The 144,179-nt window shown below is 42.2% G+C and overlaps 5 protein-coding genes and 1 pseudogene across 7 annotated transcripts in view; 1 reads left to right on the forward strand and 5 right to left on the reverse strand.

The window, feature by feature from the left end:
* Positions 1 to 2,448: 2,448 nt before the first annotated feature.
* LOC311104824 (annexin A5-like) lies at positions 2,449 to 22,414 on the reverse strand. Its single transcript, XM_084146751.1, has 11 exons — positions 22,332 to 22,414; positions 20,775 to 20,869; positions 16,404 to 16,517; positions 10,451 to 10,541; positions 5,824 to 5,903; positions 5,437 to 5,487; positions 4,509 to 4,602; positions 4,190 to 4,285; positions 3,897 to 3,955; positions 3,635 to 3,757; positions 2,449 to 2,517 (listed from the first exon to the last, which is right to left on the reverse strand). Exons 1-11 carry the CDS (start codon positions 22,342 to 22,344, stop codon positions 2,458 to 2,460), a joined length of 876 nt encoding a protein of 291 aa, XP_084002877.1. The 5' UTR covers positions 22,345 to 22,414; the 3' UTR covers positions 2,449 to 2,457.
* An 18,308-nt stretch (positions 22,415 to 40,722) lies between these two features.
* On the reverse strand, positions 40,723 to 45,970 carry LOC311104951 (cyclin-A2-like). 2 transcript variants are annotated; one of them, XM_084146940.1, is made up of 9 exons: positions 45,755 to 45,970; positions 45,350 to 45,605; positions 44,658 to 44,907; positions 44,418 to 44,518; positions 44,088 to 44,311; positions 43,599 to 43,803; positions 43,384 to 43,497; positions 42,398 to 42,531; positions 40,723 to 41,428 (listed from the first exon to the last, which is right to left on the reverse strand). In XM_084146940.1, the coding sequence occupies exons 2-9, from the start codon at positions 45,563 to 45,565 to the stop codon at positions 41,377 to 41,379; spliced, it is 1,296 nt and encodes a 431-aa protein (XP_084003066.1). In that variant the 5' UTR covers positions 45,566 to 45,605; positions 45,755 to 45,970; the 3' UTR covers positions 40,723 to 41,376. The 2 variants fall into 2 exon arrangements, with proteins under 2 accessions (XP_084003066.1, XP_084003067.1); XM_084146941.1 differs by having other exon boundaries at positions 45,685 to 45,955.
* Positions 45,971 to 48,313: 2,343 nt separating this feature from the next.
* LOC311104631 (BBSome complex member BBS7-like) lies at positions 48,314 to 64,558 on the reverse strand (annotated as a pseudogene). The gene is made up of 18 exons: positions 64,523 to 64,558; positions 64,236 to 64,301; positions 63,538 to 63,713; positions 63,248 to 63,434; positions 63,025 to 63,097; positions 61,309 to 61,425; positions 60,951 to 61,081; positions 59,564 to 59,648; positions 59,285 to 59,387; positions 56,674 to 56,866; positions 51,647 to 51,721; positions 51,481 to 51,549; positions 50,387 to 50,526; positions 49,763 to 49,927; positions 49,412 to 49,521; positions 49,142 to 49,245; positions 48,901 to 49,024; positions 48,314 to 48,710 (listed from the first exon to the last, which is right to left on the reverse strand). The product of its transcript is annotated as a BBSome complex member BBS7-like (transcript).
* A 1,287-nt stretch (positions 64,559 to 65,845) lies between these two features.
* On the reverse strand, positions 65,846 to 70,923 carry LOC311104713 (transmembrane protein 33-like). Its single transcript, XM_084146597.1, has 8 exons — positions 70,819 to 70,923; positions 70,091 to 70,162; positions 69,144 to 69,238; positions 68,219 to 68,406; positions 67,777 to 67,844; positions 67,392 to 67,525; positions 67,136 to 67,219; positions 65,846 to 67,021 (listed from the first exon to the last, which is right to left on the reverse strand). Exons 2-8 carry the CDS (start codon positions 70,139 to 70,141, stop codon positions 66,892 to 66,894), a joined length of 750 nt encoding a protein of 249 aa, XP_084002723.1. The 5' UTR covers positions 70,142 to 70,162; positions 70,819 to 70,923; the 3' UTR covers positions 65,846 to 66,891.
* A 54,589-nt stretch (positions 70,924 to 125,512) lies between these two features.
* LOC311104693 (paired mesoderm homeobox protein 2B-like) lies at positions 125,513 to 127,405 on the forward strand (the record flags this gene model as incomplete). The annotated part of the gene is made up of 3 exons (XM_084146573.1): positions 125,513 to 125,753; positions 126,405 to 126,592; positions 126,974 to 127,405. 3 exons carry the CDS (start codon positions 125,513 to 125,515, stop codon positions 127,403 to 127,405), a joined length of 861 nt encoding a protein of 286 aa, XP_084002699.1.
* A 1,384-nt stretch (positions 127,406 to 128,789) lies between these two features.
* LOC311105311 (LIM and calponin homology domains-containing protein 1-like) overlaps positions 128,790 to 144,179 on the reverse strand; it is a 154,183-nt gene continuing 138,793 nt past the window's right edge. The window contains exons 16-26 of the mRNA XM_084147418.1: positions 143,538 to 143,643; positions 142,522 to 142,553; positions 141,595 to 141,717; positions 135,446 to 135,538; positions 134,461 to 134,625; positions 134,031 to 134,128; positions 133,631 to 133,801; positions 132,333 to 132,416; positions 131,800 to 131,908; positions 131,275 to 131,377; positions 128,790 to 131,014 (exon numbers count right to left, since the gene is read on the reverse strand). Of these exons, the coding sequence (XP_084003544.1) occupies positions 130,989 to 131,014; positions 131,275 to 131,377; positions 131,800 to 131,908; positions 132,333 to 132,416; positions 133,631 to 133,801; positions 134,031 to 134,128; positions 134,461 to 134,625; positions 135,446 to 135,538; positions 141,595 to 141,717; positions 142,522 to 142,553; positions 143,538 to 143,643 (1,110 nt within the window). The 3' untranslated portion in view covers positions 128,790 to 130,988. The remainder of the gene's footprint in view (positions 131,015 to 131,274; positions 131,378 to 131,799; positions 131,909 to 132,332; positions 132,417 to 133,630; positions 133,802 to 134,030; positions 134,129 to 134,460; positions 134,626 to 135,445; positions 135,539 to 141,594; positions 141,718 to 142,521; positions 142,554 to 143,537; positions 143,644 to 144,179) is intronic.

The following is a 144,179-nucleotide window of genomic DNA, read 5'->3' on the forward strand; positions in this document are numbered from 1 at the left end:
CTGGTGTCATAATATGAAAGTGTCTGGCAGCCCCTGGTTATGTAATGGTTATTATAGGGTTGTTTCTCCAGGCTAGACCTGAGGCTATTACTGTCTCATTACAAACATTCTCTACTCCTAATTTCTTTTGCCATTTGAAGTGCACTAAAAACTAAAGTCATTAGTTTTTTTATTCACCACCATGAATTAACCCCCGGTTTAATGACAACCAAACCTTCAGAACATGAGAGTATTTTTGTGGTGTGTCTATCTGTTTTGTTAGTATGTGAGAACAACGTGCACATGCTTCGAATAATATAGTTTTTAGCCTATACAGGACCAAACTACAGTAGGCTACATGTTACAACCTAACTACTATGGTAGAAATACGGAGATCCAGTAGGCTTTGTGCGTTTCTGCCATCTAGTGGCAGAATATCAATATCACCAAAGACTCAACAGCCATTTTCACGACTTGTGCACCAAGGACTCGACAGCCAATTAGATATGACATGATGAGTTACTATGTCATGGAGATATACAGTACTCATTCTAGGGCTCTATTCAATCTGGAAAGCTGAAGCGTTACAGATTCCAGGATAGAAATGTAAAGGTAATTTCTGATTGAGCCAACATATTTAAATTTACCGTGGATGCAGTCTCCGCTAAAGCAGGAACATTGCCTTTAAATTTCTATCACGCTATAACGCTGAACTTCCATGATACGGATTGAATAGAGCCCTGAAACCTTGCTCACATTGGCAGTTTGAAGTGACTCAAATCCAATTTCTTTGCATATCTGATTATAATCTGTTCTTTTTCCTGCAATCTGAACAGCCAAAAAGGACATGGAATCAGATATTTCAAGCCACATTTCAAACCACCTTTGTAGGTGGTTGGAAATCAGATAGAAATCAGATTCCTGGCCATGTGACTTGAGTCTAAACAGTCTAATCTGATTTATTTGCCCTCAAGTGGTTTTTAGACTGTTATTGGCATATTTTGTTGCTTGCTAACTACTCTGTTGACAGTTTTGACAAGAACATGTGGTAGCTAACTAGCTTGTTAATTGTTCACAAACAAATTAGTGACTGCTGTGGCTAGCCAAAAATGACTAGTTTTGAAAGTTGGATCATATTATCCTTTGAGGCTTTAAACATGTTCTTACACTATGATTCTGAACATTCAAAGCAACTGGGAAATGTCCATGGCAGGCATTTTTGTCGCCTTAGCTTGCTACATAACTTCTGAGTGATAGGAAGCAGCGCACCACCACCAATCAGCCTACTCCACAGTGCACACACCCGTCGTTATTATGACAACTAGGGTAGGCATGTCAGTAAATGACTTCTGTCTGAACACACAGAAATCCAATTTGGTCACTGGTAACTTGCTGTTTGGACAGTCAGTATTCCAAAATTGATTTGAAAAACAAAACTGATTTAAGCATTAAGGCCTGCAGTGTGAACAAGGCTTTAGAGGCGATTGATATCTTGTATATCTGCCCAAGTGTTCATGCATAGCTAATTGCATATCATTACTTATTGACACTCCTGTTGTAATTCACCACTTCATACGTCATTCATGAGTGAAACATCATAGTAGACATTATCCTTTTAATAATTGAACAGCAACGACCTACAGATGTAGGATATTTATTTGAGTCAGTTTGCTACAGCAGGAAAATAATCCTGCAGCAACAGAACATTTGAATTAATATGTGGATTATAATTTATGTACATTTTTTGTAGGGTTTGATACATTTTTCGTTAGGATAAATCAAGTCTGACATTTTAAAATGGAAATTACAAACTTTAGAAGCCTTTTGAAACCTTGAATACACTAGAAGTTTGTATTTCCTGCTGTGCAGGGAAATTCTCAGCAACAAAAGAGTGATCAAATTAAGATCCTACATCTGTATATTTAACTCCCATAGACACATAAAGGCATTCATCAAGATAGAGTAGGATAGCATGTTGATTTAAGTAACAATAAAGAAGAGAACCCCAAAGTAATTTGATATAGCAATATTATTCTTATTATTCCATGAAATTGGACATGTTTAACAAAACAAAGCATAGTTTAGTTCACATGACCATTAGGCATCACAATTCTGATCTTTTGCCCAATTATTCACAAAACATCTGATCTGATTGGGCAAAATACCAATTAGTGTAAAAAGATTAGAATTGGGCTGCCTGTGTAAACGCAGCCTTAGAGTCAAAGAATGGGCTGATTATTTGAACAATATAGGAAAAAACAGGGCATGCACTGTTGAGTTCAATATGTGTTGAATGTGGGCAATCAAGATACATAGCCAATACAATGAAGTGGTAACTCAAGCCAATCGTCGAACAGAAGCCAATAAAATCTAGTGTTAATTAATTATAATTGACAGACAGAGTATCAAGTGCAGCCCATTGCCACTCCATAACACATCATCATACAGCGCCATCGTTGCACATAATCAAAAAGCGCCTCAGTCATTTCCTCCACAAAGGTAGAGCAGGGCCTTTCCGTAGTCCCCAGCGGTGTCCTCCTGTGAATGAGTAAACAAATAAACACAAATTGGCATTTAAGATACATTCAGCACTACCATACAGACAAGCAGCCTATGGGTTTACATAGACTCAGTTTGTACATTTACATTTTAGTCATTTAGCAGACATTATTTTTTATTTTTTCATACTGGCCCCCCGTGGGAATCGAACCCACAACCCTGGCGTTGCAAACGCCATGCTCTAGCAACTGAGCTACATCCCTGCCGGCCATTCCCTCCCCTACCCTGCACGACGCTGGGCCAATTGTGCGCCGCCCCATGGGTCTCCCGGTCGCAGCCGGCTACGACCGAGCCTGGATTCGAACCAGGATCTCTAGTGGCACAGCTGTGTAAACAACATCCATTGGATGTTGTGTCAAATGTGTTGTACATCAGTTGTATAAATGAGGGGACTGTCATACTGCACATTGTCAACCTGACGCAACTCAGAGCAGGAAGGCTGCTCATTATTACCAAGGCAGAGAGCATGTCATGCTGAGTCATGTGTTGAGAATACTGTAATACTTACAGAGTTGACAGTGTCATAAATAGATGATGTAGGCTGTAGATTGCGAGGTTGGAAATAAGGACACATGACAGGAGGTTGCGTGTATGTACTGGTCCTATCCATTTGGCGTTACACCAGTCTAGTACGCCCTCTGTGATATCTGACATCTCCCATGTTACTGGGGCTGAAACCAGGTATTTTATTCTTCCTATACAGATACGCATTAGCTAAAAACCTAGGAGGATACTCAGGAGAGCAACAGTTTGTCACAGTAGCCAACTCGTTACATTATTTTGGGATCATGTGGCTGGGGCAGGTGGAATAATGGACCTGTTACTCAGGTGACATCACAGTGTATTGGCGTGTGACAAAAATGTATCTAATGACTTTAGTGGCACTGGAGAGGTGGTAGCTGGGTATAGAGGTGGATTATTAGGGTTAGTCGTCTGGGATGAAGGTGAGACTAGTGCACTGTACCTGGTTAGAGGAGAGACTAGTCCACTGTACCTGAATGGTTAGAGGAGAGATTAGCCCATTGTACCAGAATAGATAAAAGGGAGACTAGCCTATTGTACCAGAATGGATAGAGGAGAGACTTGCCCTCTGTACCTGGATGGTGTTGTAGAGCGAGGCCCCATACATCTTCTTAAAGCAGGCTCTGATGTCCAGCATGTCTGTCTCACTTCTGGACACCATGATTCTCATCAGAGTCTGGTCATCAGTGCCAGCACACTAACAAATAAACAATAGACATCACAATTACAAATGCCTAAACCTAACCTACTGAATCCTTTTTGGAGAGATGCGATGGCAATTCAAACGTTCTCGCAAATCCTCCACGGAATGATCGATGACAACACAAAGAGCATACCCTCATAGACCCATTGAGAGACTCTGCAAAGTAGGCTGGGACACTCTTAGCACACTTCACTATGGAAAAGAAAGATGGCATTCCCAAATGATTAATTCATGTTTCAATATACAGCATGTATGCAATATGTACAGTATATAAGTGACTGATAGGGTTTTTAGGTTTGATTTATCAAAATGCAATAGAGAAATCCCATTCTTTAAGCGTGTTATATTTTAGTTTTGTATATTTATAATATATATATATATATTTTACCTTACTGTGTCTTGCTTAACATCATTGTAAAGTCTTACCAACAGCCAGCATTAAGTTCTCCAGGTTTCCAGTAGTCTCGCCCTCAATGCTGCCCTCAATATCATTGCCAGACAGCTTCTTGTAGGCGTCAAACACTTACAATGAAAAACAACAAAATACAAATAAGAATGTGATGTTATTTGATGTTACAATAAAAGTGCAGAACGCAATTCTGTTTTTATGATTGAACAAAATGGCCATAATCACTCAATTATACAGTGGAAATAAAAAACCTAGAATCCCAGAGCTGACAAAAGAGCAAGCACTAAAAGCTAAAGCCTGCCCTTGGGAGGAATTTTAACACACACACACACACACCTAGGCGAAGGTGTTCATGGCTCCTGTTGCCCAGGATGTTGATGAATTTCTCCTCATCTGTGCCAACCTTCCCCTCGCCAGCAGCAAACAGTTCCTGAAACACACACACACACACACACACACACACACACAAACACACAAATATACGTACTCCATTGATAACAGTTTATCACACTGAGCAATGTTATTATGTGGTATGTGTTTGCCTCAGATCCTGGCATTGGTGTTCAGAATATCTTATGTTATCAACTGTTTATAACAACCACTATTAGTTGCAGTGGAACACAGTAACACAGAGTTACAATGTTTGATCAATGATCCAATAAGAAATGTAAATGTTTTAGAGCCGGTCACTGAATTTCACTGAATATGATAAGGCATGGTCAATGGAGTGGATGAAAAAAGGCAAAATGAACCTTCAGGGGACCTATATTATACATGCATGTGTAATTATTAAATGTACTGTAGCCTACAATATTTATCCAAGTATGAAAACTCAAAACCTACAACAACAAAGAAATAGCTTTGAAGACATGGAATTTTCCTTTCCAGTTAGCAAATGTCCTAAATAAATGTTTCATGTCGATCATTTATCAGAGAGGACTCTGATACTGCCTTGAAGCTTGCTTTGTCCTTCAGGCCTATGCTAATGGTTTGAAGCCATATCCTAAGCATTTTAACATTTGAGCACTTAAGACTAAATGTAATTATGTCTTGGCTATAGCATATCACTTAGCGATCATCCATTTTTGTCATTTAGCAGACGCTCTTATCCAGAGCGACTTACAGTTAGTGAGTGCATACATCTTCATACTGGCCCCCCGTGGGAAACGAACCCACGACCCTGGCGTTGCAAGCGCCATGCTCTACCAACTGAGCTACAGGGGACTGTTAAAAGGGAGACTAGCCACCCATAGGGTTACGTTACCTTTGCGTCTTTCTCAATCCTGTCTTCCTCCACCCCTTCAGCTCTGCTCCCCTACACAAAGAAAACAGAGGAGCAAAGGGGAAGAAAAAAGAACAGAGGAAAGGGAGACGGTATGTGCGTCATGGGAGAAGAGAGATGTCTACCCTTTCGTGACCTCAATTTGCTGAGTGTCTCCCAACCTGGAAACCTGGTCGGTTAGGTTACCAAGACCAATAAACCACCTGAGGACAATGATATACAGTATGCGCCACTCCCTCCTCCTTCCTCACTCTATGCCCACCTTTCCTTAACCACTCATGACTTTATAATGACATCACCAAAGCACTCTCATTATCAGAAGGAAATATCTCTCTCATCCCTTTCTGTCATCCTTCTCCCTTCGTTTACCTGCAGAAGGATCACTAGAAGCTTTTGGAAGGGGCCTGAAGTGTCACCGGTGATATCTTTCTCCAGCTTGCCACCGCACTCTGAGAAAGATGAGAAGAGAGAGAAGGGAAGATCAGAAGATTGCTTACACTTATCTCTGACAATAGTCGCTAATGGCAGAAATCGACCCAGATTGGACGTGCTCTGTTTAGCCGAAGGTCTCCGCCAGGGGGATTTGATTAGCAGGGTAACAGATGGATCAGGCTTCTCCAGTGTCCATCTCAGATGGCCAGTGTGGCTCTCGTCCTTGGCCTATTGGGCCAGTAGCCTGGTTCCAGAACTGTTTGAGCTGTGACAATGGTGTGATAATGACCATAGGAGTTAGCAAGGCAGCACCCTTACAAAAAAGAAAAAAACACGTGGTTTTCGGACAGGTCATGTGGTTTTCGGACACGTGTGTTCACATGTTTTTTTCACATGTTTTCTGTAAAAAATAAAAAATAAATATTATTATTGAAAGAGTCCCTCATGTGAATTTGTGTTTCACACGTTTATTTTTCACATCTTCCAGCTACATCTGGTCTCCCATCCAAGTACCGACCAGGACCGACCCTGCTAAGCTTCAGAGGCAAACCAGCAGTGGGATGCAGGGTGTAATGTTGCTGGAATGTACGTGCCAAAACTTGCAACTGGAAAAAAGGCAGTGAAAGCAAAGGCCAGGGTAACATTACCAAAGATAGGGAAAATTGCAGGAAAGAGGGAGGAGGCGTTTTATTGAATTGCATTATCATAAATTATATTTTACTGAAAACTTTTTTTTTGCGTACATTTACAATTCATTTAAAGAGTTTCATTCCAAAATGGTATATATCCTTTTTCAGAAATGTTGGTATATTAGCTTTTATGTTTAAAGAAAGTAAGAAATGTGTGTTTTTTCACTATCTAATCATGGCATGGGGTTGTTCAATGACAGACAAGTATTTGTTTAAAATCTATCACTTGATGGTTTCATTTTAGAGACAAATAGTCATATTTTTTTTGGCAAAATGCTATATATCAGCCTCACTCAGAGAAATAAGTAGTACTGCTAGGTTTTACACAGTAATAATATATATCAGCCTCACTCAGAGAATAAGTAGTACTGCTAGGTTTTACACAGTAATAATATATATCAGCCTCACTCAGAGAATAAGTAGTACTGCTAGGTTTTACACAGTCAAATGTAACAAATAACTACATTTTAATAAAGAACTGTACAAGTGATTCATTTGTGACATCAATATTTACAAAATATTTTTACAAAAATCTTCAATACAGTAATATGAGATGTATATGTAAAACATTTACATACATTTTATTTTTGTAATTTAGCAGATGCTCTTCTCCAGAGCGACTTACAGTAAGTGTATTCATCTTAACCCCCTAGAGTCATGTCCAAGCTCCGCTGAAATGTAATTAGCATAATAAAAAATCCCCATCAAAACCCTTCTGTTTAACCCTCCCGTTGTCCTAGGGTCAAAATGACCCGCCACTGTGTTGAATCAACTTTATTTAATTTGTATGTTTTTGGGATCATTTGTGAGAAGGAGGCAGTGAGACTTTAAAGAAAGTATCACTGCCTCCTTCTCACAAATGATCCAAAAAATATAAAAATTAAATAAAGTTGGTTCAACACAGTGGCGGGTCATTTTGACCCTAGGACAACGGGAGGGTTAAGCTCGAGATCAGTGGCAACCCCTCATTCAGGGCAGGTGGGGCTCTGTTTTGAGCCCCACCTGTTGTCTGTTTTGCATGTTATTTTGGCATTAATACGTGTCACATTTCAGTTTGCAAACAATGTAAAACAAAAATGTATTGAGTTAATAAAGCCGCATACAAACATGGTCTCTTATTTGCTTTCTTGAAAAGCAGGTGTTTCAGCCTAGCTCACTGCTTCTTGTGGTGGAGGGGCAGCCAGCGGAAAATACAGAGCATAGGGGTTGGTAATCTTCTCTAGTTGCGCCGTGATTGGCTCAGTGTTCTGTAACTCATGGAGACACTACGTCACCACAAAATCTACAGGGAGAGCTTGAAAGTTCAAGCTCCCTTGGGTGCCCATCCAATAATTTTTTTTTTTATGAACATCGTAAAGGGTGAGCCAGATGCAGAGTTCAGCCAACTCTGTCTTACATGGTAGCACCTTTAGTTCCAAGACAATAATGGATTTTTGGAATTGTAAAGTTGTGGAACATACCATATATCCAGGGGCGCAATTTGGGTTTTGAAGTGTGGGGGACATAACTCATCCTCACATTTTTGGGGGCAGCTAAAGCTAATTTCCTGCATTTCTACACAATCTAATATGACCCATGGCCCTTCTAGCCATCTATATTTAGAACAACAAAAAGTAAGCAAAAATGTCCACAGACATCAAGCTAGGTAAGAGATCCTTATTAAATATATTTAAGTGATTGATAAGACTGAACTATATTTTTGTTCAGTGTAATTCATATCATAGGCCTAATAGTACTGTAGAGCTCTTTTTACTTGCACACAATATAGCTGGGTCACCCCGTCCTACACCTAGGGGTCCACGACCCTGCAGCGCCCCAACCCAACACACCCCACTCAGCTTTAGGATCTTAGTGAAACATTCATTATTGGTTTCAGGTGTGTTAGGCCAAGGCCAGAGTGACAACCAACAGTACGGCAGACCCCCAGGGCCAGGACTGACCAGCCCAGCAGCTACGGATTGCATAAATAGGTATCTCCCCTGATGTGGGCATTTTTTCAATAGACTGCTTTTGTCCTACAGTATTCCATATAAGGCATCCATACCTTATGAAAGTTGCACAGTATACCCTTAATCTAGTAATAAATCAAATCTAGTGATACATAACTTTAAATTTCTTCCATCCATTGTGGGAGGATGACCAACCTTCCAATTAATGGCACTCCATTTCTTAGCCGCTATAAATCCTAGGTTACACAGTTTCTTCTGATAACAGTCACCAGTATCAACATTTCCAAGGAAACAAAAACAGGAAGAAGGGAGAATCTGTAGACATGCTGAGATAAAAGAACATACATATTGCCAGAATTCAGCCAGTCTTCACAAGATCATTACACCTCCAGCAGCAGAATACATTTTCTGAGTGCATGATATTCAGTTTCACTGTCATATAGTACGTTCTATGGATGGTCTTAAACTACAGTAATTTATGTCTGAGATTATATGAACATGACTGGGCATTTAACATATCTGTATCCAATCATCATCATCAATAGTGTCGCCCAGGTCTTCCTCACATTTTTGTTTTAGATGTTTTGTGTCATCGGGAAAAGCCACTATCAACCCTTGATACAGTTTGGAAATCAACTTTAGAGGTTTGTCAGACTGCCTTAAAATAGTTTCAATCTTTGAAGCTTCTTGCTTGTCCAGTGTTTGCTGCACAGAGAGAATAAAGTGTTGTATCTGCAAAAGTTCACCTCTGCACTGTCACAGACTGGCTTCCCTGGCTGCCTGACCCTGATGAGACACCTGTCACTATCTGATCCTGCTTAGATGAGGCATGACAAAGAATTACCTTGGCGTACATTTACACATTATATTATCCATGGATAGAATCAATGGTTCAATAATTGAAATTACCATTATTCCCAGATCCCAGACTGTAGCCTACCCATCAACTCAAGATGGAACTTTGTATCAATTTACTGATTGTTATAATATACTGCAAAATTCACCTGAGCTCCGTAGACTTGTCTTCCCTAGCTGTCTGACTGTGCAGGGACACCTGTCACCATCTGATCCTGCTAAAACATGATGAGCATAGCGTTGTGTACTGACTCTGCACCATGACGGTGAAGCCTGTAGAGCTGTTTATACCATGTCAGTGTGAAAATTAGGGAATTAGCTAGGGAAACTGACAGATCAATAACGTTACATTGCTATACTGACTAATAAAAACTCACATTGCGCTGAAAAAAACATAAGAATATCGGTCTTCAATCGTTTGGCAGCTGGTTTCATCATTTGGTTCAGGTCTAGTGTGGTTGAGGCAAAAATAATAGCTAAAGTTAGTGATCTAGCTAGCTAGCTAACGTTATCTAGCTAGCTCCCCCACCCCCCTGTCCCCCCGTCCCCAGTGATCTAGCTAGTTCCCCCCCGCCCCCAGTGAAAGTTGCGCCCCTGCATATATCTATGGCATTGGTTTTGTAGTGCCCTATCCCTCCTACAAACATCATACATGCCACATATCTATGATTTCGGCTTTGTTTAGCCTTGTCCATCATACAGTGATCCACTGATCCACCTGTTCCCCAATACAGTGCTTGATGTTGGGAGCACAGAACTACCATTGGGTTACATTAGTGGTCAACAATGCATGGTAATGCTGTCTGTCCTAGACCAAGGTCACAGAGCTCTCCTTCCTCCTTCAATGCTGTTGGTTGAAAGCAAGGTATCAGACACTGCTTTCATAGCCCAGAGAGAGAAACTTCTAGAATAAGAATGGAACAGACAGACATTCAGATTCAAAGCAATGTTCCACAATATGTGGACGACCGGTGGCCATATTGCATTCTGGGAGACAATCTGTCTCCGCTTTAGCTTTAGCCAATTTGTCCAATTTATCAAAGTTTTGTCATGACACATTCAACCTCTCACCTTTCTTGTAGACTTTGACGATGTCTTTAATCTGGGCGCAGGTCCTGGATGCTAGGATCTCAATCAGCACGTCGTCATCAGTCCCCGCCCCCTGGGGAAGAACAGTCAGAGACCCTCAGAAAAGGCCACTCAATACTCAATAACTGGCTGGCCATTATGTAACAACCAGCTAGCAAGCACTTTTATTTAATTCAGTATATGTGGACATGGTACAGTATGCATTATTACAAAAGAAAAGCCTGTATATGATATAAACTTCTCCACTTGCTTAATTTTCCTGCACTTCAGTGCCTTCAGAAAGTATTCAAACTCCTTGAATATTTCCAAATGTTGCTGTTAAAGCCTGAATTTAAAATGGATTACATTTAGATTTTTTTTCACTGGCCTACACACAATACCTCATAATGTTGAAATGGAATTATGTTTTTCAATTTTTTTTACAAATTATTTAAAAATGAAAAGCTGAAATGCGTTGAGTCAATAAGTATTCAACCCCTTTGTTATGGCAAGCCTAAACAAGTTCAGGAGTAAAAATGTGCTTAACAAGTCACATAATAAGTTGCATGGACTCATTATGTGTGCAATAATAGTGTTTAACATTATTTTGTCATTACTACTTCATCTCTGTACTCCACACAATTATCTGTACGGTCCCTCAGTCGGGCAGTGAATTTCAAAGACAGATTCAACCACAAAGACCAGGGAGGTTTTCCAATGCCTCGCATAGAAGGGCACCTACTGGTAGATGGGTAAAAAAAAAAAAAAAAGCAGCCATTGAATATCAGTTTCAGCATGGTGAAGTTATTAATTACACTTTGGATGTTGTATCAATGCACCCAGTCACTACAAAGATACAGGCGTCCTTCCTAACTCAGTTGCCGGAGAGGAAGGAAACCACTCAGAGATTTCATCCTGAGGCCAACGGTTACTTTAAAACAGTTACAGAGTTGAATGGCTGTGATAGGTGAAAACTGAGGATGGATCAACAACATTGTAGTTACTCCACAATATTAACCGAATTAACAGAGTGAAAAGAAGGAAGCCTGTAAAGAATAAAAATATTCAAAAAAATACATCCAAGGCACCAAAGCAATACTGAAAAAAATGTGGCAAAGCAATTAACTTTTTGTCCAATATAACACATTACTGAGTACCACTCTCCATATTTTCAAGCATAGTGGTGGCTGCATCATGTTATGGGTATGCTTGTAATCATTAAGGACTGGGACATTTTTCAGGATCAAACATAAATGAAATGGAGCTAAGCACAGACAAAATCCTACAGGAAAACCTGGTTCAGTCTGCTTTCCACCAGACTCTGGGAGATGAATTCACCTTTCAGCAAGACAATGACCTAAAACACAAGGCCAACACTGGAGTTGCTTACCAAGAAGACAGTGAATGTTCCTGAGTTGCCAAGTTACAGTTTAGACTTAAATCTACTTGAAAATCTATGGCAAGTCCTGAAAATGGTTATCTAGCAATGCTCAACAACCAATTTGACAGAGCTTGAAGAATTTTGAAAAACATAATAGGCATATGTTGCGCAATCAAGGTATGGAAAGCTCCTAGAGACTTACCCAGAAAGACTCACAGCTGTAATCACTGCCAAAGGTGCTACTACAAAAGATTGAATCAGGGTGTGTAAATACTTACAGTGAGGGAAAAAAGTATTTGATCCCCTGCTGATTTTGTACGTTTGCCCACTGACAAAGAAATGATCAGTCTATAATTTTAATGGTAGGTTTATTTGAACAGTGAGAGACAGAATAACAACAAAAAAATCCAGAAAAACGCATGTCAAAAATGTTATAAATTGATTTGCATTTTAATGAGGGAAATAAGTATTTGACCCCCTCTCAATCAGAAAGATTTCTGGCTCCCAGGTGTCTTTTATACAGGTAACGAGCTGAGATTAGAAGCACACTTAAAGGGAGTGTTCCTAATCTCTGCTTGTTACCTGTATAAAAGACACCTGTCCACAGAAGCAATCAATCAATCAGATTCCAAACTCTCCACCATGGCCAAGACCAAAGAGCTCTCCAAGGATGTCAGGGACAAGATTGTAGACCTACACAAGGCTGGAATGGGCTACAAGACCATCGCCAAGCAGCTTGGTGAGAAGGTGACAACAGTTGGTGCGATTATTCGCAAATGGAAGAAACACAAAATAACTGTCAGTCTCCCTCGGACTGGGGCTCCATGCAAGATCTCACCTCGTGGAGTTGCAATGATCATGAGAACGGTGAGGAATCAGCCCAGAACTACACGGGAGGATCTTGTCAATGATCTCAAGGCAGCTGGGAACATAGTCACCAAGAAAACAATTGGTAACACACTATGCCGTGAAGGACTGAAATCCTGCAGCGCCCGCAAGGTCCCCTTGCTCAAGAAAGCACATATACAGGGCCGTCTGAAGTTTGCCAATGAACATCTGAATGATTCAGAGGAGAACTGGGTGAAAGTGTTGTGGTCAGATGAGACCAAAATTGAGCTCTTTGGCATCAACTCAACTCGCCGTGTTTGGAGGAGGAGGAATGCTGCCTATGACCCCAAGAACACCATCCCCACCGTCAAACATGGAGGTGGAAACATTATGCTTTGGGGGTGTTTTTCTGCTAAGGGGACAGGACAACTTCACCGCATCAAAGGGACGATGGACGGGGCCATGTACCGTCAAATCTTGGGTGAGAACCTCCTTCCCTCAGCCAGGGCATTGAAAATGGGTCGTGGATGGGTATTCCAGCATGACAATGACCCAAAACACACGGCCATGCCAACAAAGGAGTGGCTCAAGAAGAAGCACCTTAAGGTCCTGGAGTGGCCTAGCCAGTCTCCAGACCTTAATCCCATAGAAAATCTGTGGAGGGAGCTGAAGGTTTGAGTTGCCAAACGTCAGCCTCGAAACCTTAATGACTTGGAGAAGATCTGCAAAGAGGAGTGGAACAAAATCCCTCCTGAGATGTGTGCAAATCAGGTGGCCAACTACAAGAAACGTCTGACCTCTGTGATTGCCAACAAGGGTTTTGCCACCAAGTACTAAGTCATGTTTTGCAGAGGGGTCAAATACTTATTTCCCTCATTAAAATGCAAATCAATTAATAACATTTTTGACATGCATTTTTCTGGATTTTCTTGTTGTTATTCTGTCTCTCACTGTTCAAATAAACCTACCATTAAAATTATAGACTGATCATGTCTTTGTCAGTGGGCAAACGTACAAAATCAGCAGGGGATCAAATACTTTTTTCCCTCACTGTATGTAAATGAGATACTTCTGTATATCATTTTCAATAAATATGTAACAAAAATCTAAAAACATGTTTCACTTTGTCATCATGTGGTATTGTGTGTAGATGGGTGAGACTTTTATTTATTTAATCAATTTTGAATTCAGTCTGTAACACAACAAAATATGGAATAAGTCAAGGGGTATGAATACTTTCTAAAGGCAAAGTATATACTGAACAATATATATATATATATATATATATATATATATATATATATATATAAAAATGTTGGTCCCATGTTTCATGAGCTGAGATAAAAGAATCCAGAAGTTTTCCATATGCACAAAAAGCTTATTTCTCTCAAATTGTGTGCACAAATGTGTTTACATCCCTGTTAGTGAGCATTTATTCTTTGCCAAGATAATCCATCCACCTGACAGGTGTGGCATATCAAGAAGCTGATTAAACAGCATGATCATTACACAGGTGCACCTTGTGCTTGGGACAATAAAAAGCCTTCTAAAATGTGCAGTTTTGTCACACAACACAATGCCACAGATGTATCAAGTTTTGAGGGAGCATGCAATTGGCATGCTGACTGCAGGAATGTCCACCAGAGCTGTTGCCAGAGAATCTAATGTTAATTTCTCTACCATCGTTTTAGAGAATTTGTCAGTACGTCCAACTGGCCTCACAACCACAGACCACGTGTAACCACACTAGTCCAGGACCTCCACATCTGGCTTCTTCACCTGCAGAATGGTCTGAGACTAGCCACCCGGACAGCTGATGAAACTGTGAGTTTGCGCAACCAAATAATTTCTGCACAAACTGTCAGAAACTGTCTCAGGGAAGCTCCTCTGCGTGCTCGTCATCCTCACCAGGGTCTTGACCTGACTGCAGTTCGGCGTCGTAACCGACTTCGTAACCGACCTTCGATGGCCACTGGAGAAGTGTGCTCTTCACGGAGGAATCCCGGTTTTAACTGTTCCGGGCTGATGACAGTTGTGTGGGCAGTTTGCTGATGTTTTTTCAATGGCAATTTGAATGCACAGAGACTGTGACGAGATCCTGAGGCCCATTGTCGTGCCATTCATCCGCCACCATCACCTCATGATAATGCACAGCCCCATGTTGCAAGGATCTGTACACAATTCCTGGAAGCTGAAAATGTCCCAATTCTTTCATGGCCTGCATTCTCACATACTCATGTTTGGGATGCTCTGGATCGACATGTACAACATCGTGTTCCATTTCCCGCCAATATCCAGCAACTTCGCACAGACATTGAAGAGGAGTTGGACAACATTCCACAGGCCAGAATCAACAGCCTGATCAACTCTATGCGAAGGAGATGTGTCGCACTGCATGAGGCAAATGGTGGTCACATCAGATACTGACTGGTTTTCTGATCCACATGCCTACGTTTTTTTTCTCAGTTATCTGTGACCAACAGATGCATATCTTTATTCCCAGTCATCTGAAATCCATAGATTAGGGCCTAATTAATTTATTTCAATTGACTGAGTTCCTTATATGAACTGTAACTCAGTAAAATCTTTGAAATTGTTGCACGTTGCGTTCATATTTTTGTTCAGTGCTGTGTGTGTGTGTGTGTGTGTGTGTGTGTGTGTGTGTGTGTGTGTGTGTGTGTGTGTGTGTGTGAGTGTGTGTGTGTGTGGGTGTGTGTGTTTTTTAACAATCAGTATTTTCTGACCCATATCACCTACACAGTCGCCATGCAAGATTCAAACATCTCTGACTGGCCATGCTCCAATCAACTGAGCCATCAGAGCCACCACTAACATGAGAAACAGTGAGCCAGCTCAGGAAAGTGTAAGGCAAGCAATAGGAGGGTAATATCATAATAGAATATGTGAACCAGAATTATCAAAGAAGGATGGTGACCTTACAAAACCATCCCTTATGTTGCTCTGAGCGAACCACAAACATACACGTACATGATCCATTTATAATTAATTTCTGTGCTTTTCCCCTACCTCTGCAACGTATTATATTGGTAATTATATGGGTGCAATGTATGGATATAAATATTCATGTAATACCTACACCTGATATGTGCAAAGCTGATGCCACACAAACCAACTTAGACAGTGTGTTTGAAAGCCTCCCTTTAGTGTGTATTGATACCTTGTACTTCCTGATTTACTGAGGTGCATCACGGGAGAACATTCACTGTGCATCATCACTACCATGGTAAGTCTCGTGAGTCACTTACAATTGAGACAGTAAACTTAACCCCTGACCCTGCCAAAGCTTAGAAGTACCACAGTATTCAATGACAATTTGGACAAACCCAACAAGGCTACACGGAAGGTGAAAAACATGGCCACACATATTGTGGGACACCTTCATTACTGTAGCCTATAATGGACTGGCTTTCTGCAAGGAAATAAGAAAAGACTTCAGGAGAGCTAGAAGGTTTAAGACCATTAACTGCTGGCACATGTTAACATTCACTTGAAATAATCATAGCCACATGACCAATATCCTGCACATACCTGATGGTAAAAATACCATACAATTTGTCATTATGCATAGAGAAAAGTAAGTCTGTTCTACACAAAATTACACCGCCGCACTTTACCTTGAACTGTACTTTACCTTCATTCTACATGTAGTTGCATGTCTGACTGCACAATACATGACTTATTCTTGGAGCCATAACCAAACATAGACTATACATTGTTGTACTTTACCTTGAGTGCTTTGTGGAGTTGGGAGGCGTCATAGGAAATGGGAGGCGTCAACAACGCCACAACGAGCGTCTCGAACAAGCCTCCCAGCTCCGACTTTAAAGCACTGACAAGATCCTATGGAAAAATAAAGTCAATATTAAGATAACTTAGACAATAGAAGAAGTGTTTCCGTTAGACTTCTCTTTTTAATAAGAAATATCTAAACAAATAGAGCCAAAATTGCTTACTCAATCGATACATTTGAATTATTCACAAGATCCTGAGAAGAAAAAAAATCTTTGAACAATGGAAAAAGTGTTTGCTCTGGACCTTTACATTTGTATATCTAGGATGTCACACCCTGGCTCTGGGACTCTATATGTTGAGCCAGGGTGTGTTTATTCTATGTATTGTATTTCTGTGTTGGCCAGAGTGGTTCCCAATCAGAGGCAACGAGTGTCAGCTGTTGCTGGTTGTCTCTGATTGGGAGCCATATTTATAGAGGCTGTTTTCCCACAATAGTTGTGGGATCTTGTTCCAGTTGGTTTGTTCCTTTTGGTCTGTACCGTAGGACTGCACGTATCATTTGTTGTTTTGGTTATTGTTTGTATTATCACTAACGATAAATAAACATGTTCGTTCATCACGCTGCGCCTTGGTCTACTCCGTCTAACGATCGTGACAGAAGATCCCACCATACCAGGACCAAGCAGCGTGTCCAGGAGCAGGCAGCCTGGACATGGGAGGAAGCGCCGGGAAAGGAGCTGGAGAGGTTGGCGATGGCCCAGGTGGGCAAATCGTGGTCCTGGGAGGACATGCTCGGGGGCAAAGGGCCATGGGCTAAGATTAAGGCCCTGGCGAGAGAGGAGCAACGGCGTCAACAGTGTCGTCGTCGGACGGACGAGAGGCAACCCCAGAAAATGTTTAGGGGGGGCACACGGCATGGGCGACTGGGCAGCAGGAGGCTGCCACAGGGCGAAATGGGAGACGAGGAGAGAAGGCCACCGGGTTACGGGAGCCATTGGTGAGAGGAGGGAGGGAAGTTGTAGAGGCACGGCGAGAGGTACTGAGGTGTATTGCCAGTCCGGTCCGGCCCGTTCCTGATCCCCGTTTAAGGCCAGTGGTGTGTGTACCCAGTGGTGTGTGTACCCAGTTCGAACCAAGCCTACGGTGTGCGTCGCCAGCCCGGCCCGGCCTGTTCCTGCTCCTCGCACCAAGTCTACGGTGTGCGTCGCCAGCCCGGCCTGTTCCTGCCACTCGCACCAAGCCTACGGTGTGCGTCGCCAGCCCGGTCCGGCCTGTTCCTGCTCCTCGCACCAAGCCTACGGTGTGCGTCGCCAGCCCGGTCTGGCCCGTTGCTGCTCCACGCACCAAGCCAGGGGTGCGCATCGTCAGCCCGGTCCGGCCCGTTCCTGCTCCACGCACCAAGCCAGGGGTGCGAGTCGTCAGCCCGGTCCGGCCCGTTCCTGCTCCACGCACCAAGCCAGGGGTGCGAGTCGTCAGCCCGGTCCGGCCCGTTCCTGCTCCACGCACCAAGCCAGGGGTGCGAGTCGTCAGCCCGGTCCGGCCCGTTCCTGCTCCACGCACCAAGCCAGGGGTACGCATCGTCAGCCCGGTCCGGCCCGTTCCTGCTCCACGCACCAAGCCAGGGGTGTGCGTCGTCAGTCCGGCACAACCCGTGCCTGGGTCACCGGTGCCTGGTCAGGTACCGGTCAGCTGCTCCACACCAGGACCTGAAGCTATCCGCTCCTACGATGTCCAGTTCAGCTCAAGCCAGCGGGGCCAGACCGGACCAGGGGCGCTACGGGGGGATTATTGGAGGGTGGTGGTCTAGCCCGGAGCCGGAACCGCCTCCGAGGAGGAATGCCCACCCAGCCCTCCCCTGGTTTGTTTATGTTCAGGCGCGGTCGCAGTCCGCGCCTTTAGGGGGGGGTACTGTCACACCCTGGCTCTGGGACTCTATATGTTGAGCCAGGGTGTGTTTATTCTATGTATTGTATTTCTGTGTTGGCCAGAGTGGTTCCCAATCAGAGGCAACGAGTGTCAGCTGTTGCTTGTTGTCTCTGATTGGGAGCCATATTTATAGAGGCTGTTTTCCCACAATAGTTGTGGGATCTTGTTCCAGTTGGTTTGTTCCTTTTGGTCTGTACCGTAGGACTGCACGTATCGTTTGTTGTTTTGGTTATTGTTTGTATTATCACTAACGATAAATAAACATGTTCGTTCATCACGCTGCGCCTTGGTCTACTCCGTCTAACGATCGTGACATAGGATTACAGAGCCAAAATCATTACCTTGATTAATACAGTTACATGATTAACAATTTTCATTATTAATATTCTGAAAACTTTGACAATGGAGGAAGTGTTTGTTTGGAGAAGAGCTCAATCAATACATTTGAATGATTAACGGGTGTTTTGATAACTTGTGCGCATAGAATTGTAAGCCAACGTTTGGTTTATGAGAGAGAGTTCAATTTATTAGTGTTGACTCCAAAATACATCAGTTGAGTCACCCCTAAGACGTGTACTGGAGAGAGAGGCACCCTGATAACTAAATGTATTATTGACTTTCCTCTTATGATAAGGCATCAGCCACCAGACATTTCAATACATTACTCACAGAAGTGTATGTCTGGAATTTATTTTATTAGCTGTTTATTATAGATTTGGGAGAAAAAAAGTGTACTGATCTGAACAGGCAGGGGATAGAGAGAGAGAGAGAGAGAGAGAGAGAGAGAGAGAGAGAGGGAGAGAGGGAGAGAAAGGGAGGGAGAGGGGGAAAATTAATAAAGAACAACATGAAAGGGAGATTGAAAAGGAGAAAGAAGAGGGGGAGGAGGGAGGTGTAGGGAGGGAGAGATTGTGGGTGGTGGGTGGGTAGGTGGGTGGCAGATAGAGAAACTTATGGCATGCGTGGGTGTATAATATTTCAGAACCCTCATGAGGGCCTACTGTATATTGTAGGTATTGGACAGATGCTATTCATCATGGATAAGTCACAAACCTCTCCCAGCCCCTGTGCTGCTAGCTACGTGACATCTGCGCAATTGCAATACCGTCATGCCAATCTGCCCGTACTAATAAACCCCAAATCTGAGAGTAACAGTAAAGCAATTTGGCAGTACGTGGATGGATATTCTCTACTCTTTTTTTTTTTTTTTTTTTTTTTTTGGGTGGGGGGGGGTAGATCAATTTAATATTGCAGATAGATTGTAACTTCCATCAATGTAATTGTCTGTATCACTTCCAATCCCCCATGTTTTTTATACATATATTCCCCTTTATTACTTTCCAACCCCGCCACCCTTTCCCTACTTGGGGTAAACAGTTTTTTAGTAACAGTAGAACATATAGTGTACTGTAACTGCCCTTACAAAAAACACATAACGTGAAAAATTTCACATGCAAAAAAAAACCAATGTTGCAATTTTCAGGAGTCAGATACATGTGGTTCTCAGTTTCACGTGTGTTTTTTCACGTTTATTTCCCACCACTTCCAGCTACATCTGGTCTTCCATCCAGGGACCGACCAGGACTGGCCCTGCTAAGCTTCAGAGGCAAACCAGCAGTGGGATACAGGGTGCTATGTTGCTGGAAAAACTTGTGCCAAAACTTGCAACTGGAACAAAGGCAGCGAAAGCAAAGGCCATGGTAACATAACCAAAGATAGAGAAAATAGCAGGAAAGAGGGAGGTGTTTAATTTAATTGCGTTATTATATATATTTTTAACGTAAAATTTTTTTTGCATCAATTTACAAAAAATATCCTGTCCACTGTTCCACGAATGTCCTGCAAAATAATTTCCTTGTCCTGCATTGGGCTCTTTAGATGTGGTCACCCTTATTCCACCGATGGAAACATTGCTACTGCAACATGCTAACACCATCTTTTCACATGTGAGGAGAATAACTTTATTTCAACCCCACATGGGAATCTGCAATTCCACAAGTGAAAGTGAGATTTTCACTGGTTTTTTTACATGTGAAACAGCAAATGTGTTTTCACATGTGCATGTTTTTCACATGTTAAACTGCATATCTGATTTTCAGGTGACATTTTTAACATGTGAAACTGCAAATTTCACATGTGAAAAGGTGGTGTTAACATGTGAACTCTAAATGTAATACATGTGAAAATATGGTGTCAAGTGTTACATTTAAACTCAACATGTGAAAACAGCTATTTCAAATGTGAAAATGTGATTTCACATGTGAAATTGCAAATTTTAGATTTTTTTTTTTTTGTAAGGGTGTTCGCCCTAATTGTTTTCCAGTAAGTAACCCTAAGGTAGACCAGCTTGTTTTGGCTGATGAATGACGAGGTTGGTGACATGATCTGTAGGCATCAATCAGACTATACGTGTCGCCTGTCATCAGCTTCCTGTCTCACCTTTCCGTGGGCCTTCTTGTACGCCGCCTTAATTTCCTGCCGTTGATTGTTGCTGCGCGATGTCAGGAGCATAAGAATGGTGTCCTCATCGGTGCCTGTCAAACATGATGACAAACATACAGGAATTGATCTTAAATCAGTGACATGAGAACATGCCTTGATAATTAATTGCAGAACTCATTAAAACAAGGCCACCCCTAACAGTTTGGAATAACTCTAGTTAGTTACCACATTGTCCATTACATTGGTGTAGTGTACCAAGTAAGGAAGTTAAGTTTGCGTTTTCAACGATAAAGGGATGATTCACCCAAAAATGTAAGTTTGTCAGTGATTTCAATGCCCCAAAAATTGGTCTAATGTCGAGCTGAGTCCATTTTCCATAAAGAGAGTGTGGTTTAAATGGCAACAACATGGTGTTCTGTGTCAAACTTGGCCAAACTCTATGTGGCTCGGACCACGCTATATGTATTCAAGAAAATCTACAGACCTCAATTAGATTGGCACCATGTAATCCCATCTAGAGGATGAACTCCCCTTTAATAAGCAGTAGATCAACATATACGCCTATTCTTACCAGGGAAATGATGAGACAAATGGACTAATGCACAAACAATCCATACCAATACCTTTAAAAAGCATCAATACCTCTGCGGTAAAACATTGAAGTACAGCAAAACAATTAATACCAGGGCTGAGACAAGCCACAGCATTTCTTGCGCAACGTTGAAACAGATTTGTTATCCGTACTTAATTATGCCATAAAGCAGGTCCCAGCTTATAATGTGATCTGGTTCAAAGCAGAGTTCAGATTGATTATGAGATCCAATGATAAATCAAGCTATAATTCAAAGATATGCCTCCATTTTACGATCATCTTCCCCTTTCCTTCCTCTTTACAACGCTGTGTCTTTTGGGTACAAGGCCATCAAATGCATCACAACACTGGGACAATTGGTTTATGTACTGCTGCGATGAATTCCAGGTCATTTGAGTGGGAAACAAAGTTCAAAGGTCAAATAGGCAAAACTAATCCAAATAAAAATCAATTTTTTTCTCCATATCATGTTGGAGCTGAACACTGCCTTCGAAGCTCTAGAATATAGATTAGCAACCCTCACTTAAGATGGATAGAGTAAGAAGTTCCATAAAAACATGCCATTACAGTGGCATTATGCCAGGGGAATTGCAGGGGAATAAAGTATTTTATGAGATATTTAAGTACAGGTAGTTATAGTACAAGCCTGCACACCAAGCTAATGCAGTTTTTCTAAGCAAACATTTTTTAATTAAGAAGTAAATACTCTGTAAATACCACTTGTTACTGGTTTATTACAGTGTAATTACATATTTTGCAGTTTCTCTGATAGAGTTTATATCTGGTCATATGTGGCTTAGTTGGTAAGAGTGTAGAGCTAGAAACGGCAGGTTTATGAGTTCAATTGCCGCTGGGGCCACATACTAAAATGTATGCCCTCACAGTACTGTAAATCACTTTAAAAAGTGTCTGCTAAATTGCATATATTATTATATGTATAACTTTAAGTGCATCTAACTCACCTATGCCTTTCATGGCCTTGTGCAGGAGCTCAGCATCCTGCTTGGCATTGAAGTTGACAAAGTCTTTCACACTGCCTCTGTAGGAAGCCTGTGGGAAAGAAATAACAACTGATTAGCAGAAGGAACAGAATACATACTTTACATTGCCTGCATTTCCTGAATATGTGTTGTTGTGGGACCGACATGGGAGAAAATGTTTTGCACAATCAAACTATAATCTAGCAAGCATGTTTGGTTGCAGAGCCGAAAGCTTAGCATCAGAAGGGGGATAATAGTGGGATATTGTGCAGCTGTGTGTCTCAATAGACACGTTGTAATACTTTATTTTGTCCCTTCCAGATGGTTAGGCTACTGTAATCTAGTCTGTGTTAATCTACATATATGTTAGCTATCAATGCTAACTCAGAAGTAAACACATACAAGCTCATATTGATAGGCCTAGCCTGTGTCATGTAGAGTCATAATTCTCTCAATTGTACTTGGTTTCCATCTCTGAGGAAAATATAATTTGCTTTGTTGTGCATCTCTTTGTCTACTTAGCAAGATTTACTGGTTTGTGCTGATCGAAAACACACACAAATTGAATCGACTGAATGTCCGATTCTGCTACATATTGCGATTGCTGCTGGTTAGCTATGTTTAGCTAATGGTTGACATGTTAGCCATTGTCTGTTGGTGAGGCATTATGAGTCAAATTAAAGGCTATCAGCACAAGGTATTCAATTCTTCTACTATGTTTAATCATTAAAGATATTGATATAAGGGAGCGACTAGAATTACAAGACCAGGGGTGAATAAATACAGTGGGTGAGGGGTGAAGACTACATCAGTGGCGGTTGGTGACTTAAAATTTGAGGAGGATGATGGATTCATTTTATTTTGAACAACAACAGAAAAATGGAATGACAATCTTGATTTGATCTACAGTACATTCAAGTTCACATGGTTCAGAATAACCTCAAAAAGGTTGGAGAAAGGATTCATTAAATTAAATTAGTAGAATTACCAGAAGGAGGCAACAACTTGACTGACTACCACACACCTAAGTTAAAAAAAGATATTTTAATGCTGAGTGAATGAACATTAAAGGCTAGTGTCTTAGCTTTTTCATTAACAATTAAAGATGTCTTCTGTTTTCCCGCAGGCATTGAAGTAATAATGCAAAGAGACACAGGCAATCTGTACAAACAGTAATCAACTAATGCAAATAGGACTATGGGACAATCCACTGTTAGATTGATGGCATTTGGCTGTATTTACTCAATGGTTGAAACCCATTGCGAGTCACACCAACCAAAAGAGACCATGCATGTCTGTCTGTCTGTCTTTCTATTTCAAGTTTCCAACGCAGAGTGATTGGAGTCCTCTTAGATTTATGTGTGGGGATTACAAGTGCGGACTGAGGATGGACATTGCTACGCTGAGCTAGAGTCTACCTGACTACCTCAGGGATATTCAAGTCAGGTCTCCCCCAATGAAACCCTATTCTAGGTGGGTGGGCTTAGACCCACGCTATCCCTGTTACCATCCTTACGGTAATACAACACTATGCAAATGACCCACCATTATGAGGAAATGGTGCATGGAAGTCGACCTCTGACTGTCTTTTTAATAATCTAATCAAATTGTTAGAAATATTCATAACAAGCTGAAGAAGCGACTGGAATTACAATCAAATCAAAGAAATGAACCAGATTCAATTAGTTTCAATAAGTTAGTGCTTGATGCCACAGCAGGGGAGCTGTTTGCTGTCATATTGCACTTTTAATGAGTACATCTCCATAGTGAGTGAACAACTTGAAGTTTCAAATGAATACGTGGAAATGAGATGTTCTTAATTGGTAATAATACAGTTGTTATGTTATTAGCGTTTTCTTCAATACATTATGTACTGAAGAAAACTGGCCAAAAGTGGCAATCATTGGATAATGATCCCAAGTCAACCAGAACTGGTGCGGTCCATTTCACTGCTGTATTTGCAATGCTTTGAACTAACACAGCAGTAAACAAACAAAAACACTTACCATTAGATAGAACTTGTTGACGAGACAAAGTAGAATTGATCAAATCTGAAAAAGCAATTTTATAAGCATTACATAAGCTGGTATATCATCATTTACAATGGCACTGAGAGTCACGCTTCTAAGAGCATCAATTTACAACAACAAATGGTCTTCAAATTTTTTAGAAAAACATGGAAATTCATAAGTTAAATTAATTGAGCGTAGGATATCAAATACACAAAAGTTTTTTTTTATATTAAATGCACTAATGATCTTCTGTCTTGTCTCAGATAAGTCACAAAAACACTGCAGTATAAACCATATGAATATTAACAAAAACGAAAAGGTGTCTTACCAAAGGTGTCTTGTTTTTGACCTCTAAGAATGGAAAGTGCAGTAAAGATACAGTAGGCTATGAACATGTTATGGGTATTGACACTCCTCTACTCCATGCCTCTTAACGCTCACTAAGCGCACGACAACAACAGTGTGGGGAAGGCCTAACTGAACTACTCCACTGTCCAAATAAAGTATCCTATTTCAGCAGCTGTCAATGAAACGGGGGATCATGACCTAATGCATTCTGGTGTTTTTACAATGTAGTATACATATGATACATTTACCACACTAACACACGACCAAGAGAGACAGTAAGAGAGACTGTTGTAACAATGGACAGTGAGGGATCCAATAAAGATCTTTTACATTTCAGCTTAGAATTTCCCTAAATAGGGTATAATTTATAAATGTCCCTACTATCCCATTCCAGCCTTATTCATGATTATCCGTAATCATGGTAGCATCCACATTAATGTAGAAGTGTTCAGAAAGATATTATATTATTTTTTACAATAAAAGTGACTCCAAAATGACACAATAAGTGAATTTGGCCAAATACTTATGATACCTTCAAATGGGAGACTATATACATAAAGTGCATTCATTTCTAAACGGTAAAACAGATACCGGTATGTATGAAAATACCCTCAAATAAAAGGGGACATTCTGTAATGTCGCCTCATTTAATTTTTTTTTATCTCAAATCCAAAATGCTGGAGTACAGAGCCAAATCAAAAGTTTTAGCTTCACTGTCTAAATACATTCGTAGGGGAGTGTACCTAAAACAACTTATCAACCACTTCCCTGACTTGATAGATATAGGTTAAGTTTAGATCTGTATAAGCAAACCAGAACTCAGTCAGATACATATGAAATACTTTGAAATACTTGAGATGCAGTTCCCGGTACAATGAAATAGTAATACAACGCAATAATACAACAATTGAATACATACAACCAAAAGTGTAAACTCTAAGCTAAATCAAGAGCGGCACACCTTAAATATTTTCTAGGATTTGAAAGTGACATCCCAGCATGTATTTAGCCCAGATCTGACGCAAACATGACTCATACATATTTTTTGTTTGCGAGATGGAGGAATGTTGAACAAGTCAATGTTATGTGGGGCCACAATAGGCAGTCTTCCCAATAGTTTCACTCGACAACTTCATTCAAATCACATTTTATTTGTCACATACACGTATTTAGCAGATGTTATTGCAGGTGTAGCGAAATGCTTGTGCTTCTAGCTCCGACAGTGCAGTAATATCTAACAAGTAATATCTAACAATTTCACAACATATACCCAATACACACAAATCTAAGTAAGGAATGGAATTAAGAACATATACATATATATACAAAGTGTGGAATCAATGCAACCTACCCAGAGCAAATGTGCAGATCTTTGTTTTTTTAAGTTTCACCTTGATCTTTGCTCCTGTCACATTGTATTTGGACAGACAGAGCAAGTCAAGGTTACAATAGATCTCACCATTCTTCATACTGAGTCGGACTTTCATGTTCTATGTTTAGAGTTTTTTAAAGCTTACAAACACAAACAGTAGCCCATGCCTCCTCTTCACCAGCTTCCCTTATCTTCACTCAACTCTGAAAGTAGCATGTTGAGTTGTGGGAGAGGCTGAGTGAGTAGTCTGTGGTAGACGGGATGAGATCGTTGATAGGAGTGAGATCAGCAGATCACAACAACAACAAGGTGTATGTGTCCTATCTCTCCCATATCACCCTTCCTGTCCTGCACACAGCCTTAATTAAAGTGAGCACTTGCGAGGAGACAGGAGCCCAGGTAAGCATCGTCTCTTGTCGAGTTACGGTATACAGATCTCGGTTTCATCTTAGGGGTTTTGGAGTTGAGTCAAGGCTAAACAAGCAAAGATACCAACACATACCAACAACAATATACAGTGAGAATCTTACACACCAAAGACTTGACCCCATCTTCAACCGCCAGCCTGACTGTATGATAAAAACTGTGGTAAGACTTTATAATAACTTTAATGACTTTAACTTTAATAACTTTATAACATGAATAAGCATAAATAAAGTATTTACAGATAGTCTATGATACATACTATTATCACATATTTAATTACTTATAAAGCATTCATAAGCATTATAAGTGGTACAGTTCATAAGCATTTATGACATTTCTTTCAATATATAATGCATTTATAATTGCTTATTTATTTAAGTTATTAGGTATGAAGTGTAACCTAGGTCTTTCTGTGATGGACTTGTCTCCCTAGGGTGCCACATTTAGGCCTAAGAGTGCAGTGCTATGTATCCTCCTTCCTCTCGAGAATACTGCCACCAGTTGTTGGAGTTTGAAGTTTGCACAGAGTTCACCCTTCTGCAGCAGCAGCTTTTCTTCCTCACTCTTGGTTTCAACAGCTAGTCGATATGGAGGGATTATTATTAAAATCTCCACCTCAGTTGGGACAGAATGATATACGTCCAACTGGACAGCTCACTTTCCAAGTGCTGATAAATGGACAATAAATTACATTCATAAATCGAGGCGTCAGTTTCGGGTTCCTCCCGCTGCTTATTTGGTCCCATTCTCCTATACTCTAAGGAGGTGGCTGATAAAATAGAGAGGGATACATTTCCACGGATATTGAGAGCTCTTTGAGATATTGAGAGGACTGTCTGGGAGTGCTTCTCAAATCAGATCATGAGATTTGGTTGGGTTGAAGTGACTTCCTTCAATACTTTTTGTCACCTTGGGATAAATTGCAGTGTGAGGTTCTAGACGTGGATGATTTAAAAATATATGCCTGTTTCTCAGGTTCTGAACTCACAGTGAAACCCAAGTGTTTATTATTAAGCTACTATGACCTCAGACTATGCAGGCCTGAGAATCAATACAACATCTAAAGGGGCTAACATATTTTCTATTCATAATAATAAAAAATATTTATTTTATGTAAATGAAGAGTCATCACATTATGGATGGTATAAAGCTTATAGAAATAAGTATTAAATAACTATAATTAATACATTATTTAATTCATTAATCCATTAATCCATTCACTTCAATAACACATTAATTAATTGTTGGAGAGTTTACATGAATCACCCTCCTCAGAGGTGTTGACAGGGGCAGAATCCATTATGATAACGTAGGCCCCGAGGCCATGGTGATCACCAGGGAGAGACAAGATAGGAGGTGTAGACTTGCTAAAGGTCATATGTTGGTTTATTGAGCCCTGCAGATTACCAAGTGGTGACAGATGACATTAGTCAACCACTGAACACCTCCGCCCACCAAAATAAAGAATAGAAAAATAGTATGATGCTGCGTGTTTGGCTCACACACCATCAGCCGGTGACATTGATGAATCATGATTCTACAGAACATACTGTAGTACCCAACAGGTCACATAATGAATTCTCATCATAGCCACGTGTCCCTATGCCCAGCTTGAGTTCTTATCTCTGATTTTGTGTGGCTTGTTAGTGAAGTGGATGGACCCACTGTTACCAAGGAATTTGAACTGTTCAAATTCCTTAATTGCTACGATGTTTTACGTCAAAAGGTTTGGGCCTCTGTGGTTAGTTTAGGCACATCATAGTTAAAGTAAACCCACTTGGGTTGTGTATGTGATACGCAAGGTAGTATAAAGGACAGTTTTTATTGTCAAGGTTGTCGCTAAGTCTCAGTGCAACAGATTAGCAGTTCAGCACATAGTAACACATCCTTGACCTTATTAAACAAAGCTTTGTTGGTGAAAACGTGACGCTTTTGTCTTGTTTATTTATCTGAGACAATTTTTTGGACAAAAAATACTGCCATAATATTTTTGTAATTCAGAGAATAATTTTTGCCTGTCAATGCCACATGAGTTTATTTTTGCTGAGGTAAACTGAAGACAAAATCTGAATCGAAATCGAAATGTACAATGTCACAAATGAGGCTACAGTGCCGTGAAAAAGTATTTGCCCCTTTCTGATTCAGTGTTTGGTTTTTGCCAGGCATAATGGGACCCATGTCATCCAAAAAGTAGACTCAAGTTTGCCAAAAAGCACCTGAAAGCACCTGGATGATCGTCAAGACTCCTGAAAGAATGTTCTATGGACAGATTAGTCAAAAGTAGACCCGAAAACCAAACACTGCATTCCACAGTAAGAACCTCATACCAACAGTCAAGCATGTTGGTGGTAATGTGATGGTTTGGGGATGCTTTGCAGCCTGAGGACCTGGACGACTTGCCATCATTGAAGGAACCATTAATTCTGCTCTGTATCAGATAATTCTACAGGAGAATGTCAGGCCATCCATCTGTGAGCTTAAGCTGAAGCACAGCTAGGTCATGCAGTAAGACAATGATCCAAAACACACAACCAAGTCTACATCAGAATGGCTGAAAAGCAACACATTTAGGAAGCTGTGAGTGTGTATGTGTGCACAGGTGTGTGTACGTGTATGACACATCATTTTTCTGTGTCATACACAATAACCCACAAATATCGCTGAGTTAAAGCAGTTCTGCATGGAAGAGTGGGGCAAAATTCCTCCACAGCGATGTGAGAGACTGATCAACAACCACAGGAAGCGTTTGGTTGCAGTCATTGCAGCTAAAGGTGACACAACCAGTTATTGAGTGTAATGGGGCAATTACTTTTTCACACAGGGGCATTGGGTGTTGCATAAATTCATTTAGTAGTTTCCTGCAGTCAAATGACCAAATCACCTTCTAGTGGCCTCATGGGTGGAATGTTATTAATATTTTTCATAATTAATCAACATCATTTTAAAAAACTGGCTGAAAATCTGGTGTTTCTATGTCGAATGATTTTGTTATATTTCAGTGCTCTGTGATGTATATAAAGTGTAATATTGGGATGCAAACTCAAAATTGAACACATTTCAACTCTATATCTGACATGGTGTCTTCTTTTTTGTAAGCCCATAACCATGTGTGTGAGGTATATTCTTTTGTTTGAAAGTAGATTTGTTTAAGACTACCAAGAAACACTGTGACCCTGATTTAGCCCACTGCAGTAAAAGTTTAAATAAATGAAATAAGTACCACATTTTGGTGTTATTTGTTGACTCAGGTTCCCTTCATCTAATATTAGGTTTTAGTTGAAGATCTGATAACATTAGTGTAAAAAATATGCAAAAATAGAGAAAATCAGAAAGGGACAAATACTTTTTCACGCCACTGTATAACGGAGCCAAGTCAAGGATGCATTTTGTTGTTGTTGTGAGCTACTTGAACGGTGGATTCAGCCATTGAAGATTCATTAACCTCTCACCTTCAAGCTGAGGACATCATTGATTAGCTCTAGTCCTTCATTGAAAAGCAACAACTCTTCCCATTCATCACAACGCAGTGAACACACACACCTCTACCCTGACACCCCCATGGACATGTACAAGGCTGAAATCAAGAGCTACTGAATTACATGTTCTGGGGAAACATAGAAACGCTTACCTTCTCAAGCACATTCTGAAGTATGGACGTGACGTCAAATAGACAAATCTAATTCGGACAGAATGTTCATGGATGAAAAAATGGTGTCATCATACAGTTACACACACACACCTTCCTAATCAGGCAAAACACAGGGCATCTGAACAGGATGGGTTAGATTAGAAAGTTACATATATCCATGACCAAGGCAGTGCTACATTAAAGATATTACCCTTTTCCCAGAGGGACTCATTCAGTTATTGGTTTGACATGGATGTGGGGTAGATTTAACTAAACAAATGGCCAAGCTCCCTTCAGATGTTTCATTGGAGACATTTCCTCAATACTCTCCAACCAAATAACCATTGAGATGAGAGGAGTGCAAATTGCCATCCTGAATGCATTGCTTTAATCAGCATATCAAAATGTAGATTGGATCTTGCATGTGTTTTTCTCTCGGCAAGGCTGATTTTTTAAAGTGACTGTGAAAATGTATTCGAAAGATTAATAGAAGAAGTAGGTTAATATGGGTGGTGTGTTTATGTGCAGTATAAATTGCATGAAAATATCATCAATAACTAATACTGAGAGAGACTCCTACTCTGTTGTGGCCAATCAATACTATAATAAGTTACACTGCATACTGGCATAGATTGATTTGATACAACTTCAACATGCCTAGAAAAGAGAAAATAAACTTAAAGGGATAGTTCACCCAAATCATTAAATCACATATTTGTTCCCTTACTCTGTAACCAGGTTTGACAGCAATCCATGCATTGGTTTAGTTTCCCAGGTTCTGTTTCCAAATTTGTTGCACAAATCCCATCCAAGTCCTGGTACCGATTTTATACTTTTTTGGGCATCATGTCCAAATAATCTGAAAGTACTGTATCTCAAATTTGGGAATCTCAACAAAGTCACTTATAGATGATTATAGATGAAAAAATGCTAATATCGGTTCCATGACTTGAATGGGATTTGTGCTAAAAATAAAACCAAACCATGCATTGCCGTCACACCTTGTCCAAAGACTGATTACAGAGTAAGGAAACCAATGTGTCATTTTGTAATTTGGGTGATATCCCTTTAATATCAGAGTATATTCTCAGCAAATCTTACATTGTATGCACTCCTCAGAAAATATCTACTGATACAATGGTGAATACATTGTTATGTACAATTTTAGGCACAATACATATATGGAAATAAGATGCAATACGTGGATAAAACAAGGATTGCCGAGTCACGGTCTCTGTCAATCACAACTAATCAGTCCAAAGCACTGCTGTGGTCTCTATGATCCATTACTCAATTGAGTGGAAAATAAGCAGTTTATAGCAGGTCATAGGCATGTTATATGCTCCATAGTGTATAGCTCCAGTCAGTCAACAAGCTGTGAGGCAGTCCAATAAACTTCTGAAGAGGGCTTTATGTTAAGTATTCTACAAACCATGAGGACCAGTACATTCAAACAGATTTATAGAGAAAACAGTCTTTCCTTTCCACAAGCTGTGAGGGATAGTCCAACACGCTTTCAAAAAATACTATCTTTCCTTATGACAAGGTCTACAGCAGGGTTCCCCAATAGGCGGGCCACGGGCCAAATTCAGGCCGCAGGTGATTTTATTTGGCCCTCCAAGTTTTCTGAGCAAAAAATAAATACATATTGCACTATTATTAATCATTTTCGTTCTTGGACATAAAATACTGTAAAATCACCAGGAAATTATGTCAAAGTGATTTTAATTGAGGAAATCTGTTCCCAAATATTCCCATGCATAAATAGACTATGTGATCATATCCAGGTTTGAAATGATTCTGTTTTTGTCAAATACTATATCTGTTTGGAATTCTTGATCTTGAAAATACAGTCTTTCCGTCGAACAAGCTGCGAGGCAAAGTTCAACATCCTTTCAGAAAAAACAGCCTTTCCTTACAACAAGGTATTTTACATTTACATCTACATCATTTAGATGGCACAGTCCAATACAAGTCTAGAGAAGACAGTCTTTCCTTCCAAAAAGATGGAGACACAGTCCAACAAAGTCAGCACACTCGTATTCTTCCTTTACAGGACATAGTTTCCTCTCTGACCATGGCGAGGGTCCCTCAGAGAGCGCCCGGCCTGCAGACTAGACCCCACTGAGTTCCTCAGCTGCTGGAGGAGCATCCAGAGCAGCAGCCCCAGCAGCAGCAACAGCAACAGCAACAGCCCCAGGTACACACTCAGGTTCCAGCCCCAGCCCAAGGCTACGGGCAACGAGGTGGACGCCACCAAGAACCTCCTCGGCGAAGGCATGGGTCAGCTCTGGAGTCCCCCCTGGACGCGTTCTTGGTCTTTTAACGTTTGGACCGGTGCTGAGGTGTGGTCATGGTTGTCATTTTAGAATGGTAGATCCTTGGGGCTGGTTGGCTTGGTCATTTTCTTTCCCTCCATGGTTTTGTTTTTCCTCAGATATTCCATGTGTCCTCCTGTTGAGTTGTGTCGTCATCGTTATCTGGAGAAGAAGCAAGGGAGAGGCGGTCCATGGTGTAGACTTGTGCTCTCGTCAAGACATACTGGGGAAATGTGTGGTAAGCTTTCTGTTGCTGGGCTCCGTGCTCTCTTCTGCTGTCAGCGCTCGCCGTACATAGCCAGACTCCCAATTTATCACCGGGAGTCGTACACCGTACACACAAAGAGAGCGAGAAGCCCCTCTCACTGCCATTGGCTACCTCTGCCTACAATCACAGGCATAGAATCAAATCATAGGCGAGCTGAGAACAGAAAACAACAATATGTTGTTTAATCATCATTATGTTGTCTTTGGAGGTAGAGTTTGATTAAAATGACTCATACACAATGACACATACACATTGCTGGAGAAAATATACAGACATGTTGTGTTTACATTGTTTAACTAAATTGTGAGAAGACATTTTTTTACATGATCAGTCTGCTTCTTTTATCTCATGAAACAATGTATTATGTAGCCTAGATGTATGTGTGGCATACATTCACATCTTCAGGATTAGAGGAAACATTATTTGTTGCCTTTGTGGAGAACTGCCATTCCTTTCTTCAGAGTTAATGTATAACATTTTTTGAAGTGTCAATCATATCATCTCCCTCTAAGGTTGTATCTATTTGTAAGCAGCTTTCATCCATTTAGATGGGACACTCAGCTTTGAATGGTGGCTTTCAAATCAAAACAGAGCCAGATGCCAACCATAATAATACAACATTTTGATGAGACAATATGCATTTATGTCACAGATGCCTAGATCTGTTATGTTTTTCAAACTTAGGGATGTGGTTTGAATGCAAGCATGTTCATAATAGGTGAATTTGGAATAAGTGGGACACTTTCTGAATTTCCATCTTCTGTAACGTCTTTCGACATCTATCCAACATATTAGCCCAACACATAATACATTTCTGAAATCCTCAAGATGTTTCCCAATCACACAAAAGGGACAAGTGTTGATATCATTTTCACAGGAGGCATGACATACCCATGTGTACACTGAACCAAAATATTTTTTTCAGTTCGCATTTAGTAAACTGGTACAGCAGGTTAGATAAACTGGGATAGTCCTAATTGTACCCCAATGACAAGTCAATTCAATGCTGTGTGATTTAGGAAACATCTTGAGGATTTCAGAAATGTATCATGTGTTGGGCTAATATGTTGGATAGATGTTGAAAGAGGTTACAGAAGACGGAAATGGAAAAAGTGTCCAGCTTTTTCTGAATTCACCCGGGTGGGATATCATATGAACTGGGACTGCTTAATCCCGATGTGTTTATTTCTTTGTCTGACAAGTGAAATCAAAAATATTTTTACTAAGCCCTTGCAGACAAACCACATGTAAATGTGCATACTATGTACTGGTACATCAAAATAAATGAAAAACAGTTGCCAATATGTTTCAATTTTGTAATTGTCATTTTTGTTGTTGTTACGCTTTACCAACCATAGCTAGCTGAAGTAGGACAGCATGGAGTAGCTAAAGTGGGACGGTCTTATAGGCTTTTCCAATGGTGCCAGCTGATTCAAATTTTCAAAGCATGATGATTAGTTGATTAATTGAATCAGCTGTGTAGTGCAAGGGCAAAAACCAAAACGTGCACCCCTTGGGGTCCCGAGGACCAAGTTTGGGAAACCCTGAATTAAGGTGTGGCGGAGGTGTGTCTAAAGATGTATCTCTCCCCCCCAATAGAAATAACACCATTCTCCATGCACTGTAACTTACAAATTGATAAGAGCTAGGTAAATGATTAAGCCGTTTGGATAAGGGGATTGTAAATATAACGACAATTGTTTATATCCATTTGACCTTATGATCGCTGGAGACAAATGTGAAACCAATCACATGGCACCAAACTGAAGAATATCAACATATCACCTTTTCAATAGTGAAGTTTATGAAATGCTGGCCTTATAACTTGCAGATATGAAATATGGAGACCCAAGTTATAGGCTTCTGTAGCCATGTGCAAATGACAGTATAGCCTACCAAGTTGATTTATGGTTTCTAGAATGTTTTAATTATATTATATTCACTCTATTTTTTACAATTTGTTTAATGTTAGATATTAGCCACTATCGGTAACCACCGTCAGTTATACCAACATACATTTATAATTTTCACTTCAGTCTTAGTTTCCTTACATTTTGCATCATTCCATTATATCGTTAGTTTACCTTTCTTTCCTCTGTCACATTTGTGTGGTTGTTCTGAGGATCGCTAGCAATAGTGGATCATATTCGGCTAAAGTATTACAAGTTGTGCAACAATTTGGAACATGTAAACTATTTGAATCATTATGGAACGCAGACCATACGTAGCAGTTTAAACCTGGAGCAAGGTTTACGACAACTTGACCATTGTCATCACAGTTCCATTATTAGTGAGGATTATTAGGGTAGATTTATAGAACTACTGGTCAACCCCATTGTACACTTCTCACCTTCCAATATTTAATGGATAGAACAATTGAATATGGAAACTTTCAGGTCGAATCAAACCACTACTTTTGATTCAACAATATATTTCATGTGTAAAGGCTCTCCAAACTTTTTTTTTTAATGCAAATACTTTCCTAACCCTAAATAATATACAAGATCAGAGTATTTTCTTAATCTACCAATTGGTGCTGAAAAGGGGATGAACATGCATGTATTTACATGGCTTTCCTTCATTGATCCCTAATATTCTGAACAGTTCTCTCTAATAAAAAATAAAAGTACACCAAATTTAAAGGGATGATTTTAGATAAACGTACTGAAAATCCTATTGAATGAAAACTCCTTGAGAAATTCTGTTGGCCAGCAAGTGGGATGATTTTCAGCGGTTGAATTCAATTTAATCAGCACACACAAGGGAACCACACCTGCAGAGCCCATTACGCACCTGCATAAGTTACATCTGAATACCAACTACTGAGAAGTGTGTAGGAAAGGTGTACATTCAAAAACATCCTGTGGCGTACTGCATTAGCATCGAATAGCTCCCGCGATATGCAACTTTTCAGGGAAGTTAGGAACCAATATACACAAGCAGTTAGGAAAGAAATTTGCATCCTGTAGCACTAACTCCAAAAGGTTTTGGGACACTGTAAAGTCCATGGAGAATAAGAGCACCTCCTCCCAGCTGCCCACTGCACTGAGGCTAGGAAACACTATCACCACCGATAAATCTACAATAATCGAGAATTTCAACAAGCATTTTGCTACGGCTGGCAATGCTTTCCACCTGGCTACCACTACCCCGGCCACCAGCTCTGCATCCTCCGCTGCAACTCTTAAACACTAGTAAAACTAAATGCATGCTCTTCAATCGAACGCTGCTGGCACCCGCCCACCCGACTAGAATCACTACTCTCGACGGGTCTGACCTAGAGTATGTGGACAACTACAAATACATAGGTGTCTGGTTAGACTGTAAACTCCCCTTCCAGACTCACATTAAGCATCTCCAATCCAAAGTGAAATCTAGAATCGGCTTCCTATTTCGCAACAAAGCCTCCTTCACTCATGCTGCCAAACATGCCCTCGTAAAACTGACTATCCTACCGATCCTTGACTTCGGCAATGTCATTTACAAAATAGCCTCCAACACTCTACTCTGCAAATTGGATGTAGTCTATCACAGTGCCATCCGTTTTGGCACCAAAGCCCCATATACTACCCACCACTGTGACCTGTACGCTCTTGTTGGCTGGTCCTCACTACATATTAGTCGCCAAACCCACTGGCTCCAGGCCATCTATAAATCACTGCTAGGCAAATCTCTGCCTTATATTAGCTCATTGGTCACCATAGCAACACCCACCCGTAGTATGCGCTCCAGTAGGTATATCTCACTGGTCATCCCCAAAGCAAACACCTCCTTTGGCCGCCATGCCTTCCAATTCTCTGCTGCCAATGACTGGAACAAACTGCAAAAATCTCTGAAGCTGGAGACTCTTATCTCCCTCACTAACTTTAAGCATCAGTTGTCAGAGCACCTTACCGATCACTGCACCTGTACACAGCCCTTCTGAAATTAGCCCACTCAACTACCTCATCCCCATATTGTTATTATTTTGCTCATTTGCACCCCATTATCTCTATTTGCACATCAATTCTTGCACATCTATCATTCCAGTGTTAATACTAATTGTAATTATTTTGCACTATGGCCTATTTATTGCCTTACCTCCATAACTTGCTACATTTGCCCACACTGTATATACAGTATATTTTCTGTGGTATTTTTGACTTTGTTTTGTTTTACCCCATATGTAACTCTGTGTTGTTGTTTTTATCGCACTGCTTTGCTTTATCTTGGCCAGGTCGCAGTTGTAAATGAGAACGTGTTTTCAACTGGCTTACCTGGTTAAATAAAGGTTAAATAAATACATTTTAAAAATGTCCCTAGATCTGAATCGGGTCCTAATGCAATTGGGAGCAGTAGTGCTCTGCTGCCACCAAGAGGCCAAAACAAGACATGGCATTCGGACAGATTTTACTGATGCCACACACAAATTGTGATTTGGAACTTTCACACTTCACAAATTAGAAGATCTGGGGCGCGAAATGGGTGGCCTCGGTCCGATTCCATTCCTACCGTGGTGCGGCTCGCTGCAGGTGAGAACGCAGTCCGGACCAAACACAGGAAAAGACCCTGAAGCTCGCAGTATTATTGGCAAGTGGCTGGTTTGGCCACATATTCGCAGTCGAAACTTGTTTCCCTTTTTTGCAGTTCACGCTAAGCACAAAGGCATCGTCACCTGTCGCAAACCAAGTGCATTGCGTCTGGTCTCTGGCTGAGAAGTTGCTTTTGCTCTGTCATTTGGTCCCTCTTTCTTTAGATCCTTGACAGTTCGCCACCATAAACTGCTGAGATATGCAGGCAATAACCAGCAAGACGGTTAAATTGGTAAGGCGCGTCATGTCCCACTAAAATATCTGCAAAAATGTCATGTTTATTAGTACAGTACAAATCCCTCTCATTCAAATAATTGGTACTGTAGCCTATCACAACAGCATGTAGATGAGATTTAGGGAGGATTATGGTATATAATATTTAACATCCTAAATCAACTCACCTGTGGATTTGGGAAAATGGAAATGGTTAAATCCCGTTGTGACACCTGGCATTCGTAGAGTACCGACACACCCACCACACCTAGCTACAACGTGGAACATAGGCCAACACGCGCACAAACAGCTTGTCAGTATTTATTTGGTGGTATCTTGTCACAAGTTTTTGTCCTTAAATAGGCATGTACAAAAAATATGATAGTCTATTGACGTTTAAAACCTGCATACTGAAAATAAACATTTGATTACCCCTAAAAATCATTTCAGGACTTCTCTACAGGTTATAGTATACGCACTCCTAAACTGGTCTAGTAAAAGTGAAGTGAGCAACGCATTGATGGCAGCAATCATTGAAAAAATATATACACTGCTCAAAAAAATAAAGGGAACACTTAAACAACACATCCTAGATCTGAATGAATGAAATAATCTTATTAAATACTTTTTTATTTACATAGTTGAATGTGCTGACAACAAAATCACACAAAAATTATCAATGGAAATCAAATGTATCAACCCATGGAGGTCTGGATTTGGAGTCACCCTCAAAATTAAAGTGGAAAACCACACTACAGGCTGATCCAACTTTGATGTAGTGTCCTTAAAACAAGTCAAAATGAGGCTCAGTAGTGTGTGTGACCTCCCTACAACGCCTGGGCATGATCCTGATGAGGTGGCGGATGGTCTCCTGAGGGATCTCCTCCCAGACCTGGACTAAAGCATCCGCCAACTCCTGGACAGTCTGTGGTGCAACATGGCGTTGGTGGATGGAGCGAGACATGATGTCCCAGATGTGCTCAATTGGATTCAGGTCTGGGGAACGGGCGGGCCAGTCCATAGCATCAATGCCTTCCTCTTGCAGGAACTGCTGACACACTCCAGCCACATGAGGTCTAGCATTGTCTTGCATTAGGAGGAACCCAGGGCCAACCGCACCAGCATATGGTCTCACAAGGGGTCTGAGGATCTCATCTCGGTACCTAATGGCAGTCAGGCTACCTCTGGCGAGCACATGGAGGGCTGTGAGGCCCCCCAAATAAATGCCACCATGACTGACCCACCGCCAAACCGGGCATGCTGGAGGATGTTGCAGGCAGCAGAATGTTCTCCACGGCGTCTCCAGACTCTGTCACGTCTGTCACATGTGCTCAGTGTGAACCTGCTTTCATCTGTGAAGAGCACAGGGCGCCAGTCGCGAATTTGCCAATCTTGGTGTTCTCTGGCAAATGCCAAACGTCCTGCACGGTGTTGGGCTGTAAGCACAACCCCCACCTGTGGACGTCAGGCCCTCATACCACCCTCATGGAGTCTGTTTCTGACCGTTTGAGCAGACACATGCACATTTGTGGCCTGCTGGAGGTCATTTTGCAGGGCTCTGGCAGTGCTCCTCCTTGCACAAAGGCGGAGGTAGCGGTCCTGCTGCTGGGTTGTTGCCCTCCTACGGCCTTCTCCACGTCTCCTGATGTACTGGCCTGTCTCCTGGTAGCGCCTCCATGCTCTGGACACTACGCTGACAGACACAGCAAACCTTCTTGCCACAGCTCGCATTGATGTGCCATCCTGGATGAGCTGCACTACTTGTGTGGGTTGTAGACTCCGTCTCATGCTACCACTAGAGTGAAAGCACCGCCAGCATTCAAAAGTGACCAAAACATCAGCCAGGAAGCATAGGAACTGAGAAGTGGTCTGTGGTCACCACCTGCAGAACCACTTCTTTATTGGGGGCGTCTTGCTAATTGCCTATAATTTCCACCTGTTGTGTATTCCATTTGCACAACAGCATGTGCAATTTATTGTCAATCAGTGTTGCTTCCTAAGTGGACAGTTCGATTTCACAGAAGTGTGATTGACTTGGAGTTACATTGTGTTGTTTAAGTGTTCCCTTTATTTTTTTGAGCAGTGTATTTTAAAGAAATTGATACAACAGCATCACTTATTGGGGAAAAGAGACAGGGCAACTCTAAAAGGGTAGTATAGAGCCCCACAGTTGAGGTGACAACCATTAAACGTAGCAGTCACAGGAAAGTGGTTCCAATCGTTTTTCCACCATTCATTTTTCCCCAGAGGGGATTGTAGAAACACTTAAGGGCCGTTCCATGTAGGCTTACCCTGAAGTGACATGTAAGTCTCTCGGACAAGGTGACTTATCAATATATTCGGTTCTATTTACTCAGATTCGAAAATACTAATTAGCATCAAAATAGACATGACTACAAATCCCTGCAAGTCATCTCTAGCTGACACCTTTGCTGACTGGTATTGTGTCAATTTAAAACTTGCATAAGACAGTTCAAAGAATTGTTAACTTAAATGTAGATCGTTACTACAGGGTCTTACCTTTTCGTCGATTCGGATCTTGTCCAGATCATGGCATTTGTAGTTCTTTATGGTAGCCACATTAACATTTCCGGGGGGATAGAATTCAGACGATTATATTTGATGAAAGTCACCTTGTCCTAGAGATATTTACACGGTTATCAAAATGCCACGCGAAACACAGCCCTCAAGTGTTTCTAAAACCCCCTATGGGAAAAATAAATGTTGGAAAAACGATTGGAACCATTTCCCTGTGACTGCTAGGTTTTATGACTCATACTGGGCTACTGAATATAGCCCAGTCACATCACCAATTGCGCCGTTCTCCCGCGTGTTGTTGAAAGACCAAGCCAAAAGTAGTTTGACGTTTGGGACACAAGTCTTGCTTCTTGGTAAGACTGATTTAACGCGAGAATGTAAACACACAACTTGTATGAAAGCTGTTTGTTTAGGCATTTGGCAATGTGAAACCAACCGGAACAAAATGTAGAAAAAAATCCAAATCCAACTGATTCTATAGCTCAGAACTGTATGAAGACACCTGAAATTCAAAATATTTAGTGTTTAACAGTCACATGTACAGGGTTGCAGGTGTGAGTGCAAGGTACAGTGAAACATCTTTGGCTTCGAGCTCCAACATGCAGAACTAAATGAAATAAAACAATGAAAATGGCAATAAAAACAATAGAACTAGAAGCAGTAATAACAGAGGGTCTTTGCGGGAATGGAATTTATTTACAAGAGATATTTTACAGCGCAGATGATGCCTTGATTGATAACCAGTGAACTCCCAACAAGACACATACCTTTGAATGAGGCAAGTGATTTAAAAACGGCAGACTGTCCTGCAGAATGTTGAGCCAAACTAGACTTAAGCTTCCAACCTTGGCTAGAATACATTTGTGAAAAAATAATAATTCAGTACAGCCCATAGAAAATGTCAAGTAGTCATAGAAAACCCAAACACGGTTAGTCTGGGGAAAGATTTGTCAGGAAATATTCACAAGTGTGTCTATTAGTTTCAGTGGGGAAAATATAAGCTGCAGTTTTATTACAAGAATGCAGACAGTGAAAGATGCATCTTTACAGCTTTTTAGCAGTTAAAAACCACATTTGTCTAGTGAGAACAGACAAACATGACATTGCTTGATTAACATTACAAAGCTCAGGGTTGCGTCAAGCATAAAACAATCCTACAGGATTGTACATATAAAAAAACTCACTAAATTGAGCCCACATCCGCAAAAGATTGATGCCATGGGTTCAGTTACACATTTTGGCAAGATGTCTCGTGTAGTAAAAAAATTAATGTGCGGAGAAAACACCCCCAATTAGAACAGTTCTCAGCATTGGTGAGCAAAGGAAAGAAAAATCAATTCAATGACAGTTTCTCTGGGGGCTCGATGAGAGAGACCTCTTGGTACCTAGACAGCAAGAAACACAATATGGTTAAAAAAAAAAAAAAAATCATTCAGACCCACCAATTCATGTTCAATCTAATAGAAATCTATAAAATTACTATATGAACAAGTAGTTCCCCTTAAAATGAAATGTCCAGTAAGCTTACACACATGGTTATTTTATACTGAACGAAAATATAAAACGCAACATGTAAAGTGTTGGACCCATGTTTCATGAGCTGAAATAAAAGATTACAGAAATTTACACTATGCACAAATTTGTTTACATCCCTGTTAGTAAGCATTTCTCCTTTGCCAAGATAATCCAGCCACTTGACAGGTGTGGCATATCTAGAAGCTGATTAAACAGCACAATCATTACACAGGTGTACCTTGTGCTGGGGACAAAAGGTCACTAAAAAGGTGCAGTTGTCACAACACAATGCCACAAATGTCTCAAGTTGAGGGAGCGTACAATTGGCATGCTGACTGCAGGGATGTCCACCAGAGCTGTTGCCAGAGAACTGAATGTTAATTTCTCTACCATAAACCACCTCCAATGTCATTTTAGAGAATTTGGCAGTACATCCAACCGGCCTCACGGCTGCAGACAGTTGATGAAACTGAGGAGTATTATTCTGTCTGTAATAAACTATTTTGTGGGGGAAAACTCATTCTGATTGGCTGGGCCTGGCTACCCAGTGAGTGTAATGGCTGTGCCCCTGCCCAGTAATGTGAATTCCATAGATTGGGGCATAATGAATTTATTTCAATTGTCCGATTTCCTTATACAAACTGTAACTCTGTAAAGTCGTTGAAATTGTTGCATTTATATTTTAGTTCAGTATAGATTAGCGGCACAAATTAATGGATTGGATACCAATGGAATGTTTACATTGGCAAATATACAAAGTGGATTACAGTGACCACTAGTCATTAATGAACTACTTTCAGATAAGAACATTTAGAAATCCATCTGTATGGTTCACTTACTTTGCGCCCTTGTACTTCTCCCTCACTGATTGCTGTGCATGCGTAGCAGCGTTGAGATACATTTGGTGCAGATCCTCTACGCAAAGCATCAGGTCTTCTAAAGAGTAGCCAGTCACCTCTGCCAGAGACTTGGACTAAAATAAAACAGAAAAAAATAAAATTATAATGTCACTGCAAAGTTATTTGTTTTAGGGCAAAGATATCAGTTGTCATTTGAGTTGTGATCAATTGCAATCTTTTATTCCACACAGGCTAGCGGTCTCTTCAGGGTATGACAATCTCACGCTACAGCTGTATAAGGAACATTTTAGGTTTAAACTTTAAGTGTTGAAAAAAAAAAAAACCTGAAGATCAAATGCAAGCAAGAGATTGCGAGTCAGGGAGGAGCCTGATGATCAAGAAAGTTAGAAACACATGGGTGGGTGATTCCGTGTATACCCCTGTTGTCAGTAAGCAAACCTGTCAACTAGGGAATAGCCTACTTTTCAAACATGATTCTTAGAAAAGCATTTAATATGGAACAGACTTTAGTGACAGTTGGAAATCACATTTTCTATGTGCCAAGATCAGGTATAGAATTTCATTTAATAAGGCCACTTGACCTTCAGTGACACCCAATTGGCCAAGGCATTATTGGCCCATCAATGTCATATATTAACATTAAAACAGCAAGTGAGACAAAAAAAAAAGCCTTTACTGTGAAGACTTGCATACATACACACGAGGAGAAAGAAAAACGTTACTTGTGTTAATGTTTCTCTCCCAAAGTAATCAAAACAGACAGTGAGAGCCAGTGGCAGATATTCTGCAGGGAGAGAGTTCCTGTCCGCACCAGCTACCAAATCCTGGCCTACGGCACCGAGGCCAAGACCTGTTTAAGACGCTACATTCTGTTGCCCTATTTTGAATGGGGCATAACGGCCAAACCAGAAGGTCAAGGAAACTCCTACCCTGGTAGAACGCTTACTGCGGCATTGCAAACTTACCCATGAGCCTCCTGTTATTGTGTGGTTTGCCAAAACTAAGGCGGCCGCAGCAGTCTGAGAGGGGAGGTACTTCAGGAAAGGGTCTGAGTCTACTAGACTGAGCTCCCCTAGGAACTAAGACAAAGTTTGTCAAAGAATTATAAAATATCTATAAAACCACAATTTCAACTTAAATTACAAAATGTGAACGCCACAACAACGTGTGCTCTACTCACCATCGACAAGCTCTCCACCTTGCTGCCGACAGGCTGGGTGAGAAAGTACTGAGTGAGAAACTGGTTGATGGTAGGAGAGGCCAGATCAAAGGAGAGCACTTTCAGCACCAGATGCTCCATTCGCAACACTTGCTTCTTCGTGTAGGTGTCGTCCGTGATGTAAACAAACTCTGCGACCTCCGGGGGGTAGATCTCTTCAAATTTCCTGCATTTGAAGGAAAACCAGTGTGATTAAAGCAAATCGCTTAGATTGGCACTATCAATTAAAAAGGAGTTCATCTCTAGGGTTGACACTTTCAGTTAAAGGGATAGCTCCTGCCAAAATTAAAGTGTCAGATGTTGGTGCCAATCTTTTCCATTCATTTGGGACAGAGGCCTAATACATCTAGTGGGCTTTACACAACAGATAGCAAAGACTGTTTACTCAGCACACCTTCGAGCACACAAAAAGGATGGCTATGTTGGGGGGGGGGGGTCTACAACACTTACGACGCCAACAACATTGCAGCGGTCCCAACCAACTGCAGCTTCCCCCGCAGGACTGACATGGAAGACAGGAAACGGTCGATGTAGTTCACTGCAAGGTAGAGCGTCTCGTTCTGGAGCTTGTACTCCTCTCCAACCTCCACCAGCCAGTCAACGAGGATGGCCCGCATGCTGTTGGTGATGTCTGGCTGCTTTTTCATGTAGCCTGCTTTTGGTCTGGATTTAACCTAAGGACAAGAGTGCATAAGGACAATGAGTCTTCACAACACTGTAGTTACAGTTCAGTTATTTGTGTGAACTGAAAAAATGAATTGCGCACGCCAGTTTGCTCACCTCCATTTCTCTTAGATGCGTGTGTATTTCTGAAGCATACTCCGTTGCCGCGTTCACTGGCTTCTCGTCACCTTCAATAACTGACATATCCATGGGAGAATCTGTATAGAGCAAAATCATTTGAAAACGTTTGACTTTCGAATCCATATGAGACGACACCATGTTCATATCAGAGTATTGAAAGGGTAAATAAATCGGGGCTAAATAAATAGATAGATGAAGTCCAGCTGGATTACTCACCGTCAAAACTAACATTCATGTTAGACACACATGTTGCTGTTATGTCAAGAGAGGCGAGAGGCTGCCTTAGAAGGGTAACTGTTGGGTTCAGTTTCAGGGAGGAAATCTCTGTGGAGGGCTTGGCCTTGAGGGACACCGGTTTCTTGGAGCAGGCATCATCAGGCTCATCCACATGAATCTGGAAAGCAGGCTGCTTGCTGCCCAGCTTCTCTGAATAACTTTTAGGTATTTCATTTTCGCAGGACAGCACCTGAAATGAGGACAGAATTTCAAATATTTCAGTGCTCATGGTTTCGACAATGAGTTAGCCATTTCATGTAAATTAATCATTTTAATATGGGAAGAATTAGGTTTGAGAATGCAAGTTGGCCATCCCAACTAGCACAAGAGATTGACAGTATAAAATGGCGGACTAACGTTACTTGGAAGGGAACCTACCCAACTATCAGACATTAAAAAATTAGACAAAAATACATTCAGTAAAATGGAGATGAAATTCTAAATTATCAAAATAAACTGCGCTTGGTCGTGAATTTAAAAAAAATGTATCCTAAGGTTAGCAAAGGTTAGCAAATTACCTAGCCACCAGGCTTAATCTGCATGCTACTGCTATGTTAGCAAGGTTAGCTAGCTAGGCAACAAGTCTAAGTATATGGTGTTGGCTGGCTAGTGGCTAGTTGGAAGTTACCAACCTGTTTTGTGCCGCGCAGAGTTTGAGGTTTGCTGCGTTTGTTGTTTTGCAAGGCTCCCAGGACAGTTCTCTGTGGTGCTTTGGGGACAATGTTCTCCTGGTTGTCCACCCGGTTTTTGAGTGTACCCCTCTGTCCGGACAGCATATTTTCCTGGTTTTGGTATTCTGGCAGTGGAACATCAACCGCGCTTCCGTGTCCTTGGTTTGATCCTGACATGTTGTCCTCCGTTCCTGGCTCACTAACGTCAAACAAGTCACTGCAGAAACGTGCAATTTGTTACACAAAATTAAAACAGAACCTTGATGGTAAATAAATAAAATATAAACTGGACTTACAAATGAAAGCACAACTAGAGGCTAGCTAGTTATCGCACAAGTCTGACGTGTTGAGATGACAACAACGTACCGTTAGCAAAAGTCGGAGCTTCAAATTTAAAACCCTATCTGGAACGTTGATGCACCAAAATCCTCTGCATGAAAACCCGACATTAGCTGGCCATGCTGTTTGACAAAATGTTATACATTAACCGATCGCCCAATCTGCTAACTAAATAAAATCCCGTTTCTCAGAGCATGCAGCTAGATATATGTTACTTTTTCTCAGTTCAAGTAGCCCGCGACTATTGAAACGGCCAATCAGAGCCGAAGGAGAAAGTACGTCACGAAGCTACGGCGGCTGATAGAACTCAGATTCAATGTGTCCGCGAATGCACAGCCGTTGAGATTTCGGTGTACACTTTTGTTGTCAGGCGGGACAAACTGAACATGAATATTCAAAGCTCGATTTTTTATAATTTTAATTAATATAATATCGTAAAAACAATTATGATCTCTCTGAGAGCATCTCAAAGTATTGTTACACTCACTTATGTTATACACAGAGTAGACAACCCACGACAAATAAACATTTTACATTTTAGTCATTTAGCAGACGCTCTTATCCAGAGCATACATTATTATTATTTTTATTTTTTTCATACTGGCCCCCCGTGGGAAACGAACCCACAACCCTGGCGTTGCAAACGCCATGCTCTACGAAGCCGGCCATTCCCTCCCCTACCCTGGACGACGCTGGGCCAATTGTGCGCCGCCCCATGGGTCTACGACAGAGCCTGGATTCGAACCAGGATCTCTAGTGGCACAGCTAGCACTGCGCCACTCGGGAGGTGTAAACCACAAATTATTTAATATTTGATATATTGAAATACTCTATAAAAAAAAAAAGTATATAATATATATATATATAACCTTAAATCGTAGCTTTTTAACTAGCTCATCTGTATGTTTTTTAAACATTACATCTTTGTCAATCCAAATACCCAAATATTTATAGGCGGGAACCCGATCGATGGGAGAACCATCCAATGAATAAATATGTAGTCCATCTGAATTTTTTTTGTGAGAATTAGAGAACATTTATTTTGTCTTGCCCGCATTAAGTACAAGTTTTAAACCAACCTGGGCTTTCCGTAAGGTAACAAGGTCAGCTTGCAGCTCTAACATAGCCTGGTCAACAGTTGGGGCTTTGGAATAAATATCAGTGTTGTCTGCATACAGATGAATATTACAATATTACAGAGAGACCAATATTATTTATATAAATAGTAAAAGAGAACAGGTCTCATTACCGACCCCTGCGGTACACATACATACATACATACATACATACAGTGCCTTCGGAAAGTATTCAGACCCCTTGACTTTTTTAACATTTTGTTACGTTACAACTTTATTCTAAAATTGATTAAATCGTTTTTTCCCTCCTAATCAATCTACACAGAATACCCCAAAATTACATTTACATTACATTTTAGTCATTTAGCAGACGCTCTTATCCAGAGCGACTTACAGTTAATGAGTGCAAACCATTTTTCATACTGGCCCCCCGTGGGAAACGAACCCACAACCCTGGCGTTGCAAGCGCCATGCTCTACCAACAGGAATCAGGACTAATAAAGCCAATGCAACAGCCTGCTTTACAAATGGTGGGCCTAGCACATGGATGGGCATTCATACAATTCTATTGTAGGCTGATGTGGTTGGCTACACCCCAGTAAGAACGAGCAGACATCTTTTTTTGTGTGTGTGTTTTACAAACGGTAGGCTTACCACATGGATGGGCATTCATAAAATTAAATTTCAGGCAACACTGCAGACTACACCTCAGGAAGCACGGGCCGATGCCTTTTGGACTTCTTTTTTTTGGTGCAGTCCGGACTGGCCTTGATTTCCACATCCACGGACATTGGTTTTTCGTCCGGTCCAAATCTGAACCAAATTCAAATTTTGTCTGGTCTGGACCAGCCTTGATTTGGCCCTAACATAGACATCTATAAATTATGTATTTTCAACTTATATTCAAACCAAAAATGAGCCTGATTTCAACATCAGGAAAATACATATTTTCAAGGTCTGGAAAATACGTATTTCCAACTTTCATTCAGAACCAAAAATGAGCATGATTTCGACATCCGGAAAATACGGATTTTTCAACGTCTTGGAAAATATGTACACTAGCCTTTAAAGTCCTCCAGAAGATAGTGGATCCGTCAAGACAGGTATATAGCGACCACTAGCGGCTGGCTGGATAACAACATACTGCAAACTCCGATAACTCACTGCAGAGATTGACCAAACATCACTTGCTGCATTTGTTATTAGAATCAAACTTGTGAACAAAATTAAAATGATCCGACGATCTGTTTGGCCTCTCAATCAAGTTCACACCATTTTCGTCCCAGCTCTAGGTCACTTGTCGAACAAGAATTAACAAGGGGCGTGGAATCTGAACCCCTCTATTTGATCCACCTTAGAAATCTAAAATGTTTTAGCTACAATGCAAACAGTTACAAAACGTGGAATAATTTACCATTTTAGAATAAGGCTGTAACGTAAAAAAATGTGGAAAAAGTCAAGGGGTCTGAATACTTTCCGAAGGCACTTGAATAGAAATAGAAATGTAACTGTCAAACATGAACAATTATATTTTCATGTGCAAACCTATAAAAGAGAACATACAACAGACTATATAGCTAGGCCAACAGAATATAGGCCTTTAGGCATTCAGATGTTGTTGACAATTGACATAAATAATTCATAATATGTACAATAATTGATTCTAGTATCTTACAAAAAACAAACAAAGCTGAAACGTAAACTCTATATACAGAACAAAAGCTATTACAAATTAGGTGTCAAAGTTTGTGTCCTCTTTGCTCTAATTTGATATTATGCCTCATTGAAGAAATTCATCAAAGAATCCAAATCGTAGTTATCCAAAATTTCCAGCAGCAATGACACCTTTGTCTTCACATTCTGTCCTTTGAATTTGAATTTGTCGATGAAGAGGTCAGTTACCATACCTGGGGAAACAGAAGCAAAAACACACGTTACTGTGATTGTCGTTTTGCATAACCATATTGTCACATTCATTTTGCACCCAGGAGATGTAGGATCCCTGGCAAGCTAGGCTAATGTGATGGCTGATGTTTTATTTTGATTTTTATTCTTGTGAAACGAGAATGTTACAGCAACAACTGTGCAATGAGATACCATAAAGTCTTTCTAGGTGAGCTGGTTGCTTCTTGTATTCCTCTAGCAGATAGGCAGACTCGTCTAGAATGTTACGATATTCAGGAATAAGGAAGTCCGTATTCCCCTCGTGAACCTGAAGATCCTACAAAACACACACATACACACAGAAAGAGAGCGATATGTGAGCAAGGGTTGCAATATTCAAGAAGTTTCAGTAATTTAAATAAAATCAGTTTGCAACACTGGTAGGCCTACTTGCTTTTAATGCGTCAATCAGCTGAACCTTTTTGGCCAAGAGCAGCTGATACTCAAGCTTCGGATGAATCATCTTGAGTGTGTGACCCAATGAAACGTCATTGATATCTGAAAATTAGAGCCGCAAATACAATTGTGCGACTGTCTACATTGGCCTGGATAGAGATTATTTTTTTATGAACAGAAAACAGTTTCACTCCTGCAGCGTAAATAACTAACTAGTAGCCTAAAGATACAGATAATAATAATGTACTGTAACTAGCTAAAGACCTACCATAAGAAATGTTGAGATTGTTTTTTCTTTTGGTGGCTTCTTTGGAGAGGACGTCCTTCAGTATGGAGATGGTGGAAATGTTGTCAGACTTGAAGTGGCCTTCCCCTTTACTAAAATGACAAAAGGGGGAGAACAAAACCAATATTGAATGTGTCTTAATTCAATCTCCCTAAAGTACAAGTCAAAGTGAATGGCAAAAATTATGTGAGGTGCCCTTGATTTCAGCTTGAGTTTGCACTTTTGGGATTATTCCATTAGTTACATTGTACAGGGACAAACTAAACCAAGCACACTGATTGACGCATCTGCCTGAGGGGTTAAATAAAGATTGTATTGAATTGAATTCCGAACCAGTATGTGGCTTCCAGCTGCGTGCCAAGGAAAGTGTTCTGGAAGTAGAAGGTGATATTCTCCCCTGCTGGAGTCTTCTCTGGGACCTCTGGCAAGCAGAAGACTACCCAGGAGTGGATCTCTGCAAAGCTGAATTGGCCAACCAGACTCAAAGTGTTCATGGGTCTGTATGGGGTGAGATGGAGAGATAGTGAAAGACGAGAGAAAAAGAGTGAGATTGAGTCAAACACCGTCTTTCTTTCAGTAGACTATAACCATATAGGACAGTCTTAGTCAACATCCGGCACCAGTGGCTGGGAGGTTGCTGACTGCTCTGCATGCCATAGATGTTGTCCCCTTGAGCATTATAAGTCTGCTCCAGACTGACCCTTTGCCACAACCCCTCGGGGTGTGTATGTGTCTCGGGGGGGGGGGGGGGGGGTTGGATAAAAAGCAAAAATACACATTTTCATACTCTGAAAAAAAAATGGACCGTTCTTATTTTTCTTCTTTTATTGCTGTCGTAAGTAACGTAAGCCAAAAAAGTGTTATTGACAGGCCAATAGAATCCCACTGCTGCACAGCCCAGTCAGGTTTTGGCAGACAACGTCTTTGTAATTACTAGTGCTTCATCCTTCTTCTTACCTGTCCTGGTCAATGGTGTGAGTTCTCTGGTGAAGGGACAGGGGTTTGATGAGGTACTGGTGTACCTGGCAGGTCTTGGGCTGCAGGCGTGGCGTGATGTAGGCCTGCAGGGTGCCATACTGGCCCTCAATGAACCTCACCTAGAGAAGGGAGAAGATGACGTGACATAGAAGTCATAAGAACACATAGCAGCGTTTCCCTTAGCATTGCTGAGTCGGGTGGGGCCAGACGGGAACTTGGACCTAGCTCTGTTGCCCCCCTGGAGAAGAGAGTGTTACTTTTGGGTCGTTCCACAAAAAGTGCCTTTTGCATCCCTTTAATATTTTAAGTAGACATTGTGCACCAATATAGAATTTTAAAAGCCTGATATATTAAATGAAGTGCCTTTTAATATAGACCACATGGAGAATTAAATAAATCTGATTTTTACTATGAAAAAATACTTGCTAAAGTGCCAAAGTTCAGCATTATGACATGTCCCTCCGGGCACCCTCTGTGATTCTAGGAAGATTTTAACCTACTTAACCCCAAGTTTTCACCAGTCATTTCTGAAGATTATTATTTATTTTAATTATTCATTTTAAGGTCAACTCTGTTACGTGAAGTAAAAGTTTATTTAATTTTTTAGAAACATTGAAAATCGAATAGTCAAATCATAGCGTAAAAGCAGGTGAGCTGGTTCTTCTCTTTTTGGCATAACACGTCAACCCTGTTACCCATACATAGACAGGCTAGAAATGTTAAAAATAATAATATATATTGTGAAGCTTGAAATTCAATTGCCACTCCCTGTTGCACACAACAAGCTTCCATTCCCTTGTCACTAGGGGATTTATGGCTGATTTAAGATAAAATCGTCAACTCTGTTATGGTCAACCCTGTTACTTTATTTAGCAATTAATATGCACTTATTATAGTCTTTTTTTTTTTTACCTCTTCAGATGGGAAAACGTGTTTTTTTATTAAGTTGAACGTGCTCTTTATGACCAAAAAAAATACAATGGTGAAATCCCAAAAATATTTGACCAAGTTTACACTCCTCCAGATCAAAAATTATGAATTTACTTTAAAACACACTCTTAAAAATCTCTCACCTTCAGCTCAAGCCGTGTAGTATTTGCTTGGCATCTGTACATAGCGAGGAGAAAATTGCCATTTAGCTTCTGAAACAGATAGCATAATTAGTGCTTTGAGGAATCTAAAGCATTAGTTTCTCAATAATCGTATTTGTATGCTCTCTGTAATAGGATTGAATCTCACCTCTGAATCACATTAGCTGAAACTCACGACAGCAGAGTTCTTGTCGACATCCAGCAGATCAATTGGTACGTCACTCTGTAAAGAAAACAATCGTACTGTTATGACTATAACTACTGTTCCCTGAAGGAGGGAACGAGGTATAACATACTATGGGGAGTCAATGACCAATCCTATTCACCTGAACAAACTGAAATCACACCCAACGGGCCAATGGATACCGAGCCTACCCTCGGAAGCCCCGCCTTCCTGGCTATAAAACTGGGGCTTGCATCCATTTCCTCAATTCAGTACCGCTCTTCAGCGAGGCCAAACTCCCTGACAGAGCGGGGCCAAAATATGTAATACCTCATTCCATCCTTCAGGGAACATTAGTTATATTCATAACTGTACGTACCCTTTCAGTCAGTCACTCAGTATAACATACTATGGGGACCAGAGTATGTGAGCGGAGCGAGGAGCGGCAAGTGCCCAATTTGACTGGAGCGCGGAGCGAGTTTCCTAAAGGCTGGAGTGTCGGCCCGCTCCAATTTCACTCCAGTAGCACTCCAAGTAGTGCTCACTTCACGAGCTCAGGGCATGCCCGGCCCAACATGTATTTGTAGTCTACTTGTGTGATGCTATAGCCCCTTGCTTTAGCTACTGTCATGGAGTTCACTAAATATCTTCATAAGGAAACTGATAAAACCCACAGGTGCAAAATCAAAGTGACTTAGAAAGATGAGGAGGACCAAGAGCAAGAGAGGGAGTGCGGTGATGCATTGTCCACAACTAAAGAATCATTGTGGAATCTGAAAAGAGTGTCTTTTGTATTTAATTCTAAGTAAGTCACAGCCTATGTGCGCAATTTATAGACTATAATGATTTAATACAATGAAATGTTGTTTAAATGCTGAGTGCTTAGTGTGTCGCACTCGCAAATGCTTCACAATGTATTTCTTTGTAGGCTAAAGCCTTGAAATAATTGATACTATAAGTAATACTATATCCTAAATAATTAATTTTCATTCCTGCTTAGGTTACTTGTCTGGCTCCTGACCTATTTAGAGTCTTTATATGCTGTTTAATACGACATGTAGCCTATTTGAAATTATGAGCGCTTCTTACAGTCACCTTTTCATGTTGTTTATTGAAATACTTTTCATTCAAATAATATGGTTTGGTTTCAATACTTCAAAACCAAATGGTAGGTCCAGGTAGTCACAAAAATAGATGGGTGTTGGTTAAATTGTGATTTTAATGAATGGAGCGAATTTGGAGCGGCAGTTTTTTTTCCTGTGAGCAAGGAGCGTTTTTTAGCGGAGCGGTTGGAAAGCACTTGGAGCGCCGGAGCGTGAGTGATGAGCGTGATTTCCGACCACTTAACTCCGCTCACATACTCTGATGGGGACATACAATCACGCTCCAAGCCGGCTCAAAGAGTACCAAACTAGGAGGCCCACGGCAGCCTAAGCACACACGTTCCACCAGCTCCAAAAAGGCGTTAATGAAGCCACCTTTCCCCCAAATACTTACCCGAGAAGCCTGAACTGTCAGAGCCCCATATAGGGAACCAGAATCTGCTGCAACTTGGCTGTGAGCACTGACCCTGCAGCCCAAGTCCCTAGAACCCAAAAACAATACTTACCTTGAGAGCCTGAAATGTCAGAACTCGTACAAGGAACTGCAAGTCCAAAACAACAGAACATTTGTTGTGACTTGGTAAAACGCACACGCAGGCTGCATAGCATCGACAAGAGTCGTTGAACCACGGCAGCCCAAGGTTGAAACCCACAGGAAACCTGCAGTAATTGTGTACTCACGCGGTGCCACATCAGCCCAAGGCTCAAACCCACAGGGAACTGTGGTAACCCTGATAAATGCGCACTCTGTTCGCTGCCGCACATCAAGGCAGCCCAAGGCTCAAACGCAGAGCAAAACTGTGGTACCAGGACAAAATGCTGCCTAACATCGACCACGGTGGCCCAAGTCCATAGACCCTACCGGTTCCAAAAAGGCTCACATCGAGACCTGAGGAGTCTGGAATGCCAGAACTCACACAAGGAACCGCAAGTCCAAAACAACAGGGCACCTGCTGTGACTTGATAATGTGCATTCGCGTGCCGTCTCACCGACGATGATCTCCTGGAACCAGGGTTGTCTGGGCCAACGGGGAACCACCAAAATCAACAAAAAACCATCCTGACGGACCCTCTCCACGGTGGTCTGAATCAGGTCCACCGGAGGAACGCATTGAGCAGGGTCCGAGGCCACTGAAACGCCAAAGCTTTTTCTTTCGACGCGTATGATCTATGTCGGCCCTGTTGAACCGGTCCCATATCTGGGCCACCATCGAGGGGTGCAGTCTCCATTCCATAGAGATAGGACCCCCCCCTGAAAAGTAGATCCGCACCCACGGTGAGAGATTTGGGAAGATACGTCACCCTGAGCGACAGGTAATGCACACTGCCCCATATGAGCAGATAACGGGCCAGGTTCAGGAGAGAGTCCCTCCCTGCCTGAGAGAGTTTCCCTCACTCAGAAACAGAAACAGACACATCAACAGAAGTCCCAGAGGCATCACAGCTATCATAGAGGCCATCAGACCCAATAACCGCAGGAGCAAGCTAAAAGGCACCGAGTGCCCCAGCAGAAACCGTGCCAGACAGAGCTGGAATGCGACCCTCCTCTGTTGGGACAAAAACGTATGATTCAGAACCGTCCAGAACGAGACCCAGAAACAGAATGCGCTGAGCCGGAATCAAACAACTTTTCTTGTTATTCACTACGAACCCCAGAGACTGAATATGGGAAACCAGCGTGGCAGTGTGGAGCTCCACCTATTTCCTAGACTCCGCTACGACCAGTTAATCGTCCAGATAGCCTTGCCAATACCCTGATCCCCTGGCACCGCACCGGTGCCAAAGCCGCCTCCACCACCATAGAAAAGGTGTGGGCGATAGGGAGATGAGGAGGATGTATAGTGCATTAAAATATGCATCCTCCAGATCTATGGACGTGAACCAACTGCAATGGCCGGCGAAGTGTGAGTATTTTTAACTTTCAACCTTGAGGTGCCTTGTTTAAACCTTGTTTAAAACACGCAAGTCCAGGAGCGACGCAACGTTTCATCGCTCTTGGGAACTAACAAGTACCGGCTGTACCAACCGCTCTGTACTTCTGACACGGGGACTGCCCGAACTGCCTGCTTTTGAAGGACAGAGGAAATTTCCTCTCTCAAGACAGGCGCTAGGACCTCGGGGACCATTGACTTAATTACGCCACGAAAAGGAGGACACCGCACAGCGAACTGCAGACCGTACCCCCTTGTCACCGTCCTCATCACCACCCATGGTGAACCTGCAAATGCCCGCCTCTGGACGGAGCACATTGCCAGTCTCACATACATTATCTCCTGAAGGGGCAGAGCGCCACCCTGAGGAATGGGATAATATATTTTCATATCCACCACTTTTGACAGTCTGAAAGTGGGGAAGGAAATGTGCATTCTGATACCGGGCCCACACCGGGTTCGGGGACCTCTGCAACCGGTAACTTGCACCCATTGACCGAGCCACTTGGGAGCACTGCTGCCACAGTAAATGCTTGGGGAGGAGTGCCCAGAGCCAAACAACCTTGTTGCCGAAACTGGCTCATCCAAATACATCCGCCTGTCCCTCTCAGGAATCCTGAGAACCGGCGCTGTTTATTCAGAAGCACCGTGCTAGGGTTAGCCCCCTTGTAAGCATCTGGAGCTAAGTAAATCTTTAAAACAGGGGTAAGCGATGCTTCACCGCTGCAGCGACATGAGGTAAATACACTACATGACAGCACCAGACCATTATTCCTCCTCCTTTGGCACTATGCATTCGGGCAGGTAGCGTTCTCCTGGCATCCGCCAAACCCAGATTCGTCTGCCAGATGGTGAGCGTAATTAATCAAATCAAATTTAAATTTGTCACATACACGTGTTTAGCAGATGTTATTGCGGGTGTAGCGAAATGTTTGTGCTTCACTCCAGAGAATGCGTTTCCACTCCTCCAGAGTCCAATGGCGGCAAGGTTTACACCCCTCCAGCCGACGCTTGGCATTGCGCATGGTGATCTTAGGCTTGTGTGCGGCTGCTCAGCCATGGAAACCCATTTCATGAAGCTCCCTGCAAACAGTTCTTGTGCTGAAGTTGCTTCCAGAGGCAATTTGGAACTTGGTGTGTTGCAACCGAGGACTTCAACACTCGGTGGTCCCGTTCTGTGAGCTTGTGTGACCTACCACTTCGCGGCTGAGCTGTTGTTGCTCCTAAACATTTCCACTTCACAATAACAGTACTTACAGGCAGCTCTAGCAGGGCAGAAATTTGAAGAACTGACTTGTTGGAAAGGTGGCATCCTATGAGCACGGTCGGAGATTCAAACTTGGCTGGTTAGCCTTTTTGAACTTACTTCTTACCACTGGCCACCTTACTCAAGAAAGGAAGCACTGGCTCCACAAGCAGAGCAGAAAGTAGTGGGGTTTTATCAAACACAAATCCTACCCAAGTAAGGAAGCATTAGCTGGACAAGCAGAACAGAAAGTAGTTCGATTTTAGCAAACACAAAAACCGATACCAAGCCCCAAAACATCTAGGGGGACGAGTACTCTCTCCCCACTAACAGACACCTAAGTTGGATCAGAATCTCGGAGCCTTCGTGTGCTTGAAAAGTTTGTATATTGCGTGACACACGTTCTTCCTTCAGGCAAGCTGAAGAGCAAAGGAAATGGATCAGAGCCCCGGTATTGTAGCCAGTAGAGGCGGGGCTTCTGAGGGCGGACTCGGCATCCGTTGGGTGTGGTTTTAGTTTGCTTCAGGTGAATAGGATTGGTCGTTGACTCCCCATAGTATGTTATAACGAGTGACCGACTAAAATGGAACCTAACATTACAATCCATTACATAAAAGTCGTGGTCACATAGCCGTATCATTAGTAGATCTCTCTCATTAAAAAAAACGCTCAAATCTCTCTTTCTTGTTCAATACACCACATAAAAAATACAGTTTAGTCAATTTCTTTCACCTGCAGCAGCAGATTGTCAATGGCCGTCTGCACTTCCAAAGTGAGGCTGTAGCTGGCGTCATCCTGACACAGGGTGAACTTGTCGTTGACGTTGAACACGGGCATGGCAGAGATGGCCGTACTGGACTGGGAGGTCTGCTGGTACTTCTCACGGCCCTGAAGGACCTTCATCTGCAGTTGGTCTAGCTCTGCCCTGAGGGTGACATGTGCTGTGTGTTCATAGTGGGAGAATTACAACAGACAGTAAGCAGGTTTCCATTGACCCAGGTTTATTTGACAAAGGCAATGTGACAACAAACAACACTGCGACATGTGAAATGGAAACGGCAGATATAGGAGACATTTTCTAACATTTTTATCCGTTCGACGGGTGGATTTTTATTTTGTCTAACTTTCTTTATTACGACAAATGACGATGGAAACTGTGTTTCTCGAATAAAATGATGATTGGCAAATACTTGAAGGTACACGGAGCACGTGAATTCATCACGTAACTATAAGCTCCACTCTGGTTAGAATGTCTATTGCTCCACTCCACACTGAATTCTAAATGCCTACTGCTTGCAAGTACAATTTCTTAACTATAAAAACAATGTTTCTTTGCAGGAAAAGGATTGTCCTGACATTCAAGAATGCTTGAATTGCTTCGCCTTACTTTTCTGGCTGGCTGGCAAGTTTCACCATCCAATTATTTCGGATCTACAGAAGTGCAAGTTTCACCATGGCACAGGCCGTGGCGATACGTTGGCACATGAGAATTATTGCATTCTATCCACGCTGGCTTTCGCGGGCTACCTGAGACATGAAACTAGTCCGTGCATCAATACAAGTATATCATAAAATACGGTATACCGCCCAGCCCTAATGAGAATTATTAGAAAATGGCCCACTATTAGTCAATTCTTGCATTCTAACCATGCTGGCTTTCATGGGCTACCTGAGACATGAAACAGATAGGTGGACAGGCATACAGGCTGTCGCCAATTTATTAATGTGCAATTTACCTAAATGGGTAATGGACAAACTCGACCAATACAGTTTTATTCGACACTGTAGATTTTTTGTGACGTCATTACCTCCAGTGGTTTTTATTGGCACAAGATAGTTAAATGGAAACGCACCCTAGCAGGCAATTGTCGCATCTATTTTCTATGCAAACTCCCTAAATGTCGACAACAACAAAAAAATTCACTGGACAGGTTCATGGAAACATACACTACATGACCAAAAGTATGCGGACACCTGCTCGTCGAACATCTTATTACAAAATCATGGGCATTAATATGGGGTTGGTCCCCCCTTTGCTGCAATAACAGCCTCCACTATTCTGGGAAGGCTTTCCACTAGATGCTGGAACATTGCTGTGGGGACTTGCTTCCATTCAGCCACAATAGCATTAGTGAGGTCAGGCCTGGCTCGCAGTCAGCATTCCAATTCATCCCAAAGGTTTTCGATGGGGTTGAGGTCAGGGCTCTGTGCAGGCCAGTCAAGTTCTTCCACACCGATCTCGACAAACCATTTCTGTATGGACCTCGCTCTGTGCACGGAGGCATTGTTATGCTGAAACAGGAAAGGGCCGTCCCCAAACTGTTGCCACGAAGTTAGAAGCACAGAATTGTCCAGAATGACATTGTATGCTGTAGCGTTAAGATTTCCCTTCACTGGAACTAAGGAGCTTAGCCCAAACCATGAAAAACAGCCTCAGACCATTATTCCTTCTCCACCAAACTTTACAGCTGGCACTATGCATTGGCGCAGGTAGCGTTCCTCTGGCATCCGCCAAACCCAGATTCATCCGTCGGACTGCCAGATGGTGAAGCGTGATTCATCACTCCAGAGAACGCGTTTCCACTGCTCCAGAGTCCAATGGCGGTGATCTAAAAAAAAAAAAATCTTTACACCACTTCAGCCGATGCTTGGCATTGCACATGGTGATCTTAGGCTTGTGTGTGACTGCTCGGCCATGGAAACCCATTTCATGAAGCTCCCAACGAACAGTTATTGTGCTGACGTTGCTTCCAGAGGCAGGTTGGAACTCGGTAGTGAGTGTTGCAACTGAGGACAGACGATTTTTACGCGCTACACGCTTCAGCGCTTGGTGGTCCCGTTCTGTGAGCTTGTGTGGCCTACCACTTCGCGGCTGAGCCGTTGTTGCGACTAGACGTTTCCACTTCACAATAACAGCACTTACAGTTGACTGGGGCAGCTCTAGCAGGGCAGAAATGTAATGAACTGACTTGTTGGAAAGGTGGCATCTTATGACGGTGCCACGTTGAAAGTCACTGAGCTCTTCATTACGGGCCATTCTACTGCCAATGTTTGTCTATGGAGATTGCATGTCTGTGTTCTTGATTTTATACACCTGTCAGCAACGGGTGTGCCTAAAATCCACTAATTTGTGGGGGGTCCACATACTTTTGTATATATAGTGTAGCTACTATCTGTCCTCATAATTAAGTTAGCTACCTCTAACGTTTGCAAAATACAGGACTCCTATCTTTGTTTTGTACTAAACTACCACTTTTTCTGTTGAATTAGCCTTGCCAACACTGAGTTTTGCTTACAAAGTTCCATTGATATCGATTGCAAATGCAGGTGACAACAAGTATACCTGAGAGCTGCCACTTTGTTCTGGGTCTCCCGACTCATTTTGACTTCCTCTCCAGGGCCTGCCTCTGCCTGCTGGGGCTCTGTAGTTAGCCCTGTCACCCACCCTGGACACACACATATTGCCATTTCAAGTCGCTCACAACATTGTATCTGTATCTCCTAGAGATCACTTATTGGGAGCAGCAAACAGTCAGCGGACATCACTTTATTCTCGCTCTAGTGGTTCTTCTTTTTGTATAGCTTATGCATAACACACTATTTTCTTTCGTTGATAGCTCACCTGTATACGTGGCTGTCAGAACCTCGTCATAAGACTCCTTCCCAACACAGCCACCCTGAATAGAGTTGACGCTCTCCGACAACACCTGGTGGACAAGTTAGTATCACAAAGACATGGATTTCAACAATATTCTTTAAACTTTAGGATAAAAAGTTTGTTATTTCTCAGGAAGTTTGTCATTTCATGTAGGAACCAATGAGGTGCAGGAACCAATGGGGGTGGGGGGCGTTCATGCAGGAACCATTGGGATGCTCATGGGGGGGGGGGGGGGGGGGGGTGGCGGCACAGGTCCTAATCCAGGCACTTGTCATCTCCCGTCTGGATTACTGCAACTCGCTGTTGGCTGGGCTCCCTGCCTGTGCCATTAAACCCCTACAACTCATCCAGAACGCTGCAGCCCGTCTGGTGTTCAACCTTCCCAAGTTCTCTCACGTCACCCCGCTCCTCCGCACACTCCACTGGCTTCCAGTTGAAGCTCGCATCTGCTACAAGACCATGGTGCTTGCCTATGGAGCTGTGAGGGGAACGGCACCTCCTTACCTTCAGGCTCTGATCAGTCCCTACACCCAAACGAGGACATTGCGTTCTTCCACCTCTGGCCTGCTGGTCCCCCCTACCTCTGCGGAAGCACAGTTCCCGCTCAGCCCAGTCAAAACTGTTCGCTGCTCTGGCACCCCAATGGTGGAACAAGCTCCCTCACAACGCCAGGACAGCGGAGTCACTGACCACCTTCCGGAGACACTTGAAACCCTACCTCTTTAAGGAATACCTGGGATAGTATAAAAGTAATCCTTCTACTAACGTGAATTCAACGTGAACTCAACTAAACATTTCACCATGTCATTGGATTTAGGTTAAAAGTTGGATAAAAAAATATGAAATGCCCTTACATTGATGACTTTTTGCAAATCCAATCAGTTTTTCACGTTGATTCAACGTCATCACATAGATTTTTTGGGTTGAAATGATGTGGAAACAAAGTTGATTCAACCAGTTTTTTCCCAGTGGGATGGGTGAAGTAGGCAAGCATATTTTTTGGCATCAGAATGGCCTAATTCTCACTTGAAACATCGTTTTTGTGTTTAATAGACTAAATTACACATTCTGTTAACATTGGACTCCAGAGTGATATGTTCTTGTAATTTGTACTCCATGTCATTTCAGATTTTGATTTACTGTATCACAAAGTAGTTTGATGTAGTGAATTACTTTTTCAAAGTAAACTATAGTCTTCTAAATGGTAGCTTTAGTGTAGCTTAACTTCTTCCAGTGTGAAGTAAATTGGTAGCTTGGTAAATAATATTTTCAGAATAGCTTCCCCAACACTGGTGGTTGGACACCCTAGGATATAAGATATAGGACAGGAAAAAAATAATAGTGGACTCACATGCTCAAAGCGCAACGAGAGCTCGTCGGAGCTGTCAATGGCATAGACCTCCATTGTCCCATCGTCCCTGCCAACCAGGATGTCTTTCACCCCATCACCCAGGATATCAAACGTGTCGATGCACAAAACACCTATAGGCAACAACCACAGAAAAAGAAAATGGGAATAAGCTCAATGAATGGAATAATGCTAGCTATATCATTGAATGATGACCAACATGGTAAATCAATGTAAATAACATTCTTATAATATAAGATGACAATACGTGTGCTAATTGCGTTTAAGTGCATAGATACTCTTGAGTCTCTGACAGATAAAACATATACTAGCTAGTATAGTTTCTTTAACAGTTCCGTACCTCCTTTCTTTTTGTCATTATCAATCTCCCATTTAGAAGAGGAAGAGGAATCAGTTATCCTAATCAGTCCCAGTTTTCCATCCACAGTTCCATAGAGAATGTCTTCGCCATTAGTCCCTAAAGCAGACAGTGTGGTAGAAGTAGTGCCTTCAGAAAGTATTCACAACCCTTGACTTTTTTCACATTTTGTTGTGTTACAAGTTGGGGTTAAAATTGATTTAATTGTCTTTTTTTTGTCAACGATCTACACAAAATAGTCTAACATTTGTAAAAAAATAAGTGTATGAAAAATAAAACACTCATATCTTGATTAAGTATTCAACCCCCTGAGTCAATACATGTTAAAATCACCTTTGGAAGCGATTACAGCTGTAAGTCTTTCTGGGTAAGTCTAAGAGCTTTGCACACCTGGATTGTACATTTATTTAAATTCTTCAAGCTCTGTCAAGTTGGTAGTGGATCATTGCTAGACAGCCATTTTCAAGTCTTGCCATACATTCTTAAGCCGATATAAGTCAAAACTGTAACTCAGCCACATTCAATGTCGTCTTGGTAAACTCCAGTGCGTATTTGGCCTTGTGTTTTAGGTTATTCTCCTGCTAAAAGATGAATTTGTCTCCCAGTGTCTGTTGGAAAGCAGACTAAACCTGTGCTTAGCTCTATTCTGTTTCATTTCATCCTAAATAAACTCCCTGGTCCATGCCGATGACAAGCATACCCATAACATGATGCAACCACCACCATGCTTGAAAATATGAAGTGTTACTCAGTGATGTGTTGTGTTGGATTTGCCCCAAACATAACACTTTGTATTCAGGACTTAAAGTTAATTTCGTTGACACATTTTTTGCAGTTTTATTTTTATTTGCCTTATTGCAAACATGATGCATGTTTTGGAATATTTTTATTCTGTACAGGCTTCCTTCTTTTCACTCTGTCATTTAGGTTAGTATTGTGCAGTAACTACAATGTTGTTGATGTATCCTCAGTTTTCAGTTATCACAGCCATTAAACTCTGTAACTGTTTTAAAGTCACTATTGGCCTCATGGTGAAATCCCTGAGCCGTTTCCTTCCTCTCTGGCAACTGAGTTAGGAAGGACGCCTGTATCTCTGTAGTGACTGAGTGTATTGATACACCATCCAAAGTGTAATTAATAACTTCACCATGCCCAAAGGGACATTCAATGTCTGCTTTTTAAATGTTTTACCCATCTACCATTAGGTGTCCTACTTTGCGAGGCATTGGAAAACTTCCCTGGTCTTTGTGGTTGAATCTGTGTTTGAAATTCACTATTCGACTGAGGGACCTTACAGATAATTGTATGTGTGGGGTACAGAGACGAGGTAGTCATTCAAAAATCATGTTAAACACTATCATTGTACACAGAGCGAGTCCATACAACTTATTATGTGACATGTTAAGCAACTTTTTACTCGTGAATTTATTTAGGCTTGCCATAACAAAGGGGTTGAATACTTATTGACTCAAGACATTTCAGCTTTTCATTTCTAAAAACATAATTCCACTTTGACATTATGGGGTTTTGTGTGTAGGCCAGTGACAAAAAAAATCTAAATGTAATCAATTTTAAATTCAGGCTGTAACCAACAAAATGTGGAAAAAGTCAAGGGGTGTGAATACTTTCTGAAGGCACTGTAAGTACAGGGATGTGTGAAATTGACATTTGAGTTCAGTATAAGAATTTTGTACTTGCCTCCATCTCTATTGTACAGCTCCAAAACTGAGGGAGGACCAGGGACTTCAATATCATACAAAAGCTCAGATCCCTATGGGCAAGAAAACACAAACTCTTTGAAGTACTTATATTCTCATACTGCAGTACTCATACACAATTTCCATTCACCCATTAGAAAACATGCATTGGATTGTATGGAAATGATTTAAATGATAAATAGACAGTGTGGTAAAATCTTCACCTGCAACACTCTGAGAACTCTGTCTTGACATGCCAACACAGGGACAACGCGGCCCAAGTTCTCAGCAGACAAACACACAATGTCATTGATTTTGTCTCCAGACAGGTAGTAGTCTTGGTCCTTGCAGTCACAGTAGTGGTTGTAGATGTAACTCGCACACACAAAAAGGTCTGCTCCTGAAACGTGCCTGCAAAACACATTGAAGGCATTTTTTTTTTTAAACAAACATGTGTAGAGAGCCTGGAACCGAGGCAAGGTAACCTATTTCACATCAAAAAGTTAAGACTCACATGGCATTAATGCTTTCTGTAAGGTTGGCCTCAAAGGACAGGAACTGTTTGCCTTTCTTGGTGTATCCCTTCACTTCCGAGCCAGCACACACAAAGATCTTCTCCTGCGGGGTTCCAAGAGCCCCACCCAGGTCCAGCCTGGTTATCTTCTGCCCTGGCAAGGTCTTGAACACAGGCTAGAAAAGATAACCACAATCAACATTCATAAAATGGAACTTTATTTATTTATTACACAACGGAAACGTGTATTTTTGAGGACACGGTACCCATCCCACCGAACAGCACATGGTCAGCTGCAGAGCAGTTTCCCTGGAGCAGGTTAGGGGGACCATGGCAGTAGGCATTCATATGAAGTCCTTGAAAGTGGTTGTCCTCTCCTAGCCTAGGTGCCAGTCCGGTTCTGCTTTAGCCAACAATGATGAATGAGTTGGCTAAAAACAGACTGGAACCCAGGCTAGTATTTCAATGATGTTGACTGTGTAAGACCCAATACATACCACAGCTTCTCCTTTTTTCATCCCAAAACAAGTTACCACACCATCATGATCAGCAACAGCAACCTGTAACACGCAAAATGAAATGTGTAACTCAATAATTGGGGCATTGTTCAGAGCCAGATTTACAAAAGCATATATTCCAAACCAACCACAAGGCTATTTATGGGTCACTTCTAATTATGTACATGAACATTACAGTACCTTTTGGGTTGCTTTGCGTCCCAAGGCAGGGAGGAGCCTCATGGTTTTCTGAGATGTCACACCAACCTGTGACGATGAACGTGACAGCCAGAGTAAATCAGTATCACAATTCATCGACAGTTACTAAAGACAAAGTTGGCTGAGTAAAAAAAAAAAAGCAGTCCTTTTCCCATTCAGGCTACTATGTATTTAGCCATAACATTAGTGACATGATCAGTGCCAGGGGTCAAAATGTAGGAAAAAGCTATATAGCTAAATTATCTAGTTACTGTTGCTAACTCAGTTACCTGCAGATAATCAACTCGATTGAGGCTGATCTCCATGATGTTCTCTTGGCTTGATGCGAGTATTTGCTCATCAGAAATTGGTGTACAATTCAATTGATTAGCTACTGTAGCTAGGTCAATTATCCAAAGAAGCTGGGTTTCTGTCCAGTAACGTTAACCGTTAAGAACAAGCTATTTCCGACCGGGTTACAGATATCTAAATCAACGTTAGCTAGCTAATAAAGATAGCTGTCTAGCTAACATCCGAGTTTAGCAAAGAGCATTTTGTCAGAATGTGATTATCAAAAACAGTACAGCTCTATGGGATTCTCCTGTAGTAGGGATTAGCCTAGAGGTGCGTTCGTAAATTCACTCTGGTTACTACTCCGTTTTCAGGGATCTCTCGCGTCCGTCTGAGTGTGCCAAAGCGCAGAATAATTGAATTTACGAACGCTCAACACCCGTTGCATATGGCTGGTGTCAGTAAACGTCGGTAAAAAAGCTTCATTAAATTGTTGCCAGCAGCACAGTTACAGCCACCAACGCTCAGTTACAGTCACCAACGCTCTGGACAACATGAAAACAGCCTAACCAGCTCTGCTAGGGCGACTAAAATGGTCAGAGTGAGGTGTTCTATCATTTGTGTCTGGAAGCAGCTAGCCAACGTTAGCCAGTTAGCTTGGGTGCTTGACTGCCGTTGAGAGGTCAGAACGCTCCGATCAACCTACTCCTCGGCCAGAACGTCCAGTGTGCGCTCTGAACGCTCTGAATTTACGCACGCGCACTCTGGCACTCCAGATTGAATTTACGAACACACCCCTAGTTGGCTAATTTAGTTGGTTTGCTAACGCTGTAACGCGGTAGCTACTCGAAATCCACGTGACAACGTTACACACTCACTGACCAGTATCATGAATATATTCCATATAGTTGGCACATCGTTGTTTGAGTTAGCTAAACGTCTGCTAGTTTATCGACATTTTAGTAGAACATTCACGTTGTCAAGATAGCATCTGATTCTTCTGTGATCACACTGGACCCGTTACCATGGACAACGATGTCGTTTGAAGAAGCTTCAAGATCATTGGGTGATGTCTCGGTGCGATTCAACGTAGATTCTGATTGGTATAGCGGGGTCCAGTATTTTTTTTTGTCTTCCTCCATAGTAGCTACGTTAAAAACAACTACGTAATAATTCCATGCGGAAGCGTTCGAAGATTAACAAATTCATGTGACCAGCGCCGTTGCTAATTAGGATCCCAAACCAACATTGAAAAATCACTGATGCTAATTGATACAAATCATGTTTATATTAGTGAATATGGAGGTTGTCATTCAACAAGGTAATTTTTCTTATTTTATTGATTTAAGATAATGGATAAATATATTCCAGATCTACACAAACATGGTTTCTCTACAAGTAAATAATAAATACATTTAACATGGCAATGTGGGCATGCAGTGAACCGGAAAACGAGGGGTATTAGCCACAAATCAGTTGAATTGAAGACATTTTAAATTAGAAAACCTATCCAAAATGCAACTATACACTTGCATTTGAAGCCAGCCTACTCCTTCCCATTTACTGAGTACCATGTGCTTTGTGCACAGACTGAGGAACTGCTGGTAGAGTGAAACTGATTCATTTTTAGCATAAATCCTTTGACTGCATGTCTTTGTACCATTCAAGTCTTCAAAAGTACAGCAGATATTCCACTTTCTCATTTCAGTGCCATGTAACACCATGTAGTGAGTTACATGGCATAGATCACATTTCAATTTCAAAGAGTAAAAATGTGTTAAGACAATCATAACAGATGCTTTCAGCGTAAGAAAATGTATAAAATGGAATTGGTGGATGTAGAAATCCCAGAGCAACTGACATCTCATCTCGCCTTTAAAAAGCACAATATGATTAATAAAAAAAGAAAGATTGCAACTATGTATAGTACAATTTAAATTAAATATCTAATCTCAGAAGTTAATCTTTTTTTGCAAGAGAACAAGTATTTTGTCATGAATAAATAAATCATACAGGACAGACCAAAGACAATTACCATCATAAGGTCAATCCTTAGAAGTAGAACACAGATAGTCAGCTGGTGTTCTTCCCAAAGAGAGAGAAAAGGGGGTGGAGGAGGGGGAGTGAGTGTCCAGCTGCTCCATAAAGCCATTTCAAAAACAAAATCGGGGGATTTTCAGTGCATCGCAGGCAGAGCCTCAGCCTCCGCTCTAGCATATGAACAGAGCAGCAGGAACACAGACCTGACATGTAACATTAAAAAGTATTTTTTTCTCTCTCAAAGTTGTTGCTCGTCAGTCCCTCAAGTTGACATGCCGCCACACCCCTTGCAGTACAAACTATGGTTGTGGGGGGACAGAAAGTGAGGTCACACTGCAGTGGGGGCCAGGCGACTCATAAAGGCGATACTGTTGAGGCACATCTTTCTGAAGAAGGCCGGGCAGGCGGGCTTCATGATGAAATGCTCCAGCAGAATCCGAAGCTCTGAGAACAGGGTGCTGGGAGGGGTGGAAATTATGGTTTGAGAAATGCAATTAGCCATATTTGCTATTGTACAATGATCCAACATATTGAAATTACTACACCTACAGAAGTCAATTGAGGCTACTTACCGGCAATATGGGTTTCTCCTTGAGGTGTAGCGGAGAGTTAGAAACCTGTAGTAAATGAAAGGCTGCAGCAAGCTTCCCTGGCCACTGTAAACAACAAAAACCAAGAGTAAATCAAGTGACTGGGTGGGGGGTGGGGGGGACAAACTATGAATTCTCATCTCAGTGCATACTGGTATTGTAAGAGAATCTAAAAGGAAAAACCCTTATCAGACTTCAGTCTAAGGTACCATTAAAATGTGCACAGAAATAGACATACCTGAATAGCATGAATACAGTGGCTGGCATGAGGAAGATCTCGTTGCAGGCGATGAACTTCAGGATGTTCTGCTGGTTGGCTGTGAGCTTGTTGAGGAAGTTCCTCACAAAGGGCAGGCTATTAGGGCCCATTGCCTACAAGGGGAATTATACACATCAGGATGACCAAATAATGAAAGAGCACCTTATGAATGAGCATAAATTAGCAAAATTACTGTATTTTACCTAGCCAACACTCATAAAAGGGTATTTTATGATTTGGATGGTGACAATGACCATCCAAATCACAAAATACCCTTTTTCGAGTGCTGGCTATGCTTTACCCAACTGGCTTTTGATGGCTTCACTAACGTTTAAATGTTTTGGAATCAAAAGAGGATACTTACATCCAGAACCTTCTTTGTGTAGGTGGTTGCATGAAGCAACGAGAAGAGGAAGACTGGGAATATGCTCACTGTAGACAGCGGTTAAGGGGCAAAACAGCAGTAAAGATGGACAACACAAAACAAACATTGAAGGGCAGCTTCAAAGTGTTTTCAAGCAATGCCTTCTTGTTAATAGGTAAATAGGTTTTTTGTAGGTTTGCATAACTGAAACCATGACCCCAACCATTACAAAAACCTTCCTGCATTACAATTAGCATTCTCCCCAAACCAGTTTGGTGGTGATATACCAAGCTTTAGCTTTATCAGACACCCTTATGACAGAACAACCAAGGCATGGTGATATTAGCCTGACATGACAACGACCCTAGGATTTGGCTATACAACACAAACAGATCTGGGACCAGGCTATGGTGATAGCCTTTATGTATGGTTGAGAGGATACTTGTGATGGGGTTAGAGTTGACCAGGATGAGGGAGTACAGCAGGTAGTGACAGCTGTCCTCTTGGAGTGCCTGGGCTAGGAAGGCTCTGCTGAGCTGGAAGTGGGGGAGCCGCTGGTGTAGTCGCAGCGCACTGGTGAGGGCGTTGGCCAGCAGCGCACGCTGGTAGAAATTGGCAGCCGCCTGGGGTCTGGAAAATGTAAATAAATGCATTACTCTGAGGGGAACTCAGACTGGTTAATTACATTTTGGAGTATATCGAAATGGTGTAACAATTTGGACCACAATATGCTATGAAAGTGAATATGTGGTGGCATCAGGTGAACATTCAAGACATTAATTTGATAATGCCATCACTAAAATATTGTTAATTTCGCAGTTCTGCATTGGTTGTCTGTGTCAGATATTGTTGCTATATGCACATCCAGAAAAATATTATCCCTGGTGCTGGAACTGAGTAAACATTAACAATAATGTAAAACCCAAACTGCAGTAGAAAACCAAACGACCAGTCCCTATCCTAGCATATTGCTTTCGTAAATAGCTAATGTAGATCAGGGCTCTCCAACCCTGGTCCTGGAGAGCTACCATCCTGTAGGTTTTCGCTTCAACCCTAATCTAGCTCACCTGAATCTCATAATTAGCTGGTTGATAAGCTGAGTCAGGTTCATTACATTTTAGTCATTTAGCAGACGCTCTTATCCAGAGTGACTTACAGTTAGTGAGTGCATACATTTTCATACTGGCCCCCCTGTGGGAATCGAACCCACAACCCTGGCGTTGCAAGCGCTATGCTCTACCGACTGAGCTACACGGGGCTCGTTACAACTGGGTTTGGACTGAACACCTGCAGGACTGTAGCTCTCCAGGAACAGGGTTGAGAGCCCTGATATAGACAAAGTGAAAAATCTGAGCATTGACCCTTACCCTAAGAGTGGTAGAATGAACATTATTGAGCAATAGATGGTGAAGAGCCGTGAGAGCCACATTGCTGTCTCTAGTTTGTTCGCCAACATGAATTGCTGTGAAAAAAAAAAATTAGTACATTCAAGTTCATGAGGTTAGAAAAACTTGACAAAATATATTTTAGAGTCAACATCCACAGGCCTATATTGTATCATTGAGCACTATCCAAATGATCTGCAATACGCCAAAATGTGAGACCAAAAAAAACTAATGTCTACCTTACTGCAAGGATGCAATTACCTACACAAAAATGTTTTCCCTGCCTACTTGCATTGCACTACAAATTTGGGGCTCCACACTTTTGCATGTTTTTGTAATGCAACTTCGCAGGACAGCCGATTAGTGTAGATAAGTGTCCTTGTGTTGAGTACTTGCACAATGTAAAAAATAGGCTTTACGCTGGGTTTATACTCCAAACGTTCATTGTAACATTTACATTTACATTTTAGTCATTTAGCAGACGCTCTTATCCAGAGCGACTTACAGTTAGTGAATACATATTTTTTTTTATACTGGCTCCCCGTGGGAATCGAACCCACAACCCTGGTGTTGCAAACGCCATGCTCTATCAACTGAGCTACATCCCTGCCGGCCATTCCCTCCCCTACCCTGGACGACACTGGGCCAATTGTGCGCCGCCCATGAGTCTCCCGGTCACGGCCGGCTGCGACAGAGCCTGGATTCGACCCAGGATCTCTAGTGGCACAGTTAGCACTGTGATGCAGTGCCTTAGACCACTGCGCCACTCAGGAGACAGGTAACATCACTGGAGAGTGCGTAAAGTTACAACCTACGTTATGCAGTGAAATGTGTGGTGAAGTCACAGAGCTTCTCCACTATGGAGTATACATCCTGCCTAACAAGTACAATCTATGATCTTGATGAAGTAGAAGTGCATGATTACTCACCACTGGCCCTAATTGAGGGGGAGGGGCACTTGTTTGCTCTGTGTCAGCCATCTTCTTGACTCTCGTTTACCCCTGAAGAGAGACGGAAACACAAAAACCGTTTAATGAATAACTTATAGCACCCGGACATAGAAAGCCCACTTGACTCTCAAGAAATGGCAAGAATGAAAATGCTGATTAGCTTATACACCCACGTTCATGAGTTGATTTTGATATGCGGAGTGCAGACAAAACAACTAGCTAAAACGTTTAAACTGATTCAAACTAACGTTACCCAACTAGTTAGATGACTGTCAGTCAGGGCATCAATATTTTTGGCTCAGCTGTAGCTTTGTCAGAACATAGGCGCTATCCAACTAGCTTAGCTAGCTACTAGACAGCAATTATTAGCCACACAAACGTGAGACAGATCCAGGGAGTGATAACTAGCAAACTAGTTCGGAAAGCACATTTGTTGGCTTTATATAATGAGTTAATTGAGAAAACGTTAGCAATGGCGAATCCCGGTAAATGAATTAGCTAGCCTAATGTACACTAGCTAGCTAACGTAGAACTGCCTCCACACTCTAGAATGTTCTGACGCTTGTTAGCTAGCTCAGTTCTGGCTAAACTAGCTGACAAGCATGTAATGTACTGTTAGCTACCTTAAATATTCTCTGCGTGGACTGTCTGACTTCAATGTAGCTAACACGAATAATTAGGTTTAGGCTATATTTTCCGAAAATTACCTGAAACTGTCGAGATCAACGTCAGATATGCAGTTTCACCAATGACTCTGTTATTTTGTTGGCTACTTTCGCTAGCTATTCAGCAATATTCTTCTTCTTCGGTGGTGTTTATCGGCGGTTGGCAGTCAACGTTATGGTGCATTACCGCCACCATACTGTACTGGAGTGTGGGCCGCCTTCTTCTTCTTCTTCTTCTTCTTCTTCTTCTTCAATGAGGTTTAACGGCGGTTGGCATCCAATTTGTTGCATTACCGCCTCCTACTAGACTGGAGTTCAACTCCCTTATCGTTCCTTGAAAAATAAAATAAACCAAAGCAAAGAAATATCCTACCATAAATACGCCATTTAGCAGACACTTTTATCCAAAGCAACTTACAGTCATGTGTGCATACATTTTTGCGTATGGGTGGTCCCGGGGATCGAACCCACTACCCTGCCGTTACAAGCGCCATGCTTTACCAATTGAGCTACAGAGGACCATCTAACACTACACTCACACCTTCAACACTACAACTAATAATTAACCCCACCCTTCTCCACTGTTTAAATACACTCACTCCTACCTCATGCCCTCAACCTGAATTGATGGGACATCACCACTTAACACTCCCTGTAACTCTTCTGCTGTCAAGTCTCGCACACCCAAATATCTCTCTACAGCTGCCACCACCACCTCAATTTTCATCGATTTGCGTTCCATCCCTGCAGTACAATTAGTAACCATTGCTATAAACGCTAAAAATCCAATCTTGCTGACCATATATAACTTTTTGGTTTATCCCTATGTACTGGTACATCTCTACTACTCACACCATTTCTCTCAGGATCCCTCCCCCTTGACCCATCTTCCTCTACTTTCTTCACTGCCTCCGCATATGACAACTTATTCTCTACTCTTACCCTGGATACCTCAACCTGCTTCTCTCGCACTGGACATGTCTGATCCCCAGCCCCATGGCCACCCCTACAATTAGCACACACCACCACTTTCCCCACTGCTTCACACTACTTTGTCTCATGCCCTTCTGCACACTTCTCACACCTTGGTATCTCCCTCCTACACACTGCTGCCACATGCCCATAAGTTTGACACCTGTAACATCTTAAGGTATTCGGCACATATGCTCGCACTGGGTAACTTATATATCCTAACCTCACTTTCTCCGGCAAAGACTAAACTTCAAAACTCAAAAGAACAGACAATGACTCTCACCACCCTGTTTACATCGCACCAAACGACGAGCATCACACACACCGGGAATCATCTCCTTCAGTTGGTCAACTTTTACATTCACTGCTACTCCAGTAATCACTCCTCTCAATGGCACCCTTTTCTTAAGAGCGAAACAATTCACAATTCTTTCCCCCATTTGTTTAACTCTGAGCGCCTTCTCCCTCTGCCCAACAGAAACACAAACAATTATCACTAGACCACTTCTGGTTACCCTCACCGATTCCAATTTACCCAACACTCTTTTCACCCATCTTGAAACCACAATTGGATCAGCCAAAAGGCAAGGATCCATTTTTTCCACAAACTTCAAGCCTACGGCCACAGACTCATCTTTATCCTGACCCGCTGTGCAATCCTCGGGCTCCGAGTACTTCACCACACTTTCCACATCCGAGACATCACCCTCATTCACTTCCATTTCTGCTCCTGTCTTCAGCTCACTTTGCTTACATTTCCAACCACTCTTCATTTTTAACTGACTCAAACTCACAATCTTCCTCCATCTCTCTCTTAGACCTCTGCCTCTCTTTTCCCCTCCATTCCTCCTAATTCATCCAAGTATACGTCTCCTTATGATAATACTGCATTTCTCCAAACCTATATCTGTTTCTTGCCTTCTCTAAGGACTCAATTTTCCCCCTCCTTTCCCTTCCAGCATCTATTCTATCATCAGCCTTGACCTCTTCATTGCTCTCCTCTTCTGATCCGCTGTCCACCTCTCCTGATTCACCATCGTCTTCCGATCCGTTATCCTCACTATCATCGGGACTTACTCCCTTTCCAACTGCTCGTCTTTTCGCTGAAGACGCCATGCTCCTTCAATCCATCACACAGGACTAGAGTGTGGGCCAGAGAAGGGGAGAAACTAAATCCAACCTGCCAGCACCGTTTCTCTTTAAAAAAGATAACAAAATATTTGCGAATATTGTATCTAATGACGTTCTACTCAGTATACTCTTTAAACTCATTTAATCTATCCCCTTCTCCTTCATACTGGATCTCAGCCTTTCTCTTTCCCTCTCATACTGCCCAGACAGTATCAGTACATGCCCTATTGTCTCTATTTCCTGTCAATAGTCACAATTTCCTATTGGATGCTTTCCTATCACATTTTGTCTTATGCAACCGGCTGTGTCCCACCCTTAATCTTGTAAAAATAGCCTACTCTCTTCTGTGTCTTCCTGCCGTCCTCCCTGACTTTCCTCTGTACTTGGAATAGATGCTTGCCCTTAATGTCTCTATTCCACTGATCCTGTCATCTCTGCACCACCACTGTCCATATCAGGCTGTTTGCCTCTGCCTTGCTCATTGAAACTACAACATCTGCATCCCCACTACTAAGTGCTTGTTTAGCCAGTACATTAGCTGCCTCGTTCCTATCCGCCCCCACATGGGCTGGGAACCAAGTAAACTTGGTATGTATACCCATCTGTCTAACCCTGCCATGGGTTTGTAGTACGTCATAAAGCAGGTCTTGTCTGCTACGTGAGCTAAAGGACTGCAGACTCATCAACACTGCACGTGAATCAGAGCAAATAACTACTCTGTCTGGCTTGACTTCCTCCACCCACTGCAAGGCCGACAGTATGGCCATCAGCTCCGCCATATATACAGCCAGATGATCTGTAATACGTTTCCTGACTGCCACCCCACATTCCTGCAGTACAAATGCTGACCCAGTACGTCCTGTCCTTGGATCTTTTGGACCATCTGTGTAAATGGCCACAAAATCCGGATATACAGTACAGTATCCAGACGTCTATTAAACAAACCAGATGGATCAACACCCTCCCTATCTTTCCGTAGTCTCTCCAACACTTCTAGATCAACTACTGGAGGTGGGAGTAGCCATGGTGGGATCACAGGAATAACTACCATTGGGCTAAACTCCCTTCCATATAGTCCCATCTCCCTCGCCTGGGTATTACCCACCCACCCAAAGCTTGTGTTCTGTTCTCCCAGCATGCCTGTATTACCCACCCACCCAGCATTACCCACCCACCCAAAGCTCATGTTCCCAGCATGCCTGTAAAATCCCTTTCGCAGGATGAGACACTCCATGTCCCTGTAAATTGACCCAATAATTAATTGCCAGCTGCTGTCTCCTAACCTGCAATGGCATATCCCCCATCTCCACCTGTAGTGCAGCCACTGGGGAGGTCCGAAAAGCCCCACTACATATTCTGAGTCTTTGCCCCTGTATGATATCTAGCCTTTCCAGTGAGGTCCGGGCTGACGAACCATACGCTATACTGCCAGTCTATTACAGATCGGATCAATGCAACATACATGGTCCTCAATGAGGAATGCCCAGCCCCCCACTCCTTCCCTGTCAGACAGCACATCACATTTAGCACCTTTTTACATTTTCCCACCACTCCCTCAATGTGTTCTGCCCAGGTCAGTCTAGAGTCAAAGTACACCCCAAGGAACCTGAAGGCCCCCACCCTCTCCAGGTTTCTCCCATATAACCTCAAGCGTACTTCATCTCCCACCTTCCTCCTGGTAAAGAACACTGTCTGAGTTTTCTCTACAGAGAACCTGAATACCCACATTAATGCCCACCTCATCAATTGCTTCCTGTCCCTTCCTGACTATAGCGATTTGCGTCATTCCCACATTGAAGTTACATTTATCAGCTGACCTTGGCTTGCACCAGAAAGGGGAAAATATATTGCGATATTTGTAGACGTGACCAAAAATGTAATTCAAATCATCCCTGTTTTATTTTATTATCTGAAACTAGCTAGGTACATTTCAAGTATGGCTTATTTTATGTTGTCCTAGCAAGATTTCTGAGTCAAACATTCATCTTACTGGAATTATTTTATTGTAAATATACAGAAGCCTACAGATCTAGGCCTACTTCAGTCAAGATTCAATGTTTAAACTTAATTGGTATTGTGTAAATACACTGGAAATTCTCCCAATAAAAGATATGGCATCTAATGAGTCCAAGTTCTCACATGTGCAGTAGGCTAGGAAAAGGCTACAGGGGGAATCTGCATGATGGTTCCTTGCATTGCATCATGTCCATACGGGGATGCTAACAAGGGATTTATTACAGTGTTGTAGCTCAAATGACTTTGATCTATTAATCATAGATTTGTGGTACATGGCATATGTAACAGTACTTTAAACAGAATCCACTTTTTTAGAAGTGTCAAGCCAGCCAACATTCATCTGGAGGCCAACCTGAATCCCATTAAATTGGGCCAGTACTCCTTTATATTACACACACACACACACACACACACACACACACACACACACACACACACACACACACACACACACACACACACACACACACACACACACACACACACACATTAAACACACACACACACACACACACACACACACACAGGTTATTATAGTAAACAAAAACTGAAACAAAAACTAATCATGAAAAAACTATTCTGTAAACTGAAATAAAATAATTAAAGGACCAATTCAGCCATTTTTATCTCAATATCAAATATTTTCTAGGTAACAATCAAGTACCTTACTGTGATTGTTTTCAATTCAAATGGTCAAAAAGGAACTAAAATAGCTTCTTAGCAAAGTGCAATTTCTCAAGCTAGAATTTTGCTAGGACTGTCTTGGAGTGGTCTGAGTAGGGAGTAACTAGCTGTTATTGGTAGAGATATTTGGAACTCTCTTTCTTATTGGTCTATTAACACATTACCCGCATGGTGATGTCACAAGACAGGCCAAAACTCAATCCCAACAAAACAGGCAGAAATTTCAGGCGGTCTTTTCAAACAGCTCTTACACTAAAAGGGCATCATCATTTTCACAATTTCACAGTTACTCCAACCTCATAGTGTGGAAATATATATAAAACACAGGAAAATCATGTTTTTGACTGCACTGGGCCTTTAACAACCCTGTTTGAAAAACGAAAACTATACTGACACTATAATCTTTGACTCCAAAACTAACTAAAATAAAATGAAAACCATCATGAATTTCAGTACCTTGCAAAAGTATTCATCCCCCTTGCCGTTTTTTCCTATTTTGTTGCATTACAACTTGTAATTTAAATGAATTTTTATTTGGATTTCATGTAATGGACATACACAAAATAGTCCAAATTGGTGAAGGGAAATGAAAAATATAACTTGTTTCATAAAATTCAAAAAAATAATAACGGAAAAGTGGTGCGTGCATATATATTCACCCCCTTTGCTATGAAGCCTCTAAATAAGATCTGGTGCAACCAATTACCTTCAGAAGTCACATAATTAGTTAAATAAAGTCCACCTGTGCGCAATCTAAGTGTCACATGATCTCAGTATATATACACCTGTTCTGAAAGGCCCCAGAGTCTGCAACACCACTTAGCAAGGGGCACCACCAAGCAAGCGGCACCATGAAGACCAGGGAGCTCTCCAAACAGGTCAGGGACAAAGTTGTGGAGAAGTACAGATCAAGGTTGGGTTATGAAAAAATATCCGAAACTTTGAACATCCCACGGAGCACCATTAAATCCTTTATTAAAAAATTGAAAGAATATGGCACCACAACAAACCTGCCAAGAGAGGGCCGCCCACCAAAACTCACGGACCAGGCAAAGAGGGCATTAAACAGAGAGGCAACAAAGAGACCAAAGATAACCCTGAAGGAGCTGCAAATCTCCACAGCGGAGATTGGAGTATCTGTCCATAGGATCACTTTAAGCCATACACTCCACAGAGCTGGGCTTTATGGAAGAGTGGCCAGAAAAAAGCCATTGATTAAAGACAAAAATAAGCAAACACGTTTGGTGTTCACCAAAAGGCATGTGGGAGACTCCCCAAACATATGGAAGAAGGAACTCTGGTCAGATAAGACTCAAATTGAGCTTTTTGGCCATCAAGGAAAACGCTATGTCTGGCGCAAACCCAACACCTCTCATCACCCCATTGGCAGGGACTGTGAAACTGGTCAGATTTGAAGGAATGATGGATGGCGCTAAATATAGGGAAATTCTTGAGGGAAACCTGTTTCATTCTTCCAGAGATTTGAGACTGGGACGATGGTTCACCTTCTAGCAGGACAATGACCCTAAGCATACTGCTAAAGCAACACTCAAGTGGTTTAAGGGGAAACATTTAAATGTCGTGGAATGGCATAGTCAAAGCCCAGACCTCAATCCAATTGACAATCTGTGGTATGACTTAAAGATTACTGTACACCAGCGGAACCCATCCAACTTGAAGGAGCTGGAGCAGTTTTGCCTTGAAGAATGGGCAAAAATCCCAGTGGCTAGATGTGCCAAGCTTATAGAGACATACCCCAAGAAACTTGCAGCTGTAATTGCTGCAAAAGGTGGCTCTACAAAGTATTGACTTTGTGGGGGGTGAATAGTTATGCACGCTCAAGTTTTTTTTTTTTTGTTGTCTTATTTCTTGTTTGTTTCACAAAAAATCTTCAAGGTGGTAGGCATGTTGTGTAAATCAAATGATACAAACCTTCAAAAATCTATTTTAATTCCAGGTTGTAAGGCAACAAAATAGGAAAAATGCCAAGGGGGGTGAATACTTTCGCAAGCCACTGTATGTTCAATAGGGTTTTCAATGGGGTTTTCAAGCTTTTTGGGACTTTTCAAGCTACTGAATCTGGTGGGTAAATGTTACTAGGAGATTGCGATGTTTCAAATAAGCCTAGTTTTGCATTACAAAACTCCATTCACAACAGTATTCAATTGGTAAGAGACAGACATTCAGTCAATACTAGGAATAGAATGTCCACCAGCTATGTCTTACCCCGACAGCGAAGAGAAATACTGCCCTACAAAGACAAAACGCAGTAACTACGCCAACAGTGAAACTGAGAAAAATGGCCTGTCTGGTGACAAGTTATTTTGCTAGCCAGCCAAATATGTTATAATAATAATATAATATGCCATTTAGCAGACGCTTTTATCCAAAGCGACTTACAGTCATGCGTGCATACATTATTTATTTTTTTGTGTATGGGTGGTCCCGGGGATCGAACCCACTACCGTGGCGTTACAAGCGCCGTGCTCTACCAGCTGAGCTACAGAGGACCACGTGTTGTACCTACCATGTTGTAGGTAGATAAGTGATAATAAGTGGTAATGCACTGATGTATCATCTTATTAGAAAGTAAATGTTATGAATATAATCCATGACCATTGCAAGTCTATATGAGCATCAGTGGAGGCTGGTGGGAGGAGCTAGGGGAGGACGGGCTCATAGCTGCGGTAAAGAGGTCAATTGAACTCGACCAAACAATGGAATTGCCATGGAAACGTGTGGGGGAAAGTGCCATGGGGGAAAGATCCCGAGTCGCCTCATTATACCCCAGCAAAATTAGCCTCCATTTAGGCTATTGTTTATATGTGTAAAAATCGGAGTATAATGCTTGTATGGATGTCAACCCCAACACATGTTTATGGCATCTTTACCAATCAACTGCATTACAGTTAAAAATTACTTGGACTACCCAAGTGCCATTACAGTGAGCCGATCCTCCTATAACTCCTCCCACCAGCCTCATCTGATGAGCATACATGACAATGATGATAATGAATGTCAGAGTGGACTAAGGCACACAGATCAAGGGCTACCCAGTTTCATGAGTTTAGGTTCCTAAAAGGCTAAATGTACCTCAATGCTGCCCTCTATTTAATAAATGGTACTTGGAGGGCTGGCTGTGATGTCTAGCTGCAATTACCATTTATTTAATTTATATTTAGTATAGAGTAATCTGGACATTTGATTTTATGATGCAGGATAATAATATCAATACATAGGCTAACATGTCTAATAAATGCACATTGTAACTAGGTTTGACCTAAGGTTTGACTATTTAGGCCTGTTGACACAATTGGAAAGTTTGAGACCATCTTCACAACGGATGGAGATGAGAGCCACAGTGATAACAATTTCAATGTGATTGCCTCTCCCAGCGTTTGAAAAGCTGTTGTGGAGGAATGGAGGTGTTTGAAATCTGTTGTAAATGCAATCAAGTGCTGGGATGAGATATGTGACATCAAGAGTGTAGGCTGGTTGAAATGACAGATATGTAGGTATAATATGCACTGACTGCAGCGGATATTTGTGATAACGAGAAGCTGGATGGGTTTTAGAACAGCAAGAATCACTTGGAAAGCATCAGAGACCATTGTCAAAACAGTCATCAAGTGACTGTGGCCCAGGCAAGAGCTGGAGATTGGTTTCAGCACCATGGACAGCACCGTGCCCTTTGCCGCATGCTTTGAATCAGCTTTTTGTATGTTTCGATGTGCCTGTAAATGAGGCCATGTGAGGGTTGTATTTACAGAAAATGTGTGTTTTGTTATGGTTTCACTAGATGGCGCGCTCAGCCCTTCTGTTGTGTCCATTGCCCCTCTGCTGTGTGGGGTTGACTGTCACTGTGTGTGTCAGCTAATTAGTTTAGGCTAAAATGCTGTATTTGATGCCAACATGTTTTTAAATAATCTACTGTACTGACACGAAATATATGTTTGAAGATGATTGACAAGAGGGTCATATAGCCTAATGATGAGATTGTGGTAGATACCATTAGAAAATATAGGCAGTGCAATGCTGAATCTAATTATTTATTTGTAAAACCTAATTAGGCATTAAAAAAGGTTAACGCCAGCGCCTGAAACCGTTTTTGTTTAATAATCCCATTACTGACGGCTCATCGTGTATAAAATGGTGCAGGACACTAAGTTTCCACTTGTTTAAGTGAATCTCTGAGAAATGGTCGAGACAAAACACCACATTTGACAAGATCTGAGATTGGAAAGCAGGACATCGTCACAGTAAGTAGGCTATAGCATGTGTTATTTTTGCCCTTTACTTCTATAGCCCATTTTTGTGTTTCTGTTATTTAAAAAATCTGAATCTACACGAAATGTCGTAGTTTTATAGCTGAGGCTATAAAATAGCGTGTTTTATTGGTGGAATCGCTGCATAACCTATGGGATACGCATCGAACTATGACATGTATGTCGTTTTCTTTTCACGAATGGAAGATTATATTGCTGCATGATTTTTTTTAAAGATTATTCTCGGAGGAATCGCAATATACGGCAACATCAATATGAGCACTGCGGTGCATAATATTTATCTTGCGTCAGGTCCTCAAGGACCCTATATCATTAAACCCCTGTCATTATAGGATGTAGCCTAACTTAGAGTGAACTCATGCGTTGCGAAATGTAAATGTAGAAAAATCGTCTATATAGGCCTAGGCATTCTGTGGGAAAGAAAGGATTTATTCCTGCTTTAAGCAGTTTAGGCTTAGCCTAATGCATTGTTGATGCTTAAATTTGAGATCAGGATTTCGTTTAAAAAGCCCTCTCTTTTTTCGATTCACTACAATGTAAAAGTGCAGGAGAAGAAATGCTCCATAAACTCGTGAAAGCGTGAGACGCACCTGTGCACGGTCTGTCAAGTTCTAATACGAAAACGCACTCGACTAAAATGTGGAGGGTGCAAATGTTATAGGGCTAAATATTTGTGTCGTAAAATCATGTAGGCTTTTTGGTGACTCCTATTTTTATATCTATTTTATTTAGTCTACAATTGGCTATTTTCAATAACGACTATACAACAGAATTCGTTCAGCAACCCACTTTTTTCTGCTGTCGAATCGCTACCACCTATGAAAAAAAATATCAGCATTTTCGCAAAAACAAAGCAATTGCCAGGGTAACCTTTCAACCCGCACTTTAACTTTTTACACCTTTAACCTTTTCCTATTTCAAAACGGATCAATCAACGAGGGCCATACGTTTTCTGTTGAAGCTGCGTCGAGAAATAGAACAAAACATGCGCGCGATTGACAGGGTATAGTGGAAAAAAAAGACTGCTAAAGGGAAAGGGCTACCTCAAAAGGAATGCAGTTGTAATCGGCAAAAATAGGTCCGTATTCTTTCCACAGCTGTATCGGACCAAAACAAACAGGGTGTAGAATGGGCTGAAACCAACGAAAATTGGCACAAGCGAGGAAGGCGTGTAAAAAGGCTTGGTTTGGTGGAAGGAGGAAAAGAGGGATGAGGTTGAATCTATAGTCCGTTCAGACCTTATATTCGCTCTGTTAATGGTGGCTCAAACAGCCTATTCAATTCATGCTTTTATTTAGAATAGTAGACTTTCAGAATTGCATAGAAATATAAAACAAATATACAATAATGCAATAAATGCTGATTTCTGATTGTAGCCTGTAAACAATTGACAGCTTTTGTAGCGGCAGCCAATGTGATTTGTTTGCATGGTCAAGCAGACAAAAAGGTCATTATAAACATGCAATAATAAAATGTAGAAAACATAAGGTGGTGGATGCGGGTGCAAACCCGCTGACCAGTGAACAGGCTACAAATGATGGGTTATGTAGGCTAATATCTTGTTCCTTATGCATGACTTGATAGCCAGACTATTTCCATTGAATAAATGCTTAATTTAGAAAAGCCTTTTTATTTTGGGGAGGTACTGTATCTTTGTTTCTTAGCTGAATGGCCTGGACCCGGTTTCCCAAAAGCATATTAAGGCTAAGTTCATAGTTAGAACCTTCGTAGGAGTATCGTTAAATCTCTAAGCGGTTTCCCAAAACTATCTTTCCTGAAGTTGCACTTGAAAATGCTCGTTATTTACCGACTGCCTCAGACCACTCGTAGAACAGCTAAGTGCGTCGTTAGATGCGTTTTTTCCCTACCGCGTCCCTTTATACACAGAAAATCTCTGCTAAACAAAGAATCAAGATGTTTATCTGTCTCTGTGACCGCTGATAACTTCACAGTGAAGTTGCCAATGTCTTTGCAATTGTTACAAACAAGTGATGGATAAAAATATGCTTCAAATGAAAACCGAGATGCCTGCATTAAAATATAAATAGTCTACATACAGTAAAGGCTACGTAGGCCTATATATTTCAATGATATTGAAATCAATTCCATGTTCATTCAATTGAGTTTTATTTTGCTATCTGGCTACTGTCTGTAATTTTTGCCTCAGTTGGCTATATTTCATGATGTGTAGCCTAACATGTGCGCAATGATGTGCCAAATCTTTATTTAGTGCATTATTATAAGGGTAAGCATTAGAATAAGCCGCCTCAATATTTGCAGCCATAGGTGATAATATCTCTCTAGGAGCTGATCTCTCGTCAGTATTGTGGAATTATTCTAATGTTAAGGTAAGATTTGAGTGGAGAAGGCTGATCCGAGAGCAGCGCCTTTCTTTCGATTCTATCAGTATCTACACATGCCTCAACGAAGCGCTTAGCGAAAGTTCTCTCTGTGTGGTGTTTTGGGAAACGCATGTTACATCTTCGGCCATTGTAGGAAAGATGCATCTTTAAAACACCCGTAAGCCTAAATTCCATCGCTATCGGGAAACTGGGCCCTGGAATTCATCGGGAAACTGGGCCCTGGAATTGATCGGATAAGGGCCTCGTTTCCCAGTTACGATGTAACTAAGCATTACAATGATTGTATCAGATGCATCTTTATTTATGCAGCCAGGTCAAGTCAGTATTTGACGTCCATTCATGTCTGAGGACATCGGGAGATGTGGAAACCGGCCACTAGGGGCAACATTGAGCATTGCTACCTTCAAGTAGGCTAGGTTTAGCCTCTGATTCCAAAATTCGAATCCAGCAATATAAAGTTGTTTTTGATATTTTTGTTTTAAGGCTATTCCAGACCTTAACCCTTGCCTTAACCGTTCGGATTTAATGCCTAAACTTAAGAATTTAGACTTTTTGCCTGACCTTAACCCTAACCTTAACAATTCTGATTTAATGCCTAAACTTAACGTTAAATACTTCGATATTTGACATTTGAAACAACTTCGAAATTTGACATTTGAGAAGCATGGATGACTGTCTAAGTCTGATGTGAGACTGTGAGAGCTAGTAGATGTATGAGCCAACTTTTTAAGAGTGTTTCCCAAACAAGCACGTAGAGAGAATGTTCGCTAAGTGTGTTGTTAGACCATGTGTTCCCTACTGTTAGGATCGAAAGAAAAGCAGCGCTGCTCTCGGATCAGCTTTCTCCATTCAAATCTTACCTTAACATGAGAATGATTCCACAATAGCCTACCAACAGATCAGCTCCTACACTTAGAATAAAGGGATCTTTGGGGTTATATATAGATCATTTTGGTTCTTTGGTCGAGATTAAAGAACCCTTTACCAAAAAGGTTATATATAGGCTACTGTACTACAGTCGTGGTCAAAAGTTTTGAGAATGACACAAATATTAATTTTCACAAAGTCTGCTGCCTCAGTTTTTATGATGGCAATTTGCATATACTCCAGAATATCATGAAGAGTGATCAGATGAATTGCAATTAATGAAAATGAACTTAATCCCCCCAAAAAACATTTCCACTGCATTTCAGCCCTGCCACAAAAGGACCAGCTGACATCATGTCAGTGATTCTCTTGTTAACACAGGTGAGAGTGTTGACGAGGACAAGGCTGGAGATTACTCTGTCATGCTGATTGAGTTAGAATAACAGACTGGAAGCTTTAAAAGGAGGGTGGTGCTTGAAATCATTTTTCTTCCTCTGTTAACCATGGTTACCTGCAAGGAAACACATGTCGTCATCATTGCTTTGCACAAAAAGGGCTTCACAGGCAAGGATATTGCTGCTAGTAAGATTGCACTTAAATCAACCATTTATCGGATCATCAGGAACTTCAAGGAGAGAGGTTCAATTGTTGTGAAAAAGGCTTCAGGGCGCCCAAGAAAGTCCAGCAAGCGCCAGGACCGTCTCCTAAAGTTGATTCAGCTGCGGGATCGGGGCACCACCAGTGCAGAGCTTGCTCAGGAATGGCAGCAGGCAGGTGTGAGTGCATCTGCACGCACAGTGAGGCGAACACTTTTGGAGGATTGCCTGGTGTCAAGAAGGGCAGCGAGGAAGCCACTTCTCTCCAGGAAAAACATCACGGACAGACTGATATTTACATTTTAATCACTTAGCAGACGCTCTGAACCAGAGCGACTCACAGGAGCAATTAGGGTTAAGTGCCTTGCTCAAGGGCACATCGACAGATTTTTCACCTAGTCAGCTCGGGGATTAGAACCAGCAACCTTTCGGTTACTGGCACAATGCTCTTAACCACTAACCTTCCCAAGCTACCCTGCAAAAGGTATAGGGATTGGACTGCTGAGGACTGGGTTAAAGTCATTTTCTCTGATGAATCCCCTTTCCGATTGTTTGGGGCATTCGGACTGGCACAATGCTCTTAACCACTAAGCTACCCAAGCTACCCTGCAAAAGGTACAGGGATTGGACTGCTGAGGACTGGGGTAAAGTCATTTTCTCTGATGAATCCTCTTTCCGATTGTTTGGGGCATCCGGAAAACACCTTGTCCGGAGAAGACAAGGTGAGCGCTACCATCAGTCCTGTGTCATGCCAACAGTAAAGCATCCTGAGACCAATTCATGTGTGGGGTTGCTTCTCAGCAAAGGGAGTGGGCTCACTCACAATTTTGCCTAAGAACACAGCCATAAATAAAGAATGGTACCAACACATCCTCAGAGAGCAACTTCTCCCAACCATCCAACAACAGTTTGGTGACGAACAATGCCTTTTCCAGCATGATGGAGCACCTTGCCATAAGGCAAAAGTGATAACTAAGTGGCTCAGGGAACAAAACATCGACATTTTGGGTCAATGGCCAGGAAACTCTCCAGACCTTAATCCAATTGAGAACTTGTGGTCAATCCTCAAGAGGCGGGTGGACAAACAAAAACCCACAAATTCTGACAAACTCCAAGCATTGATTATGCAAGAATGGGCTGCCATCAGTCAGGATGTGGCCCAGAAGTTAATTGATAGCATGCCAGGGTGGATTGCAGAGGTCTTGAAAAAGAAGGGTCAACACTGCAAATATTGACTCTTTGCATAAACGTAATGTAATTGTCAATAAAAGTATTTGACACTTATGGAATGCTTGTAATTATACTTCAGTATACCATAGTAACATCTGACAAAAATATCGAAAAACACTGAAGCAGCAAACTTTGTGAAGACCAATACTTGTGTCATTCTCAAAACTTTTGACCACGACTATATACCCAGTGAAGGCAAAGAACCTTGAGGGTTCTATCCCTACCCCAGAATGTAATGGGGATTGTAGAAAACAACAGCTAGCCTAACAAAAGCTAACCCAGTCACATCAAACTCTGAAATGACAGCTAACATGCCCTTTTAATTTGTTTCAGCAATTTAGCGTTGACATTTATATCCATATTAATGATGCTGCTGCATTATTTCGCCTGGTCAGAAAAATGGCTAGCTGACTTCCGACACCGTTAGCTATCTATGGGCAGGGGGAAGATCACATTCATATTTTGCAACATTGTGCTAGCTAGAAGCAGGAGGAAATAATGTGTTTCATAAAAGCATACTCTTAGATAAAAAAAAGGGGTTCTATATAGAACCTTTGGTCAATTCAAAATTGTACTGCCATTCCGATTCAAAAAACAACTGCCATTCTAGCATGACTAAGCAGGAGGAGTGTGGTTGAACCAACTTGCAAGTAGTGTACCAATAAGCAAGTTATTTTTCAATGTATTAAGGTAAGCAAAGTTGATTATTTAATTAAAATATATGAAGGCAAAGTCATATGATAAACTACAGGCTAGATAAATAAAGTTGAAACATTATTAGAATTTGAGCACGTTTGTAAGCTAGCTAGCTACAGTACTTAGCTAGCTAACTTGGCTTTAAACAGAAAAAGCTAGGCTAGGACTTACTTTAATCTGCCACTTTACAAGATAACCAGCTAATGTTAACTCTTTCAAATAAACATAATTTTTTATTATGGGATATGCCAAATGGAGCTACAGACCCAGCCTGACGAAGGAAATTTGCTAATTGTTACTTTTATTTCTTTATTTTAGTGTGGAGTCAATTGAGGGGACTATGTTTCATGAAGCCGTTAGAAGACTGTTGCTGACTGAGAGGAGGTAGACCTATGCATACATTATTTATAATAAATTATGTATAATAAGTCTTGGTGATTCAATAGCCTAGTTAAGCATTACATTACTTTTAACACACTATGTTTTTCTCAGTCTGGCAGTAACCCAGAACTATTAGATGCAGAGGATCTCTCTTTCGGCTGCTGCTGACAACAACTGCATGTACGCTGTTCTTCTACATCATAATAATGATATGTATGCATAGAATTTGGTCTTCATTTTGGTAGATGAACTCATGCTTATTTCTGAAGATTAACTCATGTTTTTGCTCATATTTTTGTATCCTCTGGAACCAGTCAGGCAATAACCCATACTGTACTGGCAGTAGTTAATCTGGGCCAGGTGCTGGAACAAAACGGGCGGAATTGATCTGACAACTTGAGGGCTGCTGGGTTCACATCCTCAAAACATTCCCCTACCTTTGGGCCCCTGAGCGAAGCCCTTAACCCCACAGCATTCTCTCCATCCAGGGGTGCTGCACTGCAGCATGATAGGTCACAAAGGACCTATCATGGTCCAAACACACCAACACAGTCGTGAAGAGGGCACGACAACACCTCTTCCCCCTCAGGAGGCTGAAAAGATTTGTTATACAGCTGCACCATTGAGAGCATCTTGACTGCTTAGTATGTCAACTGCTCAGCATCCGACCTCAAGGCGCTACAGAGGGTAATGCATACGGCCCAGTACATCACTGGGGCTGAACTCCCTGCCATCCAGGACCTCTATACCAGGCGGTGTCAGAGGAAGGCCCTAAAAATTGTCAAAGACTCCAGCCACCCAAGTCATAGACTGTTCTCTCTTCTACTGCACGGCAAGAGGTATAGGAGCGCCAAGTCTGGGACCAAAAGGCTCCTGAACATCTTCTACCCCTAAGCCATAAGACTGCTGAACAGTTAATCAAATGGCTACCCTGACTATTTACATTGACCCCCTTTATTATAGATTTTCAAATACATTTTTTTGCACTGACTCTCTTTCACTGGCTCTATGGCTGAACGACGACATGGACAACATACAGCTGACGGGATATACGCTACATCGGCAGGATAGAACGGCTGACTCCGGTAAGACAAGGTGTGGCGGTCTGTGTACAACAGCTGGTGCACAAAATCAAATACTAAGGAAGTCTCTAGGTTTTGCTCGCCTGAGGTAGAGTATCTTATGATAAGCTGTAGACCACACTATTTACCAAGAGAGTTTTCATCTATATTTTTCATAGCTGTCTATTTACCACCACAAACCAATGCTGGCATTACGATTGCACACAATGAGCTGTATAAGGCCATAAGTAAACAGGAAAACGCTCATCCAGAGGCAGCGCTCCTAGTGGCCGGGGACTTTAATGCAGGGAAACTTAAATCCGTTCTATCTAATTTCTACCAGCATGTTAAATGTGGAACCAGAGGAAAAAAAACTCTAGACCACCTTTACTCCACACACAAAGACGCATACAAAGCTCTCCCCCGCCCTCCATTTGGCAAATCTGACCATAACTCTATCCTCCTGATTCCTGCTTATAAGCAAAAACTAAAACAGGAAGCACCAGTGACTCGGTTAATAAAAAAGTGGTCAGATGACGCAGATGCTAAGCTACAGGACTGTTTTGCTAGCAAAGACTGGAACATGTTCCGGGATTCTTCAGATAGCATTGAGGAGTACACCACATCAGTCACTGGCTTCATCAATAAGTGCATCGATGACGTCGTCCGTACGTACATACCCCAACCAGAAGTCATGGATTACAGGCAACATCCGCACTGAGCTATAAGGTAGAGGTGCCGCTTTCAAGGAGCGGGACTCTAACCCGGACGCTTATAAGACATCCCGCTATGCCCTCCGACGAACCATCAAACAGGCAAAGAGTCAATACAGGACTAAGATTACAGGACTAACGTGGAAAAAAATACAACAAAATACAGCTAGCTCTCTCTCCCTCTTGCTTCTCCTTCATTTTTTAAGAAATTAATTTGTTCAAAACTGTTCAACTATTTTCTTTCTCTCTCTTTGTCTCAATTACTCACCACATGTTATGCACTGCAGTGCTAGCTAGCTGTAGCTTATGCTTTCAGTACTAGATTAATTATCTGATCCTTTGATTGGGTGGACAACATGTCAGTTCATGCTGCAAGAGCTCTGATAGGTTGGAGGACCTCCTCCGGAAGTTGTAATAATTACTGTGTAAGTCTATGGAAGGGGGTGAGAACCATGAGCCTCCTAGGTTTTGTATTGAAGTCATAGTACCCAGAGGAGGACGGACACTAGCTGTCCTCCAGCTACACCATGGTGCTACCCTACAGAGTGCTGTTGAGGCTACTGTAGACCTTCATTACAAAACAGTGTGTTTTAATAAATGTTTTAGTGACGTGAATATATTTTGTATAATTGTATCTAAAAAGGATAACTTTTTTTAATGTTTCACTATTTAAATTTTTCTGAAATTAACTGAGGAGGATGGTCTTCCTCTTCGTCCTCTGAGGACCTCCACTGTTGAAAACGGAGCAGAAGACACATTTTTGTTGTTCTCTGTAACTAATGGACAAAGTTGTATTGCATTGTATTGTATTGTATTGTAAAGAAGTCAGCCAGAGTTGACATGGGCCATCATTCAAACAAAGAAATGCCTCCCTGGCAACCAGTGCATATTTCCAAACTATGTTTGCATATAATGACAATAACTTCTACAAACTATGCTGGTATTATTTTGTCCATTATTTAATTGTTTATTAAATTATATTCTTAGCAACAAAAAAAAGACAATTTAATAGCAGTATCCATAATTCACAAATGGCACCATGCAGGGTTCTATGTCGAACCATTTTGGTTCAGTAAAGAATAACCTCTAGGGTTCTGATCAAAGAACCCTATAAAATGGTTCTATATAGAACGTTTAGGGGTTCCATATATGAAGCAAGCGATAGAACCCCTTTTGATCCTTTAAGGAAACTTTTTTTCTTTGAGTGTAGAGATCACAGATTGGGCACATCATTGCGCACATGTTGTCACACATCATGAAACACATTGAGGCAAAAACGTAGACAAAAATGACAGACTGTGGCTTTGTCGAAAAATAGAACTCAATTGATTGAACATGAAATTGATTTCAATATGATTTAAATAGCCTTTATATGCCTATGTAGCCTATGTATATTTTAATGCAGTCGTCTCGGTTTCATGTGAAGCATCATTTTATCCTTCACTTATTTGTAACAATTGCAAATACTTTGGCAACTTTTGTTTTTGTAGTCAACTTCGATCTGAAGTTATCAGCAGTCACAGTCAGACCGATAGCCTAAACAGTGATTCTATGTTAAGCGGAGATTTTCTGTGAATAAAGTGACAAGGAAGGGCAAAAAAGCATCTAACGATGCATTCGTAGCGTTAAGATAATCTTTAAAACCATCTTACCATGTATCTTTAGTAGCCAATCTGTTTCCCAATAATGCGCAATGATGTGCCCAATGTGTTTTAGTACATTATTATTGGGTAAGCATAATAAGCCGCCTCAATATTTGTAGCCATATGTGGCAATATCTCTCTAGGAGCTGATCCATCGTCAGTATTGTGGAATAATTATAATGTTAAGGTAAGATTTGAGTGGAGGAGGCTGATCCGAGAGCAGAGTTGCTTTTTTCTCTCTCGATCCTATCAGTATCAACACATGTAACGACCATAGGTTAACGACGCACATAGCGAACGTTCTCTCTACGTGCATGTTTAAAAAGTTGGCTTAAAAAGTTGGGTTGTAAATAAGGATGCAACTGGTACGATAATCGTAATGCTTAAGTTACATTGCAACCAGGAAACGAGGCCCTGGGCTGTCACCACAAATCGTCTGGGCGCACTGGGTTGCTCGACTATTATGTCACTAGACATGTCCCGCTAGCTTATAGGCCTCCTTTTGGTTGAATATGATAGTATTACTCAAATGGTTAGAGGAAGATTACCCAATTTAAGGCTTATTTGATGTATTCGTTGTGCAGTGGCCAAGGCCTGCTGATAGGCCACTTTTGTTCGTTTGGTGATGATGGTATGGGTAGACGGAAGGCTACCATAATCCCCATAGTTCTTATGATGTTTATGAACTAAATTGTGTGTAGGCCTATTGTAGGTCATTTTAAACAGAGAACACTTTCACTGTAGAAGACATGAACAAGTTCTGTTGGCATACAAATTAAAAGTAGTGTGTGACATTCTTGAAAAACGAATCCTTCGTTTGGATCGGATCGCCAATCTAATGGTAAGGCCTAAAAGATGGGGACCTATCTGTAGACCTATTTTGGTGTTGACATTTGGGGCAACCAGATATGGCGTAGCTTAATAACGTCGAGTTAATACATTAATAATTGATCATATTTAAACAACTGCCTAGGCCTGCATAGTATTGGTCTAACTGCCCCGTGGAGAGCACAATGTCAAGATCAAAGCGCTATCTATATTGCTTTATCAAACACAATCAGAAAATGAATTAATGAAGCGCCACGCAATAGAGCAAGCACATCGTTGGGATATAATGGATGGCTTTAAAATTTGACGTTATTATTTCCCGTCATTTCAGGAAACAAATTGAACATTTATTGCATATATATTAAAAATTAAACAGTCGTCGCGCGAGGCTGATGTCTCTTTTATTGAGGCGCACTGAAAGGTGAGGTCTCAGTGGATCAATTTCTCTGGCCTGTTACTCCCGCAAGAGAATGTTTGGAAAATGATTTGGAACCGCTAAATTGTTTCAGATTTTACAGATAGTAGGCCTAATTGTGTGGCACCCTACCATTATCTTGCCCCCTGCTTTCTCCATCATGTTGTCCTTGCTTTTACGCATTTCAATTTAGCTATTTTTCAGATGCCATTTTGCTCCTCTTCTAAAGTGAAAATGGAACATAAAAGTTGTGAGTTCTGTGGGTTAGGCTAGATTTCTAATCCGTTGCAAAAATCTACTTAATACACTGGGTTTGGTTTCACAAACATAACCATTAAGCAGTCACAATGCTTTTATTGTGCACTTGATCCTAAAAAAGAGCCATGTCTTAGCTGCAGGATCCCAGACTCAACATGCAAAGAGGCCTCGTCTTTGTCTCGCAATGACGAGATGAATGTCCCGTGTCACGCAGATGATTAGTTTGCACTATTAAATTGTCAAAAAGGAAGGATTTCCCTAATAATGCCTTTTCGTCGAAGAATTATGGAATTCAGAGTTGTTGGCGACTGTCGTGGGACCTAGTGTGTGTTAGGAAGGGTGAGGGCGGCCAACCGCTGAGAAACGGGCGAAGGTCAGATGAAGTTCTCAGCAGTAATGGTCACTCACTGTTCAGTGTGTGGTATCTTCTAAGGAGGAGGCACAAGTGGCGCCACTTGTTGTAATTTAAGACTGGATTGGGACTTGATGTTGTCTGCTATATGTAAATGTCATTTTTTATCATTCACCCCATAATGTTTACAGATGGTGAAGGACCGTTATTCCCAAATGTGCCAATTTTTGTGACATTTTTATTTCTCATAATGTATCAACTAGGTTGATGATGTATTTCAGTGCACAGCACTATTCCAGCATGAAGGCCTGACATATCATTGCTCATTAACACATAGCTCGTTAACTGAATTGTGTAAGTTTAGCTTTCTTTTTGCATATAGCTTATTACGTTTCATAACATTTTTTTATCAGCCAGTGCACTTTTTGGCATGCCCAACTTCTACGTGCTTAAAAAATTTCCACCCTCAGTGGAATTGGCTGTCTCCAATTGGCCTCGACGCAAAAAGATACGCAGTTTTTCTCCATGACAGGACCGCCCTGGCCTACAGGGAACCCCCTTCTATTTCACCCAACTTCTAAACTAGTGACAACGTTTTGTGTTAAATGTTAACAACTTGGCCTAATCCATTTTATCGCCAACAACAAATCTATGTTGACTCGGAACACTCGCCCCCTTTGTGCCCATTGTGCGCATGCCCTTACTTGAAGATGTATGTATTTTTGATATTTAATTCCTTCTGTCATCAAGAATGCTCTCTTGTTGACTTTTCTTGACCCGCCGACCCGTTCCCTAAACTTTCCCATATTTAACTGGGGATCTTTCCCCCCTCGCTCTCTATTTTGCAGTCGTTGGGACTTCTTTGGCTCCACAGTTGAATATTGTGTGTCCCCCCATTGTTGGCATGTGCTGTTTGCACTGTTCTTGAACTTCAGTGTGCCCTCACCAGGCGACGCTGCCGTGTCCCCATCCTGTACTTTGAACTCTGGATATTCCTCAAAATAAATGCCTTGTAGACTACAAGCCTCCCTCTGACTGCCCAGCTTGCTAATTAGTTAAACAAACGCTTGTACTAATGATTCGGCAGGCCTGGCGAGCTTTTGGGATTGTGTTCTAACTCTGGACTTTGCATGTCCTGCTGGAAACTTGGCCCCTCTGACCCGACCTACAACGGCGCTGTTGAAACGGCTGGACCGCCCTGTCCGAAGTCCATCCCCCCACGGGCCAAAGGGCACAGTCGGTGGCTCAGAATGGCACAGCCAGCTGCTAGCGGTGACACCGGCCACAAAGGCTCGCGGTGAGCAATCGTTCTATGGGATGTCAGTATTGTGACAGTGTTGGCCTGAAATTTGTTTACTTGTCTCTCATGGAAACAAACACAGTTTCATGTTTGATTTTAAGCCTTTTAAGCATTTTTATTGCTATTCCAGCATTTCCCTCTCTTGCGGCTAAAATGGTCTGTTACGCTTTGTAATTTGTGGCCTATCCAGTTATTTCTGCAATGCTTGGCCATTTGACCGGACTGTGTGCTCCAAGGAGGTCCAGACAGAAATGTATACTAATTGCAGGGACTGTACACTGCTAGCTGACCAGCTTGCACATAACGTTCTGAGAACCATATGTTTCTTAGAGCGTGGTTGTCCTGTGGTTATTTTGCATACAACCTTCCCACAACGTTCTGGGAATGGTGCAGGATAGTTGCTAGGCTTTGGAACATTCTCAGCACATTTAAGGATCTTGACAAAAAAACGTTATTTTCTTGGAATAAAAAAACGTTGTTTTCTTGATATTTCATTACTTTAACAAAACCTTTCCTAAAAGTTCAAACATGGTTACATTTCATTTTCATTTTGGTAATTAATGTTCTAGGAAGTTTATCCAACTGGTTTGACATTGGGAATGTTTTCAAATAATATACTCAAAATAACATATCATTTCCATTCTCCAAGCTTTATTAAAACATCCAAGAAAAACTTTCAAGAAACCAGAGGAAAATGTTCTCAGAACCTCCCTGCAACCTAAAAATAAATGTTCCCAGAACAGGCAACGTTTTCACTTCTGTTCTCAGAACCTTTAAAAAATGTTTTGTTTAAATGGTCAGGAAATGTATGGCTTTGTTCCCACAACCAATTTGAAAACAAAAACATAAGTTCCCACAACTTCCAAAGAACCAAATGTGCTAGCTGGGTGGTGGAGCGCCTCAGGCAACCAGAGGACCTGCTTGTCACCGGCTAATTGACAAGGGCTTGTCTGTCTTTAGGAGCAGCTGGTCCTAAGCACTGGCACACAAACGCAATCTTGACACGGCCTCCTTTCGCCTGAAGGAGTTTTGAGGGAGAAGGCAGTTAAAGGGTGATTTATTGATCCCTTTGGGTGTCGCGGTATTAAGTAAAATATTTCCGCGGGTGATGAGGCCACGCGCTCCTGGTATTAATAATAGAACGTGGAAATTAGGCAGGTGACATTTCTAGTGACATTATGTATCAAGCTAAACAAGACAAGCAGAAGGGAAAACAAGCAAGTACAAGTAGGCCTCTATCAAAAATCTATATGGTACTTTATTTGATTTATTTTAATTATATGCCGAGGAAACAAATCCATGTGTCACAAATCTACAGTAGGGTATGTCAGGGTTTCCCTAACTCGGCCCAGTCTCCCGTGCACGTTTTGGTTTTTGCCCTAGCACTACACAGCTGATTCAAATAACCAACTCATTATCAAGCTTTTGCTATTTGAATCAACTGTGTAGTGCTAGGGCAAAAACCAAAACGTGCACCCAGGGGAGCCCTAGGACCGAGTTTGGGAAACCCTAGGCTACTTGATAGTCAAATAATAATCGTTTTATATAGAACACATGCAACTTACCATTTTATTATTGGATCAATTGGAGACATAAGGGCACTCATGCATGCAAACAAACGACTTTCATATTCAGTAAAATAATCTATTCTTTAAATTCTTTATATCTTATTCCTATGCAAGCCTATATGTTTGAATGAGTCAAGAGAAAACCAAAGCTAGCATTGTTTTCGAGTGAAGTGGAAAAGGTTTTCTGCAACTTTCCCACTGCCTGCAAAGAAACGCTGCTTTTCTATTCCTTTTGAACTGAAATCGCTATTTTTTCTCGCGTATTCTCCCGACGCTCCCCATTTGTGCGGAACAATGACAACAGTGGAGCACCCCTTCGGTGCGCCACAGTTGGGGATCTCTTGCATTGTTTTAGACATCTTTAGATTTCATCAATCAAAATGACTGCAGTTTTCCATAAAAATGCTGAATTTGGGTCTGGGTTTGAGAGAACTAGGTAGAAAATACGAAGCTGTCCCTCTTGATGATAAATGGCCAACCTTTGATTGAACAAATAGAGAAACACGAGCCCAAGTCTTTAGGCCTACTAAGAAAAAGCTAAAGATTGGGGACTTTTGTTTTGTTGAACTTTAAGATTATAGGCCTACTGAAGCAAAATGACCTAACACAAACGTTTATTTATTTATTTTATGTTATTTATATTTATTTAAACCTAAAATGCAAGAATGATTTAGTCTTGGTTGCAGATTGTGACAAGCACATCACTAGACTAGAGAATGGTGTCATGTGCGTTTATGAATGGTTATACAGCGCATTCGGAAAGTATTCAGACCCGTTGACTTTTTCCACATTTTGTTACGATACAGCCTTATTCTAAAATTGATTAAATTATTATTTTTCCTAATCTACACACAATACCCCATAATGACAAAGCAAAAACAGGTTTTTAGAATTTTAGCAAATGTATTAAAAATAAAAAATAAACATATAAATAACTATTCAGACCCTTTGCTATGAGACTCGAAATTGAGCTCAGGTGCATCCTGTTTCCATTGATCATACTTGAGATGTTTATACAATTTGATTGGAGTCCACCTGTGGTAAATTCAATTGATTGAACATGATTTGGAAAGGCACACACCTATCTATATAAGGTCCCACAGTTGACAGTGTATGTCAGAGCAAAAACCAAGCCATGAGGTCGAAGGAATTGTCCGTAGAGTTCCGAGACAGGATTGTGTCGAGGCACAGATCTGGGGAAGGGTACCAAAAAATGTTTGCAACATTGAATTTCCCCGAGAACACAGTGGCCTCCATCATTCTTAAATGGAAGAACTTTGGAACCACCAAGACTCTTCCTAGAGCTGGCCGCCCAGCCAAACTGAGGAATCAGGGGAGAAGGGCCTTGGTCAGGGAGGTGACCAAGAACCTGATGGTCACCCTGACAGAGCTCCAGAGTTCTACTGTGGATATGGGAGAACCTTCCAGAAAGACAACCATCTCTGCAGCACTCCACCAATCAGGCCTTAATGGTAGAGTGGCCAGATGGATGCCACTCCTCAGTAAAAGGCACATGACAGCCCGCTTGAAGTTTGCCAAAAGGCACCTAAAGGACTCTCAGACCATGAGAAACAAGATTCTCTGGTCTGATGAAACCAAGATTGAACTCTTTGGCCTGAATGCCAAGCATCATGTCTAGAGGAAACCTGGCACCATCCCTACGGTGAAGCATGTTGGTGGCAACATCATGCTGTGGGGATGTTTTAAGCAGCAGGGACTGGGAGACTAGTTAGGATCGAGGGAAAGATGAACGGAGGAAAGTACAGAGAGATCCATGTTGAAAACCTGTTCCAGAGCGCACTGGGGTGAAGGTTCACCTTCCAACAGGACAACGATCCTAAGCACACATCCAAGACAACACAGGAGTGGCTTCAGGACAAGTCTTTGAATGTCCTTGAATGACCCAAGCCACTGTTACCTATCTCCGCAAAAGTGAAACCAAACACTCAACTGGCATTGGGCTAGGCGGGGTTTCACATCTGGTTAAGTTAAAGGGTTAAGGTTTGGTATAGGGTTAAAATAGGGTTCAGTTTAGGAATTAATTCAGAGTGGTTAAGTTAAGGGTTAAGGTCTGGGAAAGGCTTAAAACAGAAAAACAAAAAACATTTACCTATCACTGGAATTGAACATGCAATGGAGTGTGGCTTTTACTCGGCTCACTGTTGCCCCTAGTGTCCGGTTTTGAAGGCAATTCTAGACGTTCCTGGGACCTTGATGGAGGTCTAACTTTGTCTTCAAACTAGAGCGATCTTCAATGTTTTGAAGATCACTAACATTCCCATCACTATTGTGCTGCTAGAGCAAATTAGCCAGGAAACAGATAGAGAGAAACATCTCATTTTGCAATTACGAATTAGGTTTAGATTCAATCAGCATTAACCGGCGATAGCCGACACATGCATAGCTAATGTTTTGACTGTGTCAGAGGTGTAACTGTGTTGGAGCTATCAAATTGGTGAGTAGCTGTTCTTGTGATCCTTGTCACAAAGCCACACCCGTCCCTCTCGCCTTACGAGGTTCAGAACGAGAAAGTCTGTAGGCCTAGGCTATATAGAAATAATGACGGTCAAATTTAAAATCATTGAACAAAATAATGAGGATCTCTATCATCCTAATCGAGGTGTAGATTACATCTCAGTGTTCGAATTTGTAAACAAGGCTACATGGGATTTCTCTTAATTCGACTCTGTGCAGGCAATGCCAATGTCCACTTTAGGTATAGGCTAATGCCAGGAGCAGCTTGTGGATTTGACAGCTCTAAGGTATTTCCATCTCTGACACCGTCAAAACAACCGCTATGCGGGTGTCAGTTACTAAGGATCTGATAGAATCTAGCCCTTAATCTCAGACAAACGTCTCTCTAAGGTATTCCCCACTTATTTCCTTTATTGTTGCAAGCTAATTATCTCAGATTGACATGTTAGCTCCGCCTCAGGTCACAAGGTCATTGTTTCCACGATATCGTATCGGTTATAGAAAAACAAATTGCCCAAAACAATGGAGACTTGACTCAAGCTTGTCGAGGAGCTTGAATAATTTTTTAATTTCGGCGCTTGGCTAAGGCAGGCCAGCCGCGGTATTTCCTGCGTTGAGGTCTGCATTGGCTGCTAATAGAGATCTAACTGATGGCTGAAGTCCCGTTTCCGTGCTCCCCTCCTTTTATTGCGCCCCTGGCGTCTGCTGTAAAATATAACTATAATCGCATTAGGTTATTCCACCGGGGAGGAGAGAGTGAGAGTTTACGGCTGAAGGGGAGGAAAAAAATCTTTATTAAAAAAGTTAAGCACGGAGTAAAATTCGACATACTGTTGAGGCATGATGAAAAATGGGGAAAGTGATACCACCGACAGACCTTAGCCTATATGAGACATTTTATCCATAAATAACCTTTCTTGATTTAGCTTTACACAAAATGATATAGCATAGACACAGTATGGTCTCTATCTGTCAATGGTCCATCTATTATTTAAGAAAGTCATTATTTTCAAACAGAAATGATCATTATTCATATCATAACTACTATCACTATGATCAGGAATACATAGGGGCCAACATTATATGACAGATATATTCACAACATTATGATTAAACGAAATGCAATAGCCCAACCCTTGTTAATCATTGCATTGTCATGTCATGCACTCTATGGCACTCAAACCCACCAGAAATTAGAATGGCTGGCTGAGAAACACACCAACAGACTGATTCTCTCTCTCTCTCTCTCTCTCTCTCTCTCTCTCTCTCTCTCTCTCTCTCTCTCTCTCTCTCTCTCTCTCTCTCTCTCTCTCTCTCTCTCTCTCTCTCTCTCTCTCCTATAGAGTTTCCTGGAAGGGTGCTGCAGTGCATTGGAGGCCTGTCTCCGCTCTGATAGCAGCCCTGGAGCCCAGATGATTGATGAAGGCGAGGGCAAGGCCGAGCGCTGGCAGCATAAAGCCCCATAGACGCCTCAATAAAGCCTGGCTAGTGAAGGGCCTGGGCCCGCTCAATAGCCACCGCCTACGAGGATTCAGGCAAGCAAGCGCAGAGGGGAAGGTGCTCTGTTGTTCCCTAATCCATTTAGCCATTGAGCCACCAGCCGTCTGAGGCTGGATAATAAGTGCAGCGACGAATGTATGAGGAGGGTGAAAATAGCAGGGAATGGAGGGCTGGAGAGGGCCCACAAGAGGGGAAGATATAAGGAGATGCGTACAGTTCACACACAACTGATATAAGAATAGAGGGAGAGGGAGATGGAGAAATATGCTGATGATCTCTCAACTTCCTCAAGGGTAGAAGGTAAGGGAAGAGTCAGCCATAATGGGTTGGTGGATGAGGGAATAATGGTTGGTTAGTGTACATTTGTTTCATTTGTCGATTTGCACATCAAATCAAATCAAATCAAATTTTATTGGCCAGATGCGCCGAATACAACAGGTGCAGACATTACAGTGAAATGCTTACTTACAGCCCTTAACCAACAGTGCATTTATTTTTAATAAAAAAGTAGAATAAAACAAAAAAGTGTTGAGAAAAAAAGAGCAGAAGTAAAATAAAATAACAGTAGGGAGGCTATATATACAGGGGGACATATCGGACAGTGCAGGTGTTTTGTATTTGCTGGAGAATGCAACACTTATATTCTTTATCTTAACATTAACAACTGAAATTATAATCTATCCAAAAAGTGATATACTCCTCAGGCAATATACTGTAGAAAACGAAGAGATAAAACAAGATAACATCTTGGGCAATACTTATCATCCATGTCTATAAGAATCCCAAACAGGCACCAGCTAATCAAAAGGCCTTCATAAAAGTGCCACACTTGCACCAAGCAACAGGAGACCGATTGGTCAGCCATTGACCCCTGCTCCACTGAAGCTTGGGGAATCCCTGTCATGCTGAAAAAGCATTAGTCCCATTGGTCCATCACAGTGGCCATCCAGACCTCATGGAGGCCATACTAACCCCAGTGCACCGCATCCCTCAAAGGCACAATTAGGCTGCAATCATCTCCTACCAAGCCAGCTTTTCACTGACCCCAGGCCCACTGCAGCTACACGGTACCCTGCAGCACGGCCTGGTTGGAGATGGACGGATGAGAAGGAGGGAGGGAGGAATGAAGGGGGGAGGGAGGAGGGAGGGTGATGGGGCCTGTGCCCTGTGGCTCCAGTCTGCCCTATGACACTTACTCCGAGTAGGTCTCAGATGGGTGGGAGTAGAGTTAGTAGAATGGACATTCCCATTCAAAGCAATGTCTCATGATAGCGGAACTATCTGGATGTTCTATTTCTGTGTCACACCTGAGCTCTCCACTGATCCCTCTACCTCAGCCACTCAAACCAATGCAATTAAATCTGAAATTAAAGGGGTAGTTCAAACCAAAATCAACGTTTCTAAGATAATGCTAATGTTTCCCAGTCATTTAGAATTGATGCCCACAGATTTCTCCTAATGAATGTATTATGTATGTAGAACCATACATCTGGTATGTTCTAATCAATTTGTTTATACTGTATCTTAGAGAGGATGGCATTTTGAAGAGAGGATGGAAAACATAATTTGTTGTCTCTGTAATAACTACAAATATATGTAGCCTAATAAAGCACATTTTCTTATAAACGGTGTTGTTTTTCTGTCATCATCATCAGCAGCATAGCTAACACAAAATGGCAGACCAAACCATGTTAAAGCAGCCATTCAAGATGTGTGTTAACATTCCAACAGGTTGATGAAACCATAAAAATCAAGTGTGTCTCTGTTCATTTGTGATTAGTGAAGAAGGGGTGGATTCACGGGGTCCCTGTAACTTAATTCCGCCTCGGGTTGTAATTGTTTAATTGGAGTGATTATTTAGCAATAGGTGAATCTGTCACCCTCTTGCTCATATTGCCAATCAACTGATAAGATGATGGATTTACATTTGGATTTGGTTCTCGATGATCGAATCAAATAATCAATAATCATATTTAACCCCAATGAATAAGAGTATATCATAAGAGTAGGTATTTATCATGATCTAATAGAGGTATTAGGACAGTAAAATCACTAGCTTAAATGGAGTGTGATTGTAAGTTGAATATTTAAAGGCCTACACTCCTGTGTCTTAGTGTTAAAACATTATCATATAGAAGAGCATAGGGTAACAATATACAAATCTAAATGTTTGACAATACTATTTTATTATATTTTCATACAATCAAAACAAACATGAATATCACATCATTACACAAGTACAGCATATAGCATAACAAACAAATATTAGATCACAGAGGTGGGCATTGGTCAAAGGATTACAACTTTATATCATAATTGCGTATGTAGGCCTATATGTTTTGTTTGGGTGTGTTGGCGGGAGTTACTGAAAGGCCAGCGAAGATTCCAGCCACCGTCACAGGCCACATGAGGAAACATTGGCATGGGAGGCAGAGAATAATCAAGAGCTAATCGGATTCCCAGGTTTGATAATGGAGGCCAGGCTAATTTCGAAGAATTCCAGGCAAATATTTGCAAATGAAAAAGGATTGCTCCTGACATAATGGCACGGTGCGAGGCAGCCTCTAATGAGGTGTAATTTGTTCCACTCAAGGCTCAGGTTCATCGCAGAGAATACCCATTATTCCTTTGGCTCTCTCGTTCTCTCCACCTCTTGCACTCATCAGCTCCTTCTTTCTTTTCTATAGGAGGAAAAGGAAGGGGGGGGGGGGGGGTGTTGGGGTGTGTGTGTGTGTTTTTCATAAGTGTGTGGCTGTGTTCTTACTTGAGAGAGAAGGGGCAGATGAGGAGATAACGATTGGGATACGTAGCAAAGTTCAGATTTGTCTGTCTGTGTGAGAGAGGTTTGGAAGTCATTGCTACTGTGCTAAATCAGCTATGATCCTTTGTGTTCTGTAAAATGTTAATGCTTTCATCTGTTTGCAATATAGAAAGTAACATAAAGGCCTGCCCACATGAGCATCCATGCACAACTAGTCGCTCTGAGATCCAAGAACAACCACTTGTCTCTATGGGTGGAATAAACCCCCCTCTCTCCTTCTCCTCTCCAAACCACCTCCCACCTCCCTCCTCCCAACACAGCCACTGGCCTGGCCCCGGGATTCCTGACAACTTCCATAAATTATTGGATATTTTAATATTTCAAATTTCATCTGCATTCATGCGGCGCGGCCCGGGCCGAGGGGAGCATCGGTCCGGCTGCCATCAGTGAAGGAGAACAGGGCCCCTCGGTAGCGTAGCGGCTCTGCTCTGCGACCGGCTGCCTGGCTCAGCCGCACCAGAGACCCCAGCTAATTGAATTGTATCCCCTGATTAGATTATCCTTGCGGCAGCTTGCTGCCAATCTGAAGTATGGGTGCCTTCTATCCTACTTAACCCTTCTGCCCCCCACCCGCTGCTGCTGCTCTGCTGCTGCAGGCACACACAGCAGCACAGGCAGAGTGCCCAATATATTCAGGAGCCATCAAAGTTGGGCAGTTTTGTTATTTTTCTTTTGCGTTGTCTTTCCCTGTAAAAGTGGCCATCTTTCACCGCCTGGTCCCCACCGTTTGTTTACCCTCCCTACCTCCTCGCCAAACAGCTACTCCTTGCACACTGGAATCAAATTACTAAGTTTGTTTTCAGTCCCCCTTTTTTGGGGATGGTTAATGTGTTGCCTGCTATTTTGGGAATGGGCTTTAAGGGGTGTAGTTGTAAGATGTGTTGCCATATCGCCATTTGAGGCTAATGTGGGGTTTAATATATTGGCATAAGCTAATTTTGTTAATATACACATAAAAGGTGCAATGTTTAGTGATATAATGTTGTTAAAGGGATCAATATTGATCATATTTCTGCCCTTGAGTTAACCCAAAATACACACATAAGCAATATTTAAAAGGGTGGCAGGTAGCTGTCACGGTTCAGACAGACGACCAGAGGACCACAATTGCGTCACACCAGAAAGTTTATTAAACTTAAGGGAAAAGGGAAGTAGGGAGTGAATGAAGGCTCCAGGGGTAACAGGGATCCCGTCCAATGTGCTGGGTCTGTGCCCCCCCCAGTGGCAGCGATGCGTCCTATGAAGCCGGTGGTGGGTGGTCCAGAAGTCCTGGGGGGGGGAGACACAGACACAACAGGGCGGAATGAAACAAGGCAGCAGTACAGTTCAAGGGAAATCCAAAATACGTAGTAGCAAGGCAGAAGGCTGGTCAGAGTTACCGGGATTGAAGAGTAGTCAGGAGTCGTAATGGCAGAAGCAGGTCTGGATCTCCTGAGGCAGAAGAGTATCCAAAAAACAGGCAGGTCCGGGGTCACAAAACCAGGGTGAGCCAGAAGCGCGAGCAAACAGGTTCCGGGTGTGAGCTTTGCAGACGATCTGACACCGGAGAGCTGAAAGACAGGGCCTTAAATACTGGGAGAGGTAGTGGGTAATGCAGCGCAGCTGGCAGAGTAATTAGAGCAGAGCAGAGCAGGGACAGGTGGAGCTAGTTAGGCTGAGTAGAGAGAGTGGTGAGCAGAGTGGAAGAAAATTAAGGTGGTAACCCGGTGGAGTGAGAGGCCCATGACAGAACCCCCCCCCCAAGGGACGGCCCCAGAAGTCCCAAGAGCAACACCACGCCGGGCGGGAGGAGGGGAGCCGGAGGAGGGCTAGAACTCCTCCGAACGGTCCGAGTGAACGTCCTCATCCTCGGAGGAAGCCGGAGGGCCGTGGTCGGGAGATGGGACAGGTCCCGAGACAGGATCAGGCACAGGACAGGAAGCCGAGCGGGCAGGACGGTTAGGGACCCCTCTGGGGCGGCCCCTACGGATTGCAGGTTGATCAGGATGCCGTTGGTGGAAAGCGGTGATGAGAGTCCTATCCACAATCCGACTAGCTGGCACCCAGGTCCTTTCCTCAGGTCCATAGCCCTCCCAGTCAATGAGGTACTGGAGACCCCTACCCCTCCGTCTGGACCGAAGCAGGCGGCGGACGGTGTAAACCAGACCACCATCGACGAGCCGTGGAGGAGGAGGACCAGGCGCAGCAGGGACCAGCGGACTCTCATGGATGGGCTTAATCTTAGACACATGGAAAGTGGGGTGCACCCTCAGGGAATTAGGCAGTTGGAGCCGGACAGCAGTTGGGCTAATCACTCTTATGATAGGGAATGGGCCAATGAACCGAGGTGCCAGCTTCTGCGACTCCACCCTGAGTGGCAGGTTCTTCGATGACAACCACACCCTTTGACCAACATGGTAGGTGGGAGCAGGAATTCTCCGACGGTTGGCCCCGGTAGTGTAGCTGGCAACGGATCTGAGGAGTGTGGCTCGGGCTTGTGACCAGGTGCGGCGACATCGACGGGCAAAAGCAAGTGCAGATGGGCAAGTAACCTCCTCTTCCTGGCTGGCAAATAGAGGAGGCTGGTATCCATAAACACATTGGAAAGGGGACATACCGATGGCAGAGCAGGTCAGAGAATTGTGTGCGTACTCCACCCATGTCAATTGCTGCGACCAGGAGTGGGGGTTGCGTGAAGTCATGCATCGCAGTGCCTTCTCGAGCTCCTGATTAGCCCGCTCTGACTGCCCATTGGATTGGGGATGGAATCCGGAAGTCAGACTGACTGTGGCTCCCAGCAGGTGACAGAACTCCTTCCAAAAAGCGGAGGAGAATTGTGGACCACGGTCAGAAACTACATCCTTTGGCAGTCCGTGGATCCGGAAGACGTGTTCCAGGACCACCTGGGCGGTCTCCTTGGCGGTTGGGAGCTTGGGGAGGGGAATGAAGTGTGCCATCTTGCTGAAACGGTCAACGATGGTGAGAATGACGGTCATGCCCCTTGAAGGGGGCAGCCCCGTGACAAAGTCAAGGGCGATGTGAGACCAGGGACGTCTGGGCACAGGCAGGGGCTGCAGCAATCCGGCTGGGGGCTGGCAGGACGACTTGTGTTGGTTGCAGATGGGGCAGGCTTGGACGAATTCCCGTACATCCTTCCTCAGAGAGGGCCACCAGAACCTCTGGGCGAGCAGGTTGTAAGTGCGGGTGGAGCCAGGGTGACAAGCTAGGCGGGAGTCATGTCCCCACTGAACGACCTGGGACCTCAGGTCTTCGGGGACAAAAAGGCGGTCAGCTGGGCAAGTGCTGGGACCTGGCTGGTTACGGAGAGCCTCCAGCACCTGTTCCTCAACAGCCCAGGTCAGAGCTGCAACGATGCAGGGACTTGGCAGAATCGACACAGGGTCCTTGGAGGGGGTGTCATCCTTCTGGAATTGACGGGAGAGGGCGTCTGGCTTGGTGTTGCGTGATCCAGGCCGGTATGACAGAGTGAAATTAAACCTGGTGAAGAACAGGGCCCAGCGGGACTGCCTGGAGTTCAACCGTTTGGCCGTGCGGATGTACTCCAAGTTCTTATGATCGGTCCAAACGAGAAATGGAATGGTGGACCCCTCCAGCCAGTGACGCCACTCCTCCAAGGCAAGCTTCACAGCCAGCAGCTCACGGTTCCCTATGTCGTAATTGCACTCAGAGGGGGACAACCGACGTGAGAAAAAGGCACAGGGATGGAGCTTCCTATCCTCCGCAGCCCACTGAGAAATCACAGCACCAACTCCCACATCCGAGGCGTCCACCTCCACAATGAATTGCCGGTCCACATCAGGCATCTGGAGGATGGGAGCGGAGGTGAACCTCACCTTGAGGGTACTGAAGGCTTTGTCGGCTGCTGGGGTCCAGGTGAAGGGTTGCTTGGTGCTGGTTAGAGCAGTGAGAGGGGCAGCAACGGTACTGTAGTTCCGGATAAACTTCCTATAGAAGTTAGCAAACCCCAGAAACTGTTGCAGCTTCTTTCTGTTCTCCGGAACTGGCCATGAAGTGACTGCTGATACTTTGGCAGGATCCATTTGGATACTTCCCTCTGCCACTATGTACCCCAGGAAGGCCACCGTCTTGACATGAAACTCACATTTCTCTGCCTTGGCGTAGAGGGAATTCTCCAGAAGACGATGAAGGACTTGCTGGACATGGCGGGTGTGTTCAGACAGGTTTCTGGAGTAGATTAAGATGTCATCCAGGTAAACGAAGACAAACTTGTTTAACATGTCCCGCAGTACATCATTCACTAGAGCCTGGAACACAGCAGGAGCATTGGTGAGGCCAAAAGGCATAACCAGATACTCGTAGTGGCCTGTTGGTGTATTGAATGCGGTTTTCCATTCATCTCCCTCCCGGATCCGCACTAGGTGGTAAGCGTTTCTGAGATCCAACTTGGTAAAAACAGTGGCTCCCTGGAGCAACTCAAAAGCAGAGGTGAGCAGAGGCAGAGGGTAACGGTTCTTCACTGTGATGTCGTTGAGTCCCCTGTAGTCGATGCAGGGGCGAAGAGATCCGTCCTTCTTCCCCACAAAGAAGAAACCAGCACCAGCAGGAGATGAAGATGAACGGATTAATCCTGCGGACAGAGAGCCATTGATGTAGTCCTCCATGGACTTTCTTTCAGGAGCAGACAACGAATAAAGACGACCCTTTGGAGGAGCTGTTCCAGGGAGGAGGTCGATGGCACAGTCGTACGGTCGGTGAGGGGGCAGAGATGTGGCTCTTGCTTTGTTAAACACCTCTCTGAGACCATGGTAGCATTCTGGGACATTGGAGAGGTCAGGAGCGGAGTTAGTAGGTACTGGCCGAGGGGGTAGTGCGGCAGCAAGCAGGCAGGTTCGGTGGCAGTCCTCTCCCCACTCCCTGATCACCCCGGTCACCCAGTCGAGCTGAGGGTTGTGCCGGCGGAGCCATGGGTAACCCAGGATGAGGGGTTGGCCTGGAGAGGAGAGCAGGTGAAACTGGATAGTTTCTTGATGGTTTCCGGACAGACCCATCGAGACCGGGGCCGTGACATGAGTGACCGATCCGAGTAAGTGTCCGTCCAGTGCCCGGGCAGGAATAGGAGGTGTCAAACGGAGGTTCTCCAGTCCCAGTTGGCGTGCCAGCTTGATGTCCATTATGTTGGCTTCGGCGCCAGAATCCACCAGAGCAGCCAGGGTGTGAGTTGAGTCAGAGAGGCGGAGGTGAACTTGCAGCAGGGGTTTGCGGTCGGAGGACTGGATGGTCATTGAACTCAACCGGACTCCTCCTATGCCCGGTGAGCTTCGGCCCTTTAAAGGGCAGGTTACCACACGATGTCCATCACCTCCACAATAGAGGCAGAGGTTTGAGGTGAAGCGGCGCTGGCGCTCTGCAGGAGTGAGAGAGGCTCGCCCAATCTCCATAGGCTCAGACTGATCAAGCTGACCTGGGTGAGTGGCAGTAGATGACAGGAGCCCAGTCGGATCTCTCCGAATGCCGGTAGTAGGTGGACCTTGGCGCCCCCTCTCACGACGACGGGTCTGTATCCTTCTGTCGATCCTGACAGTCAGTGCGATGGCTTCATCAAGAGTGGAAGGCAGTTCATGGGAGACCAACTCGTCCTTGATATAGTCAGCCAAACTATGGAAGAACGCGTCCACCAACGATGGTGTGTTCCAAGAACTTCGTCTAGCCAGGGTTCGGAAGTCGATGGAATGGTCTGCGACTGTACGTCTGCCTTGTCGAATACTGAACAGTTCACGAGACGCCTCTGCGGTGGGTGAATCCAGATCAAACACCTTCAGCATCTCCTCAGCAAACAGGTCGAAGGTTGCACATGCGGGGGTTTGACGTTCGAACTCTGCTGTTCCCCAGAGTCGAGCTCGGCCCGTCAGGTGAGTGATGGCATACCCAACTTTAGCCCCCTCCGTGGCGAAGGTCCTTGGCTGCAAGGAGAACTGAAGTCGGCAGCTAGTCAGGAATGGCCGGACCTGGGTTGAATCGCCGTTGAACCGCTCGGGGTTTCCAATCTTGGGTTCCGGAGCAGCGGCTGCAATGACCGGGGCAGGTAACTCGGGGCCAGGGCTGGTGGGCAGACTGGCTGGGGTAAGGTTGGTGAGGAGTTGAATGATCATGGCGAGTTGTTGTTGCTGCTGCTGGAACTGCTGCTCATGCTCATCGGTTTCCATGTCGGGGAAAGTGTGCGCTGAGTCCATAATGGTCAGATCGTACTGTCACGGTTCAGACAGACGACCAGAGGACCACAATTGCGTCACACCAGAAAGTTTATTAAACTTAAGGGAAAAGGGAAGTAGGGAGTGAATGAAGGCTCCAGGGGTAACAGGGATCCCGTCCAATGTGCTGGGTCTGTGCCCCCCCCAGTGGCAGCGATGCGTCCTATGAAGCCGGTGGTGGGTGGTCCAGAAGTCCTGGGGGGGGGAGACACAGACACAACAGGGCGGAATGAAACAAGGCAGCAGTACAGTTCAAGGGAAATCCAAAATACGTAGTAGCAAGGCAGAAGGCTGGTCAGAGTTACCGGGATTGAAGAGTAGTCAGGAGTCGTAATGGCAGAAGCAGGTCTGGATCTCCTGAGGCAGAAGAGTATCCAAAAAACAGGCAGGTCCGGGGTCACAAAACCAGGGTGAGCCAGAAGCGCGAGCAAACAGGTTCCGGGTGTGAGCTTTGCAGACGATCTGACACCGGAGAGCTGAAAGACAGGGCCTTAAATACTGGGAGAGGTAGTGGGTAATGCAGCGCAGCTGGCAGAGTAATTAGAGCAGAGCAGAGCAGGGACAGGTGGAGCTAGTTAGGCTGAGTAGAGAGAGTGGTGAGCAGAGTGGAAGAAAATTAAGGTGGTAACCCGGTGGAGTGAGAGGCCCATGACAGTAGCCTAGGACACTGGTTTGAATACCTGTGCTGATAAGGTGAAAAATCTGTCTGTGCCCTTGAGCAAGGCTACTATGGTTGACCCTGTAAAACAACACATTTCAATGCACCTATCTGGTGTATGTGACAATAAAACAAATATTTTAAAACAAAGCAACATTTTCAGTTTTTCCATACAATTGTTTATAACATCTATACAGTACACAGCTTCAGTACACAGCTGGTTGATGAACAATAATAATAAGTCCTACAGTATCTGTCTATTTCTTTGTGATGTCATCTGCAAACCTTCAATGCAGAACTGTAAGAGGTTTTTTGTTGTTGATAGAGCCACAGTTATTCTGACATGTTTGACATCTTATATATCAAAATATAATAACCAGACCAGTTCTCAGATACCAGTTTGTCCCAAAATAGGTTGCCTAATTTTAAATGTATGTATTGGAGTCCCATAACCTTGCTATAACACAATATCAAAATACCTGCCAACCTTCACAAAAGGCTTGTTTCCTGCCCTACCATGCTGTACTTGCCACATTTCAGCTTTTCTCCAATGCATAACACAGATGAATATGTGCTGTTCACTGAGGAGAGATCATGTTGTGATGCAATTACCATCTATTGCTTCCTGTAATCGTATCAGGTCTCTTTTGAACAATAATATCATGTTGAATGTCTGGAGCTGGGTCCTTTCACTGTTTATTGTTCTCCACTCTTGTAAAAAGCAATTGAATTGAGGACTGCACTATTGGATTTTTTGCTCCGTAGAATAAACTGAAATTGTATTTTTGCTGGAAATTATCAATACATCTTGCCAAGAGAAAATAAGAAGACAAAGACATAGAATAGAATAGATCCTGAGTATTGGAAGGGAGCGTTAGATAAAAAGCTGGAAGCTAAAACAACTGGTTGGAGTCCTATTTGTAAGTCGCTCTGGATAAGAGCGTCTGCTAAATGACGTAAATGTAAATGTAATACAGTAGACGTACAGTATGTTGAAGAGATTTATTGACTTAGCAAATGTCACAAAACTTGCATGTTTTTATTTCATCATCAGTCATGTTATTGTCTGTACATTATGACATTTTAACTACAGGACTTGCTTGAAAGAGAATTCTACTCAAAATATAAGCATGAACAAAAATGCCAACACATATGTCAAAATAGTTGATATTTTAAGAGACATTCTTTCACTTTATTGTGGTTCTAGGTTTTGTTATGTTTTTGTTATACATTTTACTGTATAAACTCTTAGACAAAAGGGTTCCAAAGGGGTTCTTTGGCTGACCCAATACGATAACCCTTTTGATTCCAGGTAGAACTCTCTGTGGAAAGGGTTTTATATGGAACCCAAAAGGTTTCTACCTGGAACCAAAAGGGTTCTTCAAACAAAGGGTTCTCCTATGGGGACATAGATAGCACCTTTTTTTCTAAGAGTGTAGGCTGTATGGCAGCTATGTTACCTAATGCATTTTACAGAAACTTTATGGATGTTAAAAGAGCTCAATCAATCCTCCATCAATCAAATAACCATCAGTTTGCCATCCATGTATTGGCTACTGTACATCTAGGCTGTCATAGCAGGATGCAGGAAGTTAGTCTGACATAACTCTCCTGTTAGGGAGAAGGAAGTGAAGGAAACTGGCATGCACACAACGCCCCCAATGCTCTGAACGATCTCAATGCTCCTGAAACCACATGTCAACCATCCCGGCCTTCCTGAGTCACTTTTCATAATTATTGAATTACACTCCTTGCAACCCATTAAGCAGGACATTTTATTCTTAACCACCTGCTCTTCCCTCCTCCTCCACGCCATTTTATGCCATCAATCTTTCAGCGTTACCAGACTCCTAAAAGCTTTCTGACTGGCCTATAATGGGGGACACTGTGGGGTCAGGGGGGGCTATAGGACAGGACTGTGTGCTCAGGAACTATGATGCCTCAGCATTTGGGTGGGGGGTAAGGGAAGAGGGGATAGTGGGGGTGAGAGGGGGGCAGTGGGGGTCACTCTGTCAGTCTGGACTTCTGGGGTGGTGGCTGGTGGGGGGGGGGGGGGGGGGGGGGGGGGGGGGGGGGAGCCTGATTGGAACAGGTCACTCACTCTGTGGTTGTGTGGAACCATGATGGGGAATACAAAGTGTGTTTGTGTGCGTATGTGTGTGTGTGTGTGTGTGTGTGTGTGATAGTGTGTGTGATAGTGTGTGTGTGTGTGTGTGTGTGTGTGTGTGTGTGTGTGTGTGTGTGTGTGTAGACCGTGGGGTTTGGTCAGCATTCTGTTATTATGACAACGTTGTCTTGTGCCTCGGGGCACTCACAGGGATGATGGGGACATTGACCCCCAGTGTCAGGCTGTGGCTGCGACAGACAGGGGGCGAGGCTGAAGGCATGATGGTGCCACTGGAGCCATAACTTCACCTCTCACACACACAGTTGAACTTCTAGGGGACGACTGAGGATCTTAATTTGACCAGTTTCTCACAGCTGGAAAATAATCCTGCAGCAACAGGAAATGTGAATTATTGTGTGGATTATAATGAACATAATTTTTTTTGTAAGGGTTAATGCATTTTTAGGTAGGGCAAATCAAGTCTGACATTTTAAGTGGAAATGACTAACTTTAGCCTTTTTAAACCTCGAATACACTACAAGTTTGCTTTTCCTGCCGGGTTTATGTGTACTGGATCAGCAGCAGCATCTTTAAATGCAGTATGATGATTCTGTGATGTATTATGTGATGTATGTTACTCTGTGGTCTGTTTTCTTGTGTATGGATTGTGTGTATTTGGTCATGTTGTCCTGTTTGTAAAACACATTTACCACTGGGGATAATAAAGACTGATTGATTAATTTATTGGTTGATTGATTGACAGTTTATCCTTATACCAATATGGAAGGTTCACAATTCCATATTAGTGAGGTGAAGGTCCCAGGAAATCCCACAATGGAAAAGCTGAAATTCACAACTTTCATTAATCTGCTTGCTATGCCCTTATATTTATCCTCACATTGAAGTGTTTTACCATTTTATTTTCAGGACAACCAGGGCTACAAGTAGAATACAAAACAACTTGACATAAACAGCTGCATTCATGAGTGCTATTAACAAATGTCAATAAAAAATAAGGTCCGCCAAGCAAAAACCTTATAAAAAATTACAGAAATTGTTTGCTCAGTGGGACATGAATATCCAAGTAGTCAGTGACAACTGTGTGGAGTTTGGAGCTTGTGACAGCAACTATATGAACTTATTACAGTATTAGAGACACTATGTTCTGGGATTTCCAATTATCTTCTATGTAGAAGAACCCGTTACCTTCTAACGACTCTTGTGAGCATCATAGGGCAAATCAGTTAAATGTGCGTGTTGTGTGAGATTATCAGCTTTTGATAGATGGGTCATAGTAGTTTGTAGTGCAAACTGTTTGGACTTTACAGAAATGTTTGTGAGAATCCGCCCTTGTCTCACAAACAAACTCTAGCTCAGCCCCCATTAATCACAAAGACTAATTGTTGGCATCAGTGGATGCAGAAGACATAGGTAGTCTGTAGCTCAAACACACAATGTTTAAATGAAGTCCAAAATGCGCAAGCATCACGGTGGGACTGTAGGACCCCATTTATACCTGGTGCTGGTGTGTGTGTGTGTGTTTGTTTGTAATCGCAAATAAACAGTGTCAGCACAGATGGAGGGCTTTGGCATACTGTGTTAGCGCTTATCTCACAGTATGCACCTCATTACCTAATGCTCATAACCCACTGTATATTATTCATCGCTGACAGCTCACACTGCTTTGCATAACACACACATACACACAAAGACGGACGCACATACACGCATGCACACACGCACGTGCGCAAACATACACACACGCATGCAGGCACGCACACACACACACACAATCAACTCTCTATTGCACACTAACACTTATGCACAAATCGACAAACGCATATAAAGAATGCACATGTAGGCCTACACGTAAAACACAGTTACAATGCATACACACAAACACAGACTCATGCACATATAGCTTATCAATAGTCAAACAGACACACCATCAATACTCTCTCTCATTCGATCTCTCGCTCTCGCTCTGTTTTACACACACTTACACACATTTACACACACACACACACACACACACACACACACACACACACACACACCAACCCCACCCCCCTACACACAACCCATATGAGAAATGAACAACCTTAATAAAACCTCAAATTTTCTTCCTCTCCTCTCTGTTTAAATCCACATCCCCCCTTTAACGTTTCCCTAATCAGATTATCCGGCTGGCTAATGGCTTTCCTTCTGCTGCTCGGAGACGCTCTGGCCAGACCTTGGAAAGGGAAGACACGCGGGGGTGTGCTACTGCAGAAGGGGCTACATCTGCAGAGAGGTGGAGGGAGGGATAGAGGGACTCGTGGAGGGGGGTGGAGTGCTACATCCAAGCAACAGCTCCACTCCAAGCCCCCTCCCCTCCTCAACTCCTCCCCCCCACTTCAGCGAAATCTATAGGGAGAGAAGGCAGAGACAGGTGCATTTCTCCACAAATCGAGTTAGCCAAGACATGCCACATCCAATTGGGCTAAATTGATGTGAGAGTTTGCGATGTCTGCCGTGGGTATTACAGCAAAGGTCAGTGTGCCGAGACAATGACATCAATCTGCCTCCACGTGGCCAGCTAGTGCTCAGGCCCCAATGATTCAGATGCATGGATGGATGCGCGTTGATCTCACAAAAATGGACACGGGGGAAGGAGAGGGCGGACAAATATGCAGGGTAATAGTGTTTATGTTTTGAGCATAGACTTAATGGTGGGCATATTGAAGTCTTGTTACTGATCATTGGAGTATGACCGCACCTCAAACTCATAATTTTATACCATTAGGCCAAAGTAAAATGGCTGTTTTATAGCTCATCTCATGCTTTTGTTTACATTTTGCCATGAGGCTGAGATTTTTTTGTTTTGTTTTAAAGCTAATTTCCTGCTATTCTACACATTTTGCCATGAGGCTGAGAGAAAATGTTGCAGTTTTAAAGCTAATTTCCTGCAATTCTACACATTTTGCTATCATATGCTAACTGGGGGCCCCACGACCTCCAAGTATTTTATTTTGGGGGGGTTAGGGGCCCCCTGGAGGTCGAGGGCACTGGGGCACGTGCCCTGCGTGGTCGTTCGGTAATCTGGCCCTGGTGAAGCTGGTTGTTGATCATTGCTACACAGAACATTCAATGTCCTCTTGGTAAGCAACTCTGATGTAGACTTGGCCTTGTGTTTTAAGTTATTGTCCTGATGAAAGGGGAACTTGTCTTCCAGTGTCTGTTGGAAAGCAGACTGAACTAGGTTTTCCTCTAGGATTTTGCCTGTACTCTATGCCGTTTGTTTTATCAACAACAACAAAAAGACTCCCTAGTTCTTGCCGAAGACAAGCATACCCATAACATGATGCAGCCACCACCATGCTTGAAAATATGAAGAGTGGTACTCAGTGATGTGTTGTGTTGGATTTGCCCCAAACATAACACTTTGTATTCATGACAAAAATGTCATTTCTTTGCCTCATTCTTTGCAGTATTACTTTAGCGCCTTGTTGCAAACATGATGCATGTTTTGGAATACGTTTTATTCTGTACAGGCTTTCTTCTTTTCACTCTGTCATTTAGGTTAGTGTTCTGGAGTAACTACAATGTTCTTGATCCATCCTCAGTTTTCTCCTATCACAGCCATTCAACTCTGTAAATGTTTTAAAATTACTATTGGCCTCATGGTGAAATCCCTGTATCATTGTAGTGACTGGGTGTATTGATACACCATCCATAGCCTAATTAATAACTTCACCATGCTCAAAGGGATATTCAGTGTCTGCTTTTTTTTTTATTCTTATCTACCAATCGGTGCCCTTCTATGTATTTTTATTATTATTAACCCATCCACCACCACCCCTCTTCGGAGGACAAACATTATTACTATTTATATTTATTTTTGTACAGCTTTTATGCTACATATACATACATTTTACGTATACATTTTGCAAACACATTTTACATACATGGTACTTTTATATAAAGCAGTCACAAAACAATAATACATTACCAAACATAAGCTCTTTAATCCCACCCCTCAGCCACTCTCAGCCCATCCCACCTATCACCATAGACCACCCTCGTTTGGTTTCCATGTGCCATATATTTTTCAATTGTGCTGTGATGTTTTACATACATTTTGAACCTTTCTAATCGTATAGTATCCACAGATTGTGAGCTAAAGATGAAAACCTTTCCTACGAGTATTATCATATTATTTATTGACTGACTATGGCTTTCCAAATTGCCCAACACTGCTATTTGTAAGGTTAATTTTAAGTGAATGTTGTGATTTTTTAACCATCACTGAACCTGTCACACCCTGATCTGTTTCACCTGTCTTTGTGATTGTCTCCACCCCCCTCCAGGTGTCGCCCATCTTCCCCATTATCCCCAGGGTATTTATACCTGTGTTCTCTGTTTGTCTGTTGCCAGTTCATCTTGTCAAGCCTATCAGTGGTTTTCCCGTACTCCTGTTTTGCTCTAGTTCCTGTTTTCTAGTTTTCCCGGTTTTTACCATTCTGCCTGCCCTGAGCCTGCCTGCCGTTCTGTACCTTGTGACACCATCTTGGATTACTGACTTTTGCCTGCGCTGACCCTGGGACTGCCTGCTGTTCTGTACCTTTTGGACTCTGATCTGGAATACTGACCTCTGCCTGCCCTTGACCTGTCGTTTGCCTGTCCCCCCTGTTTTTGTAATAAACATTTGTTACTTCGAAACTGTCTGCATCTGGGTCTTCTCCTGAGCCGTGATAGAACCTGTGACCGGAAACAAACTACATAGGGGCAATACCAGAAAAAAAGATCTAGTGATTTTCTCTTCGCAGCAAAATCTACAGAGCTGAGATTGTTGTATGCCCCATATATATAGCATTCTGTTGGTGGCAAGAATTTTGTATAATTTAAATTGAAAAACTTGAAGTGTTGAATCAAGTGTTGTTTTTTTGTACCAGTTCAAACCATGTGTCCTCAAATGAAACTGGTAAATTTGTATATTTATGCCAATTTGTATCTTTAATATATGGCAGGCAAACAAGTTCCCTAACTTATCCCTTTTCCACTTGCCTCCTCCATTTTTGTGGTAATGCTGCAATCAGTTGGTTGTAAGTTTGGATTGAGCAGACATTCCCATATATTTTCGATAGCTGCATATGTGACATAAAACCTCCATTTCTATTCATAGTATCATTAATAAATATATAATTTTAAAACATTTTTTCCATAAAGAATATTTTATTCTATGTGCTATGCATTTCACCAGGATTTTGTCATCACAACATTGAAGTATAAGAGGCCTCCAGTTTTTTAAATGGACTGGATCTGTATACTTACCACCTGGGTCCTGTTTTAGTAGTAATGAAATCAGACCTTCTGGTTGAGTACCTGAAAGTCTACAATTTTTATAGGAGTAGTTAAAACATGCTAATAACGGATCTTTGAGTACATCAAAAAAGTTCTGATATACCTCTACTGGTGCCCTTCTTTGAGAGGCATTGGAAAACCTCCCTGGTCTTTGTGGTTGAATATGTGCTTGAAATTCACTACTTGACTGAGGGACCTTACAGATAATTGTATGTGTGGGGTACAGAGATGAGGTAGTCATTCAAAAATCATGTTAACCACTATTATTGCACACAGAGTGAGTCCATGCAACTTATTATGTGATTTGTTAAGCAAATGTTTACGCCTGAACTTATTTAGGCTTGCCATAACTAAGGGTTTGAACAGTTACTGACTCAAGACATTACAGCTTTTCATTTTTAATGTATTTATTTAAAAAATCTAAAAACTAAATTCCACTTTGACGTTATGGGATATTGTGTGTAGATTAGTTACACCAAATTGAATTAATTTTAAATTCAGGCTGTAACACAACAAAATGTGGATAAAGTCAAAGGGGTTGAATACTTTCTGAAGGCTTAGTGTTTATCTTTTCAAACCAAACTCCAACACACTGGCGATGACGTTTGCGCCATGTTTTTGGCCCCGAGACCCTTGCAGGGTTTGTCCCGCCAGTGTACAAGAGTTTTTCACAAAAAACAATCTGTGTACTCCTCCAAGCACCTTGACTAAAATTTGGTATGCAAATATTTTCATTCATTCTATAATTTTCTACTTCAAAGCAGGACAGGGTGAAACTTGAATCCAAACCAACATTATTTCCTACACATGGTATCAGCAGTGAATAAATAGCCTATCAATTTCTCATATTATATATAGTGGTGGTTTGGGGAGTTTTTTAGCATCTGACCTCAGAAAAACTAATATGAACTTGCTGCAGGATTTTGTTTCATCATACTGTTAGCTCTGCCCAGGGTCTGTAAATAGAGAATTCAGGCTATCGCTTTCATCCCACCTTTATTCAGAAAACAATTTTATTTTATTGTATTAGCTTTATTGCTACTCTTAGGATTTGCTCTGTCTTCTGAGTGATACTTTATATCACCACTGGGCTATTGGTTTTCATTCTATGGGTTGGTTCAATATGGACTTAGACCAAGCGCTAGCCAAGCCAACGTACAGTAGCTGAAGTAAAATAAAAGCTGTTCATATGAGCTCCTACACAGGTCATAACGTGGGAGGTCATTGCATCAATGGAAAAATGCATGAGAGAAAGTATTTGAAAACAACATAATACAAAAAACATGATTAGAGCTATAATAGATCTTCTGTAATTTCTATAATTGCAAAACCAGTTGGATCACTATTCTGCTTATTCAACACATTATCTTGGTGTATAGGACAATGTGAGTACCTCACAGCAGAAGCTGTTTCTGGAGAGCCCCTGTGTATTCTGGTTTTGGTTCCATAATGGTTTCAAGACAATATTCCAAAATCCTTGTCTAATTATTCTCTGAAGTGGACTCTGTGGGACCAAAAGATGGATGGGTACATGTATATATGAACATCACCAGATACAGTGGGGGAAACAAGTATTTAGTCAGCCACCAATTGTGCAAGTTCTCCCACTTAAAAAGATGAGAGAGGCCTGTAATTTTCATCATAGGTACACGTCAACTATGACAGACAAATTGTGATTTTTTTTCTCCAGAAAATCACATTGTAGGATTTTTAATTTATTTATTTGCAAATTATGGTGGAAAATAAGTATTTGGTCACCTACAAACAAGCAAGATTTCTGGCTCTCACAGACCTGTAACTTTTTCTTTAAGAGGCTCCTCTGTCCTCCACTCGTTACCTGTATTAATGGCACCTGTTTGAACTTGTTATCAGTATAAAAGACACCTGTCCACAACCTCAAACAGTCACACTCCAAACTCCACTATGGCCAAGACCAAAGAGCTGTCAAAGGACACCAGAAACAAAATTGTAGACCTGCACCAGGCTGGGAAGACTGAGTCTGCAATAGGTAAGCAGCTTGGTTTGAAGAAATCAACTGTGGGAGCAATTATTAGGAAATGGAAGACATACACTGATAATCTCCCTCGATCTGGGGCTCCACGCAAGATCTCACCCCGTGGGGTCAAAATGATCACAAGACCGGTGGGCAAAAATCCCAGAACCACACGGGGGGACCTAGTGAATGACCTGCAGAGAGCTGGGACCAAAGTAACAAAGCATACCATCAGTAACACACTACGCCGCCAGGGACTCAAATCCTGCAGTGCGAGATGTGTCCCCCTGCTTAAGCCAGTACATGTCCAGGCCCGTCTGAAGTTTGCTAGAGTGCATTTGGATGATCCAGAAGAGGATTGGGAGAATGTCATATGGTCAGATGAAACCAAAATAGAACTTTTTGGTAAAAACTCAACTTGTCGTGTTTGGAGGACAAAGAATGCTGAGTTGCATCCAAAGAACACCATACCTACTGTGAAGCATGGGGGTGGAAACATCATGCTTTGGGGCTGTTTTTCTGCAAAGGGACCAGGACGACTGATCTGTGTAAAGGAAAGAATGAATGGGGCCATGTATCGTGAGATTTTGAGTGAAAACCTCCTTCCATCAGCAAGGGCATTGAAGATGAAACGTGGCTGGGTCTTTCAGCATGACAATGATCCCAAACACACCGCCCGGGCAACGAAGGAGTGGCTTCGTAAGAAGCATTTCAAGGTCCTGGAGTGGCCTAGCCAGTGTCCAGATCTCAACCCCATAGAAAATCTTTGGAGGGAGTTGAAAGTCCGTGTTGCCCAGCGACAGCCCCAAAACATCACTGCTCTAGAGGAGATCTGCATGGAGGGATGGGCCAAAATACCAGCAACAGTGTGTGAAAACCTTGTGAAGACTTACAGAAAACGTTTGACCTGTGTCATTGCCAACAAAGGGTATATAACAAAGTATTGAGAAACTTTTGTTATTGACCAAATACTTATTTTCCACCATAATTTGCAAATAAATTCATAAAAAATCCCACAATGTGATTTTCTGGAGAAAAAAAATCTCATTTTGTCTGTGATAGTTGATGTGTACCTATGATGAAAATTACAGGCCTCTCTCATCTTTTTAAGTGGGAGAACTTGCACAATTGGTGGCTGACTAAATACTTTTTTTCCCCACTGTATAAGATAACCTCTGTTAACTTTAACTATGTTCTTTGGAAATGTTCCGCAATTAACCAGGGTGAGTTGACCCAGTACTCAGCCTTGTGGAATCCCAAGCCTGATATTTGCCTGAGAATTAATTTACTCTCATTTTCCAGTGAGAGATGCATAAACGTAGTCTCTGATACGTCAATTCATCATCAGATAGCTTGGGGATTCTGGGTGTGTTCTGATCAAATTTGCACCCTAAGATGATGAGAGGCATGTTGGTTTCGCTTCAGAAAACTGCACATCCAGCAATTTGTCACACACGTCACACTATCTCATGGGAGGCTGGGAGAGGGAAGTACAGGAGCATTTTGTGCTTCGAGAGAGGGGCCTTCTGGGAACAGGAAGTGAATCAGAGGTTCAGACGGGCAGACTGCATCCGATTGCTCCCATCTGGCTATTTTTTTAGGATTACATCCAATCTAATTAGCTTTGATTGATCAACAGGCACTATGATTGGCTAGTGGCTGTGGGTATTGAAGGCCTTTTCAATCAAAACCGATTATAACTGGGTTAAGGCTACTTTTTTTTTTTTAACAACAGTGAGAAAAATTTGTATATTAATATGCAGTAGAGTTTCTTTTAGGGTCACACTATATTGTTTTGTTGAGTATCAACCTGAACCTGCAGTGCAAGAAAAATGATGTTTTGGACTTATCTTGGAAACCCAGTTTGTGGTTTTGATTGAGTGATGCCTTAGTTGAGGTTCTGAGTTCCATAGAATGTAGTTATGGGTTAAATGAAGTGGATACAAACCCACAAGAAGATTACAGTATTTTGGGTGATAGGTTACCCAGTCAAGCCCCTTTGTGAAAATAGATGCCTTCTGCAGGCTGAAACCATAGATTCAACAATTTAGCAATCTGCAAGTTAATTACCAATATAAATTAAAGCAATTTGTGGAATGTGGAATACAAGACAAATTTGTGTAATATATTATTGTAATTAATGCACAACATTTGTCCCTATAGCAACATCCCACAAATATATGCACATTACATATGGTACAAGCTCCAACATGTGAATACATTTCATTTTTATTAAAGAATTATGTTGCCTGGATATTATAGTCTGACTAATTAATTATATTAACACATTCCACTTTTGGGGTTATTTTGAATTATTCATGATAATTCATTCATAACTGGCCAGTGTAATAATTAGCCTAAAGGGATTACTCATACAAAATATTCTGTAATGCAGAATTTACAAGTGAAGCCATCAAATATGAAAAGGGGTCTACTGCATACGGCGAAATAAATTGGTAAGCTTTTGTGATGCATGGCAGGTGTTTACACGTGTGCATCTTTGGAATAGTTATAACGGCAAAGCAATAAACATTACAATGCGCCGGGATACAATAATCAATATAATTTCACAATGACCTTGACGTTTTATGATGGATTGAGAGGTCTACTGTAATTGCCGCTCCCCATGACGCCGCACCAGTCAGCGCGACACCCGCTCTCTCATAGGCCCATTTTAGTTTTTAACATTAAAAAGCGCTCCATCATTCTCGATGCGCTGCCCTGTCGCCTGCCGCCCTAGCCGGCCATGAATCGCTTAATTCCAGTAAACCTACGTGTACACAATGGCCCGCTGTCTCTGGCTAATGCATGTGTGATTAAGCTTTTAGCCCTACCACACGGCGATATTAGCCAGCAGGTCTTTGCCTTGTATTGAGCCCAAATGCCTTCAGGGGGCCGGGGGAGGAACGCGCGGGGATTCGGGGGGCTAGTTAATGACACTGACCCTCACTTCCCCAACAGCCATTCAATTCAACAATAATAACGCTCCAAGCAGCTGATTTATATAACTGGAGCTAATAATTGTCAATTGCTAATGTGGGGGGAATAATGCCAGTATATGCTAAATAAAATATGCCCTCTCTTTCGCCCGCCACTGGCCTGACACATGACGACCCCGCCCGGCTACTTAGGGGATAAATAAACAGACAGCTAGTAAGGCTTTGACAGCTTGAGTTGAAGTAGTCCCCAAAAGGACATTTGGGGCTTAGGCCTACATGTTAAAAACTTAGGCCTAACACAGCCTCGGCCTCCGCTTATGTGTAAAATGCGTGAAATTAGGCAAACAAAACAATTGTAGGCTATCGGCCTAGTATAAAATACATTATATTTGTTTGTATAAAATAAATAAAACAAACAAAAGGCCTAAATACAAAAATGTATCTTGTCATAAAACTGTGGACTATATTTTATTGTTCCCTGGTTTTATCTCATGGAGTAGGCATGCAGTCATATCCGCCAAACTCCGATAAATTAACAAGCAAACAATGTCTCGAGGAGGGGAGGATTCACTTACTAAGTTTATTTAAAGAGAGGGAAATCGCATGAAAGCCATTGACCAATGTTAAACAGCACGAGATGAAATGATGACAAGGGACTCTGATAAGAATTTAATTCCATCTCATTTTGGATGATTTTATTAACCAAATTCTTGAACACTGGCAAGAGATTTAATGATCACATCTTTTCAAAATCTTATTTCAGGCCGGTCGATGGAATGCCTCTCCGTTAATGTCGACTTAGAGGTTAGAGTAATTTAGTAATTGATTCCTAGCCTATAGCTCTCGATCCTGCCAGGTCCGCTTTTGAGGGCAAAGTAGGCTATTTGCTAATCTTATCCTGTGGAATAAGATTTTTATGCAAATCCAGTCGCTGGACTCTGTCACTTGGGAGGCCCTCAAAAGGCTTCAAATGCAGAGGAGTAACCCGGAGAGGGCAGACAGACCACAAGCCTTCGACCCACGAAGGTGGCCGGCGAAGTTTGGAAGACATGGATAACCTCATACCGAATTTTAGATGTTATATCTTGCAATTGCATCATATCAACTTGCTTTCATCAACACAGGAACGAAGATGGCTGATTTCTAATGCTCAACCTAATCATAATCACTATTATCATCATCACCACCCACCATTATCGTCATCAACATATCCTCATTTTGACCATATTGTCATCATCACAATGCATGCATCATGATGTTGAGGCAGAAGCAGGCTTATACGAAGTAGGCCTCCCACAACTAATTGAAATAGTAATCAAAGACCGGCGTTTTCGACAACAAAGTGCCCATCGAGTTCTTGTATTCAGGACAGCACACCACACTTTTTTTTGTGTGTGTGAAACTTTTCGACCAGACACACTCTTCTAATTGAATTTACCACTTCCCCAGATGTCACCTTCCATCTGTGCGGGTGGAAACGTGATGCGCCCGGTGACGCGCCACATAGCCTATGCTTTTTCGCATGAAAATCATAAAATCACATTCTTACTTCAACATCTTCATAGTCACTTGACTTGTATAAAAGCTTTATTTTGACATTGAAAAGTATGCCGGTCCAAATGCTGCGGATATGGATGTAGGAAATAAAGGGAAGAAATGTGTCTACCTCTAATAAGGAAATATTATGTGCCAAATTATTTTCCAAATCGCTATAGAATTGCTGTCGAAAAACAGTGACATATTAAATATGCCCATAATTCCTTTATTATACGAGATTAGTGATTGCTACATTTTGCACTTGAAAAATAACAGAAGTCTCAAAGGGCACTTCATTGCACAGTGGTAAAATAGTAAACAATTCTGAGCCCATAGCCTATTCGTTTATTTGATGTTAGGTGCTGTGCGTTTTCTTTTCCCTTAGCACTTGAGTATAGGCCTTAATAATCTCAATATCAAATTGAGTTATCAGACGAAATTGTCAGGAGAACAAGCCGAATGAATATTTTATGTTGAGCTTCATCATCAACATTGCCTTTGGCTTGTGATTCGACCCCACCCCAAACACTTACGCCCTTTTTAATAACCGTTTTGATAGCGGTAAGTTTTCGTCAGCCCGAGTGAGACATTATGTTCAATGTGACAGAGGTTCCTCCCATCTCAGTATCTTTATCCTCCTCTGTATTTTCCCTTTTTGTGAGTGTGATACATCCAATCCATCCACAGACAATGTCATTTTGTTCCTCTTTCTTGTCCCCCTGTCGACCCGCATTCCTGTATCGCTGAGCAACGACAGAGCGCACTAAAAGCAGAGGAGTTCCTTGTCCGCCTTTTAAATGTCTCCGGCTATTGTGTGGCACTTGCCAATGAAAATGTAGGGTCTCGCACGCATCGCATTTGTTCTGATTTATTTAAGTGATAGTATGGTGGCTGACATTTATGTGTCGTTGGATCACAAATTGACTGCAGGTTCACTTTTATGAAATAGCCATTATGTTACTGTAAATCACGGATTCCATGCACTTGTGATATTTATTTTTGAGATAATGCTTAATTTCAAGTGGGAGGTCATGTATTGACTTGTTAATGTCATAATGCCGAACGTGTAATGCGTAATTGTATTTCAAGGCTCAACTCACAGTCTGAATCAAATCTTATTTTATTTAGTTTATTTTGAAAACTTGTGTGTATGGGTGTTGTGCCTGTGCGAGTGTCTTACAAATGTGAGTGAGGACGGCCTTAACATTCTCAAATCAAAATATCAAAGGTTTTAACTCTGACATTTTATTCCGCCCAACAGATTTGGAAACCAGTTGATAGAATAAAGGGAGATGTTGAAAATATAAAGGAGGGCGTTTCAATGGCTGGTGGACTATGGTGGACTATAGACGGTCGCATAAAGATCCATTTGAATGAGAGAAACGGATGGCAAAAGCTATAATTATATTTGCCTCGGCAAAATATCAGAAAGGACTTCTCGGTTCTTTGTCCGTTATTAGATTAATTCATAGAGATGGCTTCTTTTGCGGTGCCAGACGCGTGGAGGGAGGACGGTGAACCAGTTGGTCTTTGGTTTCAATAATCAAATTAACCATTTGGTAGGCTTACAACTTTTAGTCACAACTCGCGTGTAGAAAGAAAAATAGAAAGAAAGAGAAAGCATTTACATAAAAGGGACTGGGTTGTGTCAAGAAAGAATTAACTTTTTATTGTCGTTCATCACTGAATTTGCAACGCGTAAAGAAAAGCGGGAAAGACGTTGAAACGCGTCAGCAATTGTGGGGAAAAAACAATCGATCGCATAGGACTTTATTAGCATAACATCTTCAATGTTATACCCGTTTTTTTGTTCAATGCACCTTGCATCTCCTATTTTGAACTTCAGAAAAAAATGCATTATCTACTTTATTTTCTAGAGACACCAACAAAGGGTCAAACGGTAATTATTTGACTTTTTGTTGCTAAGCCTTTCTGACACCTTTCTCAGTTTATTTCAAAGAATGAAAGATCTATTTTGGCCGAAGCCTTCGTTTCATTTTCATGGTGAAAAAATGTCAATAAATACTTTGAATGATAACCCTCAAATTGACATTAATCTTATAGGGGCTCTTTTGAGTTACCTATCCCTACAGATGTGTGCAGTGTGCACATCCCTGGTTTTATGGCTGGAGACTTGGAAATAACTTGTCAATATATTTTTCAGAGTATTATGGCGAACATTCGTTTTCAATTGATGCAGAAAAATATAATTGTGCCTAGACATATGTACACTTTAATTTTGATACACTTCCGTTGGGTAATATTGCAGTGGAATAAAAATAAACATTACGCAACGAATGAAATGTTGCTACACAGCATATTTATTTAGAAAGGCAAGAATGCGTTTGGAGAAATAGTCTGTAGACAAAACAGAAACGACGACATGCAGGCTATGGGCACGAACAAGATCAAATGAAAGCACAATAGGCCACCTTACAAAAAGGTTCAACTTATTACCAAAACCAAATTAGCCTAATATTGTGTGCCTAAAAGGTCCGATGGCTTGCTCACAACTTAGTTACTTTAATTAGAAAGATGTTTTTGGCCAAATTAAGGGAATAATGAATGCAATAAAACGAATTACAAACTCATTTGAATCATAAAAAATACCCCCCGAAGTTTATTGACATACGCGGCCCACATGTAGTGTAATTTAGAAGATAAAACCTATTCTGTGGCTTTACCTTATGTAATTTAAATAATATAGGCCTATCATAATTGTTATATAGGAATAGCCTATATCCATCCAGTATTTCCTATAGGAATAGACTATATCCAATTATGTGCATTTTAAAAATGTAACATTGCTGGCCTGGCCTACCATTTTGTTTTCATTTAGGCTACTTTCGTTTCGTTTGGTGAGACAACAACAGTCAGACAACAACAACGGTGGTAGGGCAAAATAACACCAAAATACCAATAATAGTAAGAAAAGTAATAATAATAATAATAATAATATAATTATATAAAACTAAAAACAACAATCCACCCTTGTGTAAGAATGTTACATCCTGTGTAATTTAACAACAATACCGATCTCATACGCTCCTGAGATCTACCTTTGTTGTAAAATTACGCATGATGTAACAGCCTTACAAGGTATAGCATTCAGGCATCAGCACTTCAAGCCAAGAAAGAGTGCAAAACAGTGGGATCAGAAGGCAAGAAGAGAGAAGGGGAATACTTTCTGAAATTCTGTCCAAGGTATACGGTCGGTTAAAAGGCTTAAAAGCTTGGGGAAAATTGGATCAGGGAGAATCGTCACCCAACTTTCATTATTTCCAAGTGGTGTGATTGAATTAAAGGGCAAGATGGTGGTTAGAAAGGAGAGAGGTGGATGGCGCGCTGGGAGAGGGGGGGGGGGGGTCGGCGCGTAATGGCGTGGTATTAAATTCTAATTAGAGATGCAGGGGATCAATGATAGGGAGGTTGGACAGCGCGGTCCCCCAGTGCCAGCCCAATAGACTGATGAGTTATTGTCATGTAAAAAAGCGCTAGCAATAAGACCAAACGCTTTGCTATTGTCCAAGCGGAAAGAGCCAAGTTTATTATGAGGACTATATGCTCTAGAGACCTGAGGCTAGGCGGCTCTTAGGGGGCTTTTCATAAAACAGGGCGAAGCTCCTATAAAGGAGGCCAGTTTTGGAGCAGGCGCCGAGCAGTGCACATCTACCCACAGTCTAGCCTCTTTCCAAAACAGTCAAATCCAAGCAATTCATCTCTCCCCAACATATCTCGCGTTGTTATCATTTTTCCTGGGAAGTGCTGCTTTCTTTATCCACGGAGCCTTTTCAAATGTATAAAATGGAGTATTCTTACTTAAATTCCTCTGCCTACGAGTCATGTATGGCCGGGATGGACACGTCAAGCTTGGCATCAGCCTATGCGGACTTCAGCTCGTGCAGTCAAGCCAGTGGGTTTCAGTACAATCCGATCAGGACCACGTTTGGGGCTACCTCCGGCTGCCCGTCGCTCACGCCGGGGTCTTGCAGTCTGGGGACCCTGCGGGACCACCAAAGCAGCCCGTACGCTGCAGGTAAGCAACCGCCAACTTTGTTCACAACTCCACGCTCTCTACCCGGGTATATAGGACGTCTTGATTGCATTTGAAAATGGAAATGTGTTTAGTATTTACCAAACGAAATTTGCTTACACAAATGAAATAATTTATCACGTTAGAAGCGATTGCAGGCAATCGGTAATTCAGTTACGGAGTTACACTATACCAGTCCACACCCAAACCGCCAACAAAATTACCTTAAGCTGCCAAAATGATAGGCATAATTTATTTACTTTGCGATGAGACATAAAGCGTCGAAAATAATTAGATAACCAAAGACTAAAGCTCATTATTGACAAGGAATTGGAGTTACAATAGCAACTACCGGGACGAATGGCAACATTATGACACGTTTCCAAACTTGAACCCCAATATCAAAGCAAGAATTAGTTTACCATTACAATTAACCACATTACAGTTCATCACTGGTCTCAATTTAGCACTAATCCACAAGAAATCTAACAGATTATAGAATATAATAACAATAACCCGATTTTCAACAGAATCATTCTAATTCGGATTGATTTTAATCTGACAACATTGCAATTATATATTATCATATCTTTCTATTACTCTACAGCTATTGCCATTGCAAATACATTTAATGTTGACATTTAATTCCCACAGTTCCTTACAAACTCTTTACGGATCATGGTGGACTGAACGAGAAGAGAAAGCAGAGGCGCATTCGGACCACTTTTACCAGCGCGCAGCTCAAGGAGCTCGAGAGGGTTTTTGCTGAGACCCACTACCCAGATATCTACACACGAGAGGAGCTGGCGCTCAAAATCGATTTGACTGAAGCCAGAGTGCAGGTAGGCTATGCTGTCCGGCGCTATCCTCACCTCATCCAAGTGCACCATCTTTTCCGAACTCGAGTCATTACGCACAAGGCTCCCTACTATTATTTGGGGGTTTAACATTTTTCATTTGGTTTATTACGACTTTTGCCAAAATCAGGTCCATACAGAACTCATCGGGCTGTTGTATATTATTTGTGAATAATTACACATATGAGGGTTGTTTTCCGACTGTCAATATGCGGATACAGTATCATGTTGCATCATCCAATATTGACAGCATGACAATGGTTTCAGTCATTTACACATACAGTAGGTCTATTTGATTTAATGACAATTTGAAAAACGCACACTATCAGTTGTCTAAATCTTTTGGATCTGTTTTTCCTTTTAAAGGTGTGGTTCCAAAACCGACGCGCCAAATTCCGCAAGCAAGAGCGCGCGGCCGCTGCTGCAGCTGCAGCTGCCAAGAATGGCTCCGGGAAGAAGTCGGACTCTAGGGACGAGGACAGTAAAGAGGCCAAATCTACCGATCCTGACAGCACCGGAGGACCGGGGCCCAACCCCGTCCCAACGTCCAACTGCAGCGGGCCCAGTCCAACCATTGGCCAGGTCAACGTTTCTAGCGGAAACGGACAAGTGGACCAAGGGAAGACGTCAGTGTCTCCCGGCATGTGTGGAAACACACCGAGTCAAGGCTGGGCTTCTGCCCCGGGCACCATCACCTCTATCCCGGACTCATTGGGTGGACCGTTCGCCAGCGTACTGTCCTCTTTGCAAAGACAGAACGTAGCCAAAGCTACATTAGTAAAGACGAGCATGTTCTAATACAGCGGAGACCCATTGACAAAATCAACAAGAGAAACATGGTTTACTGACTCCGGTGACTGAGGAGTGTTGAGTCGTGGAAGGAGGGATGTTACAAGACAGACAGAAGGACACTGATAGGCCTATCATAACCGCAGTTGTAAAAATACGGTTATCGTCTAGTATCGTGGTCATTCTGCACTTATAACTGTCTGGTTCAAGTAACCACAAACAGCTGCGCATTCATACGCAGTCCCATCATAGGACCAGATGTCAAAATATATTGGACACTGTAGGCTACAACTGCTTCTTTTTTTTAAGTTGCCGACATTCTTATTTGACTGAAGGTGTTTGATATATCGAACATCTCTACTTATTATCGAATGAGACATCGACTATTTTGTCAATTTCCTGATGCAACTTGCTAAGTGTAAGTAGCCTATACGTCACTGTTTCAGGGTTGATGAAGAATATCGTTTCGTTCAATTGTTGATATCAAATGAACACGCATTATTTCCAAAAAAAAAGGCACAAAGTACTGCTGACAGGAATAAGTAGGCCTAATTGTTTTGTGTGTCTTTCTAAGGCTGTGTTTTTGTGGCTCAAATTGTATAGTGTTAATATGTATTATTGTATCCTATAGTTGACCATAGGCCATACTCCCCTTGTAGAATCACAGTCTTTTTTGACGTTTTACAAAGTTACAACTGGCGAATTTATTTTGCGTAAAAAAAGGGAATGGATGGAAACATTGTATTTATTTCATTTTTATTTGCATGTCGTCTTTTCTGTCCGATTTTATAATAATTTTCCCCATTTTGTGAGCATAATGTAACATGTTTTGTCCAGGATTTGAAAGCTATTTATATGTAGGTAATGAATGCTTATATTTAAGAAGGAAATATTTCTACATGTTCACATAGTTTTCCAGGTGTACCATTGAAATGGTTGTTGGTGATAAAAATAATAATCAAATTTGCTTTGTCATGTTTTTTTCTTTGTACATCTTTAGACAAAATGTAAGCAAACAGGTTAGGCTACTATTCTGCATGCAACATTTAAAAAAATGTTAATACTAATTTATGTGCGAGTTTGGGTTATCTTCTGATTCACTAATCCATGTCAAGTTCACATATTAGTTCTCACAAATTCATCACATTGTTTAATAACTATTGTCATGGATTCTATAATATCAAATATTACTATGCACATCTATAGTATAACTCACCTAATACACTGAAAGACACCTGGCGGCCGTGGCCCATTCAAAGGGCTGGGGATTGATTTCAGCACCATGGACAGCGCCTCGCGCCAGAAAGCACGCTTTCTGACAAGTTGAGCCGAATTGCCTACTTCATAATATCATATAACTACAGACACCCACAAATCCATTTATTTTGTTACATTTTATTTATAAACATACAGTATGCTATAAAGCCATTGCATTTGAACATCAAATTAATCTATATTCGGATAGTGTTCAGGTGAATATTACAATAAATAAAGAACTTAGACATAAAATATAATTCCCAAGCTATTTATCTTGCTAAGACAATATCGATATTTCTGTCTCAAAGATGCCCCCCTTCAAAATTAGCCGAGATGTATTCATTTCCTAAGTAAAAGTAAAAAATACACAATCAGAACCGAAGCTTAAAAATACAGTATGTCAGAAAAATCTACCCAGACGAGACAGGGCAAAGTTGTAAGCTACATTTGAGAATGGATCATACGTCCGATATAAGAGAAGGCTATGGATTTATTTCGAGATAGCAAATGACTTGGAATAGGCCTACGTGCATTTGAACATATATCCACCACTGGTATCATTTCTCGAACTGCTGGCACTGACTGGTCTTTAGTTTATATTCAACCAAATGTTACTCACGTGCAACTGCTGGTAAGAACATTCTAGCCATAATTTCACAACGCAACAAGTAGGCCTAATAATTTTATTTTTTGTGTTGAAAATGGTTTTCTATTGCTGAGCATTTACCAAAATCGTCACCACTGTCAACAGGGCATAGAGAGGCATATAGCCTCATTATAATAAAATAATAACATTCGGATACTCAATTAAAAAAAACAATGTCAATTTTTGTTGCAAATGGCTGCTATTAAATATTTCAACCATATATCTTAGATATATTATAGATTCCGTTTTAAACTGTAAAGACTATCACTGCAAATCACGAAATCATGAGAAAACAATGGAAGGTTTGGTAGGCTATGACATGAGCAAAAACTAAAGGGGGATATCAACAAAAAATAATAGTGGGGCGATTTTAAGCCCTGGTGCAGTGTCCTCTGTTTTAGCACTATTTCGACAAATACCTCCCAACCTACCCAATCATACTCAAATGGACAAAAACCTCTAATTTCTTACCAGTCATACTTAAGTGGACACCGTATTTGGGTTATCTTCCCTGGCGTGTGAAACCACCTGCTTACCTAAGGCACATGTTTCATGACATTCCAAGCGTGAAATTCCTAAAGATAATTGGTTAAGAGGAAACCGAATGGTTTAGTACAGTAGCATACATCCGTACTAATGACAATTGTTATCCTCCACAAGCGCAACAAGTTCACATGCACCAGTTCCTGTTATTGCTCTAAAATCAAGTACATCTAACTTGTAAGCGATATTTGTTTCGAGCAAAGAAAGTGAGAAAAGGATAACGTTTTCAGGCCAAAGTGCGATGTTACTGTAATGTATATCCTAGTGACAGCACGATATTTATTTTTTATCCAGTAGGCTACTAAAGCAACAGGGAATAAATAAAAGATAAACAGCCAATTTTCGAGCTTCCTGTAAATATAAGAAAGGCAGAAAAACATTTTTACTCCCAGAATTTAAAGCCAGAGTTTGGATTAATTGTGGTTTAAGCGAAAATCTAAAACAGGAGTAACAATCAGGCTTTTCTAAGCCTTTTGTTGACCATCAAGAAATAACCCCTAAAGATCTCAAGTCATCAAAATGGAATGCACTTCTATTACAATACTTTAAACTTTAATTCGAAATCTTGACAACCTTCTTAAGGAACAAATTAAAAGCTGGTTACAAAGGAAAGACTAATAAAGTCTATCCAACAACCTCCATACCAGAGAATAATTCAATTAAAATAAAGGGTTTTCTTATTAAGAAATATTGAGTCTAAGTGCCAAACTCATTGATTGGATTTCATTGCATTGGTATTTTCAGGAGTTTCCTATACAGTTTTGAAGTGATGGAGGCTGTCATACTGTCTACACCATATTTACAGTATCAGAGCTCAGATTCAAAATGGCCACCATCCTCTCAAGGGCTTGTGGGTGCATATAGAAATGAGGAAGTGAGAACCTCTGAGCTGTAATCATACAGGGCCAATAGAATCCAAAGGGCGACTATGATCAGTCACTAATATTCAATGCACACACAATTTTCCAAGGTCAGACATTTTTTGGCCCATTTCAATAAAGTCGATGGGATGTGAATTGCAGACATTGCAAAGATCCCAACATAGGCCTTGACAGACAAGACACATTCCACACATATGTCGATTATCTGGAGAAAAAGGAAGAGGGGAGACAGTTTCTCCGTAATCCTTGTGCTTTCCCAATGTCGTCACAATGTGGTTGGCTGGCAGGCTGCTGAAAAGAAACAGAGCAACAATAAGGACAACCGTAAATTCTCTAATAGAGGATCATCGTAATTCAATGGGATTAAGGAAAAATACATGTATTTCTCTGAGGCAATTGGGTACATGATACTCTTAAGGAAGACAAAGGTGTGTATGTGAGAAAGAGAGAGAGAGAGGATGTATGCAAGTATGTATACGTGTGTGTGTGTGTGTGTGTGTGTGTGTGTGTGTGTGTGTGCAAGCGGGGATGTGAGTGTGTGTGTGACTCACAGCGGGAGCGGATGTAGCACTGGTGGCAGTTGAGGAGGCCGTTCCGAATCCTCACGTCTGTCCCCGTGGTGGTGTCACCCAGCTGTCCCTTACAGACCCCACACTGCAGAGAGGGGGAAGAGGAAGAAAGAGAGAGAGGAAGGTGGAAGCAAAGTAAGACATAGGCTTTGTTTGAATACTTTGAAAATGCATCATTCTTTCCTTCCTTGCTTGTAGTAATCACTGATTGGACAAGGCTGGCGGCATCGGTTAAAGTGTTGATCAGAGAGGATGGAAAGGTTTAAGCAATATGGTAATTCCTTCACCTTGCCTTCTGATTGGTTGGGCGGGACATTTGCCATATTACTTGCACCTATACAATCCTTAAAGATCAACAAGGAGAATCTGGGGGGGTTGGTTTACGGGTTGGATTGAAATTCATCATCAATTGCATTAGTCATGGTCCTGTGGCTACTACCTATGGATGGATGTGTTGCTTTGATGATATGATGCTGACCTAACGCAGCCTGCCTGCGTGATACTGACCTTAAAGCACTGGATGTGGAAGTAAAGGCTGAGGGTCTCAATGATCATGGCCGCCCCTTTGCCCAGAGGGTGACCGCAACTGGAGCACAGCTTCTTACCGCTCACCGACCTGCAGGGGAGAACATGGTCCAGGTTACCACAGATTGACAACTGAGCAGCACAAACTGAATGACCGCAGTGCCAAAATAAGTATGGTTCAGTGGATATATGGTCCAGTGATAGTGAATGGAACATTTAGGGATTGAGGCTTGTAGATTCCTCCTGACTCGCATATACTGTAGTAAAGCATATGAATCTACACATTACTACAGTATTTGTGACTCAGTTATACCAGTTAGAGATACCAGTAATGTCTTCTATAGAACTGACATGATTGCCCTACTTTTCACAGAAAAACACAGATCAAACCTTGCACTTGAGGCAAGTTCAATATCCTTCTCAATATAACAGATAACAGAAGCAGCAGTAAGAGGCCTCAAGGAGCTGAGTTTGGCGTCCTCTGGTGTACAATATGTGTACATGTGGCAAAATACCTGTTTGGAGATGGAGGCATGTCGGATGGGCATGTGGTGGGTGACTTTGATGGACTGGGCCCTATGGTCTCAATAGAGCCACACCTGGAGATGAAGAGCAACATGCAACATGACGGCCTGTCTAGCAACATGGACATGATTGGATCCTTTAGTATGAATTGGACCAATCAAAACTATGAGAGCTAAGCAAACAATATTGAGGTTCTATAGGTCAGTGTTTCTCAACTCCAGTCCTCGAGTACCCCACACCGCACATATTTTTGTTGTAGCCCCGAACAAGCACACCTGATTCAACTTGTCAACTAATCATCAAGCCCTCAATGAGTTGAATCGGGTGAGTTTGTCCGGGGCTACAGCAAAAATGTGTGCTGTTGGGAAACACTGCTATAGGTGAAAATACAAATGTTGTTGCCAATTCTGTTGACCATACATTGTGCAATACAGCTGCATTTTACAAATTCACACTATAGGCAGTAGGTTTACCAATATGTGTTCTTATTTTTTTGAACCACAAAAAATTACCTTTTTATTGGTTGGACAATTATAAATAAGATACCTTTTTGTGAATTCCTAAATATAACATCTCTGTTGTCATTTCACTATAAAGCCTGGGCTGATTCCCAAATCACTCCCTTCCCCGCGGCCCTCCATTTGCGCGTTCCTGTGTGCCTCGGCCATATGCACAAGTGCCCCAAAGCTGAGGGAGTAAAACTGATCGAGGGTGTAGGGGCTAATTAGACCCTCTGATAGCCACTTCAGCCAAGCCAGCAAGGCTGTATACTTCAGAGCCAAGTGTTATCCCGACACACACCGTGATATGTTTGGAATATGTGCAATTTAGATCAAAATAAGGGAGAGTGGTGCCTAATTACATTGCCACGTGAATTTGTTTATGTCTGATTTCCAGACTTGACACATGTAACAGATGAAATACCTCCCAAATTAAATGTTTAACTGTTACTGATGTTTATGTCTTGTAAAACGATAGGCTGGATTTGTTCATTTGATTTTCATGTTCATATTTAAAAGTGGAACATGAATTGCATCATTCAAGTCAGGAGTGTGTCCTTAAGTTGAGGGGTTTATTGATCCCCTCGCAACTCTCTGGAAGTCAACCTCTGGGTTTCGTCAGCAACACGTGACAACGGAGGGCCCTCCGAGTCAATAACCTAACTTAAAAACAAAAAGAGAAACCTCTCTGCATGATACAGTGCATATTAGCCTGTGAATGACAGAACAAACTCACACTCATGCACGCACCCTACCCCTACCCCACATCCCTCCGCACCCGCACATACCTCCTGTCCCGAGAGGGCGTCTGCTGGCTGGGTTTGGTGCAGTCTAGTAAGACCTCTGGATGTTGTTTCTTGTTGGGGGGCTGGGGCAGGGCCATGGCGGGTGGTGCTCTTTGACCATTCTTCAGACTCTGAGTCAGCTTGTCTGCCTGACTGCTGTTCTGGCTGATCGAGCTGTGGACGATTGATTGTTTGATTAAATTAATGATTAGTTTCAGTTTGGGTATAAAAAAGAAACATTTGTCATTAATGAGCAATGACATTAAATAGAAAGTCATTATTTTCATGCCCATTGTAGGGTTCAACGGCACACACACACACACACACACACACACACACACACACACACACACACACACACACACACACACACACACACACACACGCACACTCTCAGACTGACCTGACTGCTGTTTTCAGGCTCTCATCTCTGGACGCTGTGCTGATGTCACTACTCCTGTCGATATCTTGTCCTTTCCATTCCACACTCTCTGTGCTCCCCTGGTGGATGAAGAGAGATGAAGGCAGTTTCAAAGGGTAGGTTACAATCACGCTAAAATCCACTAAAACACAAAACATACTGCCTTATGGGACATATAAGCTGTTCAATAAATTCAAATGGTTAGTTCACAATTTCACTGGATTAGTGAAGTCCACGTCCCTACTCATACACTGAGTATAATGCCTTTGAACTGTGTCAAGTTGTGATACCTTAAAATCCAATGAAACAAAAAACACATTGCCTCTTTGCATATATTTACTGTTGAATAAAATGGCTAATTCAAAATGTTAGATTGATTCAAAAGGTAACCCAATATAACATCTCCTCTCACCCCCTGCCTCTCCAGCAGCTCCTGCTTGCGTTCCCAGTCGGCCAGCGACCGGACGATGGTGTCCTGGGGGTCCATGGGTGTGGGGCCATCCCCCCGGATGGGTGAGGGGAAGGTGGAGGAGAGGGGGGTCAGGGGGGCCACAGTCTCTTCTAGTATCCTACGCTCCTGTGGAGGGAGGAAAGGAGGGAGGGAGGAAAGGACGAGAGAAGGTGGAGGGAGGGGGAAGGGGGGAGGGGAAGGAGGGAAGGGAGCAAGTTAGGGAGAGAGGGAGGGCAGAATGTAGGAAAGAGTCATTGTATGGAAATGTTTTCAGTCAGCAGTCACATACATCACACACACACACACACACACATCACACACACACACACACACACACACACACACACACACACACACACACACAGTGTTGGGGAAGGTACTCTGAAAACATAGCTTACCAAGCTACCAACTACTTCACACTGGAAGAAGTTAAGCTACACTAAAGCTATCCTTATGAAAAATATAGTTTACTTAACTAAAGTAGCTCACTACATCCAAAATACTTAGTGAAACATTATCTTATATCAATCTGAAATGTCATAGACTACAAAATTGCAAGAATAGATCACTTTGGGGTCATATGTTAACAGAATGTGCAATTTAGCCTATTAAACACAAAAACTATGTTTCAAGTGAGATTTAGGCAGGTATGATGCCAAAAAAGAAAATAAATGATTGCCTATTTCCCCCATATTTTCTTCTCTTCTCAAAGAAAAGTAGTGTAGTTCCAGTAGTTAGCTACACCGCTACATGGCAAAAAAGTAATTAACTACAGAAAACACTACCTAGAATTTAATGAAACTACCATCAAGCTACTGCAAATTGTAGTTGAATTACAAGTTGAACTACATGTAGTTCACTACTCCCCAACACTGCAAATACACATACTCTCCACCCTGCCACCTTCGTCAAGCACACACACACACACAAACACACACACACACACCTCCTCATGGTACCTCCTCTCCTCCTCTTCCACCTCTCTTTGCGCTCTCTCCCACTCCTGTTTCAGCTTCTCCTGCTCGCGCTGGTACTTCTCCTGTTATCGTGGCAACGAGAGATGGCATACATTCATTAACAATGAGAAGAAGAGATGTGAGACAAACAAAAGTAAAGTGGTTGGTCGAACATATAATGCGAATGTCTAGCAACCCCAAAGGTTGCATGTTTGAATCTCATCACAGACAATTTTAGCTAATTAGCAACTTTGCAACTACTTAGCTTGTTAGCTAACCCTTTCCCTAACCCTAACCCTAACCTTAACCCTTTAACCTAACCCTAACCCTAACCTTAACCTCTAATCCCTAGCCTAGCAAATGTTAAGATTAACCACCTAGCTAATGTTAGCCACAACAAATTGAATTCGTAACATATCATAAATTTTACAAATTGGTACCATATTATATTAATTGCTATTCGTAAGATATTGTACTAATTGCAATTCGTAACATGTCATACGAATTGTAATTCGTAACATATCATACGAAATGGATGATGGACCTCCACAAATGAATACATACCATACGAAACGTAACATTTCATACTAAATGGAGTGTCTCGGATTTACATTTACTATGTTACGTCTACCCTTGAGTCCAGTTGCAGCAACTGCTAGTAGGTTACTAAGACCCTCCACTAGCAGCCATGCTACGGAGATGTTATGAATATTGTGGGAAAACCTCTATGAACATCAAATTCTGCTTTTCATTGCTGACCAGCAGATGTCACTAATGTGCATAGTGTTAAAAGCTCTGAGTAATGAACCGTTTTTCTGCACAATTTGGTGAAAGCCCCAAAGGCTTCAGAAAGCCTTGATTTCCCATCACTACATATCACTCTCCTTATGGCCCTCATGTAGCATGTAGGAAGTTAAGTATGACTGGGCTTCAAATTGCTTCCTTGATTTCTATTATCTAATAAGTTGCCAATCTTTGCATTACCAGTTCTCTTTTTGCATGTTATATAGAAATAACAGTCCCAATTTAAACAAAGTACAAATTATAGAGCATACATAAAGGCTTCATAAGCACTACATAAATGCTTCACAAATAAGATGGTCATACCAAGGATCATTTAGCTATTTTATTTTGAATAATAGGACCCCTATAGGTATAAAATAATATTTAAAAAGATGTAGTCCTCTGTAGCTCAACTGGTAGAGCACGGCGCTTGTAACGCCAAGGTAGTGGGTTCGATCCCCAGGACCACCCATACACAAAAATGTATGCACGCATGACTGTAAGTCGCTTTGGATAAAAGCCTCTGCTAAATGGCATATTAAAATTAAATTAAATGTATTTGATGAAACATTGAATTTAGCCTTACTGCTATTAGCCCATAAAAACACAATGAATAACAGATTCATACATGGACAAATAGATAGTCCAAAAATACATCAAAGGAAGTACAGTGAGGGAAAAAAGTATTTGATCCCCTGCTGATTTTGTACGTTTGCCCACTGACAAAGACATGATCAGTCTATAATTTTAATGGTAGGTTTATTTGAACAGTGAGAGACAGAATAACAACAACAAAAATCCAGGAAAACACATGTCAAAAATGATATAAATAGATTTGCATTTTAATGAGGGAAATAAGTATTTGACCCCCTCTCAATCAGAAAGATTTCTGGCTCCCAGGTGTCTTTTATACAGGTAACGAGCTGAGATTAGGAGCACACTCTTAAAGGGAGTGCTCCTAATCTCAGCTTGTTACCTGTATAAAAGACACCTGTCCACAGAAGTAATCAATCAATCAGATTCCAAACTCTCCACCATGGCCAAGACCAAAGAGCTCTCCAAGGATGTCAGGGACAAGATTGTAGACCTACACAAGGCTGGAATGGGCTACAAGACCATCGCCAAGCAGCATGGTGAGAAGGTGACAACAGTTGGTGCGATTATTTGCAAATGGAAGAAACACAAAAGAACAGTCAATCTCCCTCAGCCTGGGGCTCCATGCAGTGATCATGAGAACGGTGAGGAATCAGCCCATAACTACACGGGAGGATCTTGTCAATGATCTCAAGGCAGCTGGGATCATAGTGACCAAGAAAACAATTGGTAACACTACGCCGTGAAGGACTGAAATCCTGCAGTGCCCGCAAGGTCCCCCTGCTCAAGAAAGCACATATACAGGCCCGTCTGAAGTTTGCCAATGAACATCTGAATGATTCAGAGGAGAACTGGGTGAAAGTGTTGTGGTCAGATGAGACCAAAATCGAGCTCTTTGGCATCAACTCAACTCGCCGTGTTTGAAGGAGGAGGAATGTTGCTTATGACCCAAAGAACACCATCACCACCGTCAAACATGGAGGTGGAAACATTATGCTTTGGGGGTGTTTTTCTGCTAAGGGGACAGGACAACTTCACTGCATTAAAGGGACGATGGACGGGGCCATGTACCGTCAAATCTTGGGTGAGAACCTCCTTCCCTCAGCCAGGGCATTGAAAATGGGTCGTGGGTGGGTATTCCAGCATGACAATGACCCAAAACACACGGCCAAGGCAACAAAGGAGTGGCTCAAGAAGAAGCACATTAAGGTCCTGGAGTGGCCTAGCCAGTCTCCAAACCTTAATCCCATAGAACATCTGTGGAGGGAGCTGAAGGTTCGAGTTGCCAAACGTCAGCTTCGAAACCTTATTGACTTGGAGAAGATCTGCAAAGAGAAGTGGGACAAAATCCCTCCTTAGATGTGTGCAAACCTGGTGGCCAACTACAAGAAACGTCTGACCTCTGTGATTGCCAACAAGGGTTTTGCCACCAAGTACTACGTCATATTTTGCAGAGGGGTCAAATACTTATTTCCCTCGTTAAAATGCAAATCAATTTATAACATTTCTGATATGCATTTTTCTGGATTTTTTTGTTGTTATTCTGTCTCTCACTGTTCAAATAAACCTACCATTTAAATTATAGACTGATCATTTCTTTGTCAATGGGCAAACGTACAAAATCAGCAGGGGATCAAATACTTTTTTCCCTCACTGTATGTTTTGAAGTGTCTGTCCTATATTTGAGAGATATAAGAAAGCTCAGAAGAAAAAAAAAGTTTTTACCATGGAATTACCCGTATACCTTTCACGTGGAAATGCCCCATTCACTTCCATACATTTTTCTGCCCATACCAGGTTACCTTCAGATGAGTCCCATGACACTTGTGGGGGTTGTAGCCCAAACAGTTCTGACGCTACAGACAGAAGTTGGCACATTTGCAGTACTGACTTCAGATGAGTCCTGTGCCGTTTGTGGGGGTCATAGAGCAAAACGGACAACACCCTCATGTTCGTGAGAGACTTTCAATATTAGTGTGTAGCCCAAACCATTCAGACACTATAGATGTTTTTGTGAGAAGACCGTTTTATCTGGATGTCTCCTGGTCTGACAAATAGCGCTGTTGCTCTGCCACCTTCCACCACAGATGCGGAACGCTGACATCGGTTGATGCGGTGGATTGAGACGCAGCCTATGAAACATATATCTCTAGCTTAAACAGACAGATTTTTATGGGGATTTCTTTATTATGCTAATTAGAATTCCACGGGGGCACGGACATTGACCCTACAGTGGGAATTGTTATGTCACCCTTAATACACCATTTGTAGATTATGACATATGCTTATAGATGATTTGTGAAACATTTATGTAGTGCTTATGAAGGCTTTATGTATACTGAACAAAAATATAAACGCAACATGTAAAGTGTTAGTCCCATGTTTCATGAGCTGAAATAAAAGATCCCAGAAATGTTCTATACGCACAAAAAGCTTATTTCTCTCCAATTCTGTGCACAAATTTGTCTACATCCCTTTAGTGAGCATTTCTCATTTGCCAAGATAATCCATCCACCTGACAGGTGTAGTGTATCAATAAGCAGATTAAACAGCATGATCATTACACAGGGGCAACTTGTGATGGGGACAATAAAATGTAAAGTTTTGAGGGAGCGTGCAATTGGCATGCTGACTGCAGGAATGTCCACCAGAGCTGTTGCCAGATAATGTAATGTTCCTTTCTCTACCATAAGCCGCCTCCAACGTCGTTTTAGAGAATTTGGCAGTACGTCCAACCGGCCTCACAACCGTAGACCACATGAACCAAGCTAGCCAGGGACTTCCACATCCGGCTCCTTCACCTGTGGGATCGTCTTAGACCACCCACTCGGACAGCTGATGAAACTGTGGGTTTGCACAACCGAATAATTTCTGCACAAACTGTCAGAAATCGTCTCAGGGATGTTCATCTGCGTGCTCGTCGTCCTCACCAGGGTCTTGACCGGATTGCAGTTCGGCATCGTAACTGATTTCAGTGGGCAAATGCTCACTTTCAATGGCAACTGGCACGCTGGAGAAGTGTGCTCTTCACAAATGAATCCCAGTTTCAACTGAACCGGGCAGATGGCAGACAACATGTATGGCTTTGTGTGGGAGAGCGGTTTGCTGAACGTTGTGAACAGAGTGCCCATGGTGGTGGTGGGGTTATGGTATGGGCAGGCATAAGCTACAGACAACGAACACAATTGCATTTTATCGATGGCGATTTCAATGCACAGAGATACCGTGTCTAGATCCTGAGATCCATTATCATGCCATTCATCCGACGCCATCACTTCATGTTTCGCAAAGATATGTACACAATTCTTGTAAGCTGAACATTTCCCAGTTCTTCTATGGCCTGCATACTCACCAGACTTGTCACCCATTGAGCATGTTTGGGATGCTCCGGATCTACGTGTACAACAGTGCGTTCCAGTTCCCACCAATATCCAGCAACTTCGCACAGCCATTGAAGAGGAGAGGGACAACATTCCACAGACCACAATCAACAGCCTGATCAACTCTATGCGAAGGAGATGTGTCGCGCTGCATGAGGTAAATGGTGGTCACACCAAATACTGACTGGCTTTCTGATCCACGCTCCTACCTTTTTTCTAAGGTATCTGTGACCAACAGATGCATATCTGTCATGCGAAATCCATAGATTAGGGCCAAATTAATTTATTTCAGTTGACTGATTTCCTTATATGAACTGTAACTAAGTCAAATATTTTTGTTCAGTGTAATATAAAGCCTTTATAGGTTGCACTTCGTTTAAAGTGGGACTGAAAGAGCTCTGCAACAGATGGTGTGAAACATAGAAGATTCAACTTCAGACTCATTTTGAAATATGAAAACATTGGATCAACTTTGATTTTGAGGTGAACTATCCATTCACATTGGATTTCATCTCAATTAATAACTTGTGTTAGTTCAGGTCTGTAGGAAGCGCCAATGAGAAACATGGGAAAATCATGTGACAGGAAAAGTGGGCATACACAAACATAGCATGCATGATGAAAAGTGTAAAGATAAGAGAAAAGACAAACCATCAAAAACCACCAAAGCAACAGACACACCATGCAATGACAAGGGGGTTTAGGGGTCAAAGGTGACAAGGGTGACAAGGGTTCATGAACCAGCCAAGCAAACCCAGTGGGTGGATGTCAATAGTCTAAAATGGCTTTCTTTCCTCATCTCATCCCATTCTTCTGTACAGATCTGAGAATATAGTGAGGATGTAAGGATAAAGGAAGGCTACTTTGGAGAATTGAGACACACCCTATGATGGGTAGGTAGAGGAGGAGTGCGAGGTTGACTGGCGTCAGATTTGGGGTTCTGGCGAGTGAATGTGAGACGCAGGACATGCCATAGCACAAAGCTTTTTATTGTGCAATGCTGCAACCGTGAGTAGCAGATTGGGGTTCGACTTCAGACTCAGAGCAGGCAGATGCCTAAGCAATATTGTGGTTAATTTCAATGTGGCTGCATGCTAATAGAAAGCCCCCACTTTGGGTAAATGTAACTGGGGCTGCAGACCATAGATTCAGTAAACAATAGGCTTATTCAGGCCAAGCTTTTGCCAATGTCAATAGAGCGTCAGCTTTTGTAAATTAGCATGCTAAGTCAGGCCTAGCTTTTGTTACCATAATTTTAGCAGCATTTTAACTCAGGCCTAGCTTTTGTTACCATAATTATAGCAGCATTTTAACTCATGCCTAGCTTTAGCATGCTAAGTCAGGCTTTGCTTTTGTGTCTTTAGTAGCATAACTCAGGCTACCTGAAGCATGCGCTCCTGCTCTTGCTGCCACCTTTCCTGACGCTTTCGCTCCTCATCTGGGTCCCAAGACCAGCGGTCACCCCGCTTAACCTGGATCACTACCGGGGATGACACCTGAGTGACCTGATAGGGCCCATCCGGGGCTCACACACACACACACACACACACGTACACACACGTACACACACACACACACACACACACACACACACACACACACACACACACACACACACACACACACACACACACGTACACACACACGTACACACACACACACACACACACACACACACACACACACACACACACACACACACACGTACACACACACACACACACACACACACACACACACACACACACACACACACACACATACACACATACACACACCCGTAGACACACACACACACACACACACATTTGTGCACACAAGCATGCATACATACACAAACCAACCCACAAACCCATAAACCGAAGTACACACACACATCCACAAACAGGGAAGAGAGGAGACAGACAGTTGATCTACCACAGCACCATTTCCATGCTAGCCAAAGGAGTCCTACTAAGGAGAGAGAAAAGAGAGATGAGGGGAAGAAGGGAAAAGGAGAAACGCAATGCTGGGCGCTTTGTACATCTTCCTCATCTAATAGGTTGAGCCAATGAAGAATGACCAATCAATCATTGGGTCTTAGGGAGGTCCTACATATATTAGAAAAACAACGAAAGGATTGTGCTCAGTAGGCACAAAACAGAAGAACACGAGGAGCCACTAACTGAACTTGCCCAATAAGAAACACTTGTCTTTGTTTCACGTTTTAAAACGTTTTGTTATTGTGTGGCCTAATGTCTCAACCAGATGAGAAACAATAAAAAACCATTTAGAACTCTACCAGGAAAGCACCATTACAATCTACTTACCACCACTTTACCACGCTCCGGCTCTTCCCCCTCTATGAAATAGAAATAGAGTGAAAAAGGTAGACGGTTAGAAAACAAACATCTGTCAAACACAGGAACTGATGCTGAGTGGACATGACATTTTTGTCATCTCATTTGGTAACTACGCTGTCTTTGTGTGAACACATGGAAAAAGCTATTTACATAATGAATGTCATGGGGGGGGGGGGGAATTAGGGAATAAAGCGAAAGGTGGCAGGGAACAAATCAAGGTGATAAGGTATAAAGTTAAAGATTGAGTTGCTGAAAAGCTACGAGCTGTGTGGTATTTTTCACTACTGAGTGGCTAACAATTCCAGTTTCCTTTTCGGAGATGGTCTGTGCAAAAGTGAACCAAAATCAACATTCAACGATGCTGTAACACTTTACACGAAGTTGCTCTTATACCTGTAGTTGCACGGCAGTTACGATTGTAACAACGTTGTATTAACATTATTCATGTAGTAATTACAGCATAATAAGACCAACTTCATGTAAAATATAATGGGATCCACAGGACACCAATAATAAATGAAAAAATAAAAAACAGTAGAGTGAGGCAACGGGTTTCCAATGCTGTCACCCAGCCCCTGGGGAAGCACTGGGGACACCCTTCACAGTGTATGAGTATGTGAACGCCAACGGCGGTTACAGGCAAGCCCAACCATTCAGTGAGCAGTTTACCTGGTGGGGCGAAGAACTCCCAGCGTAGGCCTAACCTAGGGTTGCCGGTTTCTGGCGGATAACTGGCACTGTTAGCCAGCTCTACAGCACAAGCGAGAAGGAGGGGGAAGGAAGGAGGCAGGGCAAGGGGGTGAGGAGAAAAAGAGGGGATAGATAGAGAGATCAAAAGCAAAAATACAGAGTGCCAGTTGGAGAACCAAAGGAAAAAAGAGTTGGGGCGTGTGATAGCAGAGGTGAAAGGGCTGCGTACAATAAAGACTATTGGGAAAAGGTAGTTTAAGGTTCATTCTCTTCTGAAAACAGATTTTGATTACCTGTTGTGGGTGCTTCACATGGTGGTTTGTTTCTGACAGGTCCTGGATCAGCCAAGGCAGCAACTTCCTCTGCTCTCTGAGACAACTCAAGGCTGGGCTCACTGACCTAAGATCAGAACCAGAAAAGTCATAAACACAATGATCAAAACATGACCAGGGGAATATTCAAAATATTCAGTTAGAATGTAGCAGATATACATTTTATTTATAGAGCTTACGTGATACCCTATTCTACACAGTATAGAATCATGCCTGTTGTACATAATGCATTTCTATCTGAAAGTTATATGGCGCTGCACCCTCCTGGCAAGGCTTCTGCACTCTTTGAAACATTAAAGGTTCCTCCAAGAACCCATCAACTAACCAAAGGTGCAAATATTAACCATTGACTAGTAATGGTTCTTTGAGGAACTCCAGGGGTTCCTTGAAGATCTCCACGGTTCTTTGAGTCACCACTAATTCTATGTAGCAAAGGGTTCCTGGAGGAACCCTGGACTGGAGGCATGGCTTAATAGGGGCGTGGCTTTCAAATACAGGCAAATATATTAATAAAAGTCACCTTGTCCTAGAGAAAACGTCATGCCAGGATAAGCCTACATGAAACACAGCCCTTATTTTAAGTGTTTCTAAAATCCCCTATGG

Source organism: Coregonus lavaretus (genome assembly GCF_964263955.1).
Source record: "Coregonus lavaretus genome assembly, chromosome: 29".
In the NCBI taxonomy this organism is placed as follows: domain Eukaryota; kingdom Metazoa; phylum Chordata; class Actinopteri; order Salmoniformes; family Salmonidae; genus Coregonus; species Coregonus lavaretus.

Coding starts and splice junctions, on each gene's coding strand:
- LOC311104951 (XM_084146940.1), bottom strand. CDS start 45,565: ATGTCAGGATCAAACCAAGGACACGGAAGCGCGGTTGATGTTCCACTG. Junction 44,519..44,657: donor CATGAATGTTAGTTTTGACG/GTGAGTAATCCA, acceptor TGCTCTATACAG/ATTCTCCCATGGATATGTCA. Junction 44,312..44,417: donor CGCATCTAAGAGAAATGGAG/GTGAGCAAACTG, acceptor TCTTGTCCTTAG/GTTAAATCCAGACCAAAAGC.
- LOC311104713 (XM_084146597.1), bottom strand. CDS start 70,141: ATGGCTGACACAGAGCAAACAAGTGCCCCTCCCCCTCAATTAGGGCCA. Junction 68,407..69,143: donor TTCATTCTACCACTCTTAGG/GTAAGGGTCAAT, acceptor TACATTTTCCAG/ACCCCAGGCGGCTGCCAATT. Junction 67,022..67,135: donor AGGAGAAACCCATATTGCCG/GTAAGTAGCCTC, acceptor CACCCCTCCCAG/CACCCTGTTCTCAGAGCTTC.
- LOC311104824 (XM_084146751.1), bottom strand. Junction 5,904..10,450: donor CGTCAAAGTCTACAAGAAAG/GTGAGAGGTTGA, acceptor CATCTTTCTCAG/AGTGCGGTGGCAAGCTGGAG. Junction 4,286..4,508: donor CCATGAACACCTTCGCCTAG/GTGTGTGTGTGT, acceptor TTTCATTGTAAG/TGTTTGACGCCTACAAGAAG.